Consider the following 144,179-nt stretch of genomic DNA (forward strand, 5'->3'; position numbering starts at 1 on the left):
ACGGAAAAATACGGGGTAAACGGCATTTGTGTGGCAACTGAATTTGCCACCTTGAAAAAATATTTTCATTTGATTTTAATTGAAATAAATTGAATTTCTTTAATTGAACTCCAAAATTTCCCAAGTCAACCTAACGTTTTTTTTTTACAGAATTAGAGAGCCCGTAGCAAACTTAGTCAGATCCACTAAGAAATCTGCTCGATATTGCAAATGGAACTGCCCAAAAAAAGTCCCGAAATTGAGGCTTCCAAGTTTCGGGTATTCAACGGCGCACCAAATCAGACGCAAAGATTCGTGGAGAGGAGGACTGCTCCTGCCCCCATGAAAGATAGAAGGTCGAAAAAACACAGGGCGTGAAAAAAGAGGCGGAATCATTTTTGTTTGCCGCTTATCAACGTATGGTGGAATGTCACCTGCTTTGTTATCTGCGCGTCTTGTGCTGCACGCCGGTCCGGCGATAAAACTGTTGTAGCTTCATGGGGGCAGGAGCATGTCCTGCCCTCCGCGCATTTTTCCGACTGATTTGGTGCGCTGTTGAATACCCGAAACTCTGAAGCCTCAACTTCGGTACTTTTTTTGGGCAGTACCCTTTGCAATATCGAGCGGATTTATTGGTGTATCTGACTAAGTTCGCTACAGGCTCTCTAATTCTGTAAAAAAAACAAAAAAAAAAACGTTAGGCTCACTTGGAAAATTTTGGAGTTCAATTAAAGAAATTCAATTTATGTTAATTAAAATCAAATTAAAATATTTTTGCAAGATGGCAAATTCAGTTGCCACACAAGTGCCCTTTACCCCGTATTTTTCCGTCGTCCCGTTTTTTTATAAAGTCCGAATGACACGTTTTTTGAAACACCCTGTATATCGTGTCAGCTGGAGGTCCTTTATTAAAGCTGCAGCCTCGCCAGTAAGAACCGCTCTCAGGTAGGACATCTTCTCGTTGTTCTACAAGGAAGCATTGCTGTTTAACAGGGACTCGAACCTTATCCAAAACTCCTGCCAGTGCTCTTGATTTGAGGAGTTGCAACTTCGGTAACTACCGTCTGTGAGGGCCATCTCCTACAATTCGATGTTGACTTGGGTGACCCGGACTACGTTCCCCAATGTGAAGTGCCAGCTCACCCGGATTTCTGGACCAGCTCTCGAAGACGATATGTTTCTTCAGTAAGCAGGTGATGGTGGTTTCTACATCACCGCTACGCAACAGCAACAACGATGCCACATCGTTACATTCCCAACTACAGATGTGACATTAGTACAGATAATGCACAGATCTTGGCAAGGTAGCACCACAAGACAGATTTGCTGCATATTAAAGGGACTATGAAACGATTTTTTTCTTCGTTTCGTTCGAAAGAAGACATTTTTCTGAGTCTAGAACCGAAATTTTACTTTCGTCGCGCGAGCGGACTTCTCGGGAGCGAATTTCAACGGAGCGGCGAAGGGAGGACAGCTGGCGCTGCGCCGTGGGGAGCTGCCGAGCGGAGACACAATGGGTAACTTGACGCGACCACGGGCGCCTCAGCAACGCGTCATCGTGACGTGTTGCCGAGCCGATGAATCCCGCCAGGAGCATGCGCCGTAGGATCCCGCGTATGCGTTCATCGGGAGTGGAAATCTCTATGACAGCAGCTTTCGCGCGATCGGCAGATTTCGGCAGTGGCGGCCGCCACAGCGCGAGCTCGCGGCATTACTCTCCATTGTGCAACACCAGTGACGTAACGGGGAACCGAAGTGCGGTCCGTACAGTTACACCATCGGCAGGGAAATATGCGCGAGAGAGGAGGAACGCGGAAGAGACATTTCCAGCGCGCGCTCCTCGAAGAGTGGAGCGATTTCGTCCGGAAAAAATTGTGGCATATTAGTTTCTCTGTGGGAAGAACAGTTTCCATCGAAAAAAAGTATGGGGGTTCGGGAAATTTCATAGTCCCTTTAAAGTAACAGATTGTTTCTCACCTGAGGCGGCTTTGTTAGCGTGCTGTTTCATGCTGGTGTCACAGTGCCAACAGTCGAAACAGGTGTGGGTGCAAGTTTTCGAAGGCCGACTAGGCGTTGCTGATGTTGTTGACGTTGGTACAATGGGCAGAAACGAGAGCGACATGTAGGCCCGATGAAATGCGCCACTCTTGCTCGGTTTGACGACTTCACCAGATGTAGGGGAATTCCAGACGTACATCCATGACAACAGGAGCAGCTGGACAATCGGTAGGACTGGAGCGGGACCGTGCCACAGACAAGAAAATACACTGCATCGAGAGAAGACCGAATTTAGCCGCCAACTCAATAGACAGTTTTATAGTTACTGAGAGTGAGGAGGAAACGGCGTCAGAACGAAGATACAAATGAATACTATTCAACGCTTTTGGAACATTTCCAAGATGATATTTGTGGTTAAGGGCGCCACCGTTTTAAGTAGAGGGACGTATAAACTGAGTTCGATTTCTGAGTGGTTGGGCATCTTGTATGTCACACGAACACGGTAAGCAGCAGCCTGTTTTCGTAGTAAATGGGAAAGGCCATGGAAAAGAAGTAATTATGACAGGAAGACGGTTGGTAGAGCTTTTTGCGGCGCAATCGTGTGGAATAAGAAGGTCCAGCAAGCGTTTTCTGATTAAACCTGTCTTGTGGCCAGCACGTAGTATAGTACTATCACTGAATATATTTACACATATTGCACATAGCTTCACTGCAAGAGCTATGTATGCTGTAATAATAAGACCAGTAATTTCCAGTGGTTTTACAACTTATCAACTTTGAGATTTCAAATACTTTCTTACTTGTTTTCTAAACATAAACATTCATTTAGAGCACTGAATAGACTCATGCACTCAATCCATAGTTCAGCTGGAAAGTAGTGAAATGAAAAATATCCATAATTTGTACGTATTTTTGGTAGAGCAAGTTTATATATATATGGCCTTAAATGAATCACATGGAGATAGTTCTAAGAGTATGCAAGGGGAAAATAAATTTTAACTTGGCTATTACATAAGTGCCTAGATTTTTTTACAGATGTAAGAAATATGTTCATGCCTCTGCAAGTGCTCATCGAGTGGAATCCATTAATCCATCATTCCGCGAAGGAAACAGAGGGGTCAGCTGATTTGTCCCTTCACCGATAGAATGCGAGTTAGTCTGGTCCTTCTATCAAATGTAAGGTGCGGGCGAATAGCTACCACTTCCTTTACCGTGTGTCACTTCCACAGGCTGTGTTTCTTGCCTATTATCATTACTCGAAGGAAACAGAGGGGTTAGCTGATCAGCAGTCGTCCCTTCACTGCTACAATGCAAGCTTCTTTGGCCCTCCCACCGAATGTACCGTGGGAATAAGTAACTACCACATATTTTACAAACGTGTATGTCGTGCGATTCAGTGGTTAGTTGAAAGATGGATAGATTTTAAACTACTCCGGTACGCTTTGCGAAACTTGGTCATAAGAAAACTCTCCGTACTGCTACTGCAGAAGTGAATGCTAACTCCGTTGCTGCCAGATGTGTCTTAACGTACATGCTGCAAAAAATCCGCACCCCCGGGCTGTGTTTCCGTAGTTTAATACATCTTCGATATAAATTGTTGGCGCAATACTTGCGTGAGCTGTGCACTCCAAACCTCTTTATATTTTCCATTACTCTCTGGCAAATATGCAGCAAACACAGTTGGCAGTTACTTCTGCGTAAAATTAGATATCTCCTAGCACGTTGTCACTGCAATGGGAGAAAACTATTTGCTTTACAAGGTGCCGCAATAATTGTCTGCACTGGTTACCCCATAATGTGTTGTAGGCCTATGTTATGGAGCCGCATGCTATCTTCCCACCGATAACTTTGGCTTATGGCAAGTTGGCTATCTTGAGAACCCATTTCACTGACAGGAGGCGACGCAAGTCCAGACGACGGAGTCTACTCAGGATATTTCCCCAAATTCAACAGGAAAGGCAGATACGCTGTCGTCATTAAAGGACAACGGAAACGAAATTTGTCAATTGCAAAAAGGGAACCGAACAAGGTGTAAATATTAGGTAAAATTATGGTGCCATTAGTATTTTGCAAGTACGCTGTGCGGATGGCCATATTTCTGACGATTACGAGAGCGCTGGGCCGCCCACTCGACACGATCACCCATGGAGCGCGCCAAACATTGCGGGAAAATCTGAGGAGCGCGTGAAGTCAAATATCTCTCGCGCTCCATGTGCGGCTGCCCGGCACAAACACGGCGAATTCTGAATAACGCCTGAAGATGTTTGATTCGGAGATCTCGTGGAAGTCTGAAGACAATAGATCCTATGAGAGATGGGTTCGTACATGCTTCTTCGTCTCCGTTCTTTCCCCGTAGCAGGAATTAGACCTACGCCGAAACACCAAATGAAATGAAGCGAAATGAAAGTCAGGAACTCCAACAGGAGAGCCAACGTGCGTCACTTCCGTGGTCTGCTACGGCGGCGTGGCGACGCTCACCAGGGGCTCAGAGTGCTCCACGGCCGAATTTTATATCGCGATTGTGGCGGCGTTTCACCTAATATACGCAAATCTAAGTCGAATTCCGGATTGTTTTGGTACACATCGCAATATGAGGCAAATAGCTTTGCAGCCTATTTTCGTTTCCGTCGTCCTTTAAGGTTTATGGCAGAGGCGCGGCGTACCTTGCTCACAGTCCATTCCCCGCAAGAGGGATCCCACACTACAGGTTGCCACAAGGTACGGCTATATTTTATTGCAATGTATCTTTAGCATCACACCGCCATGCCACCATGTTATCATCAATATTTATTTAACTTTTTTTTTCCTCCCGAGGTTTACCAGTGTGCAGTTAATATTGTGTTGCAATGTAACCATATGAAGTACATCGAATATCTCATCAGGGGACAGGGCGATTAACATAACGTTTCCAATAGTCGAGTTTTCAGCATAAGCAGGAGATGAACAGTGCACCATTAAACGGAGAGTCGCACACAGAAACGTGTTGGCGGAACAACCACGCATAGCTGGGTATTGAATTAAGCGCCAGAACTGTGAATATTGTGCGTTAATAGCGCTAGTGCTGCAGCAAGAACATTATGTGATACACAGCAGCAGTCGGTCGAAAACCATCTATTTTGGATAACTTGAGGTCTCATTCCGTCGCCAAAAATTGGTTAAGGTCATTGTCGTCATTCGGAATGGCGAGACAGACGGCAGGAACTTGTATAGTCGTGTGCCAGGAACAGCTGCTGCGGAATACTAGAGTGTATAGCGATGACGCACCGAACGCCTCGAGCGCCACCACACCCTGGCAGATGTCGGAAGTAGACGATGCGCGTCGACTGTCCTCAAACCGGATAACTCATCCATGGTGCTCCTTACGTGATGAGTGGCGTTTGGACACCAGAGTTTTCTAGGCACGGTATGGCTGGTATCACATGATCAATACCGACGTCAGCAAAATTTCTAGGTTTCCGTGCTCTTCCATGGTGTGCCATCTGCTGATGAGTTGTGTCTTGGTGTATTTTTCTTGCACTTGTTCCCAATATGGTTTCGATGCGTACGCTGAGACTTTTGGTGCGGGAATTACTAGAGGGGTTGGGAAACAAATGCGGGTTTAGATGGCTTTGGGGCTTTACACTTTCAGAGTATTGGTCTGAGCCCCGGGTTCCTGTTCAAGTCACATCGCTGAAATCGCGTCTCGTTCGTCAACCTCTGTCTTAGCTGACTTAGGTCGGGTTTCACCAAGGCCACTTACCATTTGAAGCGAGACCCCTCAACTTAAACTTGACGGTAAACTCAGCTTCACAAGCGAGGATTATTGTTATTTCAACATTCATGACGTCACCAACTAACATTTGCAAAAGAGAATGAGTGTTAACTGCAAGTCTTAGCAACCCTTGGCCTCAGTTGAAACACAACCGGCGCAGCCGAAACTGTACCACCAACAATGGAGTAGCGGAGTGTCGCTCCTCGCAATGCAAGTCCCCAGCCAACCAGCGTTCACACAGGCCAAGATCTCCATAACATGCTTATTGATATGTTTGTATGGCGCTAGTTAATGATAAAAATCACCTTTCAGGATTTGCACCCATGGTAGACAGTACGGCGGGAACGAAATTGCTTGAGGCCCTCGAGGGTCAGGTGGCAATACCTCCTCACGTTGAGTGGCTAAAACACCAGCAACTCTCCCAAGTTGGCAACCGATTAAGACCAAATCGAGTTGGTCGTGGTTGGCGGTGTCGGTCGACTCGAACCAACTCAAAACTTGGTCATAGTTGAAAGTTGGCGCACCGGAACGCTATAGCCCTGACTGGGTTCCCACCAACGGTCACCACTACGCTGTCCAAGAGCACACTTGCATCCAAACGTACAACGAAGCCCGGCCTACGTTGTCATGTCTGGAGGCTTCGAGGGCCACTAAAGTGGACAAAGACTTTACAAGTGGGACACCGAGCATAACGCATGGACACGACTAATTTAGAAGTTTCGAGAGCCATACGGTCGATACCGTTACGCAAGGCATCGATGGCATCGAAGCGGGAGACACAATCGAGACGAGTACCAACTGTCGTAGAACCGCCGCTTACCTTTCCCCCAAACGCATCAAATACTTGCCCACTTGGTGCTCAGCTTAAGCAACAACACCGACGTAATGCAAAGTAGGCCCCATCAGTGATGCCTAGGGAGAGGATGATTCGTTCCTAGATTCGTTCTCTAGATGTATGATACCGGTCGACAATGAATAACAAGCACTGTTTCAGGTAAAACTCTGGGACTCATGGCAGATTCATTCTCAACAGCGGCATTCGAAGTCGTCAGCGGCGCATCCAAGGGAACTAAGTCCATACTGAGAAGAGTGAAGCGATCCGGCCCGTTCCAAAGGGTCGCTGACGCTGGCTCATTTCAAGCCAAAGAAGATTTCGACGAAAAGAGAATTCCCCCCGGAGCTATCACGGACCTGAAAGCATCTGTTGTGACAAAAACACCGTTCCTCCCACTCAACACCACATTGTCCTGGACGTGTCCTGGGGCCCACATGGATTCTGGGCATGGTGAGAAGTTTTATTATACTACTGCCTGACGCAGCTAATAACGTCAACTGCAGCGAGTGACACTGGTATGCGCCAGCATACCTAACTATATCTGCGGTTAATAGCCGGCTATAGCGATACGCAGAAGGACGGTGTAACATATTTAGCTTTTTTTTAGTAATTGGCTCTATTGATCATTATTTATGAGTTACGTCCTGTGTACAACAATCCGACTAGAGTACGACTAACTATGAACTAAACTTGTTAACACGGGCGCCAAGACAGTGACACCCGGTTAATCTGCATACGACTGTGAACGGATCGGAAAATATCCTGCAGAGTGCAAATAAGAAACCCTGCCGAACATACATCGCAGCACACTTTGGTGTTTCCAACGTAGAATGTCGCTGTGAAGTCAAAAATGGATTTATATAATAATTTGTATAACCTGTTGTTGGGCCAGTAGGCATAGTTCGCTGACAACTACATTAGGGTTGACCTTCCAGAAGGAGTAGTCACCATTTGCTTGACGAAACACTACGGGAATACCAGCGCCACGGTTCTTCCTCTAGGTGACAGTGGTGAACGGGTCATGAAGAGAGTGTGACAGTGTCGGCATCGTTCATCTCGTCTGTCTGCTGAGGAGCCCCCGCTACCGAAGTGTCCATGGTGTTATCGTGAACATGATGGAACTACTTATATATCTATCTTGAAAAATTACCGGAAGAAACGTCCCAAACCTTACGTTGTTTCAACCACTGCCGCTTCCGTTACGATAGCGCGGTTCATGCTTCCAGTGTGCGACGTTTCACTACAACAACAACAACAACAACAGAAGAAGTTATTGATAAGGAATGGGAAAAATCGCTATATGAGGCCCATTTCTTCAAGGGACGATTGACAGGATGAGATGTGCCCTGATGATGAGATGATGAATGACGCCGAATACGGGCTCATAGTCAGTGGAGTCAGTGAGACAAGATGAAAACGGCACATCATAGGGCATAAAGATGTCCCGAAGAAAAATGTGGCGATTCGTTCTATCGCTTGTAGGAACACTTTATACACGTGGGACATCTGTTGTTGATGTCTGAAATATCCGCGCTTAGGCGTTGAGCCGTTGGAGAAGCTGCCGAGTTGGAAATTCTTGAATCTCAGATGGCCGCTGTATAATCTATTTAGCATCTCGGGGCATCACGGACTGTGGTACTAGTACTTTTGGTCTTTTTCAAAAACAATCGTTCAGTGCACGAAATTTCTGAAGGAAACGGCTACAACTCGTCGCCTTGTCCATTGAAAGCTTCTCCGTGGCATGGTTAAGCACTGGGTCCACCGCTGTTGCCGTCTGCAGTGATCAAATCGGACAAAATGTAGGTGGCATGTATGTCCACGTCGCTGTCGCGTTTACGGGTAGCACTCTTCAGCGGGTGTGTTTGTGATAGCTCATCTGCTACAAGTAGCTCCTTGCCTGGGACCACCTGGACAAGACCTGGAAATACAAACCGGAGAGTGTAGTTGTAACGGAAGAACCTTGAGAAAATACTTGTAAACGCGCTGGCACCTCGTGACAGTTGAAAGAGTTCCCGCTTGATGCTCTTGTTGACCAGCCAGGGATTCATGCGCAGACTGCCGTTTTTATCGATAAGAGCTAACCCAGTCTGTCGCCTGAGTCACCGGAGCGATTACGCCCTTTATCCTAACTTTAGACCGTCATTATTCTTCATTACAAAGATGTAACCTACACTCTTAAAAATGAACTTCACCGCATAGCACGCTCCTAGCCAACCATAATCTCGAATGATATCGTTATCTGCCCTGATTTGTTGAAAACGGGAGGAGTACGCCTTTTTTGTGACACTTATGCTGTTCATAATTGTCACAAAAAAGGCGTACGCCTACCGTTTTCAACAAATCAGGGCAGGTAACGACATCATTCGAGATGATGGTTGGCTAAGAGCGTGCTATGCGGTGAAGTTCATTTTTAAGAGTGTACGTTAGACAAGAGAGATACTCCTACTGGTATTGATTCAATAAACGACAAGTCAGTGACTCACGTAGATGATGATCAGTTGACGACGCGCTCCCTAGAACCACCTTAGCTTGGAGGTTGTTTCTCGTGATTTTTTTCTTACCCGTTCTCTTCTTCATTACAGCCTCTCACATCGACATCTGGTACAGTGTAAACCTTAGACAGCTGCAAGAGAACTTGGACTCCGCAGGCAAGTTGAACGTGAGTGACGTGATCGATGGACAAATGACCCTCCTTCCTCCCGGCACGAGACAGAAGATCACAGTGTTGTTACCAAGTGATGCGGTTAGAAAGCTAGTCAAGTCACCAGGCGCTGCGGTGTACTTCGTCGCCAAGGCAGTAAATCGGCAAAATATAACTTCTGAGATTTCCAACATTGCCGTTGCTTTCAGGCCCCCACGTTGCTGTAGCATCATAATCGGGAATGTATGTGTTCCCTGTCCGCAGCGTAGGAACTGATCACTAAATGCGGAGCAACCGCCCACTTTTAGCATCCGGCCGGAACAAGTGTTCTATGTTTTTCTTATCAGCGGCTTGTTCCTGGAGAAGAGTGCCTACGTGGCGCCCCCTGTGGCTGGATCGGAGTACTTGCTCCACGCATAGGCATCACCACTGATCACATGTAGCTGTTGCGACAATTATTCCAATGAATATCATTGGAGTGTTGCTGGAAAAGAAATAACAGCCATTAGACATTTGACACTATGGTTGTAACTTTTAGCTTATTCAATGACCATTTAAACTCGTAATGTTTCTTTTCTTTTTTTTTTTGCGTTTGTGGAATCTCCTGTAGTGGACTTTGAGATGTATGTTCATGGTTGTCAAATAAAAAAAGCGTATACGATGATATGGAGTCACACTTTTATGATGCCCTCCAACATATAGACAGTTTTCGACAAGGTGCCCCATCCTGTGACAAGGATGCGCAACTCCGTCCTACTGCATTGAAACCTTCCAAGCGTCAAATCCACCAGAGTGATATGTATGTGTACTGCTTCATGGAGGACAGCGTACCGAAGCTTACGCTATGCGTTCTCCAGGGGTACTGGTCAGACTTTTTGGCGGCTCGTGGAAGACTTGGACGACGCGGCTCTGCTGCCGCGTGCTACTGCGCCAGGTAACCAGTTCTATCAGCACTTAGCCTGTTAGCAGGGGACTGCCTCAGTGGCTTGGTTCATGATATAGCATGCCGGCCCTCCAGTCCCTGGGTCGCTGGTTCGAACCCGACCCGCAATTTGGTGGTTGTTACGGATTGCTTTATCCCAGGCAAAAATATGGCGCGGGACCACTTCGAAGTGGCTTACTGGACAGGTCCCACTTTGAATGTGGCACCATTTAGTGACTGGGACCAGTTGAAAGTAGAACCAGTTTCACGATGGCCTCACTTGAAGTGGAACCAGTAGAATTGATTCAGTGCCCTTTCCAAGTGGTCCGGGATGCGGCGAGTTGGCAGCTGAGACCACTGAATGCATAACCTAAAATAATACGTAGGAATTCACATATTGCTCAACAAAATACTGTTTATTCTGCTAAGAGCATATACTAAGCAGAAAGAAATAATCAATGCATCACCATATGTACGTACTACGTAGTATAAGTCTGTTCACTCACTGTGTATAGATAAGGCATATGGCCGACTGTCTGATGCACTCACCGGCCGCTGGGAGCTTTACGTTTTGTTGGCTACCTCACATCTTGTATTTACTTAGAGAAGAGAACACATGACACTCCTTTTTTTTCATGCAGGTCGTGACATATACCCCCTTCCCCTTCACGATACGTTCGGAATTTTCCCATCCTGTTTCTCTACGAGTTCCTCCTAAATGACTAAAATGAGACATCTAACTAATCGTAACCAAAACATCACGGTCATCACACATACCCGCGAACATCAGAAGCAGCGCTACGTCCAGTCCGGTTGGCGTTTCAACGTCCGTTTCTTCTCTGTACGCAGTGTACGCTTCTAAGCGTGAAAACTCTTCCGGGCAATCGACATCGTGTTGCACAGGTACCACCGCCATCGCATTGTCTTAAGAGGCACGCTAAAACACATGCAACAACAACTTTATTTTGAGATGGAAAGCGGGGAGGTTCATCGCCAGAGGCGATACTCTACCCCATTGCAGGTGGGGATGTGGGGAATAAAATAAGGAGCCCCTTCATAAAAACGATCGATGTCTGATGGTGTCCAGAAATGTCAAAAGGGCTTTGAGCGCAGATCGTTGCTGGGCTGGATTGGGCTAGGGACGAAACAATTTCGGTAGGGAGAAGGGCGAGAGTCCAGCTGACTAAGAGACTCAGAGAGTGCGGTTCGGGCGGGTTGGTAGCGGGGGCAATGAAGAAGAATGTGCTCCAGATTCTCAAGAGTACCACAGTGGCAGCAGGAGGGAGGGTCAACCTGTCCCAAGATTTAACGCCAGCGAGCTGTAAAGGCCACATCGAGTCGCATTCGGTGGATTAATGCAGCATCTTGACGAGAGGTGTTTCGTGGCATGCGGAAATCGAGCGTTGGATCAACTCTGCTCAACATAGATGGGGGGAGAATGTCGGTTGTCCATTGGTGGGAAGCCAGGCGTGTCACGAGGCGTCGCAGAATGGAACGGCGGTCTCCTGTCAGCAGAACAATAGTGGTCCCTTTCCGATACGAGAGTGCTGCTTCTGCGGCGCTGTCGGCCTGCTCGTTCCCCAAGACACCACAATGGGCTGGAACCCACTGGAGAACTAGCCTGTGGCCTGCTGCGTAGACAGTGTGGAAAGCCATTAGCACATCTGTGACTAAGGGTGCGGACGGGCCTCGTATGCCGTCAGGCGTAAGGCGTCATCCTTGTACAGCTCCCCGCAACCTTAACATGAACGCCGGTTCGCGTGGCGGAGAAGGAGGAGAGACACCCTAGTGGGATTCAGCTGAACTATTGGGAGAGCGCGTTTCGGGCTGTTCCCCTCGCGTGTAGGGGTTTTGGTTGTTGCTCAAACGCCTCGAAGGCAGGCGGGGGTTGCTGTTGTCGGGATGGGGATTGTTTGTGTTGCCTATGTGAGATGTACGCTGGATTGTATCGGTAATATCGACGATATTCGAGACATAGACGCATTGACAGATAAGAATGCGCCCGAATGGATTAGTAGTGATGCTGTACCAACTCGTGACGAAATAGATCAAGTCGAAATTAAGTCAGCCGAACTGGGTGCGAGCAGTGATCTCCGCATTATGACGTAGGGCACCGAAACGGAGATTAAAACAGCACAACTTGTGCATTTTCATGTCGCTACGCTTGCGAGTGTTCTTGACACTCAATACATCCTTGCGTAAAGAGGCTCCGCATAGATATAACCTATAGTCTGCATAAACTACTATAACGTTTAACATACGACTTCAGAGAGAAAAGTAACACATACAGTTCCAAAGGACCCGGCGACGTCTGAATGCCCCAAACTGCTGGGCAGCATCTCAAGGCATGGGTTAGTCCCGGGATTGTCCGAATATGTGGAAGGATGTATTGACCGTCAAGAGCACTTGCAAATGTAGCAACATGAAAGGCACAAGCTGTCCTGTTTCAGTTGGCACCTACTACGGCTGACTTCATTTCATTCTTTTCTGACTCAAATAAATGTGTGTTGCGCCTCGTTTGACCTTGTTATCATCAGCAATGGTGTAGAACATCGCCGCTAAAGGCGATCAAGCTTCACAATCACAGAATAAAATTGTTTTATCCCTGTTTATTGCGTCTCGAGTTGAAACAGCATCATTGCTGATCCATTCGGATGCACACAATCATTGTTAGCTGTCAACGCGGCCATGCCTCGAATATCGCCGAGATTACCTGTATCATCGAACATACATCTCGCATAAATAACACAAAAAATCGCAATCCCGATAACAGCGTCTTCGGAAAAAAACGCCCACCTGCCTTCGCGGCGTTTGAGCAATAACGGACATCCCTACACGCGAGTGGAACAGACAGAAACGCGCTCTCCCAATAGTTCAGCTGAATCCCACTAGGGTGTCTGTCCTCCTTCTCCGCCACGCGAAGCGGCGTTCAAGTTAAGGTTGCGGGGAGCTGTACTATGCCTATGCTTTGGATGGTATGACGAATGCTCAGGCGGACTTGTTTTTGCGGGATGCGCCATCTGTATATGCTGCCATTAACGTAGAAAACTTGTCGTCTATTAGAGCATGAAAATGGGCTCGGACGACTTGAGGGGGGACCTGATCTCTTCTTTTCAGAAGGTTCGGAAGGCTTACTAAAGTCGGCGGTACCGGAAGAGACCAGGGGGCTTTCGGCGGTATAATGTCCTTAGCTATGGAGCCAGTGAGAGTCTGGCGTTTCCTCTGCCACACTCGATAGAACTTGCTTTCAGGGCGGTATCGAACTTTCCTGAGGAACAGGTGACGGGGAATGTGAGCACGCGAACGTAGGAAGTGCCGAGCCGTTTCATGTTCATGTAGAAACTCAACCGGTGGACGGGGCTAGTCTTGGTGAAGTTCAGCCGTCAAGCTGTGGTCAAAACTGCGGTGTAGTGGTGTCGTCGAGGCAGCCGCTGGTGTCGTTTGTATCACACACAAGTCCGTCGCTTGCGTGTTTTCGTCTACAATAGCCAAGGCCGCGAGATGATTCTTTTGAGGGGGCGCCTCCTTCTTAGATCTCGATTGTCCGCCAGATCTTCGTGGCCTGGTCAAACGGTGAAAGATGGTGACAAAACTTACGCCAACGCTTCCTGTCCTCTTTAAGTTCTCGTGTTACTTGAGGTTTCATCCAGCGTCCAAAATGTCTGTAAGTCGCCCTGTCCGACATTGCCTTAATGGATACACCATCTATCGATCTCATCAATCATCTGACAGCAGAACAGCGCTATACGTTCGCAATGATCTCGTTGCTGCGCCCATACGGTCAGTTCGTCATCGGGTTTATGATTATGTCACCTGTAGGATCCGCCTTGGCCCCATGCTGTTAACGGTTTTCAGTATCTATATACGCCCCGCGGTACAGGTCCCGTGGAGTGACCCCGGCGCTCGTGCTGTGCCCATCACTCGGCCTGGGGAAGCCGAAGGACGGACGGTAGGGGAAGGAGGTTATTGGAGGCAATGGAGAATAATAACGTGTAATAACACAATAATAATATGTGCCTGCTCAACAATGGAGAGCCAACTTACATGCGATCCCCAACGTCACTCGATGTATTGGACCTCTCGTGGTGCTCAACCGACGTAATTCGCCACTTGTCTTGCGCTACGGACGTCGACACTAGAGGTAGCGATCATTTTCCTCTATATGTTTCGCACGACAGACTACCCCTCTCAGCAACTACTGGACTGATTTCTTTCACAAACTGGAGACATTTTCGGAGACGGGCCTCAGAACAGCTCTGTACACCGGTATGTCCCCAGAGGCTCTCTCGCAAGCAATTAGCCGCGGTATTCAGGACGCAGTGGCAAGAAATTAAACACCTTAGGGCATTTCGTCGCCGAGCGGAAAGAACGGCTCGTCGGACAGGGCGACTTACAGACATTTTGGACGCTGTATGAAACCTCAAGTAACACGAGAACTTAAAGAGGACAGGAAGCGTTGGCGTAAGTTTTGTCACCATCTTTCACCGTTTGACCAGGCCACGAAGATCTGGCGGACAATCGAGATCTAAGAAGGAGGCGCCCCCTCAAAAGAATCCTCTCGCGGCCTTGGCTATTGTAGACGAAAACACGCAAGCGACGGACTTGTGTGTGATACAAACGACACCAGCGGCTGCCTCGACGACACCACTACACCGAAGTTTTGTCCACAGCTTGACGGCTGAACTTCATCAAGACTGGCCCCGTCCACCGGTTGAGTTTCTACATGAACATGAAACGGCTCGGCACTTCCTACGTTCGCGTGCTCACATTCCCCGTCACCTGCTCCTCAGGAAAGTTCGATACCGCCCTGAAAGCAAGTTCTATCGAGTGTCGCAGAGGAAACGCCAGACTCTCACTGGCTCCATAGCTAAAGACATTATACCGCCGAAAGCCCCCTGGTCTCTTCCGGTACCGCCGACTTTAGTAAGCCTTCCGAGCCTTCTGAAAAGAAGAGATCAGGTCCCCCTCAAGTCGTCCGAGCCCATTTTCATGCTCTAATAGACGACAAGTTTTCTACGTTAATGGCAGCATATACAGATGGCGCATCCCGCAAAAACAAGTCCGCCTGAGCATTCGTCATACCATCCAAAGGCATAGTACAGCTCCCCGCAACCTTAACTTGAACGCCGCTTCGCGTGGCGGAGAAGGAGCGCAGACACCCTAGTGGGATTCAGCTGAACTATTGGGAGAGCGCGTTTCTGTCTGTTCCACTCGCGTGTAGGGATGTCCGTTATTGCTCAAACGCCGCGAAGGCAGGTGGGCGTTTTTTTCCGAAGACGCTGTTATCGGGATTGCGATTGTTTGTGTTATTTATGTGAGATGTATGTTCGATGATACCGGTAATCTCGGCGATATTCGAGGCATGGCCGCGTTGACAGCTAACACCCAAGCAGCACAATGTACTGAAAGTCGAGTGCAATAGGGGTGGACGGTATGTGTCTTATCAGTGTTCTTTAGTTTCATCAGTCTGTTCAAGGCCTTCCACCTACCCGTCCACCCCTATTGCACTCGACTTTCAGTACATTTTGCTGCTTGGGCAATTATTGTGTGCATCCGAATGGATCAGCAATGATGCTGTTTCAACTCGAGACGAAATAAACAGGGATAAAACAATTTTATTCTGTGACTGTCAAGTTTGATCTCCTTTAGTGGCGATGTTCTACACCATTGCTGATGATAACAAGGTCAAACGAGGCGCAACACACATTTATTTGAGTCAGAAAAGAATGAAATGAAGTCAGCCGTAGTAGGTGCCAACTGAAACAGGACAGCTTGTACCTTTCATGTTGCTACATTTGCAAGTGTTCTTGACGGTCAATACATCCTTGCACATATTCGGACAATCCCGGGACTAACCCATGCCTTGAGATGCTGCCCAGCAGTTTGGGGCATTCAGACGTCGCCGGGTAAAGAGCTTCAAGTCGTTTGGAACTGTACGTGTTACTTTTCTCTCTGAAGTCGTATGTTAAACGTTATAGTAGTTTATGCAGACTATAGGTTATATCTATGCGGAGCCTCTTTACGCAAGGATGTATTGAGTGTCAAGAACACTCGCAAGCGTAGCGACATGAAAATGCACAAGTTGTGCTGTTTTAATCTCCGTTTCGGTGCCCTACGTCATAATGCGGAGATCACTGCTCGCACCCAGTACGGCTGACTTAATTTCGACTTGATCTATTTCGTCTCGAGTTGATACAGCATCACTACTAATCCATTGTCGCGCATTCTTATCTGTCAATGCGTCTATGTCTCGAATATCGTCGATATTACCGATATCATCCAGCGTACATCTCACATAGGCAACACAAACAATCGCCATCCCGACAACAGCAACCCCCGCCTGCCTTCGAGGCGTTTGAGCAACAACCAAAACCCCTACACGCGAGTGGAACAGCCCGAAACGCGCTCTCCCAATAGTTCAGCTGAATCCCACTAGGGTGTCTCTCCTCCTTCTCCGGCACGCGAAGCGGCGTTCAAGTTAAGGCTGCGGGGAGCTGTATTATGCCTTTGGATGGTATGACGAATGCTCAGGCGGACTTGTTTTTGCGGGATGCGCCATCTGTATATGCTGCCATTAACGTAGAAAACTTGTCGTCTATTATAGCATGAAAATGGGCTCGGACGACTTGAGGGAGGACCTGATCTCTTCTTTTCAGAAGGTTCGGAAGGCTTACTAAAGTCGGCGGTACCGGAAGAGACCAGGGGGCTTTCGGCGGTATAATGTCCTTAGCTATGGAGCCAGTGAGAGTCTGGCGTTTCCTCTGCGACACTCGATAGAACTTGCTTTCAGGGCGGTATCGAACTTTCCTGAGGAACAGGTGACGGGGAATGTGAGCACGCGAACGTAGGAAGTGCCGAGCCGTTTCATGTTCATGTAGAAACTCAACCGGTGGACGGGGCCAGTCTTCGTGGAGTTCAGCCGTCAAGCTGTGGTCAAAACTGCGGTGTAGTGGTGTCGTCGAGGCAGCCGCTGGTGTCGTTTGTATCACACACAAGTCCGTCGCTTGCGTGTTTTCGTCTACAATAGCCAAGGCCGCGAGAGTATTCTTTTGAGGGGGCGCCTCCTTCTTAGATCTCGATTGTCTTCCAGATCTTCGTGGCCTGGTCAAACGGTGAAACGGTGAAAGATGGTGACAAAACTTACGCCAACGCTTCCTGTCCTCTTTAAGTTCTCGTGTTACTTTAGCTTTCATCCGGCGTCCAAAATGTCCGTGAGTCGCCCTGTCCGACGAGCCGTTCTTTCTGCTCGGCGAGGTAATGCCCTAAGGTGGTTAACTGCTTGCCACTGCGTCCTGAATACTGCGGCTAATTGCTTGCGAGAGAGCCTCTGGGGACATACCGGTGTACAGAGCTGTTCTGAGGCCCGCACGAAAATGTCTCCAGTTTGTGAAAGAAATCAGTCCAGTAGTTGCTGAGAGGGGTATAGTGTGTCGTGCGAAACATGTAGAGGAAAATGATCGCTACCTCTAATGTCGACGTCCGTAGCGCAAGACAAGTGGCGAATTATGTCGGTTGAGCACCACGAGAGGTCCAATACATCGAGTGACGTTCGGGATCGCATGTAAGTTGGCTCTCGATTGTTGAGCAGGCACATATTATTATTGTGTTATTACACGTTATTATTATCCATTGCCTCCAACAACCTCCTTCCCCTACCGTCCGTCCTTCGGCTTCCCCAGGCCGAGTGATGGGCATTGAAGTCACACAGCACGAGCGCCGGGGCTTCCAGAGAACAAAGTTAGCGTTCGAGGTCACTCCACGGCACCTGTACCGCGGAGCGTATGTAGATACTGAAAACCGTTAACAGCATGGGGCCAAGGCGGATCCTGCAGGTGACAATCATAAAACCGATGAAGAACTGACCCTATGGGCGCAGCAACGAGGTCATTACGAACGTATAGCGCTGTTCTGCTGTCAGATGATTGATGAGATCGATAGATGGTGTATCCATTAAGGCAATGCGTAGAATCCATGCCGTGTTCGCATACAGCTATGAAAGGGAACTTGTACTGTTGTAGATGAAATTTATAATCAGGGAGCTTGTTACGCATGCTGCCATGATTCCACTGCATCGCGATGGCCCTTCTATACATTTCCATCATTCGGAGATAAAGATAATGCTTACAATGCCAAAAGCGCTTGAACATCGGGCAGTTACGATGCACCAGGAAAGGCAGAGACAATTGCCTTGACTGCCGTGGGTACAGCAGAGAAGAGTGCCAGAGAAGGGACAGCTGGTGGTTTTGATGGCGCTAACTGTCTTCTCATGTCCGATGGATCTGTTACACCTGCGTAAGTGCGTGTAATCTGCCTTGATGGACTCGGGTGTGTCTGGTGGCTCATTCTGATGGGCTTCGTCGCGGTGGCGCTCCGCAACCTCCTTTCGCCTTGTGAAGACCGGTGTGGGAGTGTAGGAAAGTCGTGTTCATTCGTACGAGGCGTGACTGTGGCATTGCCGCGCCCCTGGGAGCGTCAGAAGGAAGGCGTAACATCCTATCTTAATGTCTTTTTGTGGTGGTGGTCCTCACGGAACATAAAGAGAATGATGCAGGATGGCCGGATTTACAGTTAACACAGTTTGGCTCTCCCTTATTCTTGAAATCCGATCGGCGGTGAAGCCCAGCGCATATGCCACACCTAGTAGCACCTCTGCGATTTCGAGCAAAATGGCCAAAACGTTGAGAGTTATAGCACTGTATGGGGCCTTGTATGTATTCGTGAACGATGAAGGTCTGAAACCCGAGGGCAATTCGTTGTGAAAGAGGGATTTGGGATTGGAAAGACAGGATGGCACTGCGTAACAGGATAAACACATCTCCGCCATCTTCTGCCATGGAGTGCCAAATCTGTCGCATTGCAGATATAACCCCCGCGTTTTTCAGGTAGAGAACGAGATCGTCATTGCAGTAGTCTTTAGGTACAGCATAAATCTTGCCCATATTTGCTTGCGTTCGATTGAGGTACTGTAGGTGACATAGGGATTCCAGCTAAACACTGAGCTGACAAAAGGTTGCGGGCACCCGCTTCAGACTGGACAGAGACGAAGAGAGAGACATCTCGGTGGAAACGGTGGTGTATAACCTGTTGTTGGCCTAGCAGGCGTATTCCGCTGGCGACTGCATTAGGGTTGACCTTCCAGAAGGAGTAGTCACTATTTGCTTGACGAAACACTACGGGAATACCACCGCCACGGTTCTTCCTCTAGGTGACAGTGGTGAACGGGTCATGAAGAGAGTGTGACAGTGTCGGCATCGTTCATCTCGTCTGTCTGCTGAGTAGCCCCCGCTACCGAAGTGTCCATGGTGTTATCGTGAACATTCACGGCTTGTGAGTTGTTGGCATCACCCGAGGAAGGGCTCTCCACCCGTTGTCGTTTGGTAGGGCTGGCGGAGACCTGGTGACGTGTGGGAAGTGTCATACAGACGTCCGACCTCCCGTCCATATTACGGCGGGATGTCCGTGAAACGTTAGGTTCCTCCTTTCAAAAGGCCGGCGGCTCCAAAAAAAAAAGCCTAAGCCTATAAATATACCTATAAAATGACTATATTCCGAAGGAACGGAAAAGCGCGATCTTACGCTTGGACTTGGTCGTCCACTTCTTCAAAAGATAAGTATTCGATGAGAGAACAAACTTGCTGCAACGCTCCACCTCCGCCCCCACTCCCACACTGTGTGTGGGAGTGGGGTTCTCCCTGAACCGAACCGATATACCTGAACTGGTTCGAGCTTATAATTTCGGCTCGGCGGAGCTAAACCCTAACCGAACCAATATGCCTGAATCCGAAGCCGAACCGAAAAAATACCTGCTCCTATCCCTGCCTCAAAAGTACGCTTGCCTGCTCCGTATGAGGCACGGCCACGTCATGGCGATGGCAATCGGCATGGTGCCGGGGAATGAACGGGGTGAAATCCTATGATTTTGCTTTTTTTGCATCTGCCACGTCATCACTAATCGGGTGACAAGCGGATATTTTTTGGGGAGCGACCTCACAATTTCTCCCTCTTGTATTTCTCCTTTCTCGTGGTACCGGGATGCTATCGGCATGCCTCGGGTTCCTGCACTCGATACCGGCCTTTGCAGACCCAGTAGTCCCGTTGGCTTCCCAACCTTTTCCCGGTCCTGCGTGGTGTTTTGGGCACACAGTCCTCGAAACGTCCAACGCAGAATCCTCGAAACTTCGAACATGCTGGCACTGCAAAGCTCGATCAAGATCATCGTTACTCATGAGCACGAGAGTTCCTCGAACGAAATGGCCGACGAACAATTGTTCGAGCAAGTAGCACAAGACACGCCTCGATGTGAGAAGCAGTTGTAATTTTGCACACGTATGTGTGACCGTTGATACAGGGAACACACTGTAAGAAAACCCAAGTGAATATCACGCTGGTATTGTTGTACCTTGAATGCTGGAATAGTACACCATTTTGTAACACACCTCCTCGCAATCGATACTGTCCCACGGTCGCCTACAACGAAATAATACAATTGATCTCGCTTACGAAGGGAGTAGCCTCAGGACAGGAGCCGCCGATATTTCGAGCAGATACTGTACTACTTCTGGGCACCGTCCTCATCATTGGCATGGTATTTAAAGGGTTAAGCATGACGTGTTAAAGGTTCATGCGAATTGTGGGTCAACAGCCCGGAGGCAAGAAAGGGTCCGTACGGGATTTTACGGCCGGAGTGAATGGCCGCTTTGTTAGAGTGTGGAGGGGATGATGTGAACGAAGTGATCTAGGCTCGAGACCGGTTACAGAAATTGGAGGTTCACGCAGGCTCCAACAGCTCCCCATAGAGCCCATAGTTTGAGATAATTCCCACAACACTGGGCACACGACCAATGAAATTGCGAAGTGGTGGATATTATGCACAACCAGTCGGCCAATCAGGAGCCTCCATGTCTGGCTGGATTTTCGGTAGGTCCTGGCTACCATCGGCTTCTACTGGATTTCAGACCTGCCGCCGTTCTCGGTATTCAAAATAACTAATGCGATTTTGTGGTAAAATAAAGATTTATTTGATACAAAACAGTAATTCAAAGATCTGATACATGGGTGCACTGCGCGTACAAAGCCCACTGCGTTGTTGACACACTGGGACGAAGTTGGAACATGAAGCAGAACGAACACACCGTTGAATTACTAATATTGAGCCAGACTCATGAGTGCGTATACTATTTCATGATGAGCATCTTCTTTCGCTGCCTGCCATTATAGCGAAGCGAAAAGCTTGTGTGTGGCACGTAATCCAGTCTTTGTTGACAGTCCCCGAAATCGAACGGCGCCGAAACTTGTTCTTCACGCTCCAACCCATGAAGCATTCCGGTACCGCAGTTGACAAATTGTTCGTGGGATAATAGTTGCGTCCAGAAACAGCACAACACCCGTACTCTCACAATAACGCACGAATAAACCCGCGAACATATTTCTGCAAACTCTTCTGTCGATTGACACCGCCGAACACTGGAGAACGACACGCCGGCCATCTCATTTCGAAATTATGCTGAAACTGCCGAGACGCTCTACGCACATGCGCGCTTACAAAATGCGAAGCGATTTGAAAACGTTCTCGACCAATCGGAGCGCGCGCACGGTGTAGGCCAATGGGTTTGCAACATGGTGTATGGGCGCAGTGGTACATACTCTACAGCCGCGTCCGCGGGTACCTGAGGAGGACTGGTTCACTTACACAGGAACGAAACGGGACAACAGGCAGGAATTGGCAAGCATTTGGCGTCACCAGGGCTTGCGTCATCCGGTGTGGAGCTCCGTCACCCCCGCAATAATGTGTCCCTTTCCATCCCAGACAATAGACGATAGATAACAGTATCATATCGTACGCAGAAAAAAAGTCACATGCTCGCCTATGGGGCTTCTTATATTGTTTTTGGCGTCACCTCGCTACAGAAAAAGAGCAGAGGCAGCGGTACTGCTGCAGCACGTAACCCCTTACTGTCACATCACCCAGTGCGCTCCGCACCCCGGCAACACCCCCTAGTGACGTCACTTGGTAATGTATATCGTCGCTTCACCGCTGTAGCCGCTCCGCTCCTGCCGCCATTTACAATGCGTCCAACGTTTGCAACAGAATGTACTTGGATGGAAATACTTGTAAAACACAGGCCTTGTAAACCCCAGCTACGGTGACTTCCGTTAAGCAAGCATTGAACCTACCTGTACTTAAAAAGCAAGGTCGTCAGCCTTCTCGAAAGCCACGTTGCAGCGCAGACAACAGGAAAGGAAGCGAATGCAACGAATGCTGTCCTCGTTTTCTGTTTTTAATGTCACACAACATTTTTTACCGGAAATGCAGATGTCAATACGTTGATATATCTAACGCAAAATATGGTGAATTGGGTGTGCTATCAGGCGTGCCGCGGGCTTCGGTATTAGTGCCCTTGCTCTTCCTTATCTACGTTAATGACATCACAGAAGCCATAGATACCAACGTACAGGTAATATTGTTTGCAGATGACTGTGTAATTTACAGCGCGATTTTCATCTCCCAGTGACGCATTGCTTTTAAGTGACAACCTTGCAAGGGTTGCAGACTGGTGCGACATGTGGGGAATGAGGATTAACTACAGTAAGTGTTCATGACTATAAGTAATAGGAAACAGGTCACAGAGTTCACTTATCACATTAACAACAGGATGCTTCAAAAGGCTGACCAAGTTAAATATCTGGGAGTAACGATAATGTCAAATTTATTTTTCTTTTAAATAATCGATCAGTTAATCAGGTTGGAATAGCCATATTGAGAACATCTGCGGTTCTGAATTTAGAAAGCTCTGTTCACTCATAAGGAGCCTAAGACGTGCTCCGCCGGATGTTAAGTTAACGGCCTGAAGAACATTCATACGCCCCATACTATATGCTAAGAAACGAGGAAGAAATTGTACTCCTTTTCGGGACTAAATCCATTGCTACAAAAAATAGTCCCTTTCGGGAGCAAATGCGCGGGAATCAATGAATGTTACAGAGTGGAGACTGCATTTCACGCGCAGTTGTAAGAGTCCGAGGTACATAATTCGTGTGCATGCGTGAAAATACTTTGAAGCAAACCGTCAACAGTGATATATCGAATGACATAAAATCTTTCGCCATACATAGGGCACAATTTGCGAAGAAAGATGCGATAACTGTTTCTTACTCTGTGTGGCTGGAAAATTGCTACGTTGGCTGAGTTATACAACCTTATCCCATCAAATGAATGAAATATGAAAGATGAAAGTCGCTGAAACGGTTAGCCAGCTGTAGGACACGAAGCCACATCTTCTGGATTACCGGTCCAGGGCTCTACCAATTGAGCTAAGCTGATACACCTCCTCTGCAACTTCTAAGGGTGCGTCATCTGAAGGGACAAACGAACCACTCTCTCTCACTCATCCTCCTTTCACTCTTACAGTTTTGCTCACACATACATAACATTCATACGACGGGATCGACGCAAGCGGCAACTGTTGAACATGAGAGAGCTGATGTTCTGAGGCTGGAACAACATAGAAGGGACAAATACGAACAAAGCCTCAAAGCTGTGTTTGTATTTGTCCCTTCTTGTCCCTTCCCCCTTGTCCCCCTTGTCCCGTTGTCCCTTCAGTTCTCTCATGAATATAGCGTCTCATTCTCGTGTGCGAGGCATGAAAAGAATAAATGTTCACACACAAAAAAAAAATAATAATAATAATTCCCGCTTCAGGTCATCAGGCATTCCCAGCATACAGAGTAAGACACTGTACGTGTATATAACATATGTATACTCTGTCTTTCATTGTTGATGGTACCACAAGCACGGTCTCATATGAGAGCAGTCTTCAAGACGAACTTGGCGAAACCTTCAAAGCACACTGCAGTCCTTAAATGACCTGTGCATAAACTTCTTGATGTAATGCGCGTCTGCGAAGCCGTCCGTAAAATTGGTGTCACCACATAAGTTTTCGACGTCGCCGCGCACAATGTCGAAGAGGACGTATCCCCCGTCGTAGCTGTATTGTCGTTGTGCGTTGCATATCTGTAAAAAGAGCAGTCAGTAACTGTTCGTACTTTGATTATACGTGGACGATCCAATATGTATCTGCTGGAGAGCCCTCCCTGATGCTACGTATCTCGGATGGTTACGTTTCCTACCCTAGGAGGAATAGTCGCACGTACGCGATAACCATCGCCCTTAGATCGCTAAGATCGCTTCGTTCCAGTCATTCTTACGTGCACGACAACACCAGCGCTGCGTAGTCTGGTCCATGGGGCCTGTGCCTATATCACGTGAGCTACTACATCTATAGGTGTTTCATGCGTCTTATACTTTTACTGGACCAAACTCGTACACACGGACATCCACGACATACGGGGAGGGACGTCCCAGAGACATTCCTCGGATCGTTTTGATCGTACGAGGCATCCACGTTACCTAATCCATGCGCTGACATACGTGGGAACAGCGTGCAGTCTCGCGATGGCCGCCCACCGTTATCGGTGGGATGGTAAGCAACAGTAGATCAAACAGGTACGCTATATTGGGGCCATTTTCTAAATATGTTTTGCCGAGTTTGACATCTGGCAACCTTGGTGGAGCTTTCACCGCTCGAGCACTGGCTCTCCTGAGGAAAGGACGTGTGGTTGGTCGCCACCGCTGCGCTGAGTCAGTTGAGGCGTGGCTGCCAACATCAGAGGTGACGTAGCTTTGACGTAGCAGTTAGATCTTTTCCCTGATATTTGCACATTTTTACCTAGCCCTGTTTAACCTTTTTGCCTGCATGACTGGAGCGCTTTTTGCTTTCGTTGACGTTCGTAGTTTGCGGTTGCCGTGCCTTTCCCCCGTGTTGTTGCATATTTAGCAGTGTTCATTCTTTACCCTGCGCCTAGCATTTTATGGCTGTCTTGTGTTAGGGCTTGTGTGTGTGACGCTGCAGTTAAGCAAAATCGACTGCCATTTCTCCTGATCTGTTTTCTCCATGTGTGGACTTGTTTTGCTGTGCCGTGCTACTATTTTGTTGCTGTTTTTATCTTGTGTTAGCCGTCGCGCTTTGTAACAATGTCCGGTAACGCAGCGATTAGGGTTAAACACTTGACTAAAGCCTTTTCCTTTGTGCTGTCGCATGCGTAGCTTTTGCCGTAGCAGTTAGGCCCTTTCACCAAATGTTTTGTGTGTGCATTCAGATGTTTAGACTTGCTTACCAGTGCCTTTCTTGCTGCAATTTTTAACCACCACAAGTCCCAGGCGAAAATTTGAGCTGGGAAGCCAACTGGTACCAGCTCGTTCCCCGTTCGCACCAACTGGTGGTCAAGTGGAACCAACTGGTACCAAACTGGTGGCAACTGGAAAGTAAACTGGTACCAGTTCAAGCTGGGCTGGTGGCAACTGGGCACTTTGTGGTACCAGTTCAAGCTGGACTGGTTGCAACTGGGAAGTGAACAGGTACCAGTTCAAGCTGGGCTGGCGGTAACTGGAAAGTGAACTGGTACCAGTTCAAGCTGGCCTTGTGGCAAGTGGGCAATGTGTGCAACCAGTTCAAGCTGGGATCGTGGCAACTGGAAAGTGGACTGGTACCAGTTCAAGCTGGACTGGCAGCATCTGGAAGTGAGGTGGTGCCAGTTCGAACTGGACCCGTTTACATATTTGGGAGGAAGTTTCGGTTTCAGTGCCAGGACAGGTGAATATGAATATGAAGATTGCAAGACGAAGTTATAAAAACGATCAAAAAGTAACTTTATTAGTAGAAATAATCATATTTAAATTTTTGGTAAAGTTCGTTAGTGTTAACGTAAGTTATTTTGGAACTCTTATATTTGTATTTTGTGCGTTCCTGCTCCCGCGTTGAATGATATGCGTTTACTGTGCAACGGTCGCTTGCTTAGCAGCGTGCTTGTACAGCGATTTTTGCTTGTTATGTTCTTAGCGTGATGTGACATAGGCGTTGGTTTTGTAGTCTAAAGGATTTGTCTGAAAGTTACGACAGTGCGACAGTACAATGAGCGCCAGCGGCCGTGCGGGTGGGTGTTATAGTATTACAGCTCGACTACAACTGTGGAGACCGCTTTATATCGTGAGTACTGTATGCTTAAGTGCTACTCCCTTGTGCACCATTTAAAAATATTACTTCCACTAAAACCTCTTCTCTTTGTTCCGCGTCACATTCGTGGCACCTGCAAGTGCATGCCGTTTTACGAGTAACATCCGGTTTATGTTAACGTTACCAGCAACTTTTTTCATTCATGTTTTTTTTTCGTTCATTCTCGTGTTTTAGATCCTTCACACCACGGATGTTGTCGAACTAGCGTAGTGCGCCGGAGTAGTTCTCATTGCCCCCGAAAGCCGGCGAATCTCTTAGTTGAAAGGTCCAACTGCTGCACAACGGAAATGTTGATAGATTCGCGTACTTTCTGGGGCCACGACTGCTCAAATTGAGTGACTGTCCAGGCACACACTACAATTACATGTGGCAATTGAATGCATATTCACTTGTGCCTTTTCAACTTTCCAGAAACCTTAAGCTGCTGGGGCTCAAAGGAAAATATCGATCCATCGTGTGCTATTAAGAACATCTCAAATACATTGTTAAATGACTCAAGATGTCCACAAGGCAGTCAAGCAAGGGACCAATCAACCATGAAGTATTATCTATTCCATGTAACTCTGTACTTCATCTACTGCTATAATTTAATTACGTTATAGTTACGCTACATGTACATTAGAATATGTGTAATGTTTGACTACAAATAAAATACAATTTTGCATTCCAGTTCTTTGGATCTGCCGTTGCTGGGAACAGCAATCCTGCAAAGGGGCACCGGTTACATACAAGCTAACCCTTGTCCGAACAGGCCGCTCTAAGTGAAGTCACTTCAACCGGTCCCAGCTCAACAATGAGGTTTGCAACCAGTTCCAGTCGAGACTGCGACCGGTTAGAAACTAGTTGGGCCAACTGGTACCAGTTGAGACTGGGGCCGGCCAGAAACCAGTTGGGCCAACTGGTACCCGTTGATCGAACTGGTCCCTGTTCGATAACACAGCTCACCCAGTCCCAGTTGAACTGGTCCAGTTGCAACTGGGACTGGGCGAACTGTGTTATCGAACAGGGAGCAGTTTGATCAACTGCTACCAGTTGGCCCAACTGGTTTCTGGCTGGTCCCAGTCTCAACTGGTACCAGTTGGCCCAACTGGTTTCTAACCGGTCCCAGTCCCAACTGGGACCGGTTGCAACTGGGACTGGGTGAACTGTGTTATCGAACAGGGACCAGTTGTCAAACTGGTACCAGTTGATCTGGGACCGGTTGAACTGGTCCCTGTTCGATAACACAGTTCAACTGGTACCAGTTCAAAAAATTTTCGCCTGGGGTGTCTTTGGTTTCTCTGTCTTTCATGCATATACCCATGAGGATGGAGCCATCTGGTGTGATGCCTTACAACTATGTGGCCACCTGTCATCGGCCACTGCAACTACCGTTCTCAGCCATTCCCAGCCTGACACTCTTTAAAGGTCAGCTACGCCGATTTCCCGATGTGTTGAAACGGTTGTGATATTCAGAACGAGCACATCCAACTGCCCCCGAAACGCACCTTCGTTTCTCACTTTTGTCTTCCTATTACGAAAATTAATTCATCAAAGAAACCAAAACAAGTCATGGGCGCAGCCATTTTTGTGACGTAGATGGGATAAACCTGCTCCATCTACGTAGATAGAGAATCGTGCGTCTGATTTGATGAAAGCTGAGGCTTTCTCTGACTTCCCTGGCGTCTTCTCCCGTTTGCGAGGAAATCCAGTTATGGCCGCCGGCTACGATGAGCGTTTCGCCCGAGGTAATCCCGAGAACTATTGAACGATGGAAACAACAACCGCGAACTCACCTCAACAACATTTTCGGCGTGAAATTATGATTATGTGCTCGAGAACTTCGCAGTTCAACCGTTCAGCTGCTATTCACGTCAACCCGTTTGCTGCTTTTACTACAAGTGCAGGCAGCGATTGAGCAACAATGTGAGACTTGGTGATCGTTTGAGCATATACCTGCAGAGGACTGGTCTTCAAAGAAAGAAGGCCGTATTTCTGCCCATGCACATCGTGCGATTGCCAGGCTTGTTACACGAGATACATATATTGTGCAGCATCATAACGCGACTGCAATGAACGACGTAGGAATGTATCGTGACCACTCGAACTGCACTCGTTGAACCATTCGTGGGTTATATGAAAGTGCTCAATAGTGTTGCCCCGCACAAAAAGTGTTGGATGTAGTTTTGTAGTGTGTTGTTTATCTCGTAGAGCGCATCGCGGCATGTAGGTCGAGAGCCCTTATACGTATTTTTTGCATGTTTACTTGAGTGTGCGCATTGTTCTATACCACACAGGCCATATTTCATTCATAATAGTTTCGCAAATAAACACGTACGGGTCGATCTCATATTGCTTTTGAGTTAGGCATAGTGTCTTCAGATCAGGGTATGTGTATCCTGTTTGCTGGGCCCAACGGATGTTATTAAGGGTAGTGCAACATTTCCCACTTCTTGAACCATGCTAACATTGCCAGAATAAGGAACATTACACTGTGCTGTGTATTCCACACTCAGTTGTCTCGCGACGTAAAGCCCCAATTATTATATTGGGTACTCCACATGTTCAACCAGTCAGCACTTCCCATATCCTATTTTTTTTAAACACGTGCTTAAAATTCCACAACTGCCACTCAAGTAACTTTGCCACCAAATTAGTCAGTGACAAAAGGTATATGTACTTTATCACAAATTTAATAACCTTGGTGGAAATGGTTGATGGTGTTCTCTGCCTTGTACGGTGCACTTCATAGCAAAATACACAATAGTCCAAATGTTTTCCTTGTCCACAAATGCCCTGTCAAAGCTGAAAGACTCTTATCAAAATGGGGAAGCGGGCTTGCTTGTCCAGAGAAACAAATATGAAACTGCATTGCTCAACGTAAATAACTGCATGATCAGCAACTAAGGCTGGTGATGCCGAAGACCTAATATTTCTAGGTTAAAAGGAACAAAGGAGAAAAGACCACTGCGGCGTATTAATGTTGTTTCAAAAGTATAACACCACAAAATTTGTGAGACTCAGTTGGTGTATTTAGTTATGTTGGTCACCTCCTGCACCAATTTTTAATAAGATTCAAATGCGTTGCTACCAACCAGGACCTAAGCCTGACCTATGATGTAATAATAATAATAATAGTATCTATCTATGACAGAATGTGAATGTGGCTGTGGAATGTGAATGTGTGAATGTGGCCAATGACCTATATGGACCCTCACCACTAGTTTGGTCCAGGTTTCACACGTGGCTTCTAGTGAAGTTCGAAGCTGCTTTGTAGAGCTGACAGGAGACTTGCAGAGTAGAGAATTTTTTATTTATATTTTCCATATAACATGTAAAAAACAATGTGCTGTACCAACTGTATTCAAAGAAATACAAATATACTTTGTTTTAGCTATGTGCATATTAGCAGATTACAGGTGACCGATGACACACAATGGGCGTCAAGGGTGAGAACACAAGAATACTACCACTGCAGGCACTGTCCTGAAATTCTAAGTCACCATTTGTCAGAAAGCAATGACCACACACAGCCTAAGGATCATATTTAGCTCTTTCCATTATTCTTTTTATTGACAGCATGTTGGCTGCCATCCGGTCCATGAAAGTGACCCTTATCGTTGAAAGAACGGTTCAACAGCAAGCGAGCTGGTGATAGTGTCCATGATGGCGAAACCTGAAGAGGAGATACAAGAAGGGACATAAACACGCTATGTTGAGACCTTGTGTATGTCCCTTCCTATCCCTCGTCTCAGGGTTTTTCGCTGTGGACCTTCATGATGTTTCCTTCCGGAAACTTAACATATTTTTATGTAGAATTGTGAAGGTACAGCTAGGTGCTGTTAGCAAATCACACAGTACTTTTCTTGAAACAAGAATCCATAGAAGGTACACAATCATCTTCAGCATTGCACACATCTATGGGACATGTTAATCACTTTGGAATGTCACAGACAGGCCATGGAGGCCGGCACATGATTAGTGGTGTTGAACAGACGACTATTCATCATATTTTAGGCACAAAAAGCAGTTTTGGCACCTGCATGTTGAGACAGATGTATCTCTACATACTTTGCCATGACACAAATATATGAAGCAACAAATGTACTCTCTAGTTCATTATGGTTATTAGTCAACACTGCCAAGAATGTGGGAACACAGTCTTTTACCACCTACACTCTTCAAAATGACCTTCACACACGACACATTGTAGGTCAACGAGACTCCAGAATGATGTCCTCTCCCTCCCCATTAGCCGAAAACATTTTTCTACAACCTTGCATAAGGGGAAGTTAGTACAAGAAACGCACACATTCCTTTTTTGAGCAAATTAGTATTCAGAGCGTTACCATACTGTGGTAGGCCTGCAGTGCATTACGTGGTACAGCACACACTGTAAAAATTTTCACCGTAGAACATGTCCCCCATTCTAATGACAGTCTTCTCCAGTTTTTCAAACTGCCATTTCCCATAGTGCTTTATGGTATGACACAGTATTTCTAAATCTTTACTGTAGTTTACTGGTTGTAGCAGAAAAAAGACATCACTGTTCTCGATCACAGGACGCAAGCCATAAGTGCTATACGGAAACAGTACATGCTGCTCTCTAGCAGTTGTTCGTGTTTGGACATGGTATGGTGCATGCAGGGTAAATTCCATGGTTAAAATATCCAAACGTGAACAACTGTTAGATTACATGATGTAGAATGCTCTATAGTACAGTAAAACCTCCAAAGTCTGACACCTCCCTACCTGGGACAACTCCCCACGATTTCATTGCACGGGCAGGCTCCCATTGAAACTACATGGGGACGAAATTCTCTATGTCGGACACCTCCCTATCTTGGAAGTAGGATAGGGTTTTCCCTGCAAAGTCGGACAAAACCCTGGCCAAATTACCTCAATATCTGCCCATCTTTGCACCAAAAAAACCCAAATGGGCCAGTGGCCTTGACTTTTGCCCCTTTTTCCCCTATACTGGTCACAACATTTTGTTGCTTTAGTTTTTAGAGTCCAAAAACAAGTGCTGTCAGTCTACATTGTAATTCTTTATGTGAGCACTTGTCTTCAGTTTGTCTAGAGCCTTTGAACGAGCACTGCACCAAAGCTATCAGAGGTGGGCTGACGCTTCAGAGACAAGTCCTTGCTGCTCGAAAAGCTCCAGAGGTAATGCCATTGAGTAGAATCTGAACAGAATTGAATATACTAAAATCAGTAATAATTATCAGTGAAGAGTGGGTAGAGGTACCACTACCAGGCACCACCACAAGGTACCACTAAGGACCTTAAATTGAAGAAGGGGGACATTTCTCACAGCTGTGATCTCTTCCATTTTTTGTTGCCGTCATATTCTGTAACTCGGACACCTCTATAAGTAGGAGACGCTTCGGCTGCACCGCGGGTGTCCAACATAGGAAGGTTTCACTGTATTTGTGTTCGGTGTCATGTGACCACAAACAATATATGCTTTTGCTCATGCTGCGCAGCACAGGCGAATTGAGCTGCATGTGAGGATAATAACATGAAACCCGAGGCGCGGAGGAAAAGGCATGACTTTACGGTCTCTGTGTCAGTTGTTTCATGTTGTAATTGCGTACCAGCTGGCCTGTACCTGAGAATAGGTTTGATGCATTGTACACGCACCATACACATGCAGTATGTGGTGTGTTGTGATAGTAATGCCACTGCCAATTGAAGAATAATGCTCCAGGTGGATTGTTTCGGTACAATCTTGAACTATGTATACCAAGGGGTAGGGCATCTGCGTGACAGGTTTACCTGGAAGTAAGAATGTAAATGTTAGCTGAAGTCATTGAATAATTAACATTATCAATATACTGCTGCAGATCATACCAACAATAGCACACAAGATGCTCCGATATGTTATGCAGGAATGTCTCTCTACTCACAATATTAGTACAGCAGCTACAGAAAGGCATAAAACAAGTTTTTGTATACATGATACCACTTGAATGCAACACAAGCTTCTGCTGCACCTGAGAAAAAGTATGTACTGTTGCACACATGATGCTGTTTGAATGTCTCGAAAAACATAATTTATTACCGAAAGACATCAACTGGAAGATTTCGATTTACCTTAGTCAAAACTGAGAAAAAGTATGTGCTGTTGCACACATCAAACTGCTTGAACTGCCCTTGAGCGCTCTGGAAGAACACCTTATTTGCCATTAAACACATAATCAATCAATCAATCAACCTTATTTGTGACCAAAATACAACAGCTGAGCGAACATTGAATTTATACCTTACTCAAAATACACAAGATGTGCTGCCGTGCATATGATACGATGATACTGCTTAAATGTACTCTGAAAGCGCTGGTACCTCAGGCATGGTTGCTCTAAGCTAGCGAGCAACAGCAAGGGTATACGAACACAAGAAGTCGAGCACAAGTGATGGAATGCACTTGATTAATCAGAAAATGAAATGTCTCAGTACCAAGTGTCACTGTTCCGTCAACAAAAACAGATGAACTTTGAAGGGGCGTCTGGTTGGCACTGGTGACAGCCTTCAGCTTGAAACCCAGACGGTGATAGTTGAGACGTGGAGTGCAAGCTTTTCGGTGGTGCCAGAATGCCTGCGAAATCATTTAACAAATAAGGCAATTCCAAATCTGTACTGAGAATACACCCGCTGGGGCGTAATCTCTAAAGGATGAAGCAGTAACTGACAGCTGAGCGTATTTTTCTCTTCTACGTGATGCAATTTGCACCGCATGACTGACTTGTCTAACATTACGCGTCTTACCTTTATCTGCTGCCTAGTCCTGCCCCTGCAATCTCCTGCTGCCGATAAGGTTGGCACAGCATCCCGGACGAGACATCTTCGGCTTCTTGTGAAACAAGTTGCGCATTGCTTCCGTAACATTCGTATGAGCCAGATGAACAGATCAAATCACTGCTTTCGAAGGTGGCACCCAGTCGGAGTTGTAACCGATTGTTGCAGTCAATAGATTTCTCTTTCGCCTTTCGGAAAATTGTGGTTTGAAACATTGGAACTGCATGCTGAAGTGTTCTTGCAGACGGGAGCAAAACGCTCACACATTCTCGGCACGCAGCACAGAACACGAATCACACCGATGTCTGTACTGGCCTAGCAAATGCTTTGCAGTCGAAGGAAGCAAGACTCACGTTCCTCGTGGGTTTAGTGAAGTCCAGAAATATACAGGCTCCCTAAAAGCGAACTGTTTATCACTTCCCCAATGTGAATCTGCGCAGCAGACGGCTCGGCAGAAGAAACTGGCCGGCTTGGCGGAAGAAGCCAAGCCAAAAGTCATGCCAAGCCGGAGCGCGGGCAGACCACGAATGTGTCGTCGACACAGGGTTTGCGGGCCACAAGACGGGATGTCAGTGAAACTAAAAATTCACATTTTCGGAAAACCGCGAGGAGTTTGGGATAACTATTTTGCATACATAATCAGTGTTCCCTTATGAACACATCGTGTGAGTACCATTCCATTCTGTAACACCCGAAAATCGGCGTAGCTGAGCTTTAACGTGGTGATCGCCGGCTTACAATCAATAATTCCTCGCAATCTGTCGTTTTCCTTGTATGCAGATGACGTCGCCCTTTGGACAGTAGTAAAATCACGCCCAGCCATACAGCGCCGCCTGCAGCTTACTTTAAATAATGTTCATACGTACCTCACGAACCTTGGGATGGACCTTTCACCCAAAAAGTGTGTCGAGCTCCCTTTCAGGCGCAAAGCTATGGCCAATTTCCCTTTCTGGCTTGGTGCAAAGAAGCTTGAGCCGGTACGCTTCCACCGCTTCCTTGGCGTGGTAATCAACTCGGACTTGCGCTGGGCTCGGCACATTAAACACCTCGAAACTAAAGTGTAACGATGGCTTCCTGCAATTCGACATCTTTCTGGCTCAGGAAGGGGCTGTGATCCGCGCTCCCTGCTCGCGGTTCACGCGGCATTGGTGAGGGCGACTGTGCTTTACAGCCTTCCTATTTTGCACAGGATATCAACAACTTCATTAAATACACTTCGGTCCCTGTTTGCTCGAAGCCTTCGTCGATGCCTCGGAATTCCAAGAATGGTTAAAACATGGCAAGTACTGGCTGAAGCTGGTGAGCTCACCATTCAAGTTCTCCGTGAACGTGAAACGGCTCGGCACTTCCTCTGTTTGCGTGCTCACATTCCCCGCCACCCGCTCCTCAGTAAAATTCGATACCGCCCTGAAAGCGACTTCTATCGAGTAGCGCACAGGACACGTCACACTCTCACCGGCTTCATAACTAAGGACACTATACCGCCGGAAGCCCCCTGGTCTCTACCTGTACCGCCCACTTTTGTACGCCTTCTAAACCTTCTGTTAAGAAGAGATCAGGTCCCCTCTCAAGTCCTCCGAGCCCGTTTTCATGCTCTGGTAGACGAGAAGTCTTCCACGTTTATGGCAGCATGTACCGATGGCAAATCCCGCAACAACACGTCCGCCTCAGCATTCGTCATGCTCTCCGAAGGCGTAGTGCACGGAAGACACCTTTCACATCCAACCTCCTCCACAGCTGCGGAACTCTATGGCATCCTTTTCTTTCTACAACACATCGCTGATTTTACACCGCAGGAATGGGCAGTCTTCACAGGCTCCAATTCTGCACTTGAAGCAATTGAAAATTCCGGCATACGAGGCCCATCCGCACCCCTAGTCCTACAGATGTGTGGCTTACCACGCTATCTACGCAGCAGGCCACAGGCTAGTTCTCCAGTGCGTTCCAGCCCATTGTGTTGTCGTGGGGAATGAGCAGCCTGACAGCGCCCCAGAAGCAGCACCCTCGTATCGGAAACGGACCAGTATTGTTCTGCTGAGAGGAGACCGCCGTTCCATTCCGTGGCGCCTCGTGACACCCCTGGCTTCCCGCCAATGGGCACCCGACATTCTTGCCCCCTCTATGTTGAGCAGAGTTGATCCAACGCTCGCTTTCCGCATGCCACGAAACACCTATCGTCAAGATGCTGCATTAACCCACCGAATGCGCCTCGATGTGACCTTAACAACCCAGTGGCGTTACCGCTTGAAACAAGTTGAGTCTCCGACTTGCTGCCACTGTGGTGCTCTTGAGGATCTGGAGCATATTCTTCTTCATGGCCCCCCACTAACAACTTCCCGAACCGCACTCTCCGAGTCGCTTCGTGAGCTGGACTCTCGCCCCTTCTCCCTATCGTAATTGCTTCGTCCCTGGCCCAATCCAGCCCAGCAACGCTCTGCGCTCAAAGCTCTTCTGACATTTCTGGACACCATCGGACTTCGATCGTTATTGTGGAGGGCTCGTTGTTGTATTCCTCACATTCCAACCAGCAATGGGGTAGAGTATTGCCTCTGGTGATGAACCTCCCCACTCTCCAATGTCAAAAATAAGGTTGTTGTAAAAAACTGCAACAGCTAGCAGCAAGCAACATGGTAGTCCCCCAGCCGTTCCAGAACAATTCGACGCGGCATCTTTGATTTTCGAATAAACTGTTTCTTTCTATTTTTTTCTTTCTCGTGACCACAATTTAGTGGAAACACGCAAAGTTGTTGGGACACAAGTTAGACGCTCCCCAATTACTCCGGTGACTGACTTGAGGATTCTGATTGCTGTGGGGGTCCTCATGAACCTTGCTCACATATGTTTAGTGACTTAGCAGTTTTCCAACGAACAATGCTCGGCGCGCGTCAGAATATATCCACGTGCACAACACAAAGGATTAAAGCCGCGCGGGAGTTTGGCCGACAAGGTCGGGCCTTTTGTGCGGTCTCCCCAGTGATCCCCACTTCTGTCGCCCCATAGTGTACCATCTAGTGAAGACGGAGATAATCCTCCCTGGCGCCTCAAGGCCATGCGCCTAGGCAATTGTGAAAAGGTCCAATGCTAATTAATTGATAAATTAAAGCTGTCCGGGATCATTGTATTGTCCGGATATTTGTTGTCAGTGCATACTACACACGTTCCCCATAAATACCGGACTCTTACTTACCTTCATCTCGAATGTCTCGTTGGTGTCCAGCATAACTATTTCGGTCGTCTGTATCGTAAAGTACATATAATAGTAAGTCATGCTCGAGTTCTCTATTCCCTTTTTGATGTGCGTATGCTCAAGACATTTCTGAAAGGAGGTGCGTTTGTAATCAATAAGAAATGTGCACATCATTGTCGAGAAATGGAGCACATCCCACGCAGCATCCCAAATATGGCTCAACATAGGCAAAAACAGTTGGCTATCCGAACACACTTTCAAAGCTTGGCCAAAGACTATGGCACCGGTGTGGCACTGGTTCCTTGGCCAAACGTTTGTCTGGCCTATGTGTGCCAAAACACACGTCTGCCCAAGGAGCACGCCCGATGTGGGGTGATAATAGGCCGAGTTTGGCTAGCCAAATTTGCCATCAATGGCCTAAGCTACGCTTCACAATGGATATTTGTTCCTTTGTCTAAACACTTGGCACGAATATTGTTCTGTATTTTTTGAATACTGTTATTGTTTGCCGCAAGTGCAATCCTCGCGACGCGTTATGCACTTTCGAAAAGTTGACATTGCACTTTATCGAAAAAACCACTACAATTACTTAATACATTGACCGAAATCTTGCGAACCTGTCTGTACCATACATGGCATCCAATCATTTCCCAAACTTTGGTATGCCAAAAGAATCTGTTGGCCAAATGCCCGCCAGTCTCTGGTAATTGGTCACTGTCTGCTTGGGATACCGTGCTGACTACTTCCTATTTAGCTTTAGTACAACACTATGCGTGTGAAGAGAACATAAGTCAAAAAAGGGCTGCCAGGTACACGTACACCGCGAGAAAAAAGGGTGGAACTGGTGTACCGAAGACGGGGGGGTCATTGTGTGGGGTTCTCGCTGGAGAATGAGGGCAGACTAGAACAGCCGTTGTCGGTGGACGAAAGAACGTTTTTATTCCTGCGTGGGAGGATTGTAGTGTCGTTGTTGTCGTCGCACTACATATGCCCCCCTTCCAGAGTTCCGGAGGAACGTGTTGGAGCGAGCGTATTCGGAGCCCAAGTGACACGCCTTGGGGGCCTGGGAGGCGTGACTCTGTCCGGTGGTAGAGATGGATCAGGATAGTGGGCCGGGGCTATGTTGCAGAGGAATGCGGGCTTCAACTGATCAATCGACACACTTTCGTGCCGGCCGCGGACGTCAAGGAGGAAGGTCTTAGACGCGCATTGCAGTACCTTGTAAGGACAGGAGTAAGGAGGTTCGAGGGCGCGACAAAGGCGATCGGTGCGCAAAAATATGTGGAATGCAGAAGGTGGGAATGAAAGGTTGGCTCCACGGATGAGGCACGAGTTGGAGTAAACTGGACGGTTGCGAAGGCGTTCCGGAGTTGCGTGACGAAAGTTGAAGGCTGAATAGGCTGGGGAGGTGGTTTAAAAACGTCTGCAGGCAACCGCAGCGGGGTTCCGTAGACGAGTTCCGCGGAAGAGCAACCCAAGTCAGACTTGAGGGCAGATCGGATACCCAAATGGACCAACGGAAGGGTTTCGGTCCAGTGATCTCGAGAGTTTTGCGCCATGATAGCTTGTTTCATGTGGTGATGAAAACGCTCGACTAGTCCATTGCAGGCGGGGTGGTACGGATATGTTCGAAGCCTTTCAGTTCCGAGGGCGCGGGTAAAAGCGTGGAACCGGGCGCTCTCAAACTGCGGGCCCCGGTCCGTTACGACTTCCTCCGGAACGCCAAAACGGGCGACCCAAGTTGCCAAAAACGCCGTAGCGACGGTGGCAGCAGTAGCGTCTGGTTTGGGTGTTGCGTCCGGCCACCGCGTAAACCGTTCGACGAGTATGTAACGGTTTCCTTTGGATGGTGGTAATGAACCGACCAGGTCAATGTGCACCTTAGTGAAGCGGTCGGTAGGAGGCAGGAACACTGCCAAAGGGGAAACCGTGTGCCGACGTCATTTAGACACGGAACGCAAGGGCGTACCCAGTGGCGCATATCGTGACGTGCTCAGGGCCACACGAAGCGTTCGAGGACGAGTTTGATGGAAGCACGCGTTCCTGGGTGGGCAAGCCCGTGAATACTGTCAAAGACGGATTTCGTTGGTATGACAGGACGGGGAGCAGCGCAGGTTTTGTCGCTATGGCCCGGGAAAAGCACGTCCTGAAGCTTGAGGCTGGTGGAGCGCTGTGTTCGGAGGTGTGCGATTTCAGGTTTGCGTGACTGTTCGAGGGCAATGATATCTGCGGAGAGAACAGGAGGACTGCCGACAGAGTGAACGCGACTGAGGGCGTCAGCAGCTGCGTTCTTGGCGCCTCTCATGTGCCGAACGTCCGTGGAGAATTCCGCGATGTAAGCCAAATGCCAGATTCCACGCGGAGTGTAGTTCCGACTTGCGGAGGTGAAGACGCCTACAAGAGGATTATGGTCAGTTCAAATAGTACAGCTCCGACCTTCAAAGAAATGCATCAAGTGTCGGACGGCGGAGCAGGCGGCGAGTAGTTCTTTCCCGAAAGCGCTGTACTTTGACTCGGTCTCGGAAAGTTTCCGTGAGAAAAAGGCGAGGGGAAAAACGGATGCCGCCGATTCCCTGATGAAGAGCCGCTCCGAGTGCAGTGTCGGAAGCGTCGACAAGAAGGGATGTTGGTGCATCGTGTGTTGGATGGCTGAGCATGGTGGCACTCGCGAGTGCTTCCTTGACAGAGTCGAAGGCTTCTGCCGCGTCTTCAGACCAGGAGGAGAGCGCGGCTGGCGAGCGGGACGATTTCAGTAAATTCTCGAGTGGCCGCACAAGCGCCGCGCAGCCTGGAACGAAACGATGATACAAATTCACACGCCCGAAGAAACGTCGCAGTTGTTTGCTGGAGGCGGGGCGAAGAAACTCCCGGATGGCCTGGACCTTGCTGGGAAGAGGAACAATGCCGTCTGATGTGATTCTGTGGCTGAGGAACTCGAGAGAGAATTTGCCAAATTCTTATTTTTGGACGTTTATCGCGATGCCGTGCCCCTGCAGACGAGACAGAACTTGTGGAAGGTGGTCTAAGTGTTGCTGTTCTGGAGCGCTGGCGATAAGTATACCGTCCATATACGCAAAAGCGAATGGGAGCCCTCGTAGGATGGTGTCGATAAAGCGCTGAAAGGTTTGGGCCTCGTTCTTGACCTCCCTCTCCAAAGTCCAAAGGCAATATCTTAATTAACTTTCATTAATTTACTTGTTAATTATAAAAGCTACAAAGCTGTCCTAATGGGAACATCTGTTCCTTTCGGTCACATGATATCGTAGCCGTTTTCAGAACAAAAATCCGTTCCATAGATCGCCCGCAAAAAATTAGTGAAGGAACGCCATTTTTTTCTTTATTTTGTTTTAAGGAAACAGAACATGCAACCCAAGATAGGGCCAGTTCCGATAGAGTCACCCGATACGCTTGTTTTTGTTTCGTTTCCGCAAGTTAAAGCTCATCTTCGACACATGAGGCGGCACTGTGCTCCTTCCCCCTGTCGTGTTGGGGATGAAGGAAATACGCGTCTGCAAAGATGCGCAATGAACAAAATAAAGAAAAGAAAAGGCGTTCCTTCACTAATTTTTTGCGGGCGATCTATGGAACGGATTTTTGTTCTGAAAACGGCTACGATATCATGTGACCGAAAGGAACAGATGTTCCCATTGGGACAACTTTGTAGCTATTATAATTAACAAGTTAATTAATGAAAGTTAATTAAGACATTGCTTTTGGACTTTGCTAATGCCCTGCTAGGGACTGCCCTTCAGCACATGCTATATTGCAATTGATTTCGTCTTGGAAAAAGTGTTATATATATTTTTAAAAAATCTGTTCACACTTAGCGTGGACACAAAGTATAGTTTAATGTTGTCAAGATTATGACCATTCGGAACGTTAAAGTGTTCGGCGACTGCTTTGGGGAGTTTGTTGGACGTGTCTGTTCTGTGTCCGGTAAGGCAGTTGCTCATTTGTTGGCCGGTTTCACCAATGTATTGCGTAGAGCAGTCGCCGCATTCAATGCAGTATATGACATTGGAGCTTGTGCATGTAAACGCGTGGTTAACGGGGCGTGTGTAATTGCTCGCAGTGCTTTTGACGGAGTTAGCGTGTTGAACGTGCTTGCGTACCTACCTATCTTCATCCTATACTCATCTAAGAAAAAAAGACGGGTGATTGGTTCATCATAGTATCACTCATTGATGTGAACCTATCTATAGAGATTGCCATATCATCGCAACAAAAAAGACTAAACTAACGAGGGAAATAAGAGAAGAAGAAAAGATAAGTAGCCATCAAGGCGCGTGCGTAAGCACACCTTCCGTATCTTTAACCCGAAAAGAACTGATCTTCCTCAGAACCGTGAACGTGTGCTGTGAAGCTGATATCTTCGTTTTTGCTCATTTTCTTCAATAAACGTATTTAGAAGTTAGCACCCGTCCTGTCTGTTTCCCCGTTCTCTGTGTTTCTAGCGCTCTCAGTTCAGACGAGCATTTTGTAGTACGTATGTGTCAGCTTTAACCGGATCATTCTAGGCGATTCGGCAACTACCCTCACCAGCCCTGAGGACAGCCAGTTAACTACATGTGTTCTAGCACTCATCTACATGATGGAGCCATGTGCATTGCTCCTTTTGCTGTTGACCGCTTAGCAAGGTACGACATCGCTTAAGCGGCATCATCCCGTATGACTATAGCCCGAATCCCATAACAAGCGACAAGAGATGCGCAGTAGAATTTGTCGCTGTCTCGTCTGTGATGGCGCCACTTCCTGGTCCATTTACGCAGCGACATTTCGTCGCCGACAAGTAATGTTTTTGGAGAAGCGCAATGATCATTTAATTTGAGCGCTAAGTTCTAAATTGCCATAAATATACCAAAACGTAGTATTTCAGTCATCAAAACGAGAATTTGTAATGAAGGCGCTATGTAATATTCGCCGTAACGCAATGGCGCTGCGGTTCAAGTTGCCAACGTCACGTCCACTTCTTCGTCTGCTACTTTTGTTAGTTTCGGTTTGCGAACTGTCGAAAGCGCGCGCTTTATGTTGCGATGTCTCGAAACAACCAAATGATGTCGTTGCGGAAGAAGCAGCAGCTTCTTCGATCCTGCCTCCTGTTGTGACGGAAGATGGCCGAGCCGTCCTTCATTGCGTCCGCAACTTCGCGAGCAAGATTTCGGTTGCTGTGTTCGGGGTGACGTTTGTTCCATAGAGGTTCCCGACGCACAATGTCAACCAGAAACTGTTGTTCGTCGGTTAGTTCACTCTTATGTTCGGAGCGTTCAGGAGCCCGAGAACCATTCGGCTCGATCTCCATGCTTGTTGCGCGCCAAAACACGGGTGCCAAAACACGGTGCCCTCTCCAGACTTGGCGTTGCCCACGCGTTCAGTTCTTGTTTCATGCCGCCAAATCTAACTGGCTTTGTCAAACAACGGCCAACGATACTCAGCGATATGATACAAATATCTAACTGGGAGTAGATGCAGAAATATTGAGCAGCGACAAAGCTGTTTTGACGCTCGCGTGGCGGCGGTGCCGTCGATTTTGTCGTTTCTCGCGTGCACCTGCCGCGTGTCGCTTGTTATGGGAATCGGCCTTATCCCGTGTACAATTTAAAAGCAGGAACATTAATTGACGGCAAGACAAGTCTCCAACCTCTGTGTAACCATGTGCAAATAATATGCCGAGCATGTCATCCATCACTTCCAATGAACATCACATTGACTGCTCTTAAATAAATTAACATTTATTCCCCAGCAGCGGCCGGTTGTATTACCTACCCTTCTATTCCATTCGTAAGCATTGTGCAATATATTGCTCGTGCTACACTTCCGGTTCGGGTAGATATTGATATCGTCCTTCCACGTTGGGGGTCTGTAAACATTATTGTAGGCAGCGCTTGAGAAAGCTAGTAGCACTCGCAGGTTGTGGGGCAGCCGTAGGGACTTCATGAACTCCAAGGTGTAAACCTGCAGCGAATTCCATATCGATTATGATGATCTGGCGATTTTATTATTTAGCGTAAGAGTTCGGTAATACTAGCACGCAGAGTTCGAGGTAACTCGTTACTGTAACTAAGTTCCTTTTTTTTTTTGGAAACTTGTAACTTAACTCGGTACTTTTGCGCCGTGGTAACTTTCAGAGGAACTCGTTCCTTTTTCAGGAAACTTTGCCAAAGTAACTTCAGTTAAGTTTCAAGTTACTTTTAACTCGCCTTTCCCTCACGTCCACATATTTTCTTGCTTTCTCCGGTTCCTTCATGGCATAAAACGTGACATTCAATCAATGACAGTATCTTATTCAGGAAGTAAGAACAGCTGCCACTGAAATGAAACTGAACCATTGTGCGCCCACAGGGAGTAAGATGCAAAGCGTTCGAATAGACCTCTACCAGAAAAGCCTCATCATGACATGGGTAGACAGACTGAAACCGAAACAAATCGGAAGGAGAGGGCTGGGTTTCACGAACGGGCACTTGTTCACTTCCTCCCACTGAAACAAAAGTAGGACCGAGGGTCGCGTCCCGTTTAGAGACCATAATCTCCTTAAGACCGTGGCTTTCGGACACGACCTTGTTCACCTCTAGCTTCTAGCATAGGTCGGCGAATTCATTCATGATGGCCTTCACCGACTTCATTCACCATCACCTCATAGAGAATGATGTGATGTTGAATGAAGGGCATGATGTGATGTGAAGTTGAAGTTGAATGAAGGGCTATGATGCAGACATGTACAAGATACTAAAAAATGTATTTAAGAAAGATAATAAATACTGATGATAGAATGTAATTAAGGTAGAGTATAAATACATGAAAATTAAAGTAATTAAGAAAGAGTACGAAATACTTCAAAAAGTATTTGAAATACAATTAAGATACTATTTATCCTTGAACGCAAAAAGTCACCAGTCACTGGTCAATGCGGCGAGTCGCCGCTATGTGACATGAACCACCTAAAACCCGCGTACTATGCAAGCCGTCCCAGTGTGATAGGAAACATCGAAACACAAGTCCCAAAAAGATGACAAAGTGATATCATATAACTCCACTAAATATATCTGACCCAGAACAAATCAAACTTCTAGCAGGTCCCTGCTCGGCGAGGTCAGAATTCGGCGTTACCACGTCAGGGCATACATAAAAGAACCCTCACCCGCCAAGGATTAGTACATACGGGGCAAGATCACTAAATGGAGACTTCCAAGAAGGGCCAATGTCCGGGTCAAGTCCGAGGGACTCAAGAAATTTCCACTGAACAAGCAACATAATGGAAAGACGAGACACAGAAAGTTTGAGAGGGAGGTCCAAAATATGTAATTAGAGTATTGAGTAGAAAATACTATAAAATGTATTTTAAATAGAGTACAAATACACAAAACATAAAGTATTGAGTAGAGTACCAAAATACCGCAAATTGTATTTAAAATACAGTATTTTAAATACAATACTCCAAATACGTAGAAGTCTGCGAGTATGATAGTGGATGGAAGTCAGTGTGGTGGGTTTTGAAGCCAGCGCGTTGGTTTTTAAGGGGAAGTCAGCGGATGGGTTTTGAAGTTGAAGTCAGCGGATGGGTTTTGAAGTTGAAGTATGCGCGATGGATTTTGAAGATGTTGGGTAGGTTTCGAAGTCCTTATAATAGGTTTTGAAGCCGACGCAGTTCAGTCAATGTCTGACGTTCACGTCTCGTTACTTGTGCGTGCGGAGTGAAGGGCAAATGTGTATTGGAGTGCGAACATAAACGCTTCGCGTTTCGTGTCTGGTGTGGGCCTGACACTGCAGATGCCTGGCGGATCTCCAGCCGAAGGAAAGTGTTTGTAACGCGTCACTCTCCCGCGTAGTGGGGGGCAGAGGGCAATGTCAAGTAGCATCCATCGGACACAATGTACCAGTAGTGTTTCATCAGAGCACGCAGCTGCTATTTCGTAGATGTTCATTGCAAAAAAAGTACATTTATTTATTTATTGTCAATACCTCAAATGGGGCGATACATGAGGGGGGAAAGCATCGACTTGAAACAAATTGACAATATTGCAGTATTTAACAAAAAAGGTAAATAGCCAATGTGACTCGAAATGATGAATGATCAGAGAGGGATGCGAGTGACTGAGGCGTTCCAGTCGGAGATTGTTTGGGGGAAAAATGAGTACATAAAGTAGGAGTTGTTACAAGTAATAGGCTCTATTTTACAAGAATGCTCTAACCTAGATGAGATGTAACTGGCTGGACATATGATCGAAGGGCGAATCCATGATACGTAATATAGTTTATGGAAGAGGCGAGAAAGTTTCCTACGCTGGTGGAGTGCAGGCAGATCAAGAGACGATTTAAGTAAGGTGATACTGGATGGATAAGTGTAATTAGAAAGTATAAATCTGGTGGCGGCGATTCTGAACAGATTCAAGGAGATCGACATGATTAGCGTGGTGTGGGTTCCAGATGCTGGAAGCATACTCAAGTTTGGGCCGGACCAAAGTCTGGTATGCAAAACGGCTCACAGGGGACGATGCTAGTCTTAGAGTTGGACGAAGAAAACCTAGGACACGATTTGCTTCACTGATGATGTGGTCGGCCCAAGAAAGAAAGAGTAATACCCAAGTATTTATAGGAGGTAGAAGAAGGGAGGGACCAATGAGATACTGATGGGTTATAAGTCGGCCTGGACCGAGAAAATGGCAGGTAGCAACATTTAGAAGCGTTTAGTGTTAGCAGCCAGACAGAACACCAGTCGAAGATTGAGTTAAGATCCTGCTGAAGAGCCATCCGGTCAGAAGGAGAATGTATGGGTCGATAAAGGACAGAGTCATCAGCAAAGAGCCTGATGGAGGATGTTAATGTATTTGGTAGATCATTGATAAAGATGAGAAACAATAGAGGTCCAAGAACTGAACCCTGCGGGACCCCGGAAGACACAGGAATGAAAGGGTATGGTTAACAAGTGTAGCCTGAGACCAGTTGGATAGGTAACTCTGGAAGCAGCGAATGACATCAGGGTAGATATTAAGGAGAGAAAGCTTATGAATGAGACACAGAGTCGCAAGCTTTTCGGAAATCGAGAAAGATGGAGTCTGCGTAGAGTTATCCATCTGAGATGTGATATCAAAGATAAATGAGGCTAATTGCGTTTCACAGGAAAAACCTTTACGAAACCCGCGTTGAAATGCGAAGTAGTAGTTGTTGGATTCCACATGATGTGAGAGTGCAGAATAAATAATATGTTCGAGAATCCTGCAGCATATGGGTAGGTAATTCAGGGGTGATGACCTGTCTCCGCACTAAAAAACCGGAATGACTTTTGCCTGCCGCCAGTCACCCGGGACTTCCCCAAGCTCGAGGGATTGCGAAAAATGGCACACAGATATAACGAGGACGCATCTTTCGTGTTTTTAAGAACTTTAGAATTGATGAGGTCGAGCCCGCACGACAACTTGAAACGCTCAATGATTTTTATCAGCCCTGCCTGCGTGACCACAATCTTATCCATTGGAGCGGAGATGCTGTGCGAGTTGGTGACGCGTGAGTGTGCTACGTGCGTGAAAACACTTGCAAAGGCTTCGTTCAATCTAACCGCCTTGTCAGCGTCAGTAAGGTTAGAGTCATCTGTTCCCGTCAAAGATACAGACTCGGCACGAGGGGGACATAATGGCTCTCCAAAACTTACGAGACGTACATTTCAGAAGAGGTGGGGAAGTTTATTACCCAAATGTTGCAAGTAAGGGTTTACTTCATTAAGCTAAATATGTAATGAAGTTACAACCTTCAAGTTCTCAAAATGAAATTAAGTGAGAAACGAAAGTCGTTGCTACCATGCCGCAATTAAGTTGGGAGCGGAGTTCCGAATATACATTGTCAATTGGGCACAAAGTGAGAATTGCAATTCCAAGTTCTGCGAGTTCCCATTTTCCGCACACATTTCATAGAAGCTTGCCAGTGGCCTTATCAGCTTCCCCGTTAAAAAAAATGCCCTCCACGAACTCCAAACGAACGCTCTGCTGCGACATAACTCAGAAGCACGTCGGAATCGTGGTAGCGTACATGCAGTACATCGCTCTGCAACAAGGCGCAGCAGGCAGTCTGCTGGCGCCGCGAACGTGGAAGAGGTTGGGTCACTGTCGTCGGATTTTTCAGCAGCAAAATCAAAAGAAAGGAGCCTGCGTTGTGCGTCCTGCCTGCTTGGACGTGAAGCGAAATTGAAATTTCCTATTTTGTTCATGATACTTTTGCGAAGTTACCTCAAAAAGTGACTAACACTACAGTCAAGTGATTACGATGAGAGGTCGTTTCACACATCAAACAAAAACAGGTAAGACCGGGAATTGTTGTATACTCTGTCCACACATATTCACAGATTGTGAGAGAAGAAAAGAAACTGTTTCACGGACTGTAAATTGGTGGTCCTTCCGGGCAGTCTTCATTTCAATTTGCGCCTCACGTTCTGTATGTGAGGCTCATGTGTCCAAGTGCCTCGGTCATTAAGAATTCACTTAGTGTTCGTCTGTATATACCCTCCTCGGAGGAAAAAGAAAACAATGGCCTACACATTTCCGACGACAGATTCTCAGTTTTTGGTGTCAGTGATTTATCCAGGCCCTCCTATACATACCTGTGACACCCCCCACCCCAAAGAAAAAAGTTTGGCGACGCCCCCTGCAAAGAAGGGGGCTTGCTGTTTCAGCTGTTATGACATGTCGGTAATTATACGCGTAAAGCTGTTATCACGTAGCTGTAATAATGGCCCCTGCTTGGCATTCCGGATAACCCACTGCAGTGGTGTATTGCATGAAAGAATTCAAGTACAAACATATGTCCAGCGAAGGGGATCACCGGTCGCTGAATTCGTTCATGACCGCTATTTCCAGTGTCGGTAAGTATCATGTCACAAAAACTCATGTAATACTGAGTGGCAGGCCACGATGTATTCCGATGTCGAAGCTGATACCCCCGCGTCACGAGTGAAAAATGTCGGAAAGCCAGAAGTACGAAGCAACATGAACGTGCAATATACCGGCAGACACGGCGGTCGTACGAAGTCCCATGAACGTTCAATGGATGTCGTACGAAGTCCCATGAACGTTCAATGGATGTCGTACGAAGTCCCATGAACGTTGAATGGATGTCGTACGAAGTCCCATGAACGTTCAATGGATGTCGTACGAAGCCACATGAACCTCCAATGTGCTATGCGCTCACGTAGCTGTCAACAACGGGCGCAACATTGTGCAGCAACCCTACCGCGTAAGCAACATACCTCCCGCCGCCGTTCGCATGCGACAGCGGAAGTCCCTCCCTTTCCTCCTTTCTTGGTGCACCCTGCTTCCAAGCCCAACCCAGAGCAAGGCGACCGCACCCTCCAAACAGCATACACCTCCTCCGCTTTCGCCCCCACTACAAGGAAATCCACGCTAACAGGGGCGAGGAAGACGCCAACGTCGTAATCCTCCAGCAGCGCGCAGCCGAGCACACCAAAGTAGGCCTTCGTTGGTATTCAACTTCAAAGCCCCATCAGCGGTCACCCGAAGCCACATGAAGGCGCAAGGTGCTATGCGCTAACTTATTTGTCAACAACGGGCGCAGCATTTTGCAACAACCCTACCGCGCCAGCAACACACATTCCGCCATTCACATGCGACAGCGGAGGTCAAACATGGCATGCCTCCCTTTCCTCCTTCATTGGTAAGCCCTGCTTCCAAGTCCAACCGAGTGCACGCTGACCGCACCCTCCAAACAGCGTACCCCTCCTTCGCTTATGCTTTTGCCGCCACCACCAGGAAACCCACGCGAACACAGGCGAGCAGGACGCTAGCGTCGTAATCCTGCTGCCGGGCACACCCCACGTAGGCCTTTGTGGGAGTTCAACTACAAAACCCCATCACCGACTTCAGCACCCATCATAGGAATTCACCTTCAAGACCCCATCACAAACTTCAACTTCAAAATCCATCACCGACTTCGGAACCCGTCATAGGAATTCAACTTCAAAACCGCGATGGGATTCACTTCAAAACCGCGATGGGATGTGAAGTTGAATTCTGATGATGGGCTCTGAAGTCGGTGATGGCTTCTGAAGTTGAAGTCGATTATGGGTTCTGAAGTTGAATGATGGGTAATGATGTGATGGATTCTTAATTTGAGGTTGAATGACGTGATGTGAAGTAATGGGTTCTGAAGTGTAATGATGGGTTATGATGTGATGAATTCTGTAGTTGAAGTTGAATGATGGGTTATGAAGTGACGAATTCCGAAGTTGAGTTACGGGCTCGTGATGTGATGGTTTATGACGGTGATGTGATGTGATGGGCGTTCCAGAAAACTGACCATGATGTGATGTTGAATGAATTCTCAGGCTTCCTCTTCTTCATGAATTCTTAGGCCACTTGGATCAATAGCGCTGATGACGCACGAGTATCGCGCATGGTCCGGCTTTAACCATTTGCCAGAAGAAATCCGCCTTCTCTATCACATCAACTGGATTCACCTCTGAGGCCTTAACGAAAGACTCGTCGAAGGATACTGTAGTTTGTCGACACGTGCCGTACCATGTGACCCCTTTTTACACGAATGCCGTGTTAACCTCTAGCGGCGTTATGTGCAGCATTCACCTCATTCCGCGCCTCTAGTCCGGAGAAATGTTTTCGCTCGAAACTCTCTTTCATTGCTCCCCTCTTCGGTACGGCTTTTTTTCTCTGCTTCTTGTCGTCTACCTTGCAGCCTTTTTTCTATTTTTATTCTACAGAACAATTTTCACTATGCTTAATAGAAAACTGGCATTTTCTCGTTGCATTTTTATGGCCAATCCGATATATTTCTGGAATATGCTCAAACTCAGACTCAGGGACAGAGTCATGCCCGAAGGCACATATGCTGGCGCAATTTACGAGGGGTGTTCAAATCAAACCGGGACTTTCCGTTTCGTGAGTGTACAAATGGCTCGTGCTACTTCTTTTTCGTCATTTTCACGCGCTACCTCCGCGTTCATTACGTGGTGGTCCAAAGTTTCTGCAAAATAGAAGACACGCGCTGGACAAGATGGCCAACAACGAGGCGAGCGCGCACGTCGAACCAGCGAATTGTCATAAAGTTTCTCGTGAATGAAGGCCTAAAGTCATCTGAAATTCACTCAAGACTTTAGGCTCAGTGTGGCCACGATACACTTAGCCGCAGCAAAGCGTATGAGTGGTGCAAACGGTTCGGAGACGGCCGTACGTCAGTGCAGGGCGATACCAGCCAGGGCGGCTCAAAGCCCAGTGTCATAGTTCCTGAGAACATCCAACTTGTGGAGTGCCTGATCCTCAAGGACCGACGGATAACATGTCTCGAAGTGATTCGAAAGACGGACCTTTCTGTGGGAACGTTGAACACTATTACTCGTCAACAACTCCAGTTTCGGAAAGTTAGTGCCCGTTGTGCCCCGAGGCAGCTCTCCGTGTTTGAGCGGCACAGAACACTGGAAATCTCCCAAGAGCTAAGGTTCGCTGAAGCACAGCCGCTCCTTGATCGGATGATCACGTGCGATGGAACGTGGGCGCACCGTTTCACTCCTGAGTCTAAACGTGCATTATAACAATTGAAGGATCCAGGATCGCCAGCTCCCAAGACGTTCCGCAGCACCCCGTCTGCGGGTAAGGCCATGGTAAGGTCATGAATTTTCTGCCCAGTGTTACCACTGTCAATAGTGCATATAAGTGTAGGGTTCTCACGGATAAGGCGCTGAAGCAAAAGCGTCAGAGCCTCATCTCCAAAGGAGTCCCCCTCCTGCAGGACAATGCACGCCCGCATATCGCGCATCTCAGGGCACGCACCCTACAGGAACTTGGCTGGAAGCTGCTGCCACATCCCCCTTACAGTCCATACTTCGCCCCCCCAGTAATTTCCATCTCTTTGGGTCACTGAAAGCGTTCCTAGAGGGCCGTCACTTCAGCTGCGACGACGAGGTCATGAATGTGGTCCCATCATGGCTGCTACGCGCCAGTAACGATTTCTACGCTGCTGGCATCGAAGCCCTTGTGAAACGCTGGGATAAGTGCATTAGTCCAGCTGGAGATTACGTTGAAAAATAGAACTAATTTCTCGCCAGCAAGTCCATTTTGTTTTGCGAAAAATGAAAAGTCTGACTTGAACACCCCTCGTATGTCAATGTGCATAAAAGTGAATTTTGTACTTAACGCCTCGGTGTTAAACTACATTCTCGCAGTCTGTGGTGGCATTTCTATCTTTCGATCGATGCAAAGTACAAGAGGTTTTACTCGAGGCAAGAAATGTTTCCTCACGTTTCGATCTATAGGGGAACGGATCAGAGAGGGCGAGGGGCTGCATATCTATGTTGACTTTGTATGGTATGGCCGACATAGTTTACACACTCGTATATTTCCCTAGAAGACTCGAGACTTTCGCAATGGTATCATTGTTTCATTATCAGAACGAATGTACCACGTACAAATTGGTAGCTTACTCCAGTTGCATATTCTCAGCAGTGTCGTGTGAAGAGACGTAGGCAAAGAAGAAACACGCCGAAAACCGCTAGAAACTTGCTCGAACGCATTTGACAAATTGCGACGAACCTCTCGTTGCAGCTTTTGGTAAACTGCTAGCGTACGATGGGTCATACACATATCTGGTGTCGACACAGCGTACCACGTACCCCTCTCGACAATGTTGGAATGTTAACGTCCCCATAGATGACGTACCCTTCGTATTTATGTAGAATAAATTTCTGCTACTCTAAGTTCCCCAAACACACGCAGCACAGCAGCCAGGCCAAACCGCTACACACATTTCCCCCCTACTTTCCCCCCGCGCACTGGACAGTGCTGAGCCATTCGCTTCAAAGAGTGTCCGCCAGATGTACGCCAGGGCTGACTTTTCCGGGCCTGACAGGGCCCATCGAAAAAGAGCTCGACTTTCATGTTTTTGTGCTACCCGTACCGACCCAGCCAGGCGATTCAGCCCGCAGATCCCGGCCCAGTATTTACAGCCGCGACGTTTATGAAGCAAATTTGTAAGTAGATTAACAGCGCAACAGCACGGGACCAAATTTAATCCGGAACGTACGAACGGACGCGTGCCACCGTTACATGGCTTATATTATGACGCTCTTGCGGAGGAAGCTGCTCTTCCCAGTCCTTACACCTCACACCAAGCTTTGCGAAGGTGATTGTGAAATACGTGAGGTGTTAGAAGCAATGCCAAGTGGCTTTAAGAATGTTCTAGCGCGTGACGATGCGCCACATAATGGTCATCCATTGTGGGTCAGTTAGCTGCGTGAGCGAACTCGACTGAGAGAAACATGCTTGTCGCCCCCCACGGTGGTTGCGCCCCCTGTGCTGTTGTCGGCCCGGAGCGCACAGTCCAACCGGGCCCCATGCCGGGCGACTGTTGACATTCGTCGTGTACATGCGGCGATATATATATATATAGGTCTATATATATAGGTCTTATAGATTTATAGAGTGTGGTAGACGCTATAGTCCACCGCGGTCCCGCTAGCGATGTACCAACGCTCACTCAAGAGAGGTTTAGCGCATGTACGCTATGGCCTTTGCGCCGTTGGTCGTTGATGGTTCTGCACACACCGCAATAGTTATCAACGCTATCCTTTCAGTATTCAAACGCATAGCGTAGGATACACTAAAACTCCCTAATGAAAAGAACCTTCTTTTTTTTTCTTTCCATCATCAACATCGCAGACGGACGAGATCAGTATGGTGAAAAAGATGAAGCAACGCACACGGTGATCACGCACCCTTGTTCTGGAACTTTATATTACAGCTATTATTTCATTGCGATTTAATTAAGAATAATTAACAGTCAGACAGTGAAGCGAGAAGCTGGAGGAGGCTGCACAAACAGCTGACCTACTCGCAATTTATTGTAAAACAAAAATTCCTGTTTGCCAGTCAACTTTTTTTTCTGGATGTCTCACAATTCTGGGAAAGGAACGACACCTTTTGAAGGAAGGCAAGTCGTCCATCGATTGTCGTGCCAAGAAAGTCCCAGCCATTCGTGTGACCTGCCTTGTGTTACTTTCAAACCTTTTCCACCTAAATCGTCTTTCTCTACTAAATGTACTGCTTCATATGTCGCAATATTGGTGCATGGAGCCCACTTACGAAAGTCATTTGATCCCAAAATTCCCCAAGATCGGTCCACATTGCTGGCCCTCTCGGATAGCAGACAACACCTTCTAGCTCTGGGACCGTTCTTAGCAGCCTGTATGTCTGCGAAGTCTGGAACATTACGGCGTCCAGGTTCATTTCCCTGAAAATCAAGGTTAATGGAGTTACACTGTGTCTCACGTAAAGTTGCAAACTACTGCGAGGAGCTACACAGGCCAAGCAATGCATGACAGCGCTGTATACAGGGTACGTCAATTGTATCGACGTTCATAAGAGACTATGTCGGGAGACTACTACAAGACTAACATCCAGACTATGTCGGTACATATGCTGTGGTGATTACTGCAATTTCTATTTTTGTCCCTAACATCACCTAAGGTCAATGCGTACCTCTAACAGGTTCGAGTTCTCGGCCCCTGCTGGACAGGACTGAGAGCGACTCGCTTAGAACTCCGCATTGTTAAAAAGAAGATTCAATTGAGCTTAAGCTATAGTAAGGAAGCCAGGTTACAAGTATATGGGCGGATATGGGAGAGTCATATCTTCCCTTTTGTGTCGCATTTTCCCCACAAAATCATCTTTCGTGCACTTGCGCAAACATAGCACAAACAGCGCGACAGCTATGGCATTGAGACGGACAACCAGGCAAAGATTCCTACAGAGAAGGTCTCCCGTTAGTACAGCCGCCTAATAGCAATCTCCGGCACAAAGCTCATTTGCCTCATACAGGGTCAATAGTATGCGCTGTAGTAGTATATGCTATGTCAGCAGTATGCCCACTAGCTTCCACAACGCACAGGAGACACGATTAAATTAGCAATTTGAGCTAACTAGGAACCCCCACAGTAGTCAGCATCACCCAGTGAGTCACCCCGCTAATTGCACTCTGTGCGTTGTGGGCATAAACAAGAAAAAACTAACAGGAATACAGTGGAGTTTATTCGAAAATCACGGATGCGGCTTCAAAGAAACCGCTCCAGAGTGACCCGCCATGTTGCTTCTTCACGACTGGTAGTTGCAGAGATCGGCGACAGGTGGCCACCAATACAGTCTCCCAGGGGAGGCCGCTATCCCTCACTCTCACTCTCTTGCTAGCAGACGGCACCCAGGAATCTGAGGGTTACCTCTCCCGACAGGTGGTCACTGAGCGCGGCCTCCTTTCGGAGTCGGTATTGGTATAGTGCCTTCGAGCGCGATACCGCGGATAGGGGATCGCTCCGCCACAGGCTGGATATTTCAGACAACGGCGTCACGAGCACCGTCGTAGTTCTTTGCGAGAAAGACAAACAACAAAATACTAGGGGCGGGTGAAAATTGCAACAAGTTTTGAGCATCTGTGTACAAAAAGTAAGGAGAAAGATCCTGCGGCAAATGCCAAATAATTCAAGACAGCACGGGGAGCACACGTTGGGGAAAGGATTAAGGGGATTGATTAGGCCTAACCGCATATGTGGTACTATTGGCATTGTTTATACACACGTACGACTGCAATTCTATAGGTGAAAGGCTGACGTGTGTGAGCCATATCATGAATCTGTAACTCACAAATGGACTGTGAAATGATTGTGGTGGTGGTCTGCGCCTCATATTACCTAATTGACTCTTCGTTGATATGTAGGAAGTCTCCCGACATTCAATGTGGGTTCGTCCTTTCGCACTGCTATGCAGCATCTGCTGCGGTTGTACGGAGACTCTCCTACAGGAGTTTGTTGTATTAATATCGCTTCGTTACTAGGATTCGATATTTTCATTTATGGTGACTGTCAAACGCGTACGTTCCTGTTAGTGAAATAAAGCTGTGTAACGAAAACGAAGGCCTCTTCTGCTAGTTATCGATAGTTTCTGCCTGTTTTCATAAGGTAACGAGTTCATTGTCTATCCCTACCGAACCTTTTTGTAGCCTGCACATTGTCTTTCGTTACCGAACCCTTTTCAAGAGTCAGTTTCATTTACAACAACCTAGCTTGCAAGTCGTCGACCCATACAAGAAATGTGGTCGGTTTTCACACAACATGGACGTGGCCGTAATTTGCTTGTACGTTACCAGGTCACGTGTTTTGAAGTACTTTTCAGAAAACAAGCGAACATGTTAGCTACAACTCTGGTACAAAACGTATGTATCAGGTAGGTTCGGTCGAACAATTTATTGAACTTTATGATACGAATGATGTCCTGAAAGCTCGCTTCACTCAGTCCCGATGATTGAACACGCGCTCCAAACTACTGGCAATCATAAGCGTGTCCAGGTCTTCAGAAACAAATCACAGAACAACCAGCCACAAACCTTCTGCCATCACTCTCCGCGCTGCAGTGGCGTAGCCACGGGGGGGGGGGGGCTAGAGGGGCTCGAGCCCCCTCTCTACCTGCCACTGATTGCCCCACGCAAATCGTGCAAATCCGTGGAGAAAATAATATATGGGGGGGGGGGGAGGAGCCAGTGTGACGATCGCGTTCGTGGCGTCTATCTATGCGACACTCCTGAATGGTTTTCGAGGTATGAGCTTTTCAAAATCCTTCAAATCTCCTAACACCACCTCATTGGACATCACAGTGTAATCGTATTCTGAACGTCCAAATCAGTTATTTTCGTTCTGGTTTCTTTTCAAACGCATTTTGAGGTGTGCACAACTATTGTGTGTTGTCGCACACAGGATCAGCGGGGGGGGGGGCGCGTTTTCGTATCGGGCCCCCCCTAGCTTGGAGGTCTGGCTACTCCACTGCCGCCCTCTTAACCCTAAACACCGTCGAACATCCAAAACAATGCCAACCAACCTCCTGACTGGCATGCGAGACCGCCTGCTCAGGCTGCAGAGCAACAGGACAACACAGCAACAAATAATTCAAATACGGGAGCAGCAAGTAATTTCTGCAGCTCCGCAGTGCTGCTGCTCTCGCTGAGAGCTATGGGACCGCTCGTGTCGCTGCAGCTCTGCTACTCCGCTGCTGTTGCTCTGCTGCTGCTACTCAAATCGAGGTTATGGGACCCCGCCTTTACGCTGCGCCGCTAGCGGCGCCCTCTGCAGACGCCGTTTCCAAACTCGCGCAGAAGGCTGTTTCGCACTTAATTTTTGTCTCATCGCAGCACTCTTGTGCTGTCGTATTTCGTTTTGCCTGCTTCTAACAATCTTTAACTTTATTCAGACCAGGTTGTTTATGGGGTCAGTGCAAATAAAAATTGAATTTAATCACGTTGAACCTGACGGTTGCAAGGTACACGGTTTGTAGTCGCTCTGTCATGACAGCAGCAAAAGCAAACTGCTTTGGTAATTTTTCGCAGAGCACAGAGACAACGCTCTGTGATAGCCCCTGTGAGAATGGTTGCATAAATTTGTGATGCAAGCCTAAATGTGGCCAAAATGTGACCTGTTTCTAGATGTCTAACGGCAGACGAGCGGTAGCGAAATATCTTGGCCATGTCTCGTAGACCACACTTTTTAGACGTCTAAAAAATGTATAGCGTTATGAACGGCTTCTAAAGGTCTAAATCTGTCCGAATCCCTAAAGTCTCAAATTAGCCCATTTTTAGACGTACACTAGCGCACCATATGTTACCTGGGCATGGGTGAGAATGAAGCTATTTCTCTTCAACTTGAAAAAAAAAAAACGTTTAAGCATGAGACAAATGAGACCTTGAAACATTATTTTCTACTTTTCGTCATTTTCTACTCCACAGGTTCCTTGGTTCTGTTCTTCAAATACAAATACAAGTATAGAAAAATTATTTCCTTATATCTGTTTGCGGCAATCATTCAATTTGCACAAACATCTCGTCTCTGTACTACAGCCAATTGGCAAGGTTACTCCCTTCTTTCAAGACATTCAGCCTTGGGATAGAGCGAAGGAAAGAGAGATAGCTTGTGTGTGTGTGTCCCGCCCGTTTCCAGGAAAAAAAGAAAAGGTACGTGCGGAACAGCGGAGTGCGAAGGAGATTTCTTTTCTACCATCTAGCGTCTTCGGTCACCAGGATGATATGTGTCTCAAGTAATGTTATGGCGTGCTTTGCCCCTCTAGTCCTCTGGCAGCGCAATCATTTCGCAGGTTCAGCTGACAGATTTCGAATGATATATTTCGGTACGTGTGTCTGTTGCACGTGTGTGTCGTTCTTGTTGGTTTAAATATTATAATATGCCCCACACGTTTGCACGATAATCAACAAGTTATTGACTACTAAGGTACGCGCGGGGAAATATTTTCGCACAAAATATGTGATCACGACCAAGGTCGACTATAATTTGGTGATGGAAAGCACAACCAGCAGGTGTAAGTGCTCCAGCTATGGCCGTCATCGGCTCAGGAGTGGTACTATTCCTGATGAAGGAGGTTTTACTTCTGATGCCGTCAATGCGAGACATAATAGTGATCATATAATGACGGCTGCAATGAACTACGCCCGTCAGTTTAGAAAGGGTGTGCAGAGAAAGGAACCAGTACAGTCGTATACTCTACAACGGAACGATGTTTAAGGGCCACGAATACTGAAACCTCGGCGCACGGTCGAGACAATGTACCACTGAACATATAAGAATGTGGCTGGAAGTCAGGCAATTGACATGTGCTTGCGGCACAACGGCTACATGGCTCCCCCGCCCTCGTGTGATTCGGGTAACCAGCGCGGTAAAGGATAAGGGATAGCCGGAGTCATGGGGAGCAAGGCGTTCCACAGGACAGACGTCCCGGTATGTGAGCTTGAGACGGTCCAGGGAAACCATGTCGGGACCACGAGGGAGGAACACACGGAAATTGTAGTGTACCGGACCGCTTAGTTGCCCAGAGAAGGTTTATTTCCGAACAACTACCAGACAGAATACAGGATACACTCGCACCGTGCGCTCATACCAAAGGACGATGCTACTAGAGCTATCGTCATTATACTGCAATTCTCCCCTCTTAGCTAATGTTTCACAAGAGAGCCTAAACGGTCCGGAGATCTATGCTGATGCCCCGAGGGTCGAGGAACTGTGGGTTCCTCTGCAACTTTACCGGTCGTTGACTTTGGCACAACTGTCGGCGTAACGTGTTGGAAATGTGGTGGTCCAGTGCTCGTTTCATCTTGACGACCGGTGTACGAAGAATCGATGTGCCCTGAAAGGCGCTGGGGAACCGAAATTCGGGTCCCATTGATGACACTAGAGGCAGTGGGATATGTTGTAGGCCTTTTCCCTTCTGTGGAAAGCGCTGCTGGATGTTGTCCACATGACGGCGTGCTACTGATCCGTCGGAGGTCTTAACCAGGAAAGACCGAATGGCGATCTTTTATAGAACCAGTGCAGAGATCCATTTCAGTTGACCGGAGAGCTTCGTATGCATACTGGCTGGTGGTCTTCAAATTTCCTTGCGCTTCCGTCGGTGTCCACAGAAGGATCGGAGACGGGATGATATGTGGGTGCATGCAGCCAAAAGCATTGACCATCGATGACCGAACATGAGGTGTGCCGGCGTGTGTCCCGTGGACGTCACTGTCAATGTTGCCGATAGAGGAACCTGAATATCTTGCAGACGAGCTTTCTCGGCGCATGATTGATCTCAGCAACCATTCGTTCTACTTGTCCATTGCTTACTGGATGATACGGAGCGGAATGTAGAGTAGGTGACACCATTCCTTTTGCAGAAAATGTCACGAGAAACGAAATTAGGAGCGTTATCGGTGACCAAAAGACGCGGCACGCCAAATGTAGCAAAAGGTGAACGCAATGCGTCCAGCACAGCGCTAGTCGTCGTGGTTGGTTTGACCTCAACCCACTTGCAGAAGGCATCAACAGCTACAGGGTACGATATACCCTCAATCGAATCAGATCCAAATGTGCCATGGAGAGTCAGGACTCATTTCATTTCAATGTGGGCGACAGAAGTGGCTTCTCGCACAGGATTTCATGGCTGACATGCCATGGCGTGTTAGCATGTCAGGGTAGTAACCATGCAACGCCATCAAAGCAGCTCCCCGAACGTATTTTGGCAGAACAACTCGCGAGCCCCATAGCGCACAACCACGGTGAATGGAGAGTTCCGTGAAACGGGTTCAGAAAGGCATGAAAGCTTTCGCTTGCAGCTCATATCCCAGTCAACACACTATTGTAAATTCGACGTAGAAAAAACGTTGTATATCAACGAAATGAATGTTGAATCGACGATGAAAGCGAACGTGAAATCATGATGTCAAATGTCCGCTCGAAAACATGTTAATTTAACAAGTGCCGATCAACGTAAATTTAACGTATATGAAATGCAGTTTATATGTGAATATAACGTACCAGACTGTACGACATGAGAGCATAAAATAAACAGCGCTTACAACGTTTCTCCAACGCTGCCATGACGATAAAAATTACACGTTCAGTGTAATTTTACATTTATTTTAGTACATCCCCTGAACACTTTGAATGTTCATTTAGACATCCCAAGTCTGGTATAAAAATAATTTCGCGGGAAAGTGGGGAATAGAATCACTTTATTACCCAAAGCACATATGGCATAACCGTTGACTTGAATTTGCTATAGCCCTCGCGTTTATCTTCTGCACTATTGGCTTGTGGTTGTGCTGGGACCTCTGCTTATCTGTACACGTAGGCACTTGGATGTTGCATCTGTAAAAAATCGTGAAGTGTCAACTGTGTCAAGACCACTTTGTGGTTATTTATGTTTGCAAATCACAGAGCGTCCGTTTATATAGGTCACGATCACAATATTACCACCTTATGTAAATAAGAAGGATCGTCGATGTTACTCACCAGTATAATTAGCTCGGGTCCTGCCTGCTATAGCGACGCAACTGTAGCCTCTGGTCCCTTGTTGCCTTATGAACGGCTACCGATTTCATTGTTCCTTCGTGTTTTCCAATCGCTGGAACTCACCGGCCAAGTAGAAGTTCCGCCGTCAAAGAACACTGAGAAAAACGACACAGACATGATACAGACATTTCGACGTTAGAGAATTCTCCGATTTACGCAGCATTCTTACCTGTAGCGCATTAGACGGTAAATGATTCCAAGCTTGCTCAAAGAGACACTTTCCGAGTCCTAAAAGAATATGTAAGATGAAAACTGCAGTGAATTGACCACAAACTAAAAGTAGCACATCACGCTAATGTGCCTAGACGCATAGCCAGGATCGTTTTCATTTTCATGAACTCGGTGGGCTGAATCGACTGGAAGAACAATAGAGTCTCAAACGAACGCTAATAAACAAAGACACCACGCCCGTTTACCTGTATGGACTGTGGCCGCATGTGGTGCATCCGTTACCTACGAGGGATACTCACTCTGTGCTTGAGCTGTTCGCGCTGGAAATTACCGCACTCCTATCGAGACGCCGACACGTTCCTCAGCTCCATCCTCCAGCGGCGTCTCGAACAGTTTGAAATTAACCGCTGCAACGGCGCAACGGGCAAGGGCATCACTCACTTCTGCGCCTGACGAAAAAATACGCCTTCTGCGCAGATTTCTCCCGTGACCGGCTGGCCGGGCGCCTTGGCGGTGGTACGGTGGTGTGGGGGTCTCAGCTGGCAGGGGGGCAGAGTTAAGAAGATGGGGTGAAGGCGGATGGCGGAGAAAAGGGGGCTCAAACGCCCAAACTTTTATTTTTCTTTGAAATGAATATAATTTGATTATAGGTAGGGTTTTGAAGATGCTCTGAATTTGATAAAGTACCCGTGTCTGGATTACTGGGTGAGCACTTACTGGCTGTCCATCAGCTGTAGGTTTCCGACGTATCGAATTACTACCATATTAATATTTTCTTTGTACGATCTTTTGCAATGTTAACAGTAGCAGACTCACGCAAAAGCAACCATGGTAAAGCGTTGTTGAACGGCCTGCGCGGCAGATTCATCGTTTGAGCATGCTTTTTGCTAAAGGCATAAGGCAAAATTTTCGCAAAAGCAACGTTGTATATTCGACGTCTGTCCTTCTGTGACTTTCCATTACAGTTATCGACGCTGTTTTCACGTATGACAATCTACTGTTAATTTGTGTGCAACAAATCCACGTTATATTCACGTAAAAGATTTGACATGCTGAATTGACTACGTAATGTCAGCGCGGAATCAATGTTCGAATTTTGCGTTCTACATTGTTCAGCAATATTCAACGTTAATTCTGCATTCTACCAACAATGTGTGTTGACTGGGATGTTTTGTCTTTCTGTAAGCCTTTGAAGACCGTCGACAATACGGAACCCTTTGTCATGTATTGGGATATTCGTTCTGCAGTGAGCGCTTCAACGTGGACGGCAGCAGAACGTCGGCATGTACTTCACCGTCGTTCATTTTCGGAGGAAGGGCAAACGGCTCGAGGAATCTGCGTCGTTGTTAAATGGACATTGTTAAATGATAAGTACAGCTCGTAATCGTAGGCGCTGAGCTTGAGGCACCATCGTAACATACGGGGCGAGAGTGACTGCAGCGGGGAATGTCCATGACCCATCATGTCAAACAGAGGCTTATGATCAGTGAATATCAAAACACGTCTGCCAGCAGTGTACAGGTGAAAGTATGTGTTTCCAAAGATGATCTCCAAGCCAGCTGTGCGTAATTCCTTTCGCTCTGTCCTAATGTCCGTGAAGCGTATGCCACTGGTTGCTCGCAACGAGAGTCGTCGCATTTGGACAAGACTGCTCCAAGGCCATACCTGAGGCATCGCAGGATAAATGAAGAGGACGCGTTTCGTCGAAATGTACCAGGACATGAGACGAAGCCAAGAGTTCTCTGGGGGCGGCCCAAGAGTCATTCTAGAGTGAGCTCCACGTCGCATTTTTACCAGCAACCGGTACACCAGCTCTCCGATCGGGGCTCTTCCTGGCAAGGAGTTGTCATAAAAACTGATCATGCCAAGAAATGATTGAGGCTCCTTCTTCTACTATTGCTTGAACCTTGTCTCTAGTCAGGGGAACACCAGCAACCTAGGAACTCCACGCTGTTTACGCCAAAGACCCATCTTTCTTTTTTATCTTCATTCCAACTTTCTTCAGTCCCTAGAACACAGCTGATAAACGACAAAGATGCTGTTCAGGGCCTGGATCAGAAAAGATGTTATCGTGAGATAGCCTGCAGCACCATCCAACCCCGACAAAAGGGTGTCCTAAAGTGTTGAAAAATGAGAGGAGATACGGACACTCCAAACGGTAGACGGTTGACCTCGTAGAGCATCTTGAGCATTGTAAGAGGATTGAGGATTTCAGTCGTTTCGTCATCTTCTCGAAGCTGTTGGTAGGCTTGAGCGAGATCCATACGGGAAAAAGGCGTTCCTCCTCTGGTCGAGGCAACAAGTTCCGTTGCCGTAGGAAGTGACTAGGTGGATTTCACGACACTGTTGACTGTGCATCTGTAGTCCACACAAAGTCTTAGTAAACCATCTTCCTTCTGTACAACAACCAAATAAGTCGCCCAGGTTGACGACTGTAGAGGTTACAAGATGCCTTACGACTCTAGCTTGTCTTGCACTTCTTCGAGCTTACTGCGAAGGGCGAATGGAACACAACTGGACTTGAGAAACTTTGGATTGACGTCCGGATGAATCTCAATGTGAACCGGTTCTCCGATGTGACCGTCCAGTTGAGTGAAAAACACTGAGCTGTACTCGTTTGGAGGACTTTGCGGTGCGTTTGGTTGTACAGCATTAATGCCGGCTAGATTGATGCCCAAAGCTTTAAACCAATTACGTCCAAGGTGACTTCGTCCTACCCCATGGGCAACAAACAAAGGGAGTTACGCCGTCCTTCTCTTGCGACGTACAGTGACTCGCACTGTCCCTTGACCTTAAGCTGTTCGCCAGTTCAGGTGTTGAGGTCAGAGGGATCCAGCTTCGGTGGTTTCGATGGCCACAAATTCGTTTACGTGGTCTCACTGATAAGGAAACAAAAGGTACCTCTTCTATTACCAAAGGAGGTCTGTTGAGTGACATGTGAGCTGAGTACTTAGTTAAGGAGTCGCCGCCTACATCCTCGACGGCAAACATGTCGACTGGTGACCCACCATCTCTCAGTCTCGCAGGTATAATATGCATGAGAGCTAGTAGTAGGAGAGCGGGCCGAGGCAACTTGGGTGAGAAACTACGGCGCCCCTGTCCTGAGCCCTGCGCGTATTTTTCCCTGCGCGGCGCGTGTGCGGGGGATTGTCCACGTGATTATCGGCGGGGGAGGGCTGCGTGCGCGCTTACCCTCTCACACTTTTCAGCCTGGGCAGACTTCTTTGGCCGACTTCACATATTTTTCCGATACAACAGGTGAGCGGTTTACATGCAGAGACATGCAAAGAAGGGTCATACACAAAAAGTACAAGTCAAAATATATTTAATAATGCCAATCAAGTTGAGATATATTTATTAAAGCCAATAGTGCTGTGAATTGTGATGTCAATCAAGTGAAGGAGAAAAACCCAGCCAAAAAACCTTCACCAACTGTAACAGGGCGGTGCTCGGGTGGAGGGTTGCTGTGGTGGGCGGAGCGTGACCGGAGGGCTGCGTGCGCGCTTACCATTCACCCTGGGCTGACTTCTTCCACCATTTTCCTACTTGGGCGGAATTCATTCTCGCGACAGGTAGGCGGTGCTCGGGTGGAGGGCTGGTGTAATGGACGGAGCGTGGCCGGAGGGCTGCGTGCGTGCTTACCCTTCACCCTGGGCTGACTTCTTTCACAATTTTCCTACTTGGGCGTCGCGTGGCCGGAGGGCTGCGTGCGCGTTTATCATTCAGCCTGGGCCGCCGATTTTTGTCATTTTTCAGCCTGAGTCGACTTGAATCGTAATTTTTCCAGCTACAACAGGTGTGCAGTTTACATGAAAAGGATAGCCACACACAAAAGTACAAGTGAAAATATATTTATTAAAGTCATTAGGAATTATGTTATGACTCTGCGTGAATGGGAAAAACTTGGCCAAAAATCTGAAATAGAAGGAACACAATACACGTAACAATACTTATTACAGGTATGATACATTAGCATTGAATAGGTATCACAAATCAAACACAATATTTTTATTAGTGGAAGTTTTCAATGAATCAGAATTGATAACGCATTTAATCAAAGAAGATATTCCACTTCACCACATAGCACACTCCTAGCCAACAAACAGAATAAAGAACGACACGAACACAAGAGGAAATAAAATCTATACCAATACAAAGAAGATATTCCACTTCACCACATAGCACGCTCCTACCTAACAAACAGAACAAACAACGACACGAACACAAGAGGAAATAAAATCTATACCAATACAAAGAAGATATTCCACTTCACCACATAGCACGCTCCTAGCTAACAAACAGAACAAAGAACGACACGAACACAAGAGGAAATAAAATCTATACCAATACAAAGAAGATATTCCACTTCACCACATAGTACGCTCCTACCTAACAAACAGAACAAACAACGACACGAACACAAGAGGAAATAAAATCTATACCAATACAAAGAAGATATTCCACTTCACCACATAGCACGCTCCTAGCTAACAAACAGAACAAAGAACGACACGAACACAAGAGGAAATAAAATCTATACCAATACAAAGAAGATATTCCACTTCACCACATAGCAGTGATGGCCAGTAGTTAACTACATGTAGTTAAACTACTAGTTAAACTACCTGATTGTAGTTAAAAAGTAGTTATCAGCTACTTGCAGAAATGTAGTGGCAACTACTAGTTAAACTACTATTTCGAGTAGTTAACTATAGTAGTTAGGTTACTGCAGGAGCCAACTACTTCCGATTTTGCCGCAAGCCTTACTTCTTTACTGTGCTTCCGACTTTTACCTTGAGCTACTTGTTTGATGAGAACGGAGGTGCAGAGCAATTGTGCCGTGCATGTGTACTAAATCTTCACTTTTTTCACTGCTTGTGATTCATATGTAGGTGTCTGAGAATGAGATTGGTGTTGATGGACAACGTTAGTAAGTAGTTATAGATGTAGTTAAAATACATTGCAGTAGTTACAGAAGTAGTTTTAACTACCTCCCCTGAAAAGTAGTTGAACTACTAGTTAAACTACTCCATCATGAAGTAGTTAGTAGTTATAGTTAAACTACTCTAGAAGTAGTTAGTGGCCATCACTGCCACATAGCACGCTCCTAGCCAAGAGCCAAACCTGCGCACCATCCAACACATAGAGAAATAATAGCTAATCAATCTATCAAAGGCGAAATAGCACAGACTTAACGCTGAAGAACAGAGGAACACGAGGCGACACGTAAACAACAACAGAGGAAAATAATCTATCATTGAACCATCATAAAATCGATCAATATACAATTTTCATTCTATCAAACACTACGAACCTTGATGGAGGTATCCAAGACATAGGAAATATGCACGGTTTTCACTCTTTTCCTCAAAGCCTGGAGACTTTATCTATGTGACCATAGCACAGCGCATGCTTTATCACTCAAAGGGTTAGGAGCTATATTACTTCGTCCAGCAAACGGGGCGCTCTAGAGGTCAGATAAGAGAGTTCAAAGGAGATATATTTTATTGTGCAGCGCAAATAGATGTCGATATCACTCGTGGGTGTCACTATCTTTTCGCATCCTTTCCCTGAAACGGAAATCTTTCGTCAAAGTGGTTGACAAGTCGAATAAGTTTGTAGAGAGGCGATATTCTTATTGAACATGTAGAGAAAGTTTAAATTATTAATTGGTAGCAATGATACTCAATCAAAAAGAGAAACAAATTTAATTACATCAATTTTTGTAATATCTTGCAACAGAAATTTCTAATGAACCACACAGAAATATCAAATGTGAAATGCAACTCAGAGTTATGAGGCATTCCCATCTTAGAGGTACTTAATTATGTAAAGTGAGTGAACAATTGGATCAAATACAAGACAATAATTATTTTGAGCGGTAAGTTCACAACTCATAGAATATCAGTCGACTGAATACCTGAAACAAAATCAAAACAATAATTCTCACGAGAGGTGGATATTATAACATTCTAAACCAGATAATAAAATTTTAAACAATAAAATAAACATAGATATGCTTTTAATTAAGTGTAGATGTGCACTGAAAACAGAAGAGACCATTGCTCTACATTGAAAAGATGGACAGATTTTGTACTCGATACCATAAGTCATGGGAAGATGTGATAAAAAACTGCTTCGAAAAGGAGGAGCCGCGAAACGATTTCATTATCGATGCATTTCAATACGTCCTAGACATGGTCGTATTCGGAGATATGGTACAAACTACAGAACTGAAGGTGCAAGAATTTATATGCTGAATCTACAATATTTATAAAAATATCTGCACATCAACGTCGGAAGGGCCACTGGGATTGATGGCGGAGTTTTTGAGGTTTGCCAACAAAGAATTGAAATAAAATAGACCAGATGTACTAATTGTAATCATTGCAATGGGCATTGCATACATCAAGAAAGCAGTCGGATCAAATTATCATATACAAGCGGTCTATATCGCACGATTCATTACGGATTTCTTGAAATTACACTTATCTGAGATGAAAAGTACATAAAATCTTATCACGCGATATATTCCGCTACCACGGCAACACAATTATTTTCTTCTACCAGTCAGTGATGTCGAATCAACAGAACTTCAATATTGTCGTGCAAGGTCTGATGTATTATCACCTATTGAAACTCAACAAACATATCAATTGCGGAGGACCACCGGACGATTTTCATCTAATACTCTCTTGTACGCCATTCAAGAATCTTCATACAAAGAAAGCAAACATCAATAAGAGACTGTGCAAGTTCATCGCGACAAAGTCCAAGTTGTTCAAGCAATACAAACACGGTGACAACATAGGGCCTGCGTTAATCAACGCTGGATTCAAGCGCCCAATAATGAGAATAAACTATTTAATGTCTTCGGAATTCATCAATGAAGACAACAAACGAAAATTTCAGAGTTTGAAATAGAACTGTAATTTATCGAAATAAACAAGTGTATAACTGAAACAATAAATGTAATCTTTGTCATCATTATAATGATTCTTCGCATCACAATGAAAAACACTTTACATTTAGCATGGCTAGACTGAGAACAATGATCGCTAAGGAAACGAATATTCCACAATTTGTGTAAGAATTCTCATATGGAATGAGACCTGACCACCAAATAGGTTTTACACGACTACACTCTGTACAACTTCAACACCCGAAGGATAGAATTGCCGGAGAAGGATCGGTCATTGAAATTTAGAGACATGATACATCAGTCTATGATTACAAAAAGGATCACTAATCTCATGTTGAAACGTATCATATTTCATGAATTAAATTCCACAGTGCATGTATATTTCTCATTCAGTTGCACTAGCCCAGACATAGTAAAACAAGAAGAAAAGGCGTCTTTTACAAGCAACCGATTGGAGTGCGGAACAAATAAATAAATATTTTTGTCAACACAGTTGTTCGTTTGTATGACTGGATAGGAAAAATGAGCCGTCCAAGATAGGGCAAAACGGGAAATAAGGCGAGATAACTGAATGCGGCGGGATAACTCAAATCGTTCGCGACAAAGTGTCATCGACTTTTACAATCGCATTGGGGTTCACTGCCTGGGAGATAATACAAAGCCTTCGCGAAAAGCGAATCTATTATCAGATGCCACAATGCAAACGAAAGATTTTACGAGCACGACGTGCAGGCCAAGTCTACATTTCTAATCACATAGTCTTCGTAACACACGGCACACAAACGTATATGAAATAATTTCCAAGTGGCAATCAGATTTTGGGAGAAGTGGATCACACAACCGCCATCAGAAGTGCTTAACCAATATACAATGAAGATGAGCGTTATGCATAAACACAATGGAAGATATGTTATATTAATTATAATAGCCAGATCAGCGCAGGTCACAGATAAACGCAGATCCAATTCACAAAATATACTCGAGATTTCCCATAACCATACACAAAAACTATCACAATATTTTAGTGTCATAGCATCCGAGCACTACAAATGGAAAGGACATACTTTAATTTTATAAGTCTTTAGCTCATAATATTGTAACACGCAAATTCCACACTAAAGACCATTTTCTTCTTTAAATTTTCAAAGTCAAAACTGCACGCTATTTCTTGCATTTTTCTAAAGATATAGATTAAAAGGTTGTGCATATACTCACACATACTATACAAGATATTTGATTGTGGATTAATTGCTAAAATGTATCGATCCACATTCAGGAGAAGTGGTGACTACCACACATCAGTAAGAGTTTAATCACAATTTGAACAAGTGTTGCGATTCATGATCAGTGTTGTAGAATGTGTAATTTCACAATACGCAAGCTTTAGCTCGCCCACTTTGACGAGCACTCTTTCACGATGTCAGAGAAGTTAATCAAATGGATTGATATTTTCTGTATACACTATAACATAATGCGAAATCTTTATGTCGTGGATATTAAAAGTTACGAATATTTTCCGAACGAAATTTACTTAAAACTCGAAGAAAGGGTCACCCGCGTCCTCGAAGAAGTTTCGGCAACACGCCGGCCCGCGTTTCCCCAATGCCGTACCCGAAACCGAACGCGATTCTGCGCCCGACGCGTTAACGCGGTATCGCACACGAGCGTGTTGCTTTTTCCAGAAACGGGTTTGTCGACGCGGGTGACCCTTTCTTCGAGTTTTAAGTAAATTTCGTTCGGAAAATGTTCGTAACTTTTAATATCCACGACATAAAGAATTCGCATTTTTATAAGTATTGTAGATTCGGCATATAAATTCTTGCACCTTCAGTTCTGTAGTTTGTACCATATCTCCGAATACGACCATGTCTAGGACGTATTGAAATGCATCGATAATGAAATCGTTTCGCGGCTCCTCCTTTTCGAAGCAGTTTTTTATCACATCTTCCCATGACTTATGGTATCGAGTACAAAATCTGTCCATCTTTTCAATGTAGAGCAATTGTCTCTTCCGTTTTCAAGTGCACATGTACACTTAATTAAAAGCATATCTATGTTTATTTTATTGTTTAAAATTTTATTATCTGGTTTAGAATGCTATAATCTCCACCTGTCGTGAGAATTATTGTTTTGATTTTGTTTCAAGTATTCAGTCGACTGATATTCTATGAGTTGTGAACTCACCGCTCGAAATAATTATTGTCTTGTATTTGTTCCAATTGTTCCCTCGCTTGACATAATTAAGTACCTCTAAGATGGGAATGCCTCATAACTCTGAGTTGCATTTCACATTTGATATTTCTGTGTGGTTCATTAGAAATTTCTGTTGCAAGATATTACAAAAATTGATGTAATTAAATTTGTTTCTCTTTTTGATTGAGTATCATTGCTACCAATTCATAATTTAAACTTTCTCTACATGTTCAATAAGAATATCGCCTCTCTACAAACTTATTCGACTTGTCAACCACTTTGACGAAAGATTTCCGTTTCAGGGAAAGGATGCGAAAAGATAGTGACACCCGCGAGTGATATCGACATCTATTTGCGCTGCACAATAAAATATATCGCCTTTGAGCTCTCTTATCTGACCTCTAGAGCGCCCCGTTTGCTGGACGAAGTAATATGGCCCCTGACCCTTTGAGTGATAAAGCATGCGCTGTGCTATGGTCACATAGATAAAGTCTCCAGGCTTTGAGGAAAAGAGTGAAAACCGTGCATATTTCCTATGTCTTGGATACTTCCATCAAGGTTCGTAGTGTTTGTTAGAATGAAAATTGTATTGATCGATTTTATGATGGTTCAATGATAGATTATTTTCCTCTGTTGTTGTTTACGTGTCGCCGCGTGTTCCTCTGTTCTTCAGCGTTAAGTCTGTGCTATTTCGCCTTTGATAGATTGATTAGCTATTATTTCTCTATGTGTTGGATGGTGCGCAGGTTTGGCTCTTGGCTAGGAGCGTGCTATGTGGTGAAGTGGAATATCTTCTTTGTATTGGTATACATTTTATTTCCTCTTGTGTTCGTGTCGTTCTTTGTTCTGTTTGTTAGCTAGGAGCGTGCTATGTGGTGAAGTGGAATATCTTCTTTGTATTGGTATAGATTTCATTTCCTCTTGTGTTCGTGTCGTTCTTTATTCTGTTTTTGGCTAGGAGCGTGCTATGTGGTGAAGTGGAATATATTCTTTGTATTGGTATAGATTTTATTTCCTCTTGTGTTCGTGTCCCATAGTCCTCCAGAGTCTCTGCTGTTCACATTTAGCTGCATACAACTATCAGAACTTCCCGCTATTGCACTGATGGTTCTCACGTATAGGAATATTAGACGTTTTATAATACAATTTGTAATTTTGATTTTAATCGTATTGATTAAGAATATCTTCTTTGACTAAATGCGCTATCAATTCTGATTTATTGAAAACTTCCACTAATAAAAATATTGTGTTTGATTTGTGATACCTATTCAATGCTAATGTATCATACCTGTAATAAGTATTGTTACGTGTATTGTGTTCCTTCTATTTCAGATTTTTGGCAAAGTTTTTCCCATTCACGCAGAGTCATAACATAATTCCTAATGACTTTAATAAATATATTTTCACTTGTACTTTTGTGTGTGGCTATCCTTTGCATGTAAACTGCACACCTGTTGTAGCTGGAAAAATTACGATTCAAGTCGACTCAGGCTGAAAAATGACGAAAAATCGGCGGCCCAGGCTGAAAAAATGACGAAAGTCGGCGGCCCAGGCTGAAAAATGACGAAAGTCGACGGCCCAGGCTGAATGGTAAACGCGCACGCAGCCCTCCGACCACGCGACGCCCAAGTAGGAAAATTGTGAAAGAAGTCAGCCCAGGGTGAAGGGTAAGCACGCACGCAGCCCCCCGGTCACGCTCCGCCCACCACAGCAGCCCTCCACCCGAGCACCGCCCACCTGTCACGGGAAGGAAGTCGGCCCAAGTAGGAAAATGGTGAAAGAAGTCAGCCCAGGGTGAATGGTAAGAGCACACGCAGCCCCCCGGTCACGCTCCGCCCACCACATCAGCCCTCCACCCGAGCACCGCCCACCTGTCACGGGAATGAATTCGGCCCAAGTAGGACAATGGTGGAAGAAGTCAGCCCAGGGTGAATGGTAAGCGCGCACGCAGCCCTCCGGTCACGCTCCGCCCGCCACAGCAACCTTCCACCCGAGCACCGCCCTGTTACAGTTGGTGAATGTCTTTCGGCTGGGTTTTTCTCCTTCACTTGATTGGCATCACAATTTCCAGCACTATTGGCTTTAATAAATATATCTCAACTTGATTGCCATTAATAAATATATTTTGACTTGTACTTTTTTGTGTATGACCCTTCTTTGCATGTCTCTGCATGTAAACCGCTCACCTGTTGTATCGGAAAAATATGTGAAGTCGGCCAAAGAAGTCTGCACAGGCTGAAAAATGTGAGATGGTAAGCGCACGCGCAGCCCTCCCCCGCCGATAATCACGTGGACAACCCTCCGCACACGCGCCGCGCGGGGAAAAATACGCACCGGGCAGGGTCCAAGGGTGCCGTAGTTTCTCATTGTCGGTATTTAACACAAGTCGTATACTACTAGAGCTCTCTTGCCCATGACGCTTTGCAGCCTTCTTTTCCAAACAGGCTTTTTCCATGTGCCCATTTTTCTTGTAGTAGCTGCAAACTGCGTTGCGATGCGGGCAATGAGCAGGAGGAGGATGTGGTCCACAACGAAAACAGTTTTGATTGTTACGCTGCCTCCACTTTTTCCTCAATGCATTAACTTCTTCCGGAGGTTTCGAGGCCTCTATCGCAGACTCACCAGTCAACAACAGACGTAGGGCGCGTTGAAACGATATGTCACCCTCAACATGAAGACGCTGTCGCAAATTTGCGTTTCTAACACCGCAAACAAAAGAATCGCGAAGCATGACCTCTAGAGGCAGGCAATACACATGTGAAGGGCAATAGTCAGACGCTGAAGACGACGCGGATGGTCCTGAGGACGCTGACGGTCCTGAGGCCACAAAGTAGTGTGGCCTACTGAGTCCAATGAGGTAGCTGCCGTTGTATCTGCAGGTGCAGGAGTCTGATATTCCTGCAGCGAAATGACGTCTTGCCAGGATCCAAAATTGCAATCCTTAGCAATTGGCCTTAGAGCTGTGACATAGTCGGATATCGATTTGCCAGCATGCTGGTTGCGTTGGTGAAACTTGGAGTGGCTCTGAAATTCGTAGGGCTTATGCTCAAAATGGCCTGCAGTAGAACAACAGGTTCATCAGACGATACGCCATGAAGACATCGAGGCGCATCAAATTACCGGCAAGTTCGAACGTGTCCTCCCCTACAAACGGGTGAAAATGTGAGCCCTCTTCTGGATCGCCGATACCGCGAGCATCAAAGAAGAAACTTAGACGCTGGATCCATGAAGGCCAGGACGTACCCTCAAAATCAGCAGTTGAGCTGTGCGTGGATATCGTAACCTTCGCACGTCGCCATTGTGGTGTGTCCAACCACTCAGTTCCAGAGAAGATTTATTTCCGAACTGCCAAGACAGAATAGAAGACGCACAGCGCGCTCATACCAAAGGGGGATGCCACTAGAGCTGTCATAAAAATACAACAGAAATGCTTTTCGCCGAGCTCCAGGACGCGGTACGGGCCATCGCAGGGAGGTTGCATTGTGTGGCTTACATCATCTCGTCGAGCAATCACACGTGCGGCTGTGCGAGACTCACAAAGATGAACCAGCGCGTGGGGATCCGTATATCTGGGGAGCGAAGGCCACGGAATGTGGCACAGAGGTGGTCCAATACGACGTCATATCCGGGACGGCGACTTCGGAGGTGGGTGTTAAGATTGGACAGGGAAGGTAAAGAGGACAGCAGCACACCAGTTCAGCAGTGCTGCAGTGGTAGCTCTCCTTGGTTACTGTGCAATGCCCACCATAACGAGGGGAACGCATTCAATGTAGGATGAGGAAATGTCAGAAGCTCACAAGGCGGACTTCCTCAGGTGGTTAAAATGCTCTACGAGCCAGTTTGAGGTCGGGTGCTATGCTGCAGTGCTGGTCTGTTTACTGCCGATAAATTTACATAGCTCGTGAGGCAGAGTGGAGTCGAGCTGGCAGCCACGGTCGGAGGTGATTGGGGGCATGCCAAAGCGTGGGATCCATGTTTCGAAGAAGGCTCTTGCAAAGCCCTCAGCGCCTATGTCGGGAAGGGGCAGAGCCTCAGTAGTAAAAGAATAATACGACTTAGCGAGCAATTTGACACCTCCCTCCTCTCTCACCCCCCCCCCTGTTACCCCCAATTTTGCAATTTCCACCCCCACCCAATTTTTTTAAAAAATTTTTCGATTTTTTCACTTAAAATCGCTCATACACGCATAAGAATGCGATAATAGAGCGTAGAATATAATTTTCAATTAATAAATTCAATTACTATTCATTCCAACGAGAGAGAGAGGAGGAAAATATCAAATTATCGTTAAGTCGTGTTATTCTATAACGAGACACACGAAAAGAAGCGCACATACGGATAAATGCACTTTCTAAACTCATTTAATAATTCAAGTCATTACTATACACATTCAATTCATTCATGTGTCAGTCCAGGTTCGGTAACAGCATCAGCCCATGGGCGCCGCCATTTGCAAAGCGTCACACCAGGCAGGTCGGAAAGCATCACGTCAGGTGGCAGCACCGCTGTCATCATGGGGACTTCCGTGGAATGCAGAAAGAAACAAAACAAAAAAAAGTGCTAACGAGGGGAAAACACGCGCGAAAACAGGCACACACACACAAAATTTTCACCATCGCGAATATGTGCGGGCATGCACCGACGAGAATAGCAACAAGGGTCATTGACAGAATGGTGTACAAGGGAATTGCGAACATGTTTGGGCATGCACGGACAAGAATAATAACAACAAGGGGAAGACTTTCTGCTAATCGCAACAAGGTAAATCGCCAAACATACACTACTCCAATACACGCTGACAAGTAATCGCAGTTAGGGGGTAGGTAAACGCGACAACAGAAGAAGTATTGAAACGACAACTCACCGGCACCGAAGTATTTCCACACACATCACTCAGTCAAAAACAGTCGCTCGTCACGAAATCCGTGGCGAGGAGAGCACCAACAGCATGACCGCCACTCAGAGATCCACCCGAAGCAATGAAGCGTCCGTTGATTTCTCCGCCAGGGCATCAGGAGCTCTGCCCTGTCATTGGTCGTGACGTCATCCGTTCCAAAGGTCGTCCAGAGAGGAGAGCTTCGCAAATCCCCCTCTGTTATTCATTAAATATAGTAACCAATTATGACGTCACTGTTTATGGAAATCTTACATTAAAGCGAAATCCAGACGGGTGCGCACCTACACCACAACCGTTGCCCTAGCTTCCCCTGCGAGAATGAAGCACTGGTCTACCAGACACCGCGCTGTTTGACGTCATCATTTCCTCCCATTGTCTGAGGCTGCTCCTGTGAGCACCCAACCACCGCCCAAACGGTCAACGTTTCAAAGTTCGCTCTTGCTATCAGGAGTGAAGAATGCGCGCCAGACAAGAGTGCTTCATGCTCCCTGATATTAATTGAATTTACATCGCCATATTATTTTCTTTACTGCGCTATTACTGATTTTTCATTCTTACATTAAAGATTACAAAAACTACTACTACTACAAAAAAATGCTCTTGCTCCTGTTATTGAAGGTCATATGAAATTACTCTAATTTTAACAGTCATAAATTATATTCACTCATTAAAGGAAACACCATCCATGCGCAAAGGCTGAGAAAAAAAAAACTGAGCCTTGCAATTAAGCGCTATTTCCTCGAAGACTTACTAAATGACTAAATAAACATATCAAAAAGCGCTTTTTCTACTTTCAATCATTGTGAACCATATCAACATTTTTTGTACAACAATTCAAGAAACTAATCATCGCTCTCTTCATGAACGCTGTTGCTTCTGTCTAAAATAACTGCCCCTATTGAAGATGAGAAAATAATAAGCGAGCCTGGACCACTCAAAGTGATCAATAGGCTTACTCAATGCGCGAAAATCATATTTTCTTTCTGATTTTGCTCTTTAAAAGTAGCGCACTATCCACAAAGCGCGATCTCAGTTGTCTCGCGACGTAAACCCCAAATTATTATTATTATTATTATTATTATTATTAACCATAAAGCGCGCCAAGTTTTCCTCAACCCCCATTTCTGCTTGCTACATGATGTGTCATGCAGTCACGCAGGGCAAGAATGAGTAAATTTAGCATATGAAACGCATTTTCACCATTCCGTTTTGCAGCTTGCTTCCATGAGCAGACACACAACCCTCCCTTTTTTGTTCACGTTCTCTATGAAATGTAATTATTATTATTACTTGAAATGGAACAAACTGCAGCAGATTCGTCTCACAGAGACGGAAATTTGCATTGAACGCTCAGATACCCGATTTTCTGCGCTACGACTGCAAAATTAAGCACCATCATCAACACATAAGTCATAATACTTGTCATGCCTTATCGAGCAATGTGCATGCCGACAGGCATGACAAAACACAGAACAAACACACACTCCCGTTTCTACTGTCCGAAAATTATGGAACCGCGTAATTGTACGCACCCTGAATTTTACCAGGAAATCTAAACTTGAACAGAGCTAAAAGACCGACAAAAGCTAACACTGACAAACAACAACTGAAAAACAACAATTAACAAACACACCCATTCGTTTCTGCTGTCTGAATTCGCGCTAAATGCGTGAGCGATTCCAAGAGCAAGCACACCGTTTGAAGAAAGCCTAACAAATGTAGCTCAACACAGCCCTCGCCACAATAGCCGGGTGGGAGGCGGCACGATTCACAAAAAACGACTTCTCTTGCTGATTTTGCTTTTAAAACATGGTTAACTAGCAATTAAGCGCTCCAAGTTTTTCTTACTTCTCATTCCTTCCTGCGTCTTCCGCGTCCTGTCATGCAATGAAGCATGGCAAGAATTAGAAACTTTAGCATATGAAAGTCATTTTCACCATTCCATTTCGAAATTTGCTTCCATGAGCAGGCACACAGCCGCCCGTTTTTTGTTCACATTGGCTATGAAAATCCAATAATCATACTTACTTCCAACAAATTGCAGTGAAATCCAGATTCGATTCACGGAGACGATAATTTCTACCCTCTGCGTTAAGCGCCCAGATACCTGTATTGATGCTGGAATTGTAATAGCTACGACTGCAAAACTTAAGCACCTTCATCAACATAACAGTTATAATGCGTGTCATGCTTTATCGAGCAAAGGGCATGCACAAGAATCGTGAAGCATGACAAGATACACGCTAACAAACAACAACTAACAGACACACACACACACACACACATTTCTCCTCTCAGAAAATTATTAAGCAGCATAATACGACATACTCTGAATTTTACCGATAAAACTAAGTTTGACCACAGCTACAAGCACGACAAACGCGCAATCTATCAACCTACAACAATAACTGACGGTTAACAAGCAAACACACCATTTAATTCTACGCTAAAGGCATGAGCGATTCGATAAGAACAAAGCACACCGCTTTATGAAAGCCTAACAGCTATGTAGTTTTAATACGGCACTCGCTGCGACAACAGCGTGCAAGGCTCATAAAATCGGTGCGAATCCTTGTAAATTAGCGTGCCCAAAACAAGCACTTCACCTTGCCCGCAAGTCATTCAACAAAGAACTCTATTAAAAAACGCGTGCGATAAACCTCATTTTTTAAACTAATATTTCGCGCAATCGTACATAACTTCTTCACTCGACCGACAGGAATAGGCATACACAAAGAACTTACTTGTCAAGTGGGGTCCCCGCATAAAATACGCCCGCACACAACAACAACAATAAAGGATGACGATTAGATGGGGTGTGGTGGGGTGCTGCGGTGGGGTGAGGCACGCACACATACACACATACAGACTCACATTTTTCATTACACACAACGACCGTTGCGAGTCTTCACAATCACAGAAATCCATATTATTTCTCTAAGTCAATAATTATTCATCGCAAAACACTGCCCATATATACTATGTATGCAGCCATGAAACAATAGAGCTTCGGTTCGGATGTAATAGGATTCACCGTCTGCCGACCGACGCGTACGAGAGAGAGAGAGAAAAAAAGAAAGAAAAACACGAGTGAAAGCAGGCCAGGAATGCGCGTTGGCTATGGCTATGCGTACAGAAAAAAAGAAAGAAACGGTGCCATCATGCTCATATGCAGCATCTCTAATACATCTCCCTATTATTATTACTATTTTCAACAACATCAACACCATAATACAGATGGGCTACACGAAATTCTGATTCTTTCCTTTTACTTGTATTCGCTTCCACTAAAATAATTTGAAGGAATAATATACAGTGGAACAGGAAAATGAGAACAGAATTTCAGCATACGCTACACGCTGGTTCACCTAACAAGCTCGAAACCTTTCTGAATATATCCTGCAGGTACTGGAATAAAGATTTATCGCAAAGATAATCATCTGCTGCACGTCGTATTTTTTAAAATAAGAAATGGTAAAAACACTCGCTCTCAGCGTGTTAAACGCTATATGTAGCAAATAATAACAACAATATCAGAGCATTTTTGTTCTTTATTTCGTTATTTCCAAGAGCTCATTACTTTGTGCGAGCCATAGAAAAATTAAAAATTTCTGCTTTGCTGCCGTTAAAGTAGCACGAAAGCAAGCACTCGAATAGCAAAGTGCATATTGTCAAGCATAACAAATGCACACGCTAACGACAACAATAACTACCAACAAACACAACCCTTCATTTCTACTGTCTGAATTCGCGGTAGGAGCGTATAAGTGCTTTCACAAGAACAAGCACAGTGCTTGAAGAAAGTCTATAACAAATGTAGCTCAACGCAGCCCTTCCCACAATCACCGTGTTGAAGGCTGTCTTTTCTTTCTGATTTTGCTTTAAAAACGTAGCTTAAACAGTTTTTCGCACATAACATTTCTGCTTGCTACGTGACGCGTCCTATCATGTAATAAAGCAGGGAAAGAATTACTAAATTTAGCACACAAAAAAATGTTTTGCGATACCGATTCGCAATTCGCTTTCATGAGCAGGCACATCCCTTCCCTTGTTTGTTCACAACTTCACAGCGCGCATGAAATTTAAACACGATTTCTTAAAATGCAACAAATTACTGCAGAATCGTCTCACGGGGGCTGGAATTTCTACCATCTGCGTTAAGCGCTCAGATACCCGCATTTTTGCACAAATAGCAAAATAGCTATGTCTGCAAAAAGTAAGCACCTTCAACAAGTTCATAATTCCTGTCATGCCTTATCGAGCAATGTGCATACCGACAGGCATGACAAAACACAGAACAAACACACCCATTTCTGCTGACAGAACTGAGCTGTACAATGAGGCACGGAGCAACCCGGGCAAAACAAGGGCTCACACATTCAGTGAGCAGTGACTACTCCTTGATCAGCATAATACTACCACATACTGTGAATTTTACCCCGAAAACTCAGCTTGAACACAGCTACGTGCATGACAAATGCACGTGCTAAACAAAAAACTGACAAACACACGCTTGCACTGATACTGTCTGGACTCGCGTCAAGTGAGTGCCAGCATAAGAACAAGCACTCCGGTTCTTGCTGTTGTTGTTGCTCTTAACTAACAAATGTAGCTTGATGCAGCCCTCGCTGTGATGACCGCGTGGAAGGCTCATAAAATCGATTCGAATCCTGGTAAAATAGCGCGTCCGCAACAAGCACTTCACCTTGTTTGCAGGGCACCCTGTACCCATCTCTTTTCAGAAAACGCGATAAACTTTATTTTTAATCAATATTTCGCGCTACAGTACTTTTCTTTCAAACGAAAAGGCGTACACAACGCGGAGATTACTTACTTACTTTTCAAGTGACTTCCTAGCTTCACAAATACACACGCCCACACATATTTTTCATACACACAACGAGCGTCGCCTATTCAAACTCCAAAAGTGTCTTCCCAGCCACATTATTCCTCAGGTCAATAATTATCCAACGACAAAATACGCAACACACATATGCGCCAGTGGTACAAAGGACAGCGCGTCTTCGCACCGGATGTAATAGGAACTTCCACGCAGGCGACACCAGCTAAAAACAAATAAAGCAGCTCAGAAATGAACATTGCCATTGCGTACAGAAAGACATCGAGCTCCATGCAGTAATAAAAAAAGATGAATAACACAGAATTGGAATTCGTTGCCTCTTGCGTTATTTACTTACACCAAAATATTTTGAAACAATACTACAGAAGTGAGTCAAGCAATTGAGCAAAGAATACATCTGGATTCGCTATACACACAGCACCTCTAAGCCATTTTTAAACCAAACGAGAATGCATGTATTCATTAGTATGCTATAATAATCGTAACAAAAAAGAAAAAAAAAAAAGAAAGGAATGCATGTTCGCTATACATCCATGAGAAAACGGTGCCGAGCTTTTGCGCAGCAGTTATGATACAGAAGGGTTATTTTTGCTTTTATTTCGTTGCACCCATATATTTTGCAAGAATACTATAGAGTGGAACGGGTAAATGCGAACATCATTCGCTACACGCTGTAGCTGTCATCATTTTTACCAAACCAGTTAACATGTGTTTCATCAGCATACGACCTTTCACTAGATAGATAAGTTGCTAATGACACTCACAAAATTGTCATTCCAACATCATTGACTGCAAGCTTCAGTGCCCAACAGAGCAATGCGCGCCCATCAGCATGCCTTGGACTCACTTCGCACACATACGATACCTTTCTTAATATATCCTACTGCCACCGGAATCAAATGTTTATATGTTTATCGCAAGGATAATCATCTGCCTCGTGTCGTATTTGTTATTTTTTAAGAGACGCCAAAAGAGCCTCACTCTCGTCGTGTTAAACAGTACGTAGGGACTGATACAATAGAGGGCAGGGTAATTTTTCTTTATTTCTTTATTTATTTTATTTTTTCTTTAGAGTTTATTACTTTGTACGAGTCATCTAAATTTAACATGTCTGCTTTGCCGCTGTTAAAGTGATGAAACAGTGCGCCTGAACCGCGTCCCCACGCGAGCCGCATGCGGGCCCGTTCTCGCGGTTTGAACACGCTGACGCAATCGCGCGCGCGGTCCGTTACCGATTCCCCGTGCGAGCGCACTGTTTCATCACTTTAACAGCGGCAAAGCAGACATGTTAAATTTAGATGACTCGTACAAAGTAATAAACTCTAAGAAAAAATAAAATAAATAAAGAAATAAAGAAAAATTACCCTGCCCTCTATTGTATCAGTCCCTACGTACTGTTTAACACGACGAGAGTGAGGCTCTTTTGGCGTCTCTTAAAAAATAACAAATACGACACGAGGCAGATGATTATCCTTGCGATAAACATATAAACATTTGATTCCGGTGGCAGTAGGATATATTAAGAAAGGTATCGTATGTGTGCGAAGTGAGTCCAAGGCATGCTGATGGGCGCGCATTGCTCTGTTGGGCACTGAAGCTTGCAGTCAATGATGTTGGAATGACAATTTTGTGAGTGTCATTAGCAACTTATCTATCTAGTGAAAGGTCGTATGCTGATGAACACATGTTAACTGGTTTGGTATAAAATGATGACAGCTACAGCGTGTAGCGAATGATGTTCGCATTTACCCGTTCCACTCTATAGTATTCTTGCAAAATATATGGGTGCAACGAAATAAAAGCAAAAATAACCCTTCTGTATCATAACTGCTGCGCAAAAGCTCGGCACCGTTTTCTCATGGATGTATAGCGAACATGCATTCCTTTCTTTTTTTTTTTCTTTTTTGTTACGATTATTATAGCATACTAATGAATACATGCATTCTCGTTTGGTTTAAAAATGGCTTAGAGGTGCTGTGTGTATAGCGAATCCAGATGTATTCTTTGCTCAATTGCTTGACTCACTTCTGTAGTATTGTTTCAAAATATTTTGGTGTAAGTAAATAACGCAAGAGGCAACGAATTCCAATTCTGTGTTATTCATCTTTTTTATTACTGCATGGAGCTCGATGTCTTTCTGTACGCAATGGCAATGTTCATTTCTGAGCTGCTTTATTTGTTTTTAGCTGGTGTCGCCTGCGTGGAAGTTCCTATTACATCCGGTGCGAAGACGCGCTGTCCTTTGTACCACTGGCGCATATGTGTGTTGCGTATTTTGTCGTTGGATAATTATTGACCTGAGGAATAATGTGGCTGGGAAGACACTTTTGGGAGTTTGAATAGGCGACGCTCGTTGTGTGTATGAAAAATATGTGTGGGCGTGTGTATTTGTGAAGCTAGGAAGTCACTTGAAAAGTAAGTAAGTAATCTCCGCGTTGTGTACGCCTTTTCGTTTGAAAGAAAAGTACTGTAGCGCGAAATATTGATTAAAAATAAAGTTTATCGCGTTTTCTGAAAAGAGATGGGTACAGGGTGCCCTGCAAACAAGGTGAAGTGCTTGTTGCGGACGCGCTATTTTACCAGGATTCGAATCGATTTTATGAGCCTTCCACGCGGTCATCACAGCGAGGGCTGCATCAAGCTACATTTGTTAGTTAAGAGCAACAACAACAGCAAGAACCGGAGTGCTTGTTCTTATGCTGGCACTCACTTGACGCGAGTCCAGACAGTATCAGTGCAAGCGTGTGTTTGTCAGTTTTTTGTTTAGCACGTGCATTTGTCATGCACGTAGCTGTGTTCAAGCTGAGTTTTCGGGGTAAAATTCACAGTATGTGGTAGTATTATGCTGATCAAGGAGTAGTCACTGCTCACTGAATGTGTGAGCCCTTGTTTTGCCCGGGTTGCTCCGTGCCTCATTGTACAGCTCAGTTCTGTCAGCAGAAATGGGTGTGTTTGTTCTGTGTTTTGTCATGCCTGTCGGTATGCACATTGCTCGATAAGGCATGACAGGAATTATGAACTTGTTGAAGGTGCTTACTTTTTGCAGACATAGCTATTTTGCTATTTGTGCAAAAATGCGGGTATCTGAGCGCTTAACGCAGATGGTAGAAATTCCAGCCCCCGTGAGACGATTCTGCAGTAATTTGTTGCATTTTAAGAAATCGTGTTTAAATTTCATGCGCGCTGTGAAGTTGTGAACAAACAAGGGAAGGGATGTGCCTGCTCATGAAAGCGAATTGCGAATCGGTATCGCAAAACATTTTTTTGTGTGCTAAATTTAGTAATTCTTTCCCTGCTTTATTACATGATAGGACGCGTCACGTAGCAAGCAGAAATGTTATGTGCGAAAAACTGTTTAAGCTACGTTTTTAAAGCAAAATCAGAAAGAAAAGACAGCCTTCAACACGGTGATTGTGGGAAGGGCTGCGTTGAGCTACATTTGTTATAGACTTTCTTCAAGCACTGTGCTTGTTCTTGTGAAAGCACTTATACGCTCCTACCGCGAATTCAGACAGTAGAAATGAAGGGTTGTGTTTGTTGGTAGTTATTGTTGTCGTTAGCGTGTGCATTTGTTATGCTTGACAATATGCACTTTGCTATTCGAGTGCTTGCTTTCGTGCTACTTTAACGGCAGCAAAGCAGAAATTTTTAATTTTTCTATGGCTCGCACAAAGTAATGAGCTCTTGGAAATAACGAAATAAAGAACAAAAATGCTCTGATATTGTTGTTATTATTTGCTACATATAGCGTTTAACACGCTGAGAGCGAGTGTTTTTACCATTTCTTATTTTAAAAATACGACGTGCAGCAGATGATTATCTTTGCGATAAATCTTTATTCCAGTACCTGCAGGATATATTCAGAAAGGTTTCGAGCTTGTTAGGTGAACCAGCGTGTAGCGTATGCTGAAATTCTGTTCTCATTTTCCTGTTCCACTGTATATTATTCCTTCAAATTATTTTAGTGGAAGCGAATACAAGTAAAAGGAAAGAATCAGAATTTCGTGTAGCCCATCTGTATTATGGTGTTGATGTTGTTGAAAATAGTAATAATAATAGGGAGATGTATTAGAGATGCTGCATATGAGCATGATGGCACCGTTTCTTTCTTTTTTTCTGTACGCATAGCCATAGCCAACGCGCATTCCTGGCCTGCTTTCACTCGTGTTTTTCTTTCTTTTTTTCTCTCTCTCTCTCGTACGCGTCGGTCGGCAGACGGTGAATCCTATTACATCCGAACCGAAGCTCTATTGTTTCATGGCTGCATACATAGTATATATGGGCAGTGTTTTGCGATGAATAATTATTGACTTAGAGAAATATATGGATTTCTGTGATTGTGAAGACTCGCAACGGTCGTTGTGTGTAATGAAAAATGTGAGTCTGTATGTGTGTATGTGTGCGTGCCTCACCCCACCGCAGCACCCCACCACACCCCATCTAATCGTCATCCTTTATTGTTGTTGTTGTGTGCGGGCGTATTTTATGCGGGGACCCCACTTGACAAGTAAGTTCTTTGTGTATGCCTATTCCTGTCGGTCGAGTGAAGAAGTTATGTACGATTGCGCGAAATATTAGTTTAAAAAATGAGGTTTATCGCACGCGTTTTTTAATAGAGTTCTTTGTTGAATGACTTGCGGGCAAGGTGAAGTGCTTGTTTTGGGCACGCTAATTTACAAGGATTCGCACCGATTTTATGAGCCTTGCACGCTGTTGTCGCAGCGAGTGCCGTATTAAAACTACATAGCTGTTAGGCTTTCATAAAGCGGTGTGCTTTGTTCTTATCGAATCGCTCATGCCTTTAGCGTAGAATTAAATGGTGTGTTTGCTAGTTAACCGTCAGTTATTGTTGTAGGTTGATAGATTGCGCGTTTGTCGTGCTTGTAGCTGTGTCAAACTTAGTTTTATCGGTAAAATTCAGAGTATGTCGTATTATGCTGCTTAATAATTTTCTGAGAGGAGAAATGTGTGTGTGTGTGTCTGTTAGTTGTTGTTTGTTAGCGTGTATCTTGTCATGCTTCACGATTCTTGTGCATGCCCTTTGCTCGATAAAGCATGACACGCATTATAACTGTTATGTTGATGAAGGTGCTTAAGTTTTGCAGTCATAGCTATTACAATTCCAGCATCAATACGGGTATCTGGGCGCTTAACGCAGAGGGTAGAAATTATCGTCTCCGTGAATCGAATCTGGATTTCACTGCAATTTGTTGGAAGTAAGTATGATTATTGGATTTTCATAGCCAATGTGAACAAAAAACGGGCGGCTGTGTGCCTGCTCATGGAAGCAAATTTCGAAATGGAATGGTGAAAATGACTTTCATATGCTAAAGTTACTAATTCTTGCCATGCTTCATTGCATGACGCGGAAGACGCAGGAAGGAATGAGAAGTAAGAAAAACTTGGAGCGCTTAATTGCTAGTTAACCGTGTTTTAAAAGCAAAATCAGCAAGGAAGTCGTTTTTTGTGAATCGTGCCGCCTCCCACCCGGCTATTGTGGCGAGGGCTGTGTTGAGCTACATTTGTTAGGCTTTCTTCAAACGGTGTGCTTGCTCTTGGAATCGCTCACGCATTTAGCGCGAATTCAGACAGCAGAAACGAATGGGTGTGTTTGTTAATTGTTGTTTTTCAGTTGTTGTTTGTCAGTGTTAGCTTTTGTCGGGCTTTTAGCTCTGTTCAAGTTTAGATTTCCTGGTAAAATTCAGGGTGCGTACAATTACGCGGTTCCATAATTTTCGGACAGTAGAAACGGGAGTGTGTGTTTGTTCTGTGTTTTGTCATGCCTGTCGGTATGCACATTGCTCGATAAGGCATGACACGTATTATGACTTATGTGTTGATGATGGTGCTTAATTTTGCAGTCGTAGCGCAGAAAATCGGGTATCTGAGCGTTCAATGCAAATTTCCGTCTCTGTGAGACGAATCTGCTGCAGTTTGTTCCATTTCAAGTAATAATAATTAAATTTCATAGCGAACGTGAACAAAAAAGGAGGGTTGTGTGTCTGCTCATGGAAGCAAGCTGCAAAACGGAATGGTGAAAATGCGTTTCATATGCTAAATTTATTCATTCTTGCCCTGCGTCACTGCATGACACATCATGTAGCAAGCAGAAATGGGGGTTGAGGAAAACTTGGCGCGCTTTATGGTTAATAATAAATAATAATAATAATAATTGGGGGTTTACGTCGCGAGACAACTGAGATCGCGCTTTGTGGATAGTGCGCTACTTTTAAAGAGCAAAATCAGAAAGAAAATATGATTTTCGCGCATTGAGTAAGCCTATTGATCACTTTGAGTGGTCCAGGCTCGCTTATTATTTTCTCATCTTCATAGGGGCAGTTTATTTTGAGACAGAAGGCAACAGCGTTCATGAAGAGAGCGATGATTTTGTTCTTGAATTGTTGTACAAAAATGTTGATATGGTTTCACAATGATTGAAAGTAGAAAAAGCGCTTTTTGATATGTTTATTAGTCTTTTAGTAAGTCTTCGAGGAAATAGCGCTTAATTGCAGGCTCAGTTTTTTTTTCTCAGCTTTGCGCATGGATGGTGTTTCCTTATTATGAGTGAATAATAATTTATGACTGTTATAATTAGAGTAATTTCATATGACCTTCAATAACAGGAGCAAGAGCATTTTTTTGTAGTAGTAGTAGTTTTTGTAATCTTTAATGTAAGAATGAAAAATCAGTAATAGCGCAGTAAAGAAAATAATATGGCGATGTAAATTCAATTAATATCAGGGAGCATGAAGCACTCTTGTCTGGCGCGCATTCTTCACTCCTGATAGCAAGAGCGAACTTTGAAACGTTGACCGTTTGGGCGGTGGTTGGGTGCTCACAGGAGCAGCCTAAGACAATGGGAGGAAATGATGACGTCAAACAGCGCGGTGTCTGGTAGACCAGTGCTTCATTCTCGCAGGGGAAGCTAGGGCAACGGTTGTGGTGTAGGTGCGCACCCGTCTGGATTTCGCTTTAATGCAAGATTTCCATAAACAGTGACGTCATAATTGGTTACTATATTTAATGAATAACAGAGGGGGATTTGCGAAGCTCTCCTCTCTGGACGACCTTTGGAACGGATGACGTCACGACCAATGACAGTGCAGAGCTCCTGATGCCCTGGCGGAGAAATCAACGGACGCTTCATTGCTTCGGGTGGATCTCTGAGTGGCGGTCATGTTGTTGGTGCTCTCCTCGCCACGATTTCGTGACGAGCGACTGTTTTTGACTGAGTGATGTGTGTGGAAATACTTCGGTGCCGGTGAGTTGTCGTTTCAATACTTCTTCTGTTGTCGCGTTTACCTACCCCCTAACTGCGATTACTTGTCAGCGTGTATTGGAGTTGTGTATGTTTGGCGATTTACCTTGTTGCGATTAGCAGAAAGTCTTCCCCTTGTTTGTTATTATTCTTGTCCGTGCATGCCCAAACATGTTCGCAATTCCCTTTGTACACCATTTTGTCAATGACCCTTGGTTGCTATTCTCGTCGGTGCATGCCCGCACATATTCGCGATGGTGAAAATTTTGTGTGTGTGTGCCTGTTTTCGCGCGTGTTTTCCCCTCGTTAGCACTTTTTTTTTGTTTTGTTTCTTTCTGCATTCCACGGAAGTCCCCATGATGACAGCGGTGCTGCCACCTGACGTGATGCTTTCCGACTGCCTGGTGTGACGCTTTGCAAATGGCGGCGCCCATGGGCTGATGCTGTTACCGAACCTGGACTGACACATGAATGAATTGAATGTGTATAGTAATGACTTGAATTATTAAATGAGTTAGAAAGTGCATTTATCCGTATGTGCGCTTCTTTTTCGTGTGTCTCGTTATAGAATAACACGACTTAACGATAATTTGATATTTCCTCCTCTCTCTCTCGTTGGAATGAATAGTAATTGAATTTATTAATTGAAAATTATATTCTACGCTCTATTATCGCATTCTTATGCGTGTATGAGCGATTTTAAGTGAAAAAATCGAAAAATTTTTAAAAAAAATTGGGTGGGGGTGGAAATTGCAAAATTGGGGGGTAACAGGGGGGGGGGTGAGAGAGGAGGGAGGTGTCAAATTGCTCGCTAAGTCGTTTTATTCTTTTACTACTAGCCTCGGGCCGGAGGGTTAAAACTGTCCAAGCAAGAAAGTGTATGCCGAAAGCCCCTGGCTGGAAGTGGTTGTCCAACAAGGTCTCTGTAGATGTTGTCCAAAAGGTGGTCGGGTGGGATGAACTTCGCTAGGGGGGTTATGGTGTGTTGGCGAATACTCGCTCTCTGGCAGGCAAGGCAAGAACGCGTCCAGGCGCGGAGGTCAGTGTGCATGTTGGGCCAGATGCAGCATGCGGACATGAGCCGTTGGGTGTCTCATATGTCTGGGTGAAACGGAAGACGTCGAAGATGCCGCGGCGAAAGGAGAGTGCCAAGCAGTTTGGGGCACGCCTGACGCACTTCTTCTACAAGTGGGTGGAGACCTCTGAAACCCTGAAAGAGTTCACCTCGCTGCGTGATTTAATATTACGGGAGCAGTTTTTTTAGGTGTCCTCAGGCGTTGGCCGTATTTTTCAAAGAGGGTGAATGCGAGGCTCTTGATGAGACTTGTAAACGGGCTGATAAATATTTGGAAGCTCAGGGACTATAGGGAAGACTGAGGAGGAGCACCTAAGAGTGTCGCGAGGTCTACAGGTTGTATGTTGTGTGCCGAGATGGTACACAGAGTCGCGGATTGTAGGTTGCGGTTCACTAGGCAAAGGCAAGGCGCCTGTGGGACATGTGGAGAGACAGGACATAGGTCAGCGAATTGTCCGAAGAGAGGATTGGAGAGCGGCTAAGAACGCTTGTATTATGGGTGTGCCCTTAGGTTTTGTGAACGATGGTAACGTGGTTAGACATCATGAGGAGCCGTACGAGTGTCGCTATACCGGATGCACCACGATACACAAAGAGTATGTGTTGTAAATTCTGTGCATTCCAGAAATGGTGTACATCGCTACGATGTGGTAAAGGTAGAATGAATGGACTGTCTGTCGAGGCACTCCGCGATACCGGTTCAAGCATGGTCATAGTGAGGAGAGGTCTGGTGAAAGACATCCAGCTGACTGGTCGTTATGTGGTGGCACGTTTGGCGGAGGGAACGCTGCGCTGGCTAGCAGAGGCAGTCATAAGTATTGCGACGCCGTATTTGCCGGGGAAGGCGGTGAAGTAACTGCACGAATGCGCCTATATGTGACTTACTGCTGGGCAATGTGACGGGCACGAAGCTAACTGACGTCTCCGAAGTCTGTATAACACTCAACAAGTGGGGCCCATACACAGGGTGTCCACGCTAAGTGTGAACAGATTTTTTAAAAATATATCAATCACTTTTTCCGAGATGAAATCAATTGCAATATAGCATATGCTGAAGGGCACTCCCTAGGGGGGCACTAACAGGGTTCCTTAGGCAATGTCTTAATTAACTTTCAATAATTAACTTTGTAATTATAAAAGCTACGAAGTTGCTCCAATGAGAACATCTGATCTCTTCGGTCACCAGATAGCAAAGCCGTTTTCAGAACAAAAATCCGTTCGATAGATCGTCCGCAAAAAATTCGTGAAGGAACGCCATTTTTTTCTTTATTTTATTCATTGCGCATCTCTAGAGACGCGTCTTTCCTTCGCCCCCAATACGAGAGGATGAAAGAGCACACTATCGCCTCTTGCGTCCTGGAAAAAGATTAAAAGAAAACAGAAAATGCAGCCCAAGATAAGGGCAGTCGCGATCGAGTCATCCGATAGATTTGTGTTTTTGTTTTGTTTCCGCAAGTTAAAGCTAATCTTCGACGCATGAGGCGGCACTGTGCTCTTTCACTCTCTCACACTGGGGGTAAAGGAAAGCCGCTTCTTTGAAGATGCGCAATAAACCAAATAAAGAAAAAAATGGCGTTCCTTCACGATTTTCTTGCGAACGATCTACCGAAGGGATTTTTGTTCTGAAAACTGTTTTGGTATCTGGTAACCGAAGAGATCAGATGTTCTCATTGGAGCAACTTCGTAGCTTTTATAATTAAAATTTAATTATTGAAAGTTAATTAAGACATTGCCTTAGGAGTCTGTTAATGCCCCCTAGGGAGTGCCCTTCAGCATATGCTATATTGCAATTGATTTCATCTCGGAAAAAGTGATTGATATATTTTTTAAAAATCTGTTCACACTTAGCGTGGACACCCTGTATAGTTGTAGGTGCTGTTCCACACAGATCGAGCGAGTTCGATTGTGGCAAACGGTCGAAGGCAACTCAGATTTTCCCCTGGTTACACAACTCCTGTGTAAAAGAACAGTTGAAGGCGTCAACAATGTATAGGCAAAGGTGACTACAGGGTTTTGGTTCCAACAGCTGACAGTGTACCCTGTCAATGAGAGCAGAGCACGGCGTATTTGGTACGGCCAGCAGGGCGGCGTGAGAAGTTTGAATAAGAACTTTGCACTAGCAGCACCAGTACGGGGAGACCATGGTTTAGGAGTGAAGGGGGCAATACATAGGTGGTGTACAAACGGTTTAGCCAGTATAGTAAGTCGGCGGGTTTCGTGGTGTCCAGCATTCTTTTGGAGGGGTTCGGTTACAAGTATGTTGTGTGTCTTTGTATTTTGCAGAATTGTAAATATGTATCTACATAGCGTTAGAAGAGACCATAGTAGCGTGCGCTCTTGAAAGTGGTTCGTATGCAGGTTTCGAAAGTTATTCATAAGAAGGAAGTTTGATAGTTGTTAAATTGACATTTTCCCGGAATGTAAGTCGCTTCGTAAATTGGTCCATTTTCATCGGGTGCAGGTTGTGTGCTACACCCCAGCAGGCGGATTTCCATGTTGTGAAAGTGCATGTCGTGCAGGGCTGGACGAGTGTGTGTGTACTGACGTTGATGTTTGTCACTGCCTCACTTGTATAGCTAAAGTGATGTAACGCTTTGTGTTTCTTTGTATCTATATTAATTTCACAGTTTTCAGTCAGGGGTGGCTCGGAATTGTCACTGATATATTTACGTCCACTTTAACGTGCATGGTATATCCACTCGTCGTTAGTCCATTGAGATCTAGAAGAATGGACAAGAAGGACATTTCGGTTTTCTATTTAGTGGCATCAAACAAAGTGAAAAAAGTCTGGGTTAATGTTTTGTGGTGGGGAATTGTAAAGACATTCTGAAGACATTGAACAATTCGGGGTTGTGCAATGTCTTACGACGTGTCATGGTTGTGGTCACACCTGGGCAAAGAAGAAGCTCAGGAGGGAAACGTGCAGGGTGTGTGACGTAAGTGGCACGGACAGAGGTGCACGGGCGATTGGGTTCTGCAAGAGAACAAGGACTTTGGGCTGACAGTCTGCATCGCCTTTGAGTTCTACCACTCGGCTCATGATCCTGTCTCATCTCTGGTCCTGGGGGTCTGCCCCACCAGGTTCTTGCCTCTGGCTCTGGATTGCTTTGTTGCTGACGCTGCGCTGTCCGGCCCGAGGGTTACGTCTGCTGGGTCTGCGTGCGAGGTTCCCCCAGTACAAGCAACAGGCACATTAAATTGTCTGCTTACAACACCTTGTTTGACTCTGTCTCATGCTAGTTTCTATCCGAACTAACCTGAGAGCTCTGGCGTCCACGTCCAGTGTAGGCATTGTGAACTGATCCGCCGTCACGTAGAATGACTCACAGCCTGCCGCATCACATAGAGTACTTCTACAGTGAGCTCGAGGGTGTAGCTCATATGTCGTCTCACATGGTGAATGGTTGCACGAAGCAGTCTTCAGATCAATGGTGCGGGATTGTGGTCGGTGTGCAGCACAAACAGTCGACCTTCTAGGAAGTAGTGGTAATGCAGGGAGGAGTTCATGGGACTCCGCTGGTGTAGGCTTCCTCGAGAAGAGACCCAGGGGCCCCCATGCTCTGTCGTGGCGTTACGACGGCAATGGTCGAAGCGTCAACAAAGAGGGCTGTCTCTCATTAAGAGGCTGCAACACAGGGGTGAACAAAGCAGCGATAAAGGTTGACCAAGCCGTGGAAGGAGCCAAGGGTGCGACGGGTAAGGGGGGCGTCGGTAGTCCTGAATGGTCAGAACTTCCAGTAGACTTGAAGAGGTCGGTACCATTGGCATTGATGAGTGGCGAAGCAAAGTAAGTGACATGATTCCGGACTCATTCTTCAGAACATTGGCAATCACGGTATAGGCTTCGAAATAACAAAACTGTTTTGCTTGTAAAACTTCATACGTGTCGTTTTTTGTACTACTCACTAGACACATTAGGGTCAGCGGAAGATGATGGCCAGCATGGCCGGTGGCCCTCATTGCATGTGGTGATGCATTGAAGCATGGCCTTAGCAATCAATATTTAAAAAAAAAATACTTTCTCTAGGAGATTATACACTGTCTTTTTGAGTCGTGATGTTCCTTTAGTTCCGTTCTCCTCTTTCGCCTGATGGACATGAGACGCAAGGGCATCACGGACAGTTCATTTCTAATTGTACTTTCTCTAAATTACTCTTGTTTGCACGTCTACACTTGCACGCATTGTGGTCTCTAATAAAGAGCATATCCTACAAACACGAATGACCCATGAGGCACGGAAGCCGTCTCACAGATGTACATAATACAGGGTGTGTGCAGAAAAACGTGACCCGCATTTTTACACGTAACTCGTTGTGTACTTACCCAAGGAACTTCCGGTGGCGTACGATGGCGTAATTGTGCGTACGAAAGCTACAAAAAAAATCCCGGAAGCCATACTCAGCGTAAAAAAATAAACAGAGCGCGAAAACATTGGCTTCCATGCATTACAATAGGCCGGTCATCACAGTGCATGGTAGTTGTTGGATTTTGTGGGTGTGTTGAAGAGGAAAACGAGTTGTAATAAAAGAAAACGATTGGGTAGGCGCGAGGCCTGCATGCGATTGGAACTTTTGCTTCGAAAGCTGTTCGAGACAGTCTGGTTGTCTTCTGGGTCACTATAGTAGTTCCCCGTTCGGGTAGAAGAATATTCCACAACAGAAAATTTTTGTGCCGAAACCCGGGACTTATTCTCGCCCTTCAGCATGGACCCCGAAGCTTCGAAAGAGGACTGTTCAGATTCAGCTATTGATCGACTGAAGAAAAAGAGAGCCGTGGTACGTAGAGCTGCGACGAAAGTAATGAACGAACTTGATGTGATGTTGACCACGGAGACAACGCCAGTCGGTGCGTTTGAGGAAAAGGTGGAAGTCTTGAAGTTCAAAGAGAAAGAACTACAGAAGTTGGACGTGGAAATCGAAAGCCTCATCAGCATCGATGACCTGGACGACGAGGTGGAAGGTTCAGCAACGTATCAGGAGCGGATTGTCGTAACAAGGACTAGAGTGGACCGCAGGACAGCGACCACAGGAGCGATGAGACAGATTACCGTAGTGCCATCTTCAGTGGCACCGTCGGCTCCCATTGGAAGGAATCCTGCCACAGTGAAGCTTCCAAAGCTGGAGATTCCGAAGTTCAACGGCGATATTCGATCTTGGCAGTCCTTCTGGAATCAGTTCGTTTCGACGATAGACCAGAATACTGGACTCTCGAGCATTGACAAGTTCAAGTACCTCAAGAGTTACATTACGGGCAAAGCGGCATCGGCTATCGAGGGGCTCCAGATGACTGAAGAGAATTATCCCATTGCAACAGACATCTTGAAGGAAAGACTTGGAAGCAATAATCTTATTATTGACGACCATATGTCTCGTCTCCTGCACATAAAACATGTTCATGACGTAACCAACGTACAGAAGTTACGAGCAATGTTCGATGAGCTTCAAACCGGCGTACGAAGTCTCGAAGCCTTAGGAGTTAGCTCGAAAACCTACGGTGTCCTCCTCCTCAGCGTACTCAGAAGAGCTGTCCCATCGGAGTTAAACTTGGAATTCATCCGCAAGCATTCTACAACCTCGGAGAACGCCGACGGGGAGCTAGAGCTGTTCATCGACTTTCTAAAGAAGGAAGTGGAGACTCGTGAAAGAGGACAGCAGCATAGCCCTCGTCCAGAGCGCCGGGGTGGAAACCGATATCCTCCGCCTCCTTCAGCCTCAGTACTTGCATCAGGCGCTCACCCCGGCCGTCTTGATGAACACAAATGCATCTTCTGTTCCACTGAAGACCACGCATCTGCGGATTGCAATTCATCAATGCCCGTCTCCGAGCGCAAGGGTTTATTGAAGAAGGAAAATCTATGTTTCCGTTGCACCATGCGTAACCACACGTCACGATTCTGCAGAAGCATGAGATGGATCAAATGTTCAAAGTGCAGCGGGAGGCATGCGTCATCCATGTGCGAAGCAAGACAGAAAGAAGATAGAGACCAGTCATCAGCAGAAGCAACGTTACAGTCTTCATTGAAAGTAAAGGACCACGCGCGGTGCGCTCCACAACGAATTATTCTACAGACAGCACAGGCGTGGGCAGAAGGTGAACGGACCCGTCTTCTTGTTCGGATTATGCTAGACGGCGGAAGCCAGCGAACGTTCATACGTCGTGACATTTCTGAGAAGCTACGTTTGAGGGTACTCGATGAGGAAGATTTGAGCATCTTCACCTTCGGGGACGTAACATCCAAGGGTCATAGCAAATGTAAGAGAGTAGAGCTGTGGCTAAGGAGCCAATATGACCGAAGGCAGATACGTGTGGAAGCACTGGAAGTACCACAGATCTGCTCCGATTTGATGCAAGCTCCACCAGACATAATCAACAGGCATCTGAGGAACAAGGACATGCAGATTGCAGACACAACGCCATTGGGGTCTCGATGCGAGAATGGAATCTTATTGGGTGTGACTATTATTGGGAGGTTGTTACCGGAAACGTACGACGCCTCGACGACAAGCTTGTTGCAATAGAGACAATTTTCGGGTGGACATTGCAAGGTCCTGCTGTGTCGTCAACAACCTCAACGGCAATTTGTTCATCAATCGTTGGCATCATGAGGGTGGTCGTTACCGAAAACAACGAGGAGCTATCCCAAAGGATGAGGTCATTCTGGGAGCTCGAACACATCGGTATCACCGACTCAAAGACAGAGCTGTGCGACAAAGGCGAAGTAATGCAACGATTAGGAGAATCCGTAAAATACGAGAATGGGAGGTATGAGGTCAGCCTTCCGTGGAAGCAAAACGCTGACAAACTTGCAGACAACAAGGATATGGCACTCAGTAGACTGCGCAGCCTCACAGCCCGTCTTATGAAAAACCAGAGTCTACTCCAGGAATATGACACAGGCATTCGGGAGTATTTGAAGAAAGGATTTGCCGAAGTTGTAACAGAGAGCGAAACCGTAACTGAACCGGTTTTCTACATGCCTCACCAAGCAGTGATACGGAACGACAGGATAACGACAAAGCTTAGAATAGTCTTTGACGCTTCATCCAGATCTGAGGACCAGCTTTCGCTCAATGACACACTATCAGCCGGCCCAAATTTGAATCCGGATCTCACGACGCTGCTTTTGCGCTTTCGATTGTATAACATTGCAATTCTAGCTGACATAGAGAAGGCGTTCTTGCAGGTGTCCCTTTCAACAAAGGACAGAAACGCACTTCGTTTCATCTGGTACGAGAGTCTTCCCCAACCTGGCAAAGAACTGCCAAAGCTGGTCACATGGAGGATGACGAGGGTGCCCTTTGGAGCCACTTCCAGCCCCTTTCTATTGGCGGCAACGATCCGGTACCACCTGAAGAGGATGATGGATCAGTATCCTGTCACTGCCAGAATACTTAGCGAGAACTTTTATGTGGACGACCTGGTGACGGGCGCAGATGATGTCGAAGAAGCAAAACGTACATGCAGAGAGGCATCGGAAATCATGAGTACTGCGGGAATGCGACTTCGGAAGTGGACGTCGAATGTAAAGGATGTCCAAGAGTTCATGACGGAGGAGGCTGAAGGAGAGATACATGCACAAACGTCAAGCACGCCACAGCAAAAAGTGCTCGGTGTGGCATGGAACCCAGGGAAGGACGAGTTCCTATTTGACATGCAGTCGCTCCTAGATTTCCTACACAGTCGAAGAGACAACAAGCGATTCGTCTTGCAGGCGGTGGCACGCATATTTGACCCTTTCGGGTTTCTGACGCCGATGACGACAACTGTAAAAATACTCTTTCAAGAATTGTGGCGACTTGGGATCGAGTGGGACGAGCGGATCCCGGAGGACCTTTATAAAGGGTGGGACAAATGGTGCAATCAGCTTCCGGACATTCGTCACGTGTCTGTTCCCAGAAAGTTTGCAGAGGATGTGAGGGTTACCTGCGTCAAGAAATCCTTACACACATTTTGCGACGCAAGCCCGAAGGCATACGGCGCAGTTATTTATTTGATTTGCAGCAAGCCTGGCGAGGAGCCACGTTGTTCGTTGGTGATCTCAAAAGCGAGGGTAGCACCGCTCAAGAAACTTTCGTTGCCGAGGTTAGAATTGATGGCAACGCTAATCGGAGCACGGCTAGCTCATTTCGTAAAGGAGGCGACGGACCTTCAAGGAATCGAGAGCTACTACTGGACGGACTCGACAGTTGCACTGCAGTGGATTAAGAGCAGTGCGGATAAATGGAAGCAGTTCGTGTCAAATCGGGTGATTGAGGTGCAACAATTGTCTAGCCCCGAGAACTGGCGCCATTGCCCAGGAAGAGAAAACCCGGCGGACCTGTTGACGCGAGGTATGCTCCCATCAACGCTAGCGGGTAATCGTACCTGGTGGAACGGACCTCAGTGGTTGTGCAGCCCTAAGCACAGCTGGCCGACGACAAACTCGACACCAGTAGTGAGAGAAGTAGAGGCAGAAGAAAAGAAAGCTTCAGCAGCGCTTCATATAACCGCTGGATCGGAGTTGGTGCCAGTCCTCGACATTAACCGTTACAGTTCCTTCCTCCGGATGGTTCGTGTGACTGCTTGGGTCAAGCGCTTTAAAAATAACGCCAAAAGAGCATCACAGAGCCAAACTGGACCCCTGACCGCGAAGGAAATCGACGATGCTGAGAAGCACTGGATAAAAGCTGTTCAACGAGAAGTTTTTGGAGAAGAAATCAACAAGCTAAGGGCATCCCAGCCGTTGGACGGAAAATCTGCCATTCGCGATTTCAGTCCGTATCTAGATGACGACAACGTACTTCGGGTAGGAGGACGTCTACAATTTAGCGAGTCTAGAGAGTCAACCAAGCATCCCATGCTTCTACCGGCCGACCATCATTTCACTTCTTTGTTAATCGAGAAGGAACATTTCCGGTTGCTTCACGGCGGGATTTGCGAGACGCTAGGGCAGTTACGGGAACGATTTTGGATAATCAGAGGACGTCAAGCGGTAAAGAAGATTATCAAGAGATGTTTAGCCTGTCGAAAGCAAGCGTGCAAGCCAGCATCTGCACCAGTAGCGCCTTTACCGGCTGACAGGGTTACCAAATGCAAGCCATTCGACGTGACTGGCGTTGACTTCGCCGGACCGCTTTTGTACCGAGAAAGACGACGTGACCAAAAGTGCTATATAGCGTTGTTCACATGTGCCGTAACACGCGCGGTACATCTTGAGCTTGTCACCAGCATGTCGACGGATGCTTTCCTGTGGGCATTGAGACGCTTCGTTTCTAGAAGAGGAACTCCGACGACGCTTTATTCCGATAATGCGACGACCTTTAAGCGAGCCGCGAAGGACCTAAGGTTCATGGTCAAAATGGTGAAAAGCGAAACCATTCAAGACTACTTCGCTAACCACAAGATACAATGGAAATACATTGCTGAGAGAGCCGCCTGGTGGGGCGGCTTCTGGGAGCGGCTGGTAAGAACGGTGAAAACAACGCTGCGGAAGGTGCTTGGACGAAGTAGCCTCCATTTCGAAGGACTGACAACAGTACTCAGCGAAGTTGAAGCAGTAGTCAATTCGCGACCCCTGACTTTCACGTTCAGTGATGCTGGAGAGCCACAGCCGTTGACACCATCCCACTTTTTAATCGGACAAAAGCTGACTAGTCTTCCTTCACTGAACTCGGCCAAGAATATGTCATCCACACCAGAGGAACTGAACCCCAAGAACACTCGCGATCCTCAGGACGTCCTCAAAGTGTCATCGCGTCCTCGTCCGTGATGGGATGTCCGGAGAAGATCCGGAGAGTGTCATCATGGGATCTTCCAGTGATAGTCATTTGCGTACATCCTGCGGCCGCCAGCCGGAGGACATATATAGGAGAAGTACATTAGTTTAATAATGCGATGTACGTTTCTATGCCTGCGCCCATTAATTAGTGTTTCGGTTTGTTTGTCATAACCAAATTGAACCAAATCAGCAGATGTATGAACTACAAAATATTACAAAAAGAGAATAGTAGAATAGAAAGAGAAAATACAAAAATACAGGAATACAAATACAAATTGAATGATTTCAACGGATACTCCATGCACTGGGTTCAATGTGCGATAAAATATAGCTTGCTAGACCTTTCATTGTGACCTCGTTGCCATGAACATCCGTGCAAGGTCCCTGACGGGATGCTGCACGGAGCATTTCCGTGGAAAATACAGAAAAGTGATGGCATATTACAGCGCGTGCTTGACTTTCGGTGGATGTTTTAAATCCACTAAGTAGGAAACATGGACGCTACCTTGGTTGTATCCTTATACTCCAAGGAATTCGTCACTGGTCTGTTACTTATACATGAAATTGAATTAAACTTAGGTTCCTCACCCTTGGTTTTGACTGCGATGCTAGGAGGACTCTTGCATATGCGGAAGTTCGCAAGATAAGCAATATATAGTATATGATTTATCTGCGAAAGGAAATGCCACTGTTGGATATTCCTTTCAAAGTCGGCTGTCTTAGTCTTACACTTAGTGGCACATGACTTTTTATATTTTTTGCTTTTTATACCACGCCACCCATTGTTCGTCATCAAAAAACATCGAGAATGAGAGACGGAAAATGACAAGCTGGTGGCCGAGGTTGAAAACCGCAAAAGAGAGAGTCCGTTTCCAGTGTATACGTCTGCACACTTCTAAGAGTGAGAAATGAAAGCAGATTTACTGGAGAATTTCATATTATCCTATAGTGCTCCTGAGAGTATCCCAGTCTTGTCCCCAGATGTTGTCCCTAGGACCATCTCTGGAGTCTCATTCTAACACTTTTCTAACAAATTGAGGATCATATGGGGATATTCCCAGGATGTCACTGCTGTCCCGCAATGACATCCTCAGGATAAGTGAGGGATGTCAGCGTGTTCTTGGGGAAGCGACGGTGGAAGTATCAGGTCGAAGTGACTGAAAGATTTTGGAATAGGTGGAGGAGAGAATATCTCCTAGAGTTAGCATCAGCGCATCGAGCACGACATGCGGACTGTCATCACTTGCGAGTTGACGACATCGTGCTGCTTCATGACGAAAAGGTGCCAAGGCACATGTGGAGAGTGTGCAGAATAACTGAGACGTTTCCTGGACGAGATGGCACGGTCCGATCTTGCAAGATAATGTTACCGAATGGCTTCGAACTGCGGCGGCCAGTTCAGGCTGTATTTCCTCTCGAGTTGGTTGACTGATTATGAGCATCTGTTGCTCATTGCGGGGGAGATTGTTGGATTTTGTGGGTGTGTTGAAGAGGAAAACGAGTTGTAATAAAAGAAAACGATCGGGTAGGCGCGAGGCCTGCATGCGATTGGAACTTTTGCTTCGAAAGCTGTTCGAGACAGTCTGGTTGTCTTCTGGGTCACTATAGTAGTTCCCCGTTCGGGTAGAAGAATATTCCACAACAGTAGTGCGTTTCGGTCTCGGGAGAGTTACGTGCAGACACCGCTAGGTGTACTGCCGATGAGCATCCATGTGGGGCATGGTTTCGATTTCTGCACCGATAGCTCCCCTAGCGGTACTTGAACACAACTCTCCTACGCCCACCATGTTGCCCTATTCTGATGCACGGAGGCCGAAGTTTTCGTCGCTCCGTCTATTTTTTTAAGCTGAGTATGGCTTCCACAATTTTTCTACAGATTTCGTACGCATAAATGCGCCATCGTGCGCCACCGGAAGTTTGTTAGTTAGGTAGACAACAAGCAATGTGCCTAAATGCGGGTCATGTTTTTTTGCACACACCGTGTGGTTAACTGTCGAAAGGAGTCTGTTGCGCCCGTAAACTATGGCCGAAAGATTTGGGGAGGGAAGCGGCGTGGTTGATCACTGGACAGCTCAGCATACTACTGCCGTTTACCGGATGTGCTCCACCCTTGCAGGTAATGTTGGAGCGGATGGAGTCAGACCGTCACGTAGCATTTCCAGCAGATTCCTCCCGTCACAGTGTGCGACTGAAAGCCCAGTGCGGAGCCAGTGAAGGATTAGGGAAGGAAATGGACAGAAGCTCTTAGGCTGCACGTCATACATATGTCTGTAAGTCCCAAACGTCGCCACACGAACATTGGAGAGCTGTTTCGGCCTTATTGGGCCATTATCAGTAATGCGTTGGTAGGCGCGACGTTTGAGCGAGTGGGTTGGGAATATCACGTGGAACGTGATGTCTTCTCACCAGGGTGAGTGACTCACCTCGTAAAGCCCAGTGCAAGGTCAGTGAAGTATTAAGGAAATAAAATTAGCAGACGCTCTTTGACTGCACGTGAAACATGTGTTTGTAAGTCCCGGCCGTTGTCACACCAGCACTGGACAGCTGTCTCGGCCTTATTACCACAGTACCATAACCACCGTACCGTACCACAGGCCACAGTACCATCACTTATATGTATACAGTCAACCCTCGATTTATGAACACCCTCGGTTCCCCGAAAAATCGTTCATAAATCGAGGGATTCATAAATCGAAAAATCCGTGAAGTGAGTATACTATTGAGCAAATGGAACAGTATTTCCGAGTTGGGATTGTGTTTATAATGTAATATATCGTGTAATTTTGCTTTCGACCACGCCTTCTGCTGTATCAATCTCACAAAGAACAGACGTTAGCACATTCACACTATGTTTATTATGCAATACTAAATTGTTTAATTTTGCTTTGGACCTTCCGCTGTGTCAATCTTGTGAAGAAGAGATGTCAGCACATTCACACTCGACTGGTCTCGGATTTCTTCTGGGATTTTTAACATCTGTTTGCGTATTAATCTCCGGGTGACAGGGGCCACCTTATTCATCAATTGAGGTCAGGAACACTTGGTCGCCACTTGTGCGACCCCGGAAAACCCGTTTCGTGTTCGGATTTCGAGGGGTTAAGAACCGAGGGTGCAATACCTGGAAAACGTTTTGTCCATTCAGGTGTCATTCATAAGACCACGGAATAATCCCTTTGAAGGTTTCTGTTGACCTCGAAACGATCCGTTCATAAATTGAGGGCAAAAACGCTGGGCAACTCCTAGTTGGTTCCCAGAAATTCCATTCATTATTCGGATATCGAGGTTCATAAAACGAGGGAAGAATGCATGTAAAAAGTTTGGTTCCTCGTGCTCCTGTTCATAAAACGGGGGAATTCATAAATCAAAGGTTCATAAATCGAGGGTTGACTGTATATAGATACGATGTAACTTTATCGGTACAGCTACCGAGAGTATTTCCAACTTTGTAGATTACCGTGTCAATGATATATCCCAAAAACTTCCATCCTACATCAAAGAACAAATCACTTCCTGGAAATAATAAGTCACAGCCAACCTCCTGCTTCAACTTTGCTGATCATGCTAGACGTTTCTTCCCTCTATACCAACATCCCTCACGAAGATGGCATTGCTCCAGTTCAAAAGGGCGTTTTTAAAATAAATATCTGGACAACCCATATGATCATTCTGTTCTATTCAGGTTCCTTGGCTTTATTCTGAAAGAGAACTTGAGAGAATTTGGCTGTACACATTGCTTGCAAGTCAGTAGCACAGCTATGGGCACTAAGATCACACCAAGCTATGGAAAGATTTCAATGGAAGATCTGGATAAGACATTTGTTCCAACGGGAGAAAAAGTCGACGTTGTACAAGCGTTTTCTGGACGGTACCTTCATGGTTTGGCCATATTCGGAAGACGCCCTATTTATATTCATTAGCGATTTCAACTCAGCACATCCGGACATCAAATTCACCCATTCTTTATGAGCTCTAACCGTTAACTTCGTGGATGTCCAAGTAAACTTAACTTCAGAATGTGGTTCTGTTAACATCTTTGTAACGTTCAATAACAATGTTTTAAACATCCACAGTATTGCCACCACAGTATTCTTCTTCAGTCAGAGCTCATGGGTCAAATCTTCCCGGAACTCCCACATGTAACCTACAGGCGCATGCAAAACCTCAATGATAATCTAGTCAGCTCCAAGGTCAACCGACCAGCAAGTCCGACAGTAGGCTGCCATCCTTGCAATGGCCGCAGATACAAAATACCCAAACTAATGAAAGATACCCACTTGCTTGAGAGCAGAAATTCTAGTGTCTCTGTCAAAATTCATTTTGAACACAACATTCCAACACGAACGAGCAACTGTACACGAGCTCGAGCTCTGACGATTAACGAAGCTGTACGCAGGTGGGGTCAGGTGATCCTTATCCTCTTCGCAATTTCTTATATTCCCGCGGCGGAGATATGGCGAGCATCTGGCTAGATCTCCAGTTTGTGCAGAAGCTGTACTGGTCGCCGTAGGACAGATCCATTGGGGAGCATGACTTTACATGCACGGATGACGCCGTCACGTCCTGGCTGAATCTCTGTGACGCGTGCAAGAGGCCACAAGGCTCTACTAAGAGGCTTAGAAGAAAGGAGTACCAATTCGCCCACCTGGAATGGCACGGTGGAACTGTACTGGAAGCGATGGGCAGACGGTAGCTCGGAGATGTATTCGCGAGCCCATCTGCGCCAAATTCGTCGAGCAAGCTTTGTCGAAGCTGCATCCTTTCAAGGAGCGAGGAGCGCGTATCATTGGCCACGCTGCCTGTGTCTGAACAGTCCGGTAGAACAGTTAACCGTTTTCCGACAAGAAAGTGGGAGGGACACAGAGGAGAAAAATCCCTGGGGTCGTCGGATATGTACGTTAGAGGTCTAGAGTTGATCATGGCTTCGATTTCGGTGAGGACGGTGGTAATCTGCTCGAAGGATAGGCACGTTCGACCGAAGGACTTTCGCAAAGCGTCCTTCACCGACCTCACGAGGCGCTCCCAGAACCCGCCCCACCAGGGTGCGCGTTCAGCAATAAAGATCCATTGAATGTGATGGTCGACACAGTAGCTTTGAAGGGGCGCAGCGTGAACGAGGCGGTGGAGCTCTGCAATGTCTTGTGACGCCCGTTTGAAAGTTCGGAAGTTGTCCGAGTACACTTTGCACGGAATTGATCTTCTTGCAACAAAGCGTCTAAATGCCTGGAGGAAGTCGGCAGCGCCCATGGATGAAGTCAGTTCCAAATGTACGGCGCGTGTAGTAGCACAGGTGAACAAGGCTATGTACGATTTCAGACTCGAACTTTGCTGATCCGTGCAGTAATAGATGGGACCGGCAAAATCAATACCAGTAACGTAGAAAGGTGCAGTCTGGGAGGAACGATCGGATGGAAGAGGCGCCGTTCGTTGGTGCAAATTGGAGCTGCCAAATCGTCGACACGTGACACACGTATAGATGACCCTCTTCACTGTTTGTCGTCCTCTTAGTACCCAGAACCGTTCCCGTAGTTGAGCAAGAGTGCCCTGCACCCCAGCATGGTGCTGTTGAATGTGGATATGTGTCACCAGAAGCCTAGTAAAATGGTGACTGCCAGGTAGGATTATAGGATATATCGAAGACTTGTCCAGGTCGCTGAAGACCAGTCGGGTTTTGAGTCGAAGAAGACCGTTAGAATCTGAGAAAATCTCGAAAGTCTTGAGAGAGTCGTGTCTTTCAGGATGCAGACCGAAAGCTTCTAGTTGCACGCCCTTATACCAATAGTGTTCCGCTATTTGTTGTTCGTCAAGTGATAGGGAGAGAGATCGTCGGTCTGGGGCGCTAGGCGACCTTTGGCAACGTCGAACAAAACGGAAAATCCACGCCGTTACGGTTATGACACGCATGTAGCTACTGTAATCAAGGAGAGTTAGTAAAGGCTGAGAGGTTACGTGAGTGTGCAGGACCGAGATCTCTTCAGGACATGAGCAAAGAGGCTCTAAACTCTGAGTTGATGAGCCGAGTGAGGAGGGTTCCGGAGGCCAGAGGGCAGGAGGTTCATGAAGCCATTGAGGTCCAGAGAGCCACGCCTGGTTCCGCAGAAGCTGGGTGGCTGTAATTCCTCGCGATAACAAATCAGCAGGGTTCTGATGCCCGGGACAATGCCTCCAAAGGTCTGGAGATACATAACGCTGGATCTCTATGACGCGATTGCTGACAAATGGGGGGAGATTTGTTGGCGTTGTCCGAATCCACGATAGAGCAATCATGGAATCGGTCCAGGCGTGACATTGAGAGCGGGGAATGTTAAAAACTGCTGACGCAGTCTGGATTAGTCTTGAGGATAGTAAGGCGGCGAGAAGTTCTAGTCTCGGAAGAGTCTGTCGCTTTAAAGGTGCCACTCTAGATTTGGCAACGACGAACGAGGTGCGTGTTGTGTCCGGGTTACGGAGGTAGACGACTGCTCCGTAAGCCAAGGGGCTTGCATCGCAAAATGTTCGTAGTTCGTAGTTCGCAAAAAGTTCGTAGAGACATCAGGATCCAAAAGTCGGGGTACCGAGAAGTTTTGAAGCTTCGGTATTTCTGAACACCACCCTTGCCATGCGGTTGAGTGTTCCGGTTGAAGTTGTGTATCCCATGAAGCCTTTTCCTCCCATAGGCGCTGGAAAAGAATCTTGGCAGATATAGTGAATGGCAGCAAGAATCCAAATGGGTCAAATATGCGAGATACGGCGCGCAAGACCTGTCGCTTTGTGCATGGGCTAGACTTCAGGAACTCGGATACGGAAGACAGAGCACAGCATAGGTCATCGGTCGTGGTGCACCAAGTAACTCCTAAGACGTTAACAGAAAGTGTCGTAGCACGGCTTAAACCTTGCTCTTCGAACTGTTTCTGAAGTGCAGGTTCGTTGGTGAGCCACTTGCGAACTAGTAGACCTGCCTTATCGAAAATTTGAATAGTTTCTTTGAACAACTGCAGAGCTTGAGGGTAATCGTCTGTGCCAGTAACAAGATCGTCGACATAGAAGTTATCTTTCAGCTTGCTGGTTGTCCAAGGGTACTCCAAGGCTAGAGACTGTAGGTGATGTTGAATTGTGGCGGCCAGAAGGAAAGTGCTCCGTCTACTGAAGGTGCCACCTTATACCAGAAGAAGCGAAGGTAATCCCGGTCTTGTTTGTCGAGGAAGATCTGGAGGAAAGCCTTCTCTATGTCCGCAACGATGGCGACCCTTTTAGAGCGGAAGCTGAGCAGAAGCCGCAACATGTCCGGATTGAGGTTTGGTCCTGAGGCGAGGAGATCGTTCAAGGATTGTGATCCTGGTCCCTTTGAGCTAATGTCAAAGACAATCCTCACTTTTGTAGTCTCCCGATCTTCGCGTATTACGGCATGGTGGGGCATGTAATATGCTTGAGAGACGAGGGACGAAGGGTTTACCCGTTCTGCATGGTCTAGGTTAATGTATTGTCGAATAGTTCTGTCATATGTCTCGAGAAGGGCTTTACTTTGACGGAGTTTCCTGGTTAGGACGTTAAGTCGCTTCAGAGCCAGCGACTGGTTATCAGACAGAGTCTTCTTGCTCCCCTTCCATGGAAGACGAACAGTGTATCGTTGTTCGGATAACCCGGTTGTTACCGCGAACTGCTGAAGAACAAGGTCCTCTTGAGGTCTGGCGGGGCAAGATATCTCCTCAATCCCAAGATGTTCAACATCCCAAAATCGTCGCAACTTCTGACTTATGGTAACATCTTTCGCCTGTACATGTAATGCATGAGCCACTTGGGCATGAGGTTCGTGGTTCGACGGAGCAGGGCCTTGTAGGACCCAGCCGAAGATAGTTTCCACGGCGACTAGACCTCTGCGAAGCTTGCGAACCTTTCCTGTTACGACGCTCCAGTAGTAGTCGCATCCTATAAGGATTGAAATTCCTGGTATTTCGAGGCGATGAACAGTGTCGTCTGCCAATGTCATGTTTGATTGAGAGAGTTCCTTAATGAGATTTCCATCGGGAATTGGGAGACTTCCCATACACAAGTCCTCAATCTCGAGTGCTTCGAGCTCTAAAGACTGCGCGCTTAAAGGTGATGTCAAGGCAACCTTGACACAACGTGATACGTTTTCGTTGTTGGCGCGACGTCCCAAAGCAAATATAGTGAGCTCTTTGTAGCCCGACGTAGAACAGTGGAGTTTGGCAGAGACATCCTTTCGGATGAAGGTGCGTTGGCTGCCCCCATCAAGAAGTATACGTATGAGTCTTCTTCGGGATGATGGCCTGGCAGATGCCGTTGCTCGTGCGGTCTGCAGTAAAATGACTGAGCTAGGATTGACGGTAGAAACATTGATGGAAGCGCGATCAGTGAGGGCTGCCATATCTTGAGAAGACACTGTCAGCTGGTCAGTCAATGGTATGGCAGAACGTGGAGATATCAGATTCTGTTCTACAGAAGAGACGTTTGTGGCTTCCGGAGTCTTGCAGCATAAAGCGGTTAAGTGTTTACCACAGCAGTTGCTACAGGACAGATTTCTAGAGGTTCGGCAATCCTTTGCAAGGTGCTTGTATTTGCCGCATTTGAAGCAACAGCCGGCTTGTTTCAATTTAGTAATCTTCTGGTCAGGGGTTAGGAATACGGTGCAGGTGGCAACCGAATGCTGTTGTGAACCGCACAGTATACATCTTTGTATTCCTTTGTTCTGATGCGTGCATTCTGTGGTTGCTGTAAGAGCGGCGGCTGAGGCGTTTCTTTGAGAATGTACCGGAGGCAGAGCTAGCGCTGAACTACCAGAATCCTTGCGTCGAACTACCATCCTTTCTCTGTTTTCAATTTCTCGTCGAAGAAAGGCAAGTAGGGATATGAGGGTGGCAGACTCAACCAGAGTAGAACTTTCGTGATGCGATTCCGAGGAAGATGTCGCTTGTGTATTATCTTCATTGGCCCCTATTTGTCGGCGGTAATATTCAAGTTCCAAATCCGGAGGAAGTTTGCGTAGCAGAGCCGTAACAAGTACAATGCTGTAGGAACTTTCCGGTACACGAAGGCTTTTCAAGTTTCGCATCCGTACTGTAACTGTGTCGAATAACATGCGAAGTTTCGCCACGTCGTCGGAAGACCGCACCACTGGAAGCTCAAAGGATGAGTCATGTGCTCTGATATCAGACGATCGGGATTTCCAAATTGCTGAGGAAGAATTTGGATGGCCGTAGGATAATTCTCCACAGTGAGATCAAGACCTCTAATTGCGAGGTCTGCCTTCCCTTTGACTAGAGATCTCAAATACTGGAATCTTGCAGTAACTGATAAGGTTGGATTCTGATGGACTCCAGAACTGAATTGGTCCCAGAAGGACTGCCAAGATGACAGTTCCCCAGTAAAGGGTTCAATTTGGAGCTTTGGTAATCGTGGCACGTTAGTGGACAATTGTAATGCCGTGTTGCTTTGGATTAGGGGTTGGCGAGCGTTGTTAGTCGTTGGAAGACTCGTGTTCGAAAGATGGCGCTTCGCCCTGAGGGTAGCATCGGCAATAAGCTCGAGATACTGGTCACATCCTTCCGCTTCGGTATCAATTTCGTCATCGTCCACAAGGGCTGCAATCTGGCTATCCATACCTGCGAGTATAGCCGCCTTGTCGGTGAGAAGAGAAAGCTTGAGCTCTAGATCTTGGCGAGAGGGGCTTGTCGAATCCAGGAAGTCCTTGATCTCGTCGGTTAGCCTTGTGATCCTGGCGCGTACGGGGGCCCGTTGTCGTTTGAAGCGGTCCATGCTCGGAGAACCCTTTCGTCCAGAAGAGAAGAGGTGTGAGACCCGTTCACCACTGTCACCTACAAGAAGAACCGAGCCGGCGGTATTCCCATACTGTTTCGACCAGCAACTACTGACTACTCCTTCTGGAAGGTGAATCGTAATGCGGTCGCTAGTGAGATACGCCTGCTAACCCAACAACAGGTTATGCACCACCGTTTCCACCGAGATGGTTCTCTCTTCGTCTCCGTACGGTCCGAAGCAGCCGCCCGCAACCTTTTGTCTACTAAGTGCTTAGCTGGCATTCCGGTGATACCATCCATACCCCAATCGTACGCCAGAAATATGGGCAAGATATATGATGTTCCAAGAGAGTATTCGAACGACGACCTCGTGCTCTATCTTAATGACGCAGGGGTTTTATCAGCACGGCGACAGGTTCGGCATTCCCTAGCAGAAGATGGCAGTGATGTGTTCACCCCGTTACGGAGCGTTATCCTGACTTTTGAACCTACAATCCGTCTTCCTCCCCGAATTGCCCTTGGGTTTCAGACCTTCACAGTCCAAGAGTACATAGAAGGCCCCATACAGTGTTATAACTGCCAACGATTTGGCCATATTGCACGAAATTGCCGTGGTTCTACACGGTGTGGCATCTGCGCCGGACCTCACCGGAGATCAGACTGCAACAATAAAAGAGAGCCAAAGTGTGCTAACTGCAAATCCAGCCATCCCGCATCATTTTCTTTATGTCCTGTCAAGACCGCCGCCACCAAGAGGCACCAAGACCGAACCCTACGACTTCCGTCTGACGCTCCTAGGGATGCTAGTGCCACACTCCCGTCTCGTACAAATGCACAAGAATTTCCTGCACTACCCCCTCGATCTGCACCAGGTAAACGAGGGTCGCTAAACACAGTCGCGGCTACGCCTATCACAAGCGCACCGCCTCCTCGTCCATCAAGACAGATTACAAACACTTACGCCAGTGTGACGGAACCAGCACCCTCATCAGCCCCCCAATATATGCCTCCTCTGGGACTCTTCTCAGCGGTACTCGCTGCCCTTAAAGGGAGAATCCGCATAAGGTCCCTTCCGAGATTTTCGAATATTCGTCACCTTTAGCCATCAACGACCATGCCTGTAAAATATCTCCTTCGAAAACTGAGTCAAACTTGATAAAAATGATTTTCTTCTATGACGCGCTCGGTGACAGGGTAGTGCGAGCCACGAGCGCTTTTCTGCAAGCAACACCGAGCGTGATGTAAGTCGCGAGATATCCCGCGCCGTCCGCCTTGCTTTGCTGTGTGTTTTGGCAGTTTTGACGAAGGAAATTTTCCGTAGCAATTGTGTTCGTTACGTCGCACACTGATCTTACACCCACCACGATGGCCGGTAAGACATGCTGTATAATCAGTTGTGGCAACAGGTCGGATACAACAAGGGACGTAGCATATTTCCAGTTTCCGACGGCCAAACAACGTCACCTGCGGGCACCTGCCGGAGGCACCGACCGCACGTGCACCTGCAACATGTTTCATATTACGCGTGCACCCGTGGCACATATACAGGGTGTCCCAGAAAACGTGTCATTGAATTATAATAAAAAAACTACGCCACCTAGAATCATGCGGTCAACAGCATTTGTTTTTATTAGTTTTTGCCACCTCCTAATGTGAATGTCATGTACTCCAAGTTTAATTATGTAAATATTTGCGAACTGAGCTCGGAAATTTGCCAAGTAAAGGTCACTTTTTTACCCCACCAATATGAAGAGCGTGCCGAATACACTCAAATTCATGATAATTCGCAGTGATATTCACGAGCTATTCCATCGGAAAAAATAGCCGAATATCATGCTTTTCGGAGCACCGGACAATAGCGCACGATGACTTTTTGAGCGCAATCGCTCTCAGTGCGACGAAAGGAGGTTCCGAAGCCAGCCCACAGAGTGATAGTAGAAAAAGTAACAGTTCCTAAAATTGGGAGACGGAAAGCAAAATCCCAGCGAAAGTCGGACATGATAAGCCGTGCCTGTTTTATCTCTTTCTGCGATGTCGGGGAGGGCTGGGTTTCCAACCTCCTTTCGTCGGACTGACAAAGACTGCGCTGAAAAATTCATCGTGCGCTATTCTGTGCGACCTCCGTAGAGTATGATGTTCGGCTATTTTCTCCGATGGGATAGCTCCTGAATATCCCCGTCAATTATCATTAATTTGACTAAATTAGACACGCTCTTCACATTGGTGGGGTAACAAAGTTACCTTTAATAGGCAAATTTCCGACTTAAGCTCGCAAAAATTTACATAATTAAACTTACGTTACACGACATTTACATGAGGAGGTGGCAAAAACCCAGTAAGAACAAATGCCATTGACCGCATGACTCTAGTTGGTGTAGTTTTTTTTACTATAATTCAATGACACGTTTTCTGGGACACCCTGTATAAGAATGTGTGACAACCTATTAGAAACTCATCATTAGTTACTCCGAGTTCGACAGCCTTCAGTGTATGGGTCCGAGGCCTCGGTTTCAAGCGACGCGCGCACTGGTACAGGGTCCGTCGAATACGGCGAGTCGTTGTGGTTTATGGTGACGGTCAAGTCATTCTCCTCATTAGAATAGACGTCTGAATCGGGCTGAAGTCCCGTGGAGTTCTATTCTGATGCGGAGTCCGTTTCCATGATTGCACGTTGAGCGTAACTTGCTTCCTTGTGTCTTCAATGCAATACAACACATGGGAATCACGGCAGACGAATCTCGCGACTGACGTCACGGCGTGGCGCTCCTCGATTCCGATGCCACCGCCTGCTCTCAGAGTTTCGGTTTCGCTTTATCGTTTTCGCTGTTTATAAATTATACGCGCACGTTTATACGAAACGGAGGCTGTTGTCAGCATCTGGGGGGTGGTCTCTGCTGAAATCAACTTTCACTTAATTTTGGGCACAACCGTTGCGGATCCTCCCTTTAAGGCCATTGTCTCTGCTTTTCCTGGTGCGTCGCAACTGCCCGAGGTTCAAGCGCTTCTGGCACTGGAGGCATTATCTTCGCATCAGCATGACGGAATTGTATAAAAACGCCCTGGCCATGCAGTGGAATCCTCGAAGCCTGCGTAACAAGCTCCCAGATCTTAAATTACATCTCCAACAGTACAAGTTCCCTTTCATAGCTATATGCGAACACGGCATGGATTGTACACATCGTGTTAGTGGATACACAATCTATCGCCCTCATCATTCCCCTGAGAGTAGAGCAGCGCTATACGTTCGCAATGACCTCGTTGCTGCACCCATCGGCTCAGTTTGCCATCGCTCTTATGATTACGTCACATGCAGGATCCGCCTTGGCCCCATGCTGTTAACGGTCGTCAGTATCTATATCCGTCCCGCGGTACAGGTCCCGTGGAGTGACCTGGAACGCTTACTTGGTTCTCTGGAAGCCCCGGCGCTTGTGCTAGGGGACTTCAATGCACATCACTCGGCCTGGGGAAGCCGAAGGACGGACAGTAGGGGAAGGAGGTTGTTAGAGGCAATGGAGAATAATAACATGTGCCTGCTGAACAACCGCGAGCCCACTTACATGCGATCCCCAATGTCACTTGATGTATTGGACCTCTCGTGGTCCTCAACCGACATAATTCGCCACTTGTCGTGCGCTACAGACGTCGACACTAGAGGTAGCGATCATTTTCCTCTATATATTTCGCACGACAGACTGCCCCTCTCAGCAACTGCTGGACTGATTTCTTTCACAAACTGGAGACGTTTTCGTGCGGGCCTCAGAACATCTGTGCACACCGGTATGTTCCCAGAGGCTCTCTCTCAAGCAATTACCCGCGGTATTCAGGACGCGGTGGTCATGTCTAAAAGGGTAACAGGCCATATCGGCCATTCCCCCGCTATTAATCACCTTGGAGCATTACGTCGCCGAGCAGAAAGAACGGCTCGTCGGACAGGGCAACTTACGGACATTGTGGAATACCGCCGGATGAAAGCTAAAGTAACACGAGAACTTAAAAACGAGGACAGGAAGCGTTGGCGTAAGTTTTGCCACCACCTTTCACCGTTCGATCCGGCCACGAAGATCTGGCGGACAATCCGATCTCTGAAGGAGGCGCCCCCTCAAAAGAACCCTCTCGCGGCCTTGGCTATCGTTCAGCGTGTAGACGAGAACACGCTTGCGACGGACTTCTGTGTGGTACTAACGACTCCGGCGGCTGCCTCGACCACGCCCCTACACCACAGTTTTGCCCACAGTTTGACGGCTGAACTTCACCACGACTGGCCCCGTCCCCCGGAAGTTATGGACCGCGACTTCACACTAATCGAGCTAAAGGCAGCGTTGAAGCTTGTGAACGCCAGCTCGTCCCCTGGGCCCGATAAAATCACCTATGCCGCCCTACGAAACCTTGACGGGCGGTCACTCCAAGCTCTCCTTCATGTCTATAATACGTCTTGGCAACAAGGATCTTTACCACATACATGGAAGGAGGCCTTGGTTGTTCCCATCCTGAAACCAGGCAAGCCCCCAAATGCCCTATCCTCCTTTCGCCCGGTGAGCCTGACAAGCTGTGTGGGGAAACTGATGGAGAGAATGGTTTTGCATCGCCTCGACTGGTGGCTCGAAAAACAACGTGCGTTCCCTCACGAAATGGCTGGATTTCGTCGCCACCGAAGCTCCATGGATCCAGTTCTCGACCTAGTCTCAACAGTTCAACATGCTCGAGCCCATCGACGGATCGTCCGATCGGTCTTCCTCGACATCAAGCGCGCCTATGATACCGTCTCGCACATTTGTGTGCTGCATGCCTTGCGCTCGTTTGGAGTATCCGGTCGGCTCTTCATCTGGCTCCAAGACTTCCTTACGGACCGAACTGTCGCTGTCCGTACGTCCCAAGGCCAAAGCCCTCAGCATCCTGTTCCCCAAGGAGTCCCCCAAGGAAGCATTCTCAGCCCGACACTCTTTAACGTGGTGATGGCCGGCCTACAATCAGTAATTCCTCGCAAAGTGTCGTTCTCCGTGTATGCAGATGACGTCGCCCTTTGGACAGTAGGAAAATCACGCCCGGCTCTCCAGCGCCGCCTGCAGCTCGCTTTAAACAATATCCATACGTACCTGACGCACCTCGGGATGGACCTTTCACCCGAAAAGTGTGTCGAGCTCCCTTTCACGCGTAAAGCTATGGCCAATTTCCCACTTTGGCTTGGTTTAAAGAAGCTAGAACCAGTACGCTTTCACCGCTTCCTTGGCGTGATAATCGACTCGGACTTGCGCTGGGCTCGGCACATTAAACACCTTGAAACTAAAGTGCAGCGATGGCTCCCCGCAATCCAACATCTTTCTGGACCCAGGATGGGGCTGTGATCAGCGTTCCCTGCTCGCGGTTCACGCGGCATTGGTGAGGGCAACTGTGCTTTACAGCCTTCCTATTCTGCACAGGATATCAACAACTTCATTAAATACGCTTCGGTCCCTGTTTGCTCGAAGCCTTCGTCGATGCCTCGGAGTTCCAAGAATGGCTGAAACACGACAAGTACTGGCTGAAGCTGGTGAGCTCCCGATTGAAGTTCTCCGTGAACGGGAAACGGCTCGGCACTACCTCCGTTTGCGTGCTCACATTCCCCGCCACCCGCTACTCAGGAAAATTCGATACCGCCCTGGAAGCGACTTCTATCGAGTAGCGCAGAGGACACGCCAGACTCTCACTGGCTTCATAACTAAGGACACTATACCGCCGGAAGCCCCCTGGTCTCTACCGGTACCGCCCACTTTTGTACGCCTCCCAAACCTTCTGCAAAGAAGAGATCAGGTCCCCCCTCAAGTCCTCCGAGCCCATTTTCATGCTCTGGTAGACGAGAAGTTTTCTACGTTTACGGCAGCATATACTGATGGCGCATCCCGAAACAACAAGTCCGCCTCAGCCTTCGTCATTCCATCCGAAGGCGTCGTGCACGGAAGACGCCTTTCACATCCAACCTCCTCCACAGCTGCGGAACTCTATGCCATCCTTTTCTTTCTACAACACATCGCTGATTTTCCACCCCGGGAATGGGCAGTCTTTACAGACTCCAAATCTGCACTTCAAGCAATTGAAACTTCCGGCATACGAGGCCCATCCGCACCCCTAGTCACAGACGTGTTAATGGCTTACCACACTATGTACGCCGCAGGCCACAGGCTAGTTCTCCAGTGGGTTCCAGCCCATTGTGGTGTCGTGGGGAACGAGCAGGCCGACAGCGCCGCAGAAGCAGCACTCTCGTCTCGGAACCGGACCCGTATTGTTCTGCTCAGAGGAGACCGCCGTTCAATTCTGCGACGTCTAGTGACACCCCTGGCTTCCCGCCAACGGACAACCGACATTCTTCCCCCCTCTATGTTGAACAGAGTTGATCCCACGCTCGCTTTCCGCATGCCACGAAACACATCTCGTCAGGATGCTGCATTAATCCACCGCATGCGCCTCGATGTGGCCTTTACAGCTCAGTGGCGTTACCGCTTGAGACAAATTGATTCTCCCACCTGCTGCCACTGTGGTGCTCTTGAGGATCTGGAGCACATTCTTCTTCATTGCCCTCACTACGAACCTTCCCGAACCACACTCTCCGAGTCTCTTCGTCAGCTGGACTCTCGCCCTTTCTCCCTACCGAAATTGCTTGGTCCCTGGCCCAATCCAGCCCAGCAACGCTCTGCGCTCAAAGGTCTTCTGACATTTCTGGACACCATCGGACTTCGATCGTTATTGTAAAGGGGCACGTTATTTTATTCCCCCCATTCCACCAAGCACTGGGGTAGAGTATCGCCTGTTGCGATGAAACTCCCCACTCTCCAAGGCCGAAAATAAAGTTGTTGTTGTTGTTCATTCAATAAATGAAGTCGCCATTTTATTCTTCTATCAAACAATCAAACTTTAGCTCCGATAGAGGCAGGGAACAACGGCACCCTTACCTCATTTACAAATTCCAATCAATCATTAACGAAGATCCCGTTGTACTTTTGAACAGTAGGGAAACAGGTGGCCTAGAAGTGATATACTTTCCTTTTATTTTTCCTGTTTATTTCTTTTGAGGGACGACCTCAGTACAGCTCGCCCTGGCCTGGCCCCAAAGAGTCTGCTACTAGCATATACTTGCAGTGATTGTGAAGTCAATTATCGAACCCAGTGAAGCAATGTGCAACCCATGTACCTCTTTTGTTCTGACGAAGACAGTGGTACTGTCGAGACGTCGATCGTTCCTTTAAGCGTTTCATAGCATATCATCACCGATGTGTTAAATTACCTATTAAATAAAATTGCGGAACTTTAATTTGCGGAAAAAGCACATGTATCAGGTGACGCTATGGGAAATTCCCTTATCTTGGGTTGCATTTTCTGTTAATCTCTTCAGTTTCTGTTAATCTCTGTTAATTTTCTGTTAATCTCTCAGGACACAGGCGCCGACAGTGTGCTCTTCCGCCCTCTGATATTGGGGGTGACGGAAAGACGGGTCTCCGAAGATGGGCAATGAACTAAATAAAGAAAAAAAAATTGCGCTCCTTCTCGATTTTTTTTGCGGACGGTCTACAGAACGAATTTTTGTTCAGCAAACGATATGAGGTCACCGAAAGGAACATATCTTCTCATTGCGACACCTGCACGGCTTTTATAATTAAAAGTTACTTTAACGATTTTTACGTAATTAGTCATTTGACGGTTGAGCAACATATGGCCAAGAACGTCCGTCGGCACAGAGGTGACGACAGCATGTCTATAGCCCTTAGTTTTTTTTAATGAAAAATATGTATTAAAAAAGGACACCCTGCACATAGTCGTGTAAGATATTGCGTACAATACTGAACGAAGGGTATGGCAAAGGATAACGCTGAGAAACTCGGGTGCGAGAAATAGTGCAACTTCAAGGCATCCTGTTAATTACATCTTATTGAGCAGGCCCATTGAAGTATATACAAAAGCAGCCGTTAAAAAGGAACCGCGGAGCTTTAAGAGTGAAGCTTTTGTACTGGACAAGCGTCATTCATTGTGTTATACAAATCTGACGTCAGAACAAGCGCTACTAGATGTTGGTCTGACGCACTGTACCCATTATCGGCATCATCCTCATGGAAACGAACTGCCACCTGCATGAGTTTTCCTTTTTCGATTTGTGCAGAAAAGACATCAAGTAAAAGTCATTATGCCGTACTAGCTCCCAAAATCTGGATATGATGCTCTACATTGCTTCGGTCATATAACGCACAATACCTTACGGGGCTAACAGGTCATTCTTACTTGATGTAGCGTTGAATGTGTTCTCGCATTAGGTCCCTTGTTGCATCAGATTTGTGGTAGGTGTCGATCAGGAAACCAAGCATATGGAAACCGATTGTCTGAATTTTCAGTTGTTCTTCTCGTAGCACCTGTTCAAAGAGTTAGTGAAAGACATGTAGATATGTTACTGATAATATCAACACTGGAATTGGACTGACAATTACAGCGTTCCGAGCGGTTTCTCATGAATCACTTGTTACCTCACGTTGCTTCTCTCAAAGGCCGTGTAGCGAGAACAGCACTCGTATGTAGCTTCGGCCCTCACAAAGCCCCCTTTGGTGCTTACAATAGTTCGCCACACCCCTTCGGAGCACACCCCTACACCCCTCCATGGTGTTGACGATGGACGCCCTTTCCACTGTGCCTCGGAATCCCGTGCAGGTAGACTTATGCGTAAAGCGTTTCTAGTAACTGTCAGTTACTTTTTGAGTAGTTTTTTTGCTGTCAGAGTAACTTTTCGTGTAATCAGTTACTCAGTAATTGATTACTATTTCAGAAGATATTAGCTTACTTTTCCGATGTTCTGCCCCAGGTCTCAGTGCCGAGAATAAGCTACGCCTCGTACCGTCAGCCTTTCTTTTGGCCGTTCAACCATTGCAAGCACTGTAACAGCGTTCTAGAGTTTCATTGTCATTCCATCTAATCCCTTCGTACACCAGTGTGGTGGCACAAGCAGCCTTGGAGGTTTAGTGAGTCCTGCGTAAGTTGCACGTAATGCTCATCCATTGTCGGGTCAACGTCCGCGGAAATCGCAGGGTACGCCGCAATGTAGTAGTTTTTGAAGTGAAGGGCCAATCTACCCGCCACACCACTGGCAACGGGGTGGTGGTGGGGTGGTGTCGTTGTCTCCAAATTGATGGCTTTCTGCAGTGCCCAGATTTTCAGCTTTTCACTAGGGAAGACTGGACCCTTGCTGATATGGCCGCCTTCGTGTGCATCACGTTCCAGAAACGCAATAACAAACATCGAGTTCTCCCATCCCAGGCCCCTATTTGGGCGCATGGGTGGACTTCGACGAGGAAGGCCAGCGTACGCCGTGCAACTTGGCTCTTTTCCTTCGGGAAATCCACGTGGACAGTGTTGAATGGTATGAAGGAATGTTGAGGAAGCACCATCGCGTCCGATCGTTGATGGAATTTGGCCTTGTGGTCCCAGGAGGGCTCTTTCCACTGGAAGCACTTTGCAAGTTTGTAATAAGTATGCCAGAAGTCGCCGCTTGACTTCATTCCGGGTTGCCGTTGTAAAGCTCCTGGGCTTTATGCACTAATGTATCTGGAACTTGAAACGTCTCCACTCCTTCGATAGATTGAAGGTGCCGAAAGCCCTGACAAAGACTGAGTGAATTTACTTCCTGCTCTGCTCTACCAGAGCGCTCAGGCTAAGCGTGAGAGTCGGCGTCTACACAGCAAACTTTCTTGCGCCTTTTTGTGTAAATGATTTGTCGCACGTCGCACACCGTTTTGATGTTGCCTCTGCACATGAGTGAAGTATGTTTTCTGTAAAGCTCTTTCATTAGATAAAATCCTAATAAAACACCCCTATAACTTGCGTTAAAAAACACCCTTAAAAGAGGAGTATATCTATCGAAAACACCTTTAAGGGTGGAGTCGTTCTCCGGCAAGTACTCGCTCTGAAATCGCTTGTATTGTGCGCGCTTCCGTGACAGCACGCCGAGACACATAGTCCTTGCACTTATGGCAAACATCACCCTGAACACGGGAGGCCGTGATTCCATCGTCTTGCTTGAAGTGTCTTGCTTAAACCAGAGTGCAATGCGTCACAAGCACGCCTCGTTAGCTTGGTGACAATGTGGGACAAGTTTTCGTGCCGAGGTTTCCAGAGGCTTGCACTGCTGCCTCCACAGGTGGAGCTGTCACCGTGGAACATTGACGTCTTCTCTAGATGCACTATTAGTGCCGACCCAAAATCGTGTCATTTCCCTACGCCGGGCTGACAAGTCCCAAGTAGGACGAAATAGCTATACTCGGCTGGGAGTGCACGATCAAATTGTAAACATAAGTAGTAGACAGACGTATAGAGTCGGCGTCATGGCGAAACTACAGGACCCCTGCCCCTGAGCCCTGCGCGTATTTTTCCCTGCGCGGCGCGTGTGGGGAGGGTTGTCCGCTCGCTTATCGGCGGGGGAGGGCTGCGCGTGCGCTCATCGTAGCGTATTTTTCAGCCTGGGCAGGCTTCTTTGGCCGACTTCACATATTTTTGCGATACAGCAGGTGAGTGGTTTACATGCAGAGACATGCAAAGAAGGGTCATACACAAAAAAGTACAAGTGAAAATATATTTATTAATGCCATTCAAGTTGAGATATATTTATTAAAGCCAATAGTGCTGGGAATTGTGATGCCAATCAGGTGAAGGAGAAAAACCCAGCCGAAAAACCTTCACCACCTGTAACAGGGCGATGCTCGGGTAGATGGCTGCTGTGGTGGGCGGAGCGTGACCGGAGGGCTTCGTGCGTGCTTACCATTCCACCTGGGCTGACTTCTTTCACCATTTTCCTACTTCGGCCGACTTCATTCCCATGACAGGTGGGCGGTGCTCGGGTGGAGGGCTGCTGTGGTGGGCGGAGCGTGACCGGAGGGCTGAGTACGTACTTACCCTTCACCCTGGGCTGACTTCTTTCACAATTTTCCTACTTGTGCGTCGCGTGGCCGGAGGGCTGCGTGTGCGTTTACTATTCAGCCTGGGCCGCCGACTTTCGTCATTTTCCAGTCTGGCCCGCCGACTTTCGTCATTTGTCAGTCTGGGCCGCCGACGTTCGTCATTTTTCAGCCTGGGCCGTCGACTTTCGTCATTTTTCAGCCTGAGTCGACTTGAATCGTAATTTTTCCAGCTACAACAGGTGTGCAGTTTACATGCAAAGGATAGCCATACACAAAAGTACAAGTGAAAATATATTTATTAAAGTCATTAGGAACTATGTTATGACTCTGAGTGAATGGGAAAAACTTAGCCAAAAATCTGAAATAGAAGGAACACAATACACGTAACAAAGAATATTACAGGTATGATACATTAGCATTGAATAGGTATCACAAACCAAACACAATATTTTTATTAGTGGAAGTTTTCAATGAATCAGAATTGATAGCGCATTTAAAATATTCTTAATCAATACGATTACAATCAAAATTACAAATTGTATTATAAAACGTCTAATATTCCTATACGTGAGAACCATCTTTGCAATAGTGGGAAGTTCTGATAGTTGTATGCAGTTAAATGTGAACAGCAGAGACTCTGGAGGACTATGGGACACGAACACAAGAGGAAATAAAATCTATACCACTACATTGGTTAATCAAACAACATAGTAATCTATCATTCGGAAAATGAAAAAATCAAACTCATCAGGAAATAGGCATGTTAAAAATGAACTTAACCACATAGCACGCTCCTAGCTAACAATCTGAACAAAGAACGACACGAACACAAGAGGAAATAAAATCTATACCAATACAAAGAAGATATTCCACTTCACCACATAGCACACTCCTAGCCAACAAACAGAACAAAGAACGACACGAACACAAGAGGAAATAAAATCTATACCAATACAAAGAAGATATTCCACTTCACCACATAGCACACTCCTAGCCAACAAACAGAATAAAGAACGACACGAACACAAGAGGAAATAAAATCTATACAAATACAAAGAAGATATTCCACTTCACCACATAGCACACTCCTAGCCAACAAACAGAACAAAGAACGACACGAACACAAGAGGAAATAAAATCTATACCAATACAAAGAAGATATTCCACTTCACCACATAGCACACTCCTAGCCAACAAACAGAATAAAGAACGACACGAACACAAGAGGAAATAAAATCTATACCAATACAAAGAAGATATTCCACTTCACCACATAGCACGCTCCTAGCCAACAATCAGAACAAAGAACGACACGAACACAAGAGGAAATAAAATCTATACCAATACAAAGAAGATATTCCACTTCACCACATAGCACACTCCTAGCCAACAAACAGAACAAAGAATGACACGAACATAAGAGGAAATAAAATCTATACCAATACAAAGAAGATATTCCTAATCAAAACAACATAGTAATCTACCATTTAGTAAATCAGAAGAAAAAATCAAACTCATCAGAAAATAGACATGTTAAAAATGAACTTCACCATATAGAGCGCTCCTAGCCAACAACCAGATCTAATGATATCTGACCTGCATGATTTGTTGAAGACGGATGCCGATAGATGTATGGAAGACCACGGAACACGGACGACAAGAGGAAATAAAATCTATACCACTACAAAGAAGATATTCTTAATCAATACGATTACAATCAAATTACAAATTGTATTATAAAAGTCTGAGACGTGAGAACCATCAATGCAATAGTGGGAATATCTGGCATAACATTTCGAGCACAATAGAGAATCTCAATTTCATATTCCAACATTTAATTTCTTATTAAGTGAACAGCATAGACGTAAGGAAAAACGAGAAACAACACAATCAACAGCTACAATTAATAGAGAGCCAAACCTGCGCACCACCCAACACAGAGAAATAATAGCTAATCAATCTATCAAAGGCGAAATAGCACAGACTTAACGCTGAAGAACAGAGGGCGACACGCGGCGACACGTAAACAACAACAGAGGAAAATAATCTATCATTGAACCATCATAAAATCGGCCAATATACAATTTTCATTCTAACAAACACTACGAACCTTAATGGAGGTATCCAAGACGTAGGAAATATGCACTGTTTTCACTCTTTTCCTCAAAGCCGGGAGACTTTATGTCTCTATCTATATGGCCAAAGCACTGCGCATGCTTTATCACTCAAAGGGTTGGGGGCTATATTCCTTCGTCCAGCAAACGGGACACTCTAGAGGTCAGATAAGAGAGTTCAAAGGCGATATATTTTATTGTGCAGTGCAAATAGATGTCGGTATCACTCGATGGGGTCACTATCTTTTCGCATCCTTTCCCTGAAATGGAAATCTTTCGTCAAAGTGGTTGACATGTCGGCTAAGTTTGTAGAGATGCGATATTGTTATTGAAGATGTAGAGAAAGTCCAAATTAATAATTGGTAGCAACGATACTCAATCAAAAAGAGAAACAAATTTAATTTACATCAATTTTTGTAATATCTTGGAACAGAAATTTCTAATGAACCACACAGAAATATCAAATGTGAAATGCAACTCAGAGTTATGAGGCATTCCAATTTTAGAGATACTTATGTCAATCGAGTGAACAGTTGAAACCAATACAAGACAATAATTATTTCGAGCGGTAAGTTCACAACTCATAGAATATCAGTCGAGTGAATACTTGAAACAAAATCAAAACAATAATTCTCACGACAGGTGGAAATTATAGCATTCTAAACCAGATAATAAAATTTTAATCAATAAAATAATCATAGATATGCTTTTAATTAAGTGTAGATGTGCACTTGAAAACAGAAGAGACAATTGCTCTACATTTTCAGTATACACTATAACATAACGCGAATTCTTTATGTCGTGGATATTAAAAGTTACGAATATTTTCCGAACAAAATTTACTTAAAACTCGAAGAAAGGGTCACCCGCGTCGACGAACGCGTTTCCGGAAAAAGCAACACGCTCGCGTGCGGTACCGCGTTAACGCGTCGGGCGCAGAATCGCGTTCGGTTTCGGGTACGGCATTGGGGAAACGCGACCCGGCGTGTTGCCGAAACGTCTTCGTCGACGCGGGTGACCCTTTCTTCCAGTTTTAAGTAAATTTTGTTCGGAAAATATTCGTAACTTTTAATATCCACGACATAAAGAATTCGCGTTATGTTATAGTGTATACTGAAAATGTCAATCCATTCGATTAACTTCTCTGACATCATGAAATAGTGCTCGTCAAAGTGAGCGACCTAAAGGTTGCATATTGTGAAATTACACATTCTACAACACTGATCATAAATCGCGATACCTGTTCAAATTGTAATTAAACTCTTACTGATGTGTGGTAGTCACCACTTGTCCTGAATGTGGATCGATAAATTTTAGCAATTAATCCACAATCAAATATCTTGTATAGTATGTGTGAGTATATGCACAACTTTTTAATCTATATCTTTAGAAAAATGCAAGAAATAGCATGCAGTTTTGACTTTCAAAATTTAAAGAAGAAAATGATCTTTAGTGTGGAATTTGCGTGTTACAACATTATGAGCTAAAGACTTATAAAATTAAAGTATGACCTTTCCATTTGTAGTGCCCGGATGCTATGACACTAAAATAGTGTGATAGTTTTTCTGTATGGTTACGGGAAATCTTGAGTATATTTTGTGAATTGGATCTACGTTTATGTACGACCTGCGCTGATCTGGTTATTATAATTAATATATCTTCCATTGTGTTTATGCATAACACTCATCTTCATTGTATATTGGTTAAGCACATCTGATGGCGGTTGTGTGATCCGCTTCTCCCAAAATCTGATTGCCACTTGGAAATTATTTCATATACGTTTGTGTGTTACAAAGACTATGTGATTAGAAATGTAGACTTGGCCTGCACGTCGTGCTCGTAAAATCTTTCGTTTGCATTGTGGCATCTGATAATAGATTCGCTTTTCGCGAGGGCTTCGTATTATCTCCCAGGCACTGAACCCGAATCCTATTGTAGAAGTCGATGACACTGTGTCGCGAACGCTTTGAGTTATCCCGCCGCAATCAGTTATCTTGCCTTATTTCCCGTTTTGCTCTGTCTTGGTCGGCTCATTTTTTCCTATCCAGTCATACAAACGGACAACTGTGTTGACAAAAATATTTATTTGTTCCGCACTCCAATCGGGTTGCTTGTCAAAGACGCCTTTTCTTCTTTTACTATGTCTGGGCTAGTGCAACTGATTGAGAAATATACATGCATTGTGGAATTTAATTCATGAAATATGATAAGTTTTCACATGAGAATAGTGATCCTTTTTGTAATCATAGACTGATGTATCATGTCTCTAAATTTCTATCACCGATCCTTCTCCGGCAATTCTATCCTTCGGGTGTTGAACTTGTACAGAGTGTAGTCGAGTAAAACCTATTTGGTGGACAGGTTTCATTCCGTATGAGAATTCTTACACAAATTATGGAATATTCGTCTATTAGCAATCTTCAATCTAATCATAAGCTGTTTTCGTTGCGATGTGTAGAATACATTACAATGATGACAAAGATTACATTTATTGTTTCAGTTATACACTTGTTTATTTCGATAAATTACAGTTCTATTTCAAACTCTGAAGTTTTCGTTTGTTGTCTTCATTGATGAATTCCGAAGACATGTCTAGCCATGCTAAATGCAAGGTGTTTTTCATTAGGATGCGTAGAAATCATTATGATGACGACAAAGATTACATTTATTGTTTCAGTTATACACTTGTTTATTTCGATAAATTACAGTTCTCTTTCAAATTCAGAAGTTTTCGTTTGTTGTCTTCATTGATGAATTCCGAAGACATTAAATAGTTTATTCTGATTATTGGGCGCTTGAATCCAGCGTTGATTAACGCAGGTGATATGTTGTCGCCGTGTTTGTATTGCTTCAACAACTTGCACTTTGTCGCGATGAACTTGCACAGTCTCTTATTGATGCTTCCTTTCTTTGTATGAAGGTTCTTGAATGGCGTACAAGAGAGTATTAGATGAAAATCGTCCGGTGGTCCTCCGCAATTGATATGTTTGTTGAGTTTCAACAGGTGATAATACATCAGACCTTGCACGACAATATTGAACTTCTGTTGATTCGACATCGTTGTAGAGACTGGTAGAAGAAAATAATTGCGTTGCCGTGGTAGTGGAATATATCACGTGATAAGATTTTATGTACTTTCCATCTCAGATATGTGTAATTTCAACAAATCCGTAATGAATCGTGCGTTATAGACCGCTTGTATATGATAATTTGATCCGACTGCTTTCTTGATGTATGCAATGCCCATTGCAACGATTACAATTACATCTGGTCTAGTGTATTTCAATTCTTCGTTGGCAAACCTCAAGAACTCCGCCATCAATCCCAATGGCCCTTCCGACGTTGATGTGCAGATATTTTTATAAGTATTGTAGATTCGGCATATAAATTCTTGCACCTTCAGTTCTGTAGCTTGCACCATAACTCCGAATACGACCATGTCTAGGACGTATTGAAATGCGGCGATAATGAAATCGTTTCGCGGCTCCTCCTTTTCGAAGCAATTTTTTATCACATCTTCCCATGACTTATGGTATCGAGTACAAAATCTGTCCATCTTTTCAATGTAGAGCAATTGTCTCCTCTGTTTTAAAGTGCACATCTACACTTAATTAAAAGCATATCTATGATTATTTTATTGATTAAAATTTTATTATCTGGTTTAGAATGCTATAATTTCCACCTGTCGTGAGAATTATTGTTTTGATTTTGTTTCAAGTATTCACTCGACTGATATTCTATGAGTTGTGAACTTACCGCTCGAAATAATTATTGTCTTGTATTGGTTTCAATTGTTCACTCGATTGACATAAGTAAGTATCTCTAAAATTGGAATGCCTCATAACTCTGAGTTGCATTTCACATTTGATATTTCTGTGTGGTTCATTAGAAATTTATGTTTCAAGATATTACAAAATTTGATGTAAATTAAATTTGTTTCTCTTTTTGATTGAGTATCGTTGCTACCAATTATTAATTTGGACTTTCTCTACATCTTCAATAACAATATCGCATCTCTACAAACTTAGCCGACTTGTCAACCACTTTGACGAAAGATTTCCATTTCAGGGAAAGGATGCGAAAAGATAGTGACCCCATCGAGTGATACCGACATCTATTTGCACTGCACAATAAAATATATCGCCTTTGAACTCTCTTATCTGACCTCTAGAGTGTCCCGTTTGCTGGACGAAGGAATATAGCCCCCAACCCTTTGAGTGATAAAGCATGCGCAGTGCTTTGGCCATATAGATAGAGACATAAAGTCTCCCGGCTTTGAGGAAAAGAGTGAAAACAGTGCATATTTCCTACGTCTTGGATACCTCCATTAAGGTTCGTAGTGTTTGTTAGAATGGAAATTGTATATTGGCCGATTTTATGATGGTTCAATGATAGATTATTTTCCTCTGTTGTTGTTTACGTGTCGCCGCGTGTTCCTCTGTTCTTCAGCGTTAAGTCTGTGCTATTTCGCCTTTGATAGATTGATTAGCTATTATTTCTCTATGTGTTGGATGGTGCGCAGGTTTGGGTCTGAAATTGAGATTCTCTATTGTGCTCGAAATGTTATGACAGATATTCCCACTATTGCATTGATGGTTCTCACGTCTCAGACTTTTGTAATACAATTTGTAATTTGATTGTAATCGTATCGATTAAGAATATCTTCTTTGTAGTGGTATAGATTTTATTTCCTCTTGTCGCTCGTGTTCTGTGGTCTTCCATACATCTATCGGCATCCGTCTTCAACAAATCATGCAGGTCAGATATCATTAGATCTGGTTGTTGGCTAGGAGCGCTCTATATGGTGAAGTTCATTTTTAACATGTCTATTTTCTGATGAGTTTGATTTTTTCTTCTGATTTACTAAATGGTAGATTATTATGTTGTTTTGATTAGGAATATCTTCTTTGTATTGGTATAGATTTTATTTCCTCTTATGTTCGTGTCATTCTTTGTTCTGTTTGTTGGCTAGGAGTGTGCTATGTGGTGAAGTGGAATATCTTCTTTGTATTGTATAGATTTTATTTCCTCTTGTGTTCGTGTCGTTCTTTGTTCTGATTGTTGGCTAGGAGCGTGCTATGTGGTGAAGTGGAATATCTTCTTCGTGTTGGTATAGATTTTATTCCCTCTTGTGTTCGTGTCGTTCTTTATTCTGTTTGTTGGCTAGGAGTGTGCTATGTGGTGAAGTGGAATATCTTCTTTGTATTGGTATAGATTTTATTTCCTCTTGTGTTCGTGTCGTTCTTTGTTCTGTTTGTTGGCTAGGAGTGTGCTATGTGGTGAAGTGGAATATCTTCTTTGTGTTGGTATAGATTTTATTTCCTCTTGTGTTCGTGTCGTTCTTTGTTCTGATTGTTGGCTAGGAGTGTGCTATGTGGTGAAGTGGAATATCTTCTTTGTATTGGTATAGATTTTATTCCCTCTTGTGTTCGTGTCGTTCTTTATTCTGTTTGTTGGCTAGGAGTGTGCTATGTGGTGAAGTGGAATATCTTCTTTGTATTGGTATAGATTTTATTTCCTCTTGTGTTCGTGTCGTTCTTTGTTCTGATTGTTGGCTAGGAGCGTGCTATGTGGTGAAGTGGAATATCTTCTTTGTGTTGGTATAGATTTTATTCCCTCTTGTGTTCGTGTCGTTCTTTATTCTGTTTGTTGGCTAGGAGTGTGCTATGTGGTGAAGTGGAATATCTTCTTTGTATTGGTATAGATTTTATTCCCTCTTGTGTTCGTGTCGTTCTTTGTTCTGATTGTTGGCTAGGAGTGTGCTATGTGGTGAAGTGGAATATCTTCTTTGTATTGGTATAGATTTTATTCCCTCTTGTGTTCGTGTCGTTCTTTATTCTGTTTGTTGGCTAGGAGTGTGCTATGTGGTGAAGTGGAATATCTTCTTTGTATTGGTATAGATTTTATTTCCTCTTGTGTTCGTGTCGTTCTTTGTTCTGATTGTTGGCTAGGAGCGTGCTATGTGGTGAAGTGGAATATCTTCTTTGTGTTGGTATAGATTTTATTCCCTCTTGTGTTCGTGTCGTTCTTTATTCTGTTTGTTGGCTAGGAGTGTGCTATGTGGTGAAGTGGAATATCTTCTTTGTATTGGTATAGATTTTATTCCCTCTTGTGTTCGTGTCGTTCTTTATTCTGTTTCTTGGCTAGGAGTGTGCTATGTGGTGAAGTGGAATATCTTCTTTGTATTGGTATAGATTTTATTCCCTCTTGTGTTCGTGTCGTTCTTTATTCTGTTTCTTGGCTAGGAGTGTGCTATGTGGTGAAGTGGAATATCTTCTTTGTGTTGGTATAGATTTTATTTCCTCTTGTGTTCGTGTCGTTCTTTATTCTGTTTGTTGGCTAGGAGTGTGCTATGTGGTGAAGTGGAATATCTTCTTTGTATTGGTATAGATTTTATTTCCTCTTGTGTTCGTGTCGTTCTTTATTCTGTTTGTTGGCTAGGAGTGTGCTATGTGGTGAAGTGGAATATCTTCTTTGTGTTGGTATCAATTTTATTTCCTCTTGTGTTCGTGTCGTTCTTTGTTCTGATTGTTGGCTAGGAGCGTGCTATGTGGTGAAGTGGAATATCTTCTTTGTGTTGGTATAGATTTTATTTCCTCTTGTGTTCGTGTCGTTCTTTGTTCTGTTTGTTGGCTAGGAGTGTGCTATGTGGTGAAGTGGAATATCTTCTTTGTGTTGGTATAGATTTTATTTCCTCTTGTGTTCGTGTCGTTCTTTGTTCTGTTTGTTGGCTAGGAGTGTGCTATGTGGTGAAGTGGAATATCTTCTTTGTGTTGGTATAGATTTTATTTCCTCTTGTGTTCGTGTCGTTCTTTGTTCTGTTTGTTGGCTAGGAGTGTGCTATGTGGTGAAGTGGAATATCTTCTTTGTGTTGGTATAGATTTTATTTCCTCTTGTGTTCGTGTCGTTCTTTGTTCTGATTGTTGGCTAGGAGTGTGCTATGTGGTGAAGTGGAATATCTTCTTTGTATTGGTATAGATTTTATTCCCTCTTGTGTTCGTGTCGTTCTTTATTCTGTTTGTTGGCTAGGAGTGTGCTATGTGGTGAAGTGGAATATCTTCTTTGTATTGGTATAGATTTTATTTCCTCTTGTGTTCGTGTCGTTCTTTGTTCTGATTGTTGGCTAGGAGCGTGCTATGTGGTGAAGTGGAATATCTTCTTTGTGTTGGTATAGATTTTATTCCCTCTTGTGTTCGTGTCGTTCTTTATTCTGTTTGTTGGCTAGGAGTGTGCTATGTGGTGAAGTGGAATATCTTCTTTGTACTGGTATAGATTTTATTCCCTCTTGTGTTCGTGTCGTTCTTTATTCTGTTTCTTGGCTAGGAGTGTGCTATGTGGTGAAGTGGAATATCTTCTTTGTATTGGTATAGATTTTATTCCCTCTTGTGTTCGTGTCGTTCTTTATTCTGTTTCTTGGCTAGGAGTGTGCTATGTGGTGAAGTGGAATATCTTCTTTGTGTTGGTATAGATTTTATTTCCTCTTGTGTTCGTGTCGTTCTTTATTCTGTTTGTTGGCTAGGAGTGTGCTATGTGGTGAAGTGGAATATCTTCTTTGTATTGGTATAGATTTTATTTCCTCTTGTGTTCGTGTCGTTCTTTATTCTGTTTGTTGGCTAGGAGTGTGCTATGTGGTGAAGTGGAATATCTTCTTTGTGTTGGTATAAATTTTATTTCCTCTTGTGTTCGTGTCGTTCTTTGTTCTGATTGTTGGCTAGGAGCGTGCTATGTGGTGAAGTGGAATATCTTCTTTGTGTTGGTATAGATTTTATTTCCTCTTGTGTTCGTGTCGTTCTTTGTTCTGTTTGTTGGCTAGGAGTGTGCTATGTGGTGAAGTGGAATATCTTCTTTGTGTTGGTATAGATTTTATTTCCTCTTGTGTTCGTGTCGTTCTTTGTTCTGTTTGTTGGCTAGGAGTGTGCTATGTGGTGAAGTGGAATATCTTCTTTGTGTTGGTATAGATTTTATTTCCTCTTGTGTTCGTGTCGTTCTTTGTTCTGTTTGTTGGCTAGGAGTGTGCTATGTGGTGAAGTGGAATATCTTCTTTGTGTTGGTATAGATTTTATTTCCTCTTGTGTTCGTGTCGTTCTTTGTTCTGTTTGTTGGCTAGGAGTGTGCTATGTGGTGAAGTGGAATATCTTCTTTGTGTTGGTATAGATTTTATTTCCTCTTGTGTTCGTGTCGTTCTTTGTTCTGATTGTTGGCTAGGAGTGTGCTATGTGGTGAAGTGGAATATCTTCTTTGTATTGGTATAGATTTTATTCCCTCTTGTGTTCGTGTCGTTCTTTATTCTGTTTGTTGGCTAGGAGTGTGCTATGTGGTGAAGTGGAATATCTTCTTTGTATTGGTATAGATTTTATTTCCTCTTGTGTTCGTGTCGTTCTTTGTTCTGATTGTTGGCTAGGAGCGTGCTATGTGGTGAAGTGGAATATCTTCTTTGTGTTGGTATAGATTTTATTCCCTCTTGTGTTCGTGTCGTTCTTTATTCTGTTTGTTGGCTAGGAGTGTGCTATGTGGTGAAGTGGAATATCTTCTTTGTATTGGTATAGATTTTATTCCCTCTTGTGTTCGTGTCGTTCTTTATTCTGTTTCTTGGCTAGGAGTGTGCTATGTGGTGAAGTGGAATATCTTCTTTGTATTGGTATAGATTTTATTCCCTCTTGTGTTCGTGTCGTTCTTTATTCTGTTTCTTGGCTAGGAGTGTGCTATGTGGTGAAGTGGAATATCTTCTTTGTGTTGGTATAGATTTTATTTCCTCTTGTGTTCGTGTCGTTCTTTATTCTGTTTGTTGGCTAGGAGTGTGCTATGTGGTGAAGTGGAATATCTTCTTTGTATTGGTATAGATTTTATTTCCTCTTGTGTTCGTGTCGTTCTTTATTCTGTTTGTTGGCTAGGAGTGTGCTATGTGGTGAAGTGGAATATCTTCTTTGTGTTGGTATAAATTTTATTTCCTCTTGTGTTCGTGTCGTTCTTTGTTCTGATTGTTGGCTAGGAGCGTGCTATGTGGTGAAGTGGAATATCTTCTTTGTGTTGGTATAGATTTTATTTCCTCTTGTGTTCGTGTCGTTCTTTGTTCTGTTTGTTGGCTAGGAGTGTGCTATGTGGTGAAGTGGAATATCTTCTTTGTGTTGGTATAGATTTTATTTCCTCTTGTGTTCGTGTCGTTCTTTGTTCTGTTTGTTGGCTAGGAGTGTGCTATGTGGTGAAGTGGAATATCTTCTTTGTGTTGGTATAGATTTTATTTCCTCTTGTGTTCGTGTCGTTCTTTGTTCTGTTTGTTGGCTAGGAGTGTGCTATGTGGTGAAGTGGAATATCTTCTTTGTGTTGGTATAGATTTTATTTCCTCTTGTGTTCGTGTCGTTCTTTGTTCTGTTTGTTGGCTAGGAGTGTGCTATGTGGTGAAGTGGAATATCTTCTTTGTATTGGTATAGATTTTATTCCCTCTTGTGTTCGTGTCGTTCTTTATTCTGTTTGTTGGCTAGGAGTGTGCTATGTGGTGAAGTGGAATATCTTCTTTGTGTTGGTATAGATTTTATTCCCTCTTGTGTTCGTGTCGTTCTTTATTCTGTTTGTTGGCTAGGAGTGTGCTATGTGGTGAAGTGGAATATCTTCTTTGTATTGGTATAGATTTTATTTCCTCTTGTGTTCGTGTCGTTCTTTGTTCTGTTTGTTGGCTAGGAGTGTGCTATGTGGTGAAGTGGAATATCTTCTTTGTATTGGTATAGATTTTATTTCCTCTTGTGTTCGTGTCCCATAGTCCTCCAGAGTCTCTGCTGTTCACATTTAACTGCATACAACTATCAGGACTTCCCACTATTGCAAAGATGGTTCTCACGTATAGGAATATTAGACGTTTTATAATACAATTTGTAGTTTTGATTGTAATCGTATTGATTAAGAATATTTTAAATGCGCTATCAATTCTGATTCATTGAAAACTTCCACTAATAAAAATATTGTGTTTGGTTTGTGATACCTATTCAATGCTAATGTATCATACCTGTAATATTCTTTGTTACGTGTATTGTGTTCCTTCTATTTCAGATTTTTGGCTAAGTTTTTCCCATTCCCGCAGAGTCATAACATAATTCCTAATGACTTTAATAAATATATTTTCACTTGTACTTTTGTGTATGGCTATCCTTTGCATGTAAACTGCACACCTGTTGTAGCTGGAAAAATTACGATTCAAGTCGACTCAGGCTGAAAAATGACGAAAGTCGATGGCCCAGGCTGAAAAATGACGAAAGTCGGCGGCCCAGACTGACAAATGACGAAAGTCGGCGGCCCAGACTGAAAAATGACGAAAGTCGGCGGCCCAGGCTGAATGGTAAACGCACAAGCAGCCCTCCGGCCACGCGACGCACAAGTAGGAAAATTGTGAAAGAAGTCAGCCCAGGGTGAAGGGTAAGCACGCACGCAGCCCTCCGGTCACGCTCCGCCCACCACAGCAGCCCTCTACCCGAGCACCGCCCACCTGTCATGCGAATGAAGTCGGCCCAAGTAGGAAAATGGTGAAAGAAGTCAACCCAGGTGGAATGGTAAGCACGCACGAAGCCCTCCGGTCACGCTCCGCCCACCACAGCAGCCATCCACCCAAGCACCGCCCTGTTACAGGTGGTGAAGGTTTTTCGGCTGGGTTTTTCTCCTTCACCTGATTGCCATCACAATTCCCAGCACTATTGGCTTTAATAAATATATCTCAACTTGAATGGCATTAATAAATATATTTTCACTTGTACTTTTTTGTGTATGACCCTTCTTTGCATGTCTCTGCATGTAAACCACTCACCTGCTGTATCGGAAAAATATGTGAAGTCGGCCAAAGAAGTCTGCCCAGGCTGAAAAATACGCTACGATGAGCGCACGCGCAGCCCTCCCCCGCCGATAAGCGAGCGGACAACCCTCCCCACACGCGCCGCGCAGGGAAAAATACGCGCAGGGCTCAGGGGCAGGGGTCCTGTAGTTTCGCCATGACGCCGACTCTATACGTCTGTCTACTACTTATGTTTACAATTTGATCGTGCACTCCCAGCCGAGTATAGCTATTTCGTCCTACTTGGGACTTGTCAGCCCGGCGTAGGGAAATGACACGATTTTGGGTCGGCACTAATAGTGCATCTAGAGAAGACGTCAATGTTCCACGGTGACAGCTCCACCTGTGGAGGCAGCAGTGCAAGCCTCTGGAAACCTCGGCACGAAAACTTGTCCCACATTGTCCACACGCGCAGCCCTCCCCCGCCGATAAGCGCGCGGACAACCCTCCCCACACGCGCCGAGCAGGGAAAAATACGCGCAGGGCTCAGGGCAGGGATCCTGTAGTTTCGCCATGACGGCGACTCTACACGTCTCTCTACTATTAACATATGCTCGACGTGCAGGCATAGAGCATTAGCTATTTTCTCTCTATATATATACTTGCTGGCTTGCACTGCGGCCTCCACAGGTGGCGCTGTCACCATAGAACATTGACGTCTCGCCCAGATGTACTGTTAGTGCCGACCCAAGATCGTGTCACTTCCCTACGCCGGATTGACAAGTCCCAAGTAGGACGGAAAGCTATACTCGGCTGGGAGTGCAGGGTCAAATTGTAAACATATGCTCGACGTGCAGGCATAGAGCATTAGCTGTTTTCTCTCAGTATATATACTTGCTGGCTTGCACTGCGGCCTCCACAGGTGGCGCTGTCACCATAGAATATTGACGTCTCGCCCACCCAAGATCGAATTCTAAACATATGCTCGACGTGCAGCCATAGAGTATTAGCTATTTTTCCTTTATATATATATATATATATATATATAATACTTCACTATACTTCACTGGCTTTGCACTGGGCTTTCAGTGAGTGAGTTATCTCACCCTGACGGGAGGAATCACGTGTTACGTGACCTTCTGACGCCATCCACTCAAACGTTGCCTGCCTGCGTACTGCTGATGAGGTCCAAGAAGGCCGAAACAGCTGTCCAGTACTGGCATGGCGATGTTTGAGTTACATATAGACACATATTGAGACATATATATATATATATATATATATATATATATAAAGAGGGGAGGAAAGCCATTAAAAAAATAAGTAAATGATGCTAGACGTGTTTGAAATTCAAACTTACAGATTAAAATGGCTTCTATGGCTGCACGTAGAGAAACAGATACTCATTGAACGATGCGACAGCACCAGAGGACACGTGTTTCGCCGTGTTTGCGGCTCATCGGCCCTGGGTAGCTGCGCATCGTTCGGGATTGGCAAACCAGGGGTCACTCAGCGAGCGATATACACCTGGGAGGGTGACTGAGCACTCCTCAATGCCACAGTGCAAGCCAGTGAATTATAAAGAGGGGGGAAAAGTCATGAAATTCAAACTTACAGATTAACATGGCTTCTATGGCTGCACGCACGGTTTCTTTGCGTGCAGCCATAGAAGCCATGTTAATCTGTAAGTTTGAATTTCAAACATGTCTAGTATCATTTATTTGTTTCTTTAATGGCAATTTTTCCCTGCATTACAATTCACTGGCTTGCACTGTGGCATTGAGGAGTGCTGAGTCACCCGCCCAGGTGTATATCGCTCGCTGAGTGACCCCTGGTTTGCCAATTCGGAACGATGCGCAGCTACCCAGGGCCGACGAGCCGCAAACACGGCGAAACACGTGTCCTCTGGTGCTGCCGCATCGTTCCATGAGTATCTGTTTCTTTGCGTGCAGCCATAGAAGCCATGTTAATCTGTAAGTTTGAATTTCAAACATGTCTAGTATCATTTATTTGTTTCTTTAATGGCTTTTTTTCCCTGCATTACAATTCACTGGCTTGCACTGTGGCATTGAGGAGTGCTGAGTCACCCGCCCAGGTGTATATCGCTCGCTGAGTGACCCCTGGTTTGCCAATTCGGAACGATGCGCAGCTACCCAGGGCCGACGAGCCGCAAACACGGCGAAACACGTGTCCTCTGGTGCTGCCGCATCGTTCCATGAGTATCTGTTTCTTTGCGTGCAGCCATAGAAGCCATGTTAATCTGTAAGTTTGAATTTCAAACATGTCTAGTATCATTTATTTGTTTCTTTAATGGCTTTTTTTCCCTGCATTACAATTCACTGGCTTGCACTGTGGCATTGAGGAGTGCTGAGTCACCCGCCCAGGTGTATATCGCTCGCTGAGTGACCCCTGGTTTGCCAATTCGGAACGATGCGCAGCTACCCAGGGCCGACGAGCCGCAAACACGGCGAAACACGTGTCCTCTGGTGCTGCCGCATCGTTCCATGAGTATCTGTTTCTTTGCGTGCAGCCATAGAAGCCATGTTAATCTGTAAGTTTGAATTTCAAACATGTCTAGTATCATTTATTTGTTTCTTTAATGGCTTTTTTCCCTGCATTACAATTCACTGGCTTGCACTGTGGCATTGAGGAGTGCTGAGTCACCCGCCCAGGTGTATATCGCTCGCTGAGTGACCCCTGGTTTGCCAATTCGGAACGATGCGCAGCTACCCAGGGCCGACGAGCCGCAAACACGGCGAAACACGTGTCCTCTGGTGCTGCCGCATCGTTCCATGAGTATCTGTTTCTTTGCGTGCAGCCATAGAAGCCATGTTAATCTGTAAGTTTGAATTTCAAACATGTCTAGTATCATTTATTTGTTTCTTTAATGGCTTTTTTCCCTGCATTATATATATATATATATATATAAAAAGGAAGGACCACTGGTTTGCCAATTCCGAACGATACGCACCTACCCAGATCTGACGAGCCGCAAACACGGCGAAACACGTGTCCTCTGGTGCTGTCGCATCGTTCCATGAGTATCTGTTTCACTGCGTGCAGCCATAGAAGCCACCTTAATATGTAATTTTGAATAACAAACACGTGTAGTGTCATCTACTTGTTTATTTTATGGCTTTTTCCTGCATTATATATATGTGATGAACACTGGAACATCCGTCCCGAACAATATCAGTTTAATGAAATCCTGCCCATGCACGAGCGTGAGTTCGGTCTCTTCGTCGTTACGTCACCCCCCCCCCCTCCAAGAGTGAAGCGGATGGGTGGGTGGTAGGGGCGCAGCTTGCTGATGTGTACAAATCGGTCTGCCTTCCGAGCGGAAGAACTGAACGGTCAATTTCGTAGTTTACCGGTGACACCCTTTTGAGCACTGTGTAAGGTCCTTCCATAGCTGGAGCTAATTTTCCTCGGTTAGGGTGCCATGGGGTCTCATAGAGGACGGCGTCTCCGATGGAAAATTCACCTGGTATGAATTTCTTGTCGTAGATGAACTTGTTCTTTTGGTGGTAAGCGAGGGAGTTCTGCACTGCTTGTTTCCGCGCTTCTTCGAGTGGCGGGAAAACGAACGTGGCGGGAAAACGAACGTGGAAACGGTGGGAACGTGATTTGGTAGGTGTGGGGGGTAGGATAGGACCCCATGCATTAAATACGAAGGAGGGAACCTGGTGACTTCATGGGGCGTTCTGTTGTACTCGGCGACTACATCGATAAGTGGCTGAGGCCAGGGTGCCCTTGGGTTTTCCTGTATTTTGTAGCGTAGGCGATTGACAATAGTCTGATTTGTTCGCTCGTTTAGGCCGTTGCATTGCGGGTGGCTGCTTGATGTGAATAGCTGGTGAACGTTGTGGTTTTTCAAAAAGCATTTTAAGGTGTTGGATGTAAAACCCGTCCCACGGTCGGAAAGAAAGCGACGAGGTCTTCCGGCTGCGAAGACTTCTCGGAGGCAGGAGATGTAGGCTTCGGCGGTTTCACTCTTGTGCGCAAAGGCCCAGGCGTAACGCGTGGCATGGTCGACTATCAAGTGGATAAATTTCTTAATAGACCCGTAGCCAGCCACCGATGGTGTCCATCGCGAGGAGGTCGAACGGTTGCTCGGCTGGTGGCAACGACTCCAGCAACCCAGATTTCTTCTGCTTGCTCTTTTTGCACCGCTGACAGGTGTCACAATGACGGATGAAACTCGAAACATCGGTGATGATTTCAGGCCAGTAGTGCCAGGTCAGGTCGTGAGCTTTGCGAAGGATTTCCTTTCTGAGCGGAGTGGCTACTTATATCTTGGGGACTCGAACTTGGGGGTTTGCGAATAATGGGAATGCCATTTTGCAGCGTGTAGGTTCCAGGACGGAGGTCACACGGAGTGTTCTGTAAGTCAGCAATAGAGAGGAGGTTGACCAACGGTGATCGAGACAAAGCATCGGCCTCGATATTGTCCAGTCATCGCTGGTGCTTAAATGTGACGTCATACATAGACAGCTTGAGGGACCAGCGAAAAAGGCGGCCGATGGGGCGCGTGATTGTCTTTAACCACTGTAACGCCGCGTGGTCAGTCACAACCGTGCAAGCGCTGCCGTGGAGATAGCAGTGCCATTTGTCCACAGCCTCAATGATGGCCAGACATTCCAGTTCGCTTACGCTGTAATTTTTCTCGTGTTTGAGGAGTTTGCGGGAGTGGTATGCCACGGGATGTTCGTTGCCGTCATCGCCAGTTTGTTTGAGGACGGCACCAGTCCCACTGAGAGAAGCGTCACAGAAGAGAGTACACGGTCTTGAAGGGTCGAATATGCGAAGAATTGGGGCCTCTGTGAGGCGGTCCCTCAGAGTCTGAAAAGCAGTATGACATGCCTCGGACCATTGCCATGACGCGTCCTTTTTCAATAATTCTGTTAAAGGAAGGTATATGTCGCTGAAGTGGTCGATGTACTGCTTGTAAACGTTTACTGTACCCAAAAAGCGTTGTAGATCCTTGACACAGTCTGGACGTGGAAATTTTTGAATTGCTTCGATGTTCGCTTTTTTCGGTCTCGTGGTGCCATTGCAAATTGTGTGGCCCAGGTAGTCAATGCTGGTGCGTGCAAACTGACATTTTTTTTTTTAGTTTCAGTTTGACATTCTCAGCTTGCAGTGCTCCGAGCAGGGCATCAAGGTACGTCAGGTGCGCTTCGAAAGTAGGTGCGTGCACGACTATGCCGCCGAAATAATTGACGACATTCCGGAGGTTATGCTTCGCAATAATGGTCTTGACAGCTCGCTGGAATGTAGCAGGGGCGTTCTTAAGGCCAAAAGGCATGATAAGCCATTCGTAGTGCCCGGTAGGAGTGACGAATGCGGTCTTAGAAATGTAGTGTGGGTTCATGGGCACATGCCAATACCCAGATGTGATGTCAAGTGCACTGAAGTAGCGTGATGGGCCTAGGGAGTCTAGTACGTCGTCAATACGTGGTATGGGTTGATGATCGGCTACAGTTAAAGCGTTTAGCCTCCTATAGTCAATGCACATCCGTGTCCTTTTTCTCTGCCAGTATTACGGGGGATGCGTATGGGGACAGAGACGGACGAATGAACCCTTGACCAAGGAGGGATTCCACTTGCTTGTCGATTTCGGCCGCCTGGGACGCTCTATACGGTGGTCTGTGAATTGGCACGTTGTTCAGTAGTGTGATTGAATGTTGCTCCGTCGTGATGGATCCAGTCTGCGATGTCGAGAAAATTCAAGTATATTTCTCCAGTAATTTATCTAGTGCCCGTTGTTGTGTCAGTGAATCACGGTCTGGATAATTCTGGCTTTGTACACCCGGTGGCGGTGATGCCGGCATCGGTTGGGAAGGGATAGTGCGGGGTAGCGTTGTGAGCTGCAGGGTTGAGAGATCGAGGGCAAGGTTGTAATCGGAGGCATAATCAAGGCCAAGCAGAAGTTCTTCCACCTTCTTCGTTGTTTCTCCAATTTTCAGGTTAATGGAGACGCGACCCAAGGTTTGCGTTGATGAGGTAACTTGTCGAATTGTGATGACTGAATTATTGATGAGTTGTAGCTGGAGCCTCCTGTAGATGTCTTCGCTGATACATTAAATTGTGGATCCTGTATCTAGAAAGGCAGTAACAGGAGTCCCATTGATGAAAGCTTTGAAATGGATTATTGGAGCCTTAGGTCGCACTGCCCGTTTCCCTGCTCATCCGTGAGGGCGGAGGTAGATACCCGGTTAGGGCACGTGCTATGCCAGTGGTACTGCTGCGCCAGACCGATTGAGGAACAGTGTCTACACTCAGTCCTCGGAAGGTCGTCCTGCTGACGGGTTTGCATGTACTTCCCATCGTCGGTCCTTCGTGGTTGCTGATGTGTGAAGGCGGTCCTTTGCCTTTGTCTGCTCATAGCGATCTCCACTCTCTGAACTGAGGCGAGCCATTCGGTGGGAGATTCAATCCGAAGTCCGGCAAGCGCCAGTTCAAACTCTGGGAGGAGACCATCGGTCAGACCAGACACAACGTGACTGGCCCTGAGCCCAGCCGATTCGCCCAGTTTTCGTTTCTCCTCATAGTATGACCTGACCGACTGGTCCTTCCTCTGTCGGCAGTGAATAAAGGAGCGAAATGGGTCTGCAACTGGGCTTTCGAAGCGGACACTCATACGTTCCATGACATCCTTCCAAGTCTTCGCGCTCTCGAAAATTTCGGTCAGGTACCAGCGGAACGCTTCGCCTTCGATGTATTCGCTTAAGTTGTTGATCTTGTCCTGCTCTGTCCATCCGTTGGTGTCTGCCTTGGACTCGAACAAGCGGAGCCATTTTCCCACGGGTACGTCGTCGGCGCCGCCATGATATTTAGGAATGATGAGAGGTTGGTGTTTGGGAGGCATGAGGGTCCACACTTAGGCAGTATCCTGTCGACTCGTGTGATGAACACTGGAACATCCGTCCCGAGCAATATCAGTTTAAAGGGACGGTCTCGTACACCCTGGCCCATCCACAAAGCGTACCACTCGATTCCTCATTGCTGAAAACGTAATACTGTGAATTCGCTCGTCCAGAATCGTCACGGTTATTAAATAAACGAATTAAGTTGATAAGAACAGCGCCAGCACATTGCGATTTCTGTTGGCAACAGCGATATCCGCTACGATGGCAGACCGCGTATTGGATGAACAAATCGTCTGCTCTCGCGCCTTTTTGCAGCGGTGAGAGCAGACGACTTCCAAAAGGTGCTCGAGGATCACGGCGACGGCAATAAATTTGCTGCATGTGGTCTGGTCAAACAAAAGACGCGTATTGTAAAATGTGGCCGAACAACAATGTCAATACGTCTCGCATCTTCATTTCGAGCGGGAGTTTACGTGGATGACTCCACCTAATAAAGGCAGTTGACGCTTATTTACTAACTTGTCTCGTATCGTTCGGTATTTTGAGCACTTCTAGTTCGTCTTACCTGCGAAAAGAATATTAAGTATGGAAGTGGTGGAAACGTAACCCGGGTGTATAACAACTCTTTTGTCGACGACAATGTGACGAAAGTGGATATAGAAAAGCACCTGTTGGGAGTCATACTCGAAGCATCTTCAACAAAAGGTCTGATTGTCACACGCGTGCGTGTATTCCGCACGTTTCGTTCACGATGCATATGAGGTAAGAGACGTTCTGCGAGCACGATATGTAAGGGACGGCGCATGACGCAGCTCAAACTAAAAGATGTCGACTGTCACGCAGTCAACTGTTAGCGGCAACGGTGTCCAAAGAACTGGATACGCGCAGTATTGAAATGTAGGTATTACTTTGTTGATAATAGCCAAAAGTTATGTGTACAGAAATTGTCGGCACCGCACGAATCGGCAGTCCCGCGTACCGAGAGCGTGCGAGAAGGAAGTGCTTGATCCAGCAGGCTACATCAGTTTGTTTTGCATATAGCCTCTCTAAGGTATTATCCCTACCGGAGCAGTATATCGCCAAACTATGCTCAATAATGTTGTCTTGTACCCCTTCAGTAGCTGACACTAACTGATGAGAGTGGCACTCCTTCCTGTGCCAAAATCAACACCTATTAATGGGTCACAAATATAACAACTCCAATTCGCAGGCTTCACAGCTCTATTTAATTTTTCCCTGCACATTGCTGATGTGAGAAAAGTATTGCATAATATAAATATGTAAGTTATAATCTACAAATCAGTGTTGTGATGATATGATGTTCAAGCAGCAAAACACAAGACAACCTTGTTGACAGGACAGGACGACAGGTTGCTCAGCGCTTGCTGCTTGAATATCATTATGACTACCCGATACCAACACCCCAATTTTAACACAATTGGTCAGTGCTGTGGACGTACATTACAATAAGGGACAATGAAAGATGACTACATAAACACTCAACTTCCGCAACCTTTATATTCAACGTGCTGGACATGTTAGTCTGCAACCCCTGATATCGAATCAAAATGTGAGCCAGTATGGGCTCATGAACACACCGGTGTAACATGAGCAACAATAAGCCAGATGACATGCAAACATGTTGCAAACCGCTGTTCCATCTTACAAATTTGTCATGGACGTCTAGGTATTTTTGATATTTTTGAAAGTTTTTAAACATCTCTAAATCTTTTATATTCAACGTGCTGGACATCTTGGTGTGCAACCCCTGACACAATCAAAATCTGAGCTAGTATGGGCTCATGAACACACCGGTGTAACATCAGCAACAATAAGCCAGATGACATGTAAACATATTGCAAACCACTGTTCCATCTTACAAATTTGTCATGGACGTCTAGGTATTTTTGATACTTTTGAAAGTTTTTCAACATTTCCACATCTTTTATATTCAACGTGCTGGACATCTTAGTGTGCAACCCCTGACATAATCAAAATCTGAGCCAGTATGGGCTCATGAACACACCGGTGTAGCATGAGCAAAATAAGACTGACGACATGTAAACATGTTGCAAACCGCTGTTCCATCTTACAAATTTGTCATGGACGTCTAGGCATTTTTGATATTTTTGAAGGTTTTTAAACATTTCCAAATCTTTTATATTCAACGTGCTGGACATCTTAGTGTGCATCCCCTGACACAATCAAAATCTGAGTCAGTATGGGCTCGTGAACACACCGGTGTAACATGAGCAAAAATAAGACTGACGACATGTAAACATGTTGCAAACCGCTGTTCCATCTTACAAATTTGTCATGGACGTCTAGGTATTTTTGATATTTTTGAAAGTTTTTAAACATTTCCAAATCTTTTATATTCAACGTGCTGGACATATTAGTGTGCAACCCCTGACACAATCAAAATCTGAGTCAGTATGGGCTCGTGAACACACCGGTGTAACATGAGCAAAAATAAGACTGACGACATGTAAACATGTTGCAAACCGCTGTTCCATCTTACGAATTTGTCATGGACGTCTAGGTATTTTTGATATTTTTGAAAGTTTTTAAACATTTCCACATCTTTTATATTCAATGTGCTGGACATCTTAGTGTGCAACCCCTGACACAATCAAAATCTGAGCCAGTATGGGCTCATGAACACACCGGTGTAACATGAGCAACAATAAGACTGACAACATGTAAAGATGTTGCAAACCGGTGTTCCATCTTACAAATTTGTCATGGACGTCTAGGTATTTTTGATATTTTTGAAAGTTTTTAAACATTTCCAAATCTTTTATATTCAACGTGCTGGACATCTTAGTGTGCAACCCCTGACACAATCAAAATCTGAGCCAGTATGGGCTCATGAACACACCGGTGTAACATGAGCAACAACAAGCCAGACGACATGTAAACATGTTGCAAACCGCTGTTCCATCTTACAAATTTGTCATGGACGTCTAGGTATTTTTGATATTTTTGAAAGTTTTTAAACATTTCCACATCTTTTATATTCAATGTGCTGGACATCTTAGTGTGCAACCCCTGACACAATCAAAATCTGAGCCAGTATGGGCTCATGAACACACCGGTGTAACATGAGCAACAATAAGACTGACAACATGTAAAGATGTTGCAAACCGGTGTTCCATCTTACAAATTTGTCATGGACGTCTAGGTATTTTTGATATTTTTGAAAGTTTTTAAACATTTCCAAATCTTTTATATTCAACGTGCTGGACATCTTAGTGTGCAACCCCTGACACAATCAAAATCTGAGCCAGTATGGGCTCATGAACACACCGGTGTAACATGAGCAACAACAAGCCAGACGACATGTAAACATGTTGCAAACCGCTGTTCCATCTTACAAATTTGTCATGGACGTCTAGGTATTTTTGATATCTTTGAAGGTTTTTAAACATTTCCATATCTTCTATATTCAACGTGCTGGACATCTTAGTGTGCAACCCCTGACACAATCAAAATCTGTGCCAGTATGGGCTCATGAACACACCGGTGTAACATGAGCAACAATAAGACTGACAACATGTAAACATGTTGCAAACCGCTGTTCCATCTTACAAATTTGTCATGGACGTTTAGGTATTTTTGATATTTTTGAAAGTTTTTAAACATTTCCAAATCTTTTATATTCAACGTGCTGGACATCTTAGTGTGCAACCCCTGACACAATCAAAGTCTGAGCCAGTATGGGATCATGAACACACCGGTATAGCATGAGCAAAAATACGGCTGTTCCATCTTGCACATTCGTAATGCATGTCTAGGTATTTTTGATATTAAATATTATAATCATCAATGATGATAATGGCTTTTTCGATGCAGAAGCATGGTCTTTGATGCAGATATGTTGGATGGTCCTGAAAAGGGCTTTTTTTTTCATAGGCCAGGGGTAATTGAAGACGTTGACGTAGATCAGCTTATCCTTGATTTTGTCATTTGCTCCAGGTGCTCCAATGACATGAATGGAAAGCCTTCACTTATCACGTTGACAACCTCCTGCCGCTTGCGGGAATGGATAGAGAGAGCAGCTTTCTTCAGCAGTCTATCGAAGTTCTGATACATATGACGAAATGCCCAAATCTGAAATTTTGCATAACGTACCATGAAACACACATTTTTATATGCAAATAAAAAGCTGCGCAACAAAAACAAACCTTACAACACCTTTCAGGAGAATACAACACCATGTGTACGTGACGGTTCGAAACAGGTTCCGGATTGTGCGCACAAGACATTCTGGTATAGGCGAGCAATGACTACACACACACCTGCAATGTTTGTACAATTTAGAATGGTGTCACGATCAGGCGGAACATATATACGCAAAACAGTGCGCTTTTATGGATGAGTCTTACCTGTCAATCGATTCCGGATCATCCACTACTTTCACTGGCTAACCACGTTGTTGTGGCAAAGGGTCAGTAGCTAAAGGTTCATCGACGTCCCCGGTTCTTCAATCGATCGGCGCCGATGAGCTCATCTTCACCGCTTAGTGACAGGGACCCGTCACTATCGTTAAATTTGCTATCAGACATTACGACGTCGCGCGTGACAACTTCCAAGCGCAAAGCGCATACACCTCCGACTGTATTGTGCATTAGGCTTCGGTCGCCCAATGGGCGACCTGCCACCATAAATACCATAACCATGTCACATGTGACGTTGCATGAGAGGGAGTTGAATCCAGCTGCGACTTCCGTCGTCTGCTGTCACGGCATATTCCTTCAAATTTCTCGAAAACCACTTCGTTGTTCTGGTTGAAACTTCGCGACTGTGTTTCTGTAGCACTCTTGAATATAATTTCAGCTAAGTTTCGGAATCGCTCGATCTGTACGAGACCGTCCCTTTAATGAAATCGTGCCCATGCACGAGCGTGAGTTCGGTCTCTTCGTCGTTACGTCACATATATATATATATATATATATATAAAAGTGAAATAATAGGACTTGGACTACAGATTACAGGAACGTTAACAAAAACTAATTTATTTAATGGGCAATTTAACACAGATTAAAAGAATGGTCGACGTTTCGACAGTGGCACTGTCTTCGTCAGGACAAAAAGACAAGAAGACACTGCCACTGTCGAAACGTGGACCATTCTTTTAATCTGTGTTAAATTGCCCATTAAATAAATTAGTTTTTGTTAACGTTCCTGTAATCTGTAGTCCAAGTCTTATTATTTCACTTTTATTCAACGTCGTAGCCGTCTGATATATTAACCTATTTGTCCTATATATATATATATATATATATATATAAACTCATTGAACGATGCGACAGCACCAGAGGACACGTGTTTCGCCGTGTTTGCGGCTCGTCGGCCCTGGGTAGCTGCGCATCGTTCGGGATTGGCAAACCAGGGGTCACTCAGCGAGCGATATACACCTGGGAGGGTGACTGAGCACTCCTCAATGCCACAGTGCAAGCCAGTGAATTATAAAGAGGGGGGAAAAGCCATTAAAAAAATAAGTAAATGATGCTAGACGTGTTTGAAATTCAAACTTACAGATTAAAATGGCTTCTATGGCTGCACGTAGAGAAACAGATACTCATTGAACGATGCGACTGCGCATCGTTCGGGATTGGCAAACCAGGGGTCACTCAGCGAGGGATATACACCTGGGAGGGTGACTGAGCACTCCTAAGTAAGTTTGAATTTCAAACACGTCTAGCATCATTTACTTATTTTTTAATGGCTTTCCCCCCCTCTTTATAATTCACTGGCTTGCACTGTGGCATTGAGGAGTGCTTAGTCACCCTCCCAGGTGTATATCGCTCGCTGAGTGACCCCTGGTTTGCCAATCCCGAACGATGCGCAGCTACCCAGGGCCGACGAGCCGCAAACACGGCGAAACACGTGTCCTCTGGTGCTGTCGCATCGTTCAATGAGTATCTGTTTCTCTACCTGCAGCCATAGAAGCCATTTTAATCTGTAAGTTTGAATTTCAAACACGTCTAGCATCATTTACTTATTTTTTTAATGGCTTTTCCCCCCTCTTTATAATTCACTGGCTTGCATTGTGGCATTGAGGAGTGCTCAGTCACCCTCCCAGGTGTATATCGCTCGCTGAGTGACCCCTGGTTTGCCAATCCCGAACGATGCGCAGCTACCCAGGGCCGACGAGCCGCAAACACGGCGAAACACGTGTCCTCTGGTGCTGTCGCATCGTTCAATGAGTATCTGTTTCTCTACGTGCAGCCATAGAAGCCATTTTAATCTGTAAGTTTGAATTTCAAACACGTCTATATATATATATATATATATAAGCAGGAAAAATCAGAAGACGACAAAGAGCTTACAGGAAAACACAAAGGGGAGTTTATTAACACATATAGGGATAGGGGTCGACGTTTCGGCAGTCAGCGCTGCCTTCGACGGGACTGGGGTTTGGTGACAAGAACAAGCTTTATATATGGGATATCTATCTATATATCTATCCCCCCTAAATTACCTTCCTACGTCGAAGATACCAACCATTTCCTTCAAACTGTATCGCAAGTAACCGTTCCCTCAAGCTGTCTCTTGGCAACGTTAGACGTCACGTCTCTTTGCACTAATATTCCCCACGCAGATGGTATAGCAGCGGCCGTTTCAGCATACAAAAATCAACCTGACCAGCCGTATGATCCTACTGTCCTCACCGAACTGCTAACACTTATTTTGACCTCCAATAACTTTGAATTTGATAACAAGCACTATCTGCAAGTTAACGGGACAGCTATGGGCACGAGAATGGCCCCCAACTATGCAAATATCTTCATGGCATCCCTGGAGGAAACATTTCTCGAATGTTCCGTATTGAAACCACTTGTGTACAAGAGATTTTTAGATGATATTTTTATCATATGGCCTCATTCTGAAAGCGACCTTCTCACGTTCATAAACAGGTTCAACCAAATTCACCCTAACATTCAATTTACCTCCCACTACTCCGCCTCCACTGTTACCTTCTTGGATGTGGAAGTCAAGTTACAAAACGGCGGCATCTCAACCAACTTATACCGGAAGCCTACAGATGCTCAGCAGTACTTATCGTTCCGCAGTTGCCATCCAAGGCATACTAAGTTAGCCATACCTTATAGTCAGGCATTGCGCTACCGCAGAATATGCACTAACGATGCCGAACTAGACAACCATCTCCAACGACTAGAACAAACCTTCGTTGATCGTGAATACCCGGACAAACTTGTTAAAGACGCTATAGCCAGAGCAAGATCCACAGATCGCCAACAATTGCTCCAAAGATCTCCTCGAGCCAATGGAAATTCTGCAGTAAATCTCACTGTCACATTCAATGGCAGCGTTCCTAACATTAGCCGGATACTCAACCGCCACTACACAATTCTTTCACAATCTGATCGGATGAAGGAAATACTCTCACAGCCACCGCGCGTAAGTTATCGCCGGGCGCGGAACATCCAAGACAGACTAGTAAATGCCAAAATTAACAAACTTCCAGAAAATAACATTGGTTGCCACCCTTGTAATGCAACTAGATGCCAAATTTGTAAATCAATGCAAGCCGCTAACTCTGCAGAAAGTACCAATTCTAATTACCGGGTCAACATTAATGGC

General features: G+C 45.7%; 1 protein-coding gene and 1 long non-coding RNA gene across 4 annotated transcripts; one reads left to right on the forward strand and one right to left on the reverse strand.

Annotated features, from left to right (window-relative positions):
- Positions 1–23,872: 23,872 nt before the first annotated feature.
- LOC135377144 (uncharacterized) lies at positions 23,873–114,292 on the reverse strand. Of its 3 annotated transcripts, XM_064609442.1 has the most exons (6): positions 73,475–74,209; positions 73,190–73,417; positions 52,249–52,396; positions 41,924–42,112; positions 36,161–36,289; positions 23,873–24,137 (listed from the first exon to the last, which is right to left on the reverse strand). In XM_064609442.1, exons 2-6 carry the CDS (start codon positions 73,213–73,215, stop codon positions 23,964–23,966), a joined length of 666 nt encoding a protein of 221 aa, XP_064465512.1. In that variant the 5' UTR covers positions 73,216–73,417; positions 73,475–74,209; the 3' UTR covers positions 23,873–23,963. The 3 variants fall into 3 exon arrangements, with proteins under 3 accessions (XP_064465512.1, XP_064465511.1, XP_064465513.1); XM_064609441.1 differs by lacking the exons at positions 73,190–73,417; positions 73,475–74,209 and adding an exon at positions 114,170–114,292; XM_064609443.1 differs by lacking the exons at positions 41,924–42,112; positions 73,190–73,417; positions 73,475–74,209 and adding an exon at positions 114,170–114,292.
- On the forward strand, positions 26,073–26,865 carry LOC135377143 (uncharacterized). The gene is made up of 2 exons (XR_010418061.1): positions 26,073–26,169; positions 26,608–26,865. It is a non-coding gene; the product is annotated as an uncharacterized LOC135377143 (long non-coding RNA).
- Positions 114,293–144,179: the final 29,887 nt, after the last annotated feature.

The sequence above is a fragment of the Ornithodoros turicata genome, chromosome 1, assembly GCF_037126465.1.
Source record: "Ornithodoros turicata isolate Travis chromosome 1, ASM3712646v1, whole genome shotgun sequence".
NCBI classification, from domain to species: Eukaryota; Metazoa; Arthropoda; class Arachnida; order Ixodida; family Argasidae; genus Ornithodoros; species Ornithodoros turicata.

What these genes read in the sequence shown, in the direction of transcription:
- LOC135377144 (XM_064609441.1), bottom strand. Translation starts at nt 114,252, where the DNA reads ATGCTTGGTTTCCTGATCGACACCTACCACAAATCTGATGCAACAAGG. An exon ending in CACATTCAACGCTACATCAA is followed by an intron (nt 52,397 to 114,169) that starts GTAAGAATGACC and finishes CTTGATTTTCAG; the next exon opens with GGAAATGAACCTGGACGCCG. An exon ending in CTTACGAATGGAATAGAAGG is followed by an intron (nt 36,290 to 41,923) that starts GTAGGTAATACA and finishes ACCTCCTTTCAG; the next exon opens with AAATGTCTTGAGCATACGCA.